This window comes from Alnus glutinosa, chromosome 3 (genome assembly GCF_958979055.1).
Source record: "Alnus glutinosa chromosome 3, dhAlnGlut1.1, whole genome shotgun sequence".
Classification (NCBI taxonomy): domain Eukaryota; kingdom Viridiplantae; phylum Streptophyta; class Magnoliopsida; order Fagales; family Betulaceae; genus Alnus; species Alnus glutinosa.
The window spans coordinates 37497873-37622037 of record NC_084888.1 but is presented as its reverse complement, the minus strand read 5'-3'; the positions used below and the strand labels follow the sequence as shown (position 1 = coordinate 37622037).

At 35.0% G+C, this 124165-nt stretch overlaps 13 protein-coding genes and 1 pseudogene across 14 annotated transcripts; 5 read left to right on the top strand and 9 right to left on the bottom strand.

Moving 5' to 3' along the window:
• Window positions 1-2579: 2579 nt before the first annotated feature.
• LOC133863821 (WEB family protein At2g40480) lies at window positions 2580-6083 on the bottom strand. The gene is made up of 2 exons (XM_062299929.1): window positions 5687-6083; window positions 2580-4258 (listed from the first exon to the last, which is right to left on the bottom strand). The coding sequence occupies exons 1-2, from the start codon at window positions 5939-5941 to the stop codon at window positions 2744-2746; spliced, it is 1770 nt and encodes a 589-aa protein (XP_062155913.1). The 5' UTR covers window positions 5942-6083; the 3' UTR covers window positions 2580-2743.
• A 6510-nt stretch (window positions 6084-12593) lies between these two features.
• LOC133865024 (pectinesterase inhibitor 10) lies at window positions 12594-13431 on the top strand. The gene has a single exon (XM_062301488.1). The coding sequence runs from the start codon at window positions 12808-12810 to the stop codon at window positions 13390-13392; it is 585 nt and encodes a 194-aa protein (XP_062157472.1). The 5' UTR covers window positions 12594-12807; the 3' UTR covers window positions 13393-13431.
• Window positions 13432-19625: 6194 nt separating this feature from the next.
• LOC133865023 (LOB domain-containing protein 15) lies at window positions 19626-21225 on the top strand. Its single transcript, XM_062301487.1, has 3 exons — window positions 19626-20112; window positions 20365-20614; window positions 20743-21225. Exons 1-3 carry the CDS (start codon window positions 20099-20101, stop codon window positions 21133-21135), a joined length of 657 nt encoding a protein of 218 aa, XP_062157471.1. The 5' UTR covers window positions 19626-20098; the 3' UTR covers window positions 21136-21225.
• Window positions 21226-28640: 7415 nt separating this feature from the next.
• On the bottom strand, window positions 28641-30682 carry LOC133864766 (peroxidase P7-like). The gene is made up of 4 exons (XM_062301180.1): window positions 30393-30682; window positions 30070-30261; window positions 29571-29736; window positions 28641-29232 (listed from the first exon to the last, which is right to left on the bottom strand). Exons 1-4 carry the CDS (start codon window positions 30615-30617, stop codon window positions 28841-28843), a joined length of 975 nt encoding a protein of 324 aa, XP_062157164.1. The 5' UTR covers window positions 30618-30682; the 3' UTR covers window positions 28641-28840.
• A 13671-nt stretch (window positions 30683-44353) lies between these two features.
• LOC133863765 (peroxidase P7-like) lies at window positions 44354-46235 on the bottom strand. The gene is made up of 4 exons (XM_062299848.1): window positions 45842-46235; window positions 45520-45711; window positions 45260-45425; window positions 44354-44824 (listed from the first exon to the last, which is right to left on the bottom strand). Exons 1-4 carry the CDS (start codon window positions 46067-46069, stop codon window positions 44433-44435), a joined length of 978 nt encoding a protein of 325 aa, XP_062155832.1. The 5' UTR covers window positions 46070-46235; the 3' UTR covers window positions 44354-44432.
• Window positions 46236-49930: 3695 nt separating this feature from the next.
• On the bottom strand, window positions 49931-52733 carry LOC133863961 (peroxidase P7-like). The gene is made up of 4 exons (XM_062300134.1): window positions 52448-52733; window positions 52128-52319; window positions 50818-50983; window positions 49931-50634 (listed from the first exon to the last, which is right to left on the bottom strand). Exons 1-4 carry the CDS (start codon window positions 52667-52669, stop codon window positions 50243-50245), a joined length of 972 nt encoding a protein of 323 aa, XP_062156118.1. The 5' UTR covers window positions 52670-52733; the 3' UTR covers window positions 49931-50242.
• A 6153-nt stretch (window positions 52734-58886) lies between these two features.
• On the bottom strand, window positions 58887-62732 carry LOC133863439 (putative serine/threonine-protein kinase-like protein CCR3; annotated as a pseudogene).
• A 5474-nt stretch (window positions 62733-68206) lies between these two features.
• On the bottom strand, window positions 68207-71695 carry LOC133864918 (protein NRT1/ PTR FAMILY 5.1). Its single transcript, XM_062301362.1, has 4 exons — window positions 71529-71695; window positions 71103-71320; window positions 70023-70579; window positions 68207-69217 (listed from the first exon to the last, which is right to left on the bottom strand). The coding sequence occupies exons 1-4, from the start codon at window positions 71629-71631 to the stop codon at window positions 68335-68337; spliced, it is 1761 nt and encodes a 586-aa protein (XP_062157346.1). The 5' UTR covers window positions 71632-71695; the 3' UTR covers window positions 68207-68334.
• A 13757-nt stretch (window positions 71696-85452) lies between these two features.
• LOC133864073 (peroxidase 4-like) lies at window positions 85453-87038 on the top strand. Its single transcript, XM_062300271.1, has 4 exons — window positions 85453-85724; window positions 85854-86051; window positions 86142-86307; window positions 86507-87038. Exons 1-4 carry the CDS (start codon window positions 85509-85511, stop codon window positions 86893-86895), a joined length of 969 nt encoding a protein of 322 aa, XP_062156255.1. The 5' UTR covers window positions 85453-85508; the 3' UTR covers window positions 86896-87038.
• Window positions 87039-88175: 1137 nt separating this feature from the next.
• On the bottom strand, window positions 88176-91412 carry LOC133862449 (uncharacterized). The gene is made up of 4 exons (XM_062298268.1): window positions 90943-91412; window positions 90260-90395; window positions 89407-89467; window positions 88176-88475 (listed from the first exon to the last, which is right to left on the bottom strand). Exons 1-4 carry the CDS (start codon window positions 91187-91189, stop codon window positions 88341-88343), a joined length of 579 nt encoding a protein of 192 aa, XP_062154252.1. The 5' UTR covers window positions 91190-91412; the 3' UTR covers window positions 88176-88340.
• Window positions 91413-94017: 2605 nt separating this feature from the next.
• On the top strand, window positions 94018-94788 carry LOC133864842 (uncharacterized). Its single transcript, XM_062301268.1, has 3 exons — window positions 94018-94224; window positions 94317-94407; window positions 94541-94788. Exons 1-3 carry the CDS (start codon window positions 94176-94178, stop codon window positions 94644-94646), a joined length of 246 nt encoding a protein of 81 aa, XP_062157252.1. The 5' UTR covers window positions 94018-94175; the 3' UTR covers window positions 94647-94788.
• A 3637-nt stretch (window positions 94789-98425) lies between these two features.
• LOC133864079 (BTB/POZ domain-containing protein At3g56230) lies at window positions 98426-100933 on the top strand. Its single transcript, XM_062300282.1, has 3 exons — window positions 98426-98974; window positions 100073-100252; window positions 100350-100933. The coding sequence occupies exons 1-3, from the start codon at window positions 98813-98815 to the stop codon at window positions 100806-100808; spliced, it is 801 nt and encodes a 266-aa protein (XP_062156266.1). The 5' UTR covers window positions 98426-98812; the 3' UTR covers window positions 100809-100933.
• Window positions 100934-102168: 1235 nt separating this feature from the next.
• On the bottom strand, window positions 102169-102650 carry LOC133863438 (uncharacterized mitochondrial protein AtMg00810-like). Its single transcript, XM_062299372.1, has 2 exons — window positions 102371-102650; window positions 102169-102329 (listed from the first exon to the last, which is right to left on the bottom strand). Exons 1-2 carry the CDS (start codon window positions 102648-102650, stop codon window positions 102169-102171), a joined length of 441 nt encoding a protein of 146 aa, XP_062155356.1.
• Window positions 102651-109138: 6488 nt separating this feature from the next.
• On the bottom strand, window positions 109139-111186 carry LOC133864595 (transcription factor SCREAM2-like). Of its 2 annotated transcripts, none has more exons than XM_062300976.1 (4): window positions 110984-111186; window positions 110347-110475; window positions 109658-109834; window positions 109139-109540 (listed from the first exon to the last, which is right to left on the bottom strand). In XM_062300976.1, the coding sequence occupies exons 1-4, from the start codon at window positions 111059-111061 to the stop codon at window positions 109445-109447; spliced, it is 480 nt and encodes a 159-aa protein (XP_062156960.1). In that variant the 5' UTR covers window positions 111062-111186; the 3' UTR covers window positions 109139-109444. The 2 variants fall into 2 exon arrangements, with proteins under 2 accessions (XP_062156960.1, XP_062156961.1); XM_062300977.1 differs by having other exon boundaries at window positions 109658-109828.
• Window positions 111187-124165: the final 12979 nt, after the last annotated feature.

The following is a 124165-nucleotide window of genomic DNA, read 5'->3' as shown; positions in this document are numbered from 1 at the left end:
AAAGACAAGCTGGGCCAACAGAGTGTTGACACGTAAAAGTAGATTTACAAAGTGTGGGGCACGTGTCGAAGATGGAGAGCACTAGCAGACATCCTTTCCTTAATCGATGTTTGTACGGTAAAGGTACTGGCTCCAATGACTAAATCACCCTTGTTTGGCAAAGAGGAAAAAAAAAAAAAAAAAAAAAAATCGATCGGAATTGAACTGCCAACTTTTTTGGATTTTGGTTAGGGTTAAATAACATTTTAGTACATGTGATTTGCAATTTTATCAAATAGTAATTTGGGCCTGTTTGGTAAATTTTCAAAACCATTTTTTCATTTTTATACATCGAAAACTAATTTCAAATGATAAATGATATTTAGTTGATTATTATATGACTGTCATACAATTGAGATGACGTCGAAGAGAAAAACAGTCTCTTATTTTTATTTTTTTTTACAAGTTATTTTTTGTGATTTGAAAGTTGATTTTTATTGCTACATCATTAATTGTATAATAATTTACTAAATATCATTACTCTTTTTAAATAATAGTTAATCAAACGGATTTTAAGATGTGACCTACCACTCAAACATTTTTCAAAACAAACTACATAAAATCTTCTAAAAAACTGTTAAACACTTCTCAAAAATTGAAACATAAAAAGTTTCTAAAAAAATAATTAATATTTTATATTTTTCATTGAAGAAGTTGTTCCTGTACAACCTTTTTTTTTCGGGTGTAGAGGTGTTGATTACATATATAATAAATAAAAACAATGAAATCTTTTACCATCTGGTGGCCGGCTGCACAGTGGCCACCAAACGCATTTAATAGTCGAAGGTTCTGTTTGTCTATCGATCGGTGGGGACTGCCAGATCATTGATATAGTGGCAAGAGTTTTTTTACACTTTTTAAATCTTTTTAATATTTTGTAAAACTATTTTTTTTTTTTTTTGTAGAAAGAAAAATTATTTTATAAAAATATATATTTTTTTCAAAAAACACTTCTCAATTTTTTACCAAACAACTTTTCTTTTATGGACCCCACATACAATTTTTTTTTTTCAAAAGTGGCCCTACTAAATCAATTCCCAATTATTACCTTTTTTTTTTTTTTTTTTAAACTTATCAAAAAAAAACTTAAAACTGAAAATACTTATGAAAACTGTATCAAAGCCCTTAGAATTTTCAAAAGTGTCAATTTGACAACTTAGTAATATTCAGTAAATCAATTAAAGGTGTTATTTTGCCACATGTATACGTGGTTATGTCTTCGACTATAAAATTGTATCGCATGTACCCCTAACAAGACCATAGTTGCCATCTTGCCATTTTAATATCGAGTTATTTAGTGTTGAAGCCGTTTGTTTGGTTTTTTGTCCACGTGCCGTGAGTTGTTTCTAACAAAATGTTAATGTGGGGTTGATTTGGCATGACGTAGCAAGATGACAAGTATGATCTGATTAGGTGTATGCGTGGCACAATTTTATAGGCGTTGACATGACCACGTGTTCATGCGGCAAAATAGCCTATAATTTATTTTCACATAACATTAACGAAGGTAGTAAAAGTAGAGGCTCTTTTTGTTATAATTTTTTGTTCTCTCTTTTTTTTTTTCTTTTTTTTTTTCTTTTAAAGTAAAAACATTAACAAATAATTTAACACCAAAAACATTTTCAAAACACACAAAAACAGTTTTTATATTTATGGATATCAGAATACTTTTTTAAATCAAAAGCAAAAAATACCCTGCAAAATATATTAATAAACTTGCAAACATCATGAACGAAAATGATATTTAATTATGACGACCAAAATGGAGGATTGGGGTATTTTCGGGATCAAGCAATTGGATTGACTCGAAATGGCGACGACTTGTGTTTGTGCTGGACCAAGAAATTTTGCAAGGAAAGTGAGGCCACTTTCTTTGGTGGGTTTTCGTTCTTTGGAAACAGGGCATCCTCTGTGGATTGAGATCCATGCCAACTTAACTCTCCAAATTGCAGCAGCTTATTCTTGCAGGTAAAAAATCTTATATATACTCTCATATTATTTGTCTGAATGGCTAGCAATTTGAACAATTAATTGTTGTGAATCTCATTCCATGCTCTCCCTCCCAGATTTTGAGGGTCTCCGAATCGCATCGATTGTTCTGATGCATAATGATCATTAATCATAGTTTTCCTTCTCTTGTTGGTTTGGATTAATCATTATTGGCATGCTAATTGGTTGGGGGGGCACTAAAGTGTCACTAAAGACCCAAGAATCTTTATGTGCAGGAGTCTGCTTCAAGTTCAGATCACATCTGCAACAAAAGCAAAGGTTTCGAACAAATTGGTATGCTGAGATAACATAAGAAATACAGCGGTTGATGGTTCCTCGTGTAGCTGCAAAGAATACAGTATGTCTGAAACCGATATTGGAAAGCATTAAGAACCAAAGCAAGTTTACAGTACATACATGTCTACAGTTTGCTAAAGACTGCTGTTTCACCAACCATCACAACATCGAGCATCAAACAGTGAAAGCTTCACCATCATTTCAATACATCCACCCCACCCCAGCTTTAGTTTGACGCTCATTGCAAACATAGATCATCAAATTACGAAGCACCTTTACGAATAATGGATATATATTCAAAAAAGAAAAAAAAGAAGCACAATTTCTCGTTTTTCTAGGCTAAGAAACCACCACACATGACCAATATCGAGTAACAATGAAGGAGACGTCAATAAAGAAAAAAAGGCTATTTTGTAAGTCACATTGCGTTCAAAGCTTGCATTTTTTTCTTACTTGTCTTTGTCAGAGGGAAGGATATATGGATGAGACCAAACTTCTTTCTCTGTGATAAGAACTGCTTATGATTATTTCCATCTTTCTCAGGTTTTGAAGAAAATGTCAGGTCCTCCCTCAGTGCATGAAGCATTTGACTCAAAGCCACCTTTCGTCCTTCAATGTGGCCTTCCATTTCATCTCCTGGCATTCCTGCTATATAGTCTTCGGGCAGAACTTGCTTCCTGCTTAGTATATCCCGCATTGAAACCGTTGACCTTAAAACAGGTTTTGAATCATCATTTACAATGTCTGGCTCGTTCACATCATTTAGTGGAGAAACCTGATAGTGATCTAATGGGTGGAAATCATTGTGCTTGATAGTGTTATACAGAGCCTGTCCCTTCTGTTCCTCTGGAATCCATCTCCGGAAGGCCTCTTCCACGTCAATTTGCTTTTGATTTGCATTTTCTACTCTGTTCAAAGCCTCCTCCAAGGCTTGTTTACTGTGTTTAACTTCTGTTGTTGCTTCCTTCAACTTCTTCAAAATGGCCAGTTTAGAGATATTACTTTCATCAGTTTGGAGCTTGGCTTCTACTACATTATTCTTGGACAGCCCCTCAACTTTTTGACCTCTGGAGATTAAAGGAGATCGCTCTTCAAAAGAGAAAGTTATTTTCTCCGGCTCTGGCAGTATGTACTCCGGCGGTCTCTCATTGCTTGAAAGAGCCTTGATTTCAGCAAGGGCAACAGCTTCTGCTGCCTTAGCTGCTTCCTCCATCTTTTTGGCTGCAACCCACCTCATTTCAGCAGTCTTCATGCTGGCCTTTGTCTGCTCATTCATGGACGCCGTTTGTGAAACTTCAAATCTTGCAGCTTCAGCCATTCTCTTATGCTGCCCAGCCATGGATTTAATGTCCCTGGAAATATTTGGAGGATTCTCAAATGCACAATAAGCTTCTTTGTCGTCTGCTATTTGTGGCATTACTCTTATTTGTTTAAGCTCCTCCTCTAGAGATGACACCCCTGCAAACTTTGATGTTAGCCTCTTACGAGTCTTCTCAAGTAAAATTTTCTCTTTCATCATTTTCTTATTTAGACATTCAACAGAATTTTGAATCACCCCAAGATCATCTATAGTTTTGCCAAGGTTAACTTTTGCTTGCTTCAACTCCATCAAGATCAAATCAGGAGACGAAGTAGGGCACGGGCTTGAACATCCCACCATTTGCTCGTAGTTGTTGAACATATTTCTATGATTTTCTTTGTTCATTTCCTTAATAGCAGGAGTTGACATCTGCTCACTTGAGTGGAAGTCGTGGCCCGTCAAGCATTTCAATGCTTCTTTCTGTAGCTGCCGCTTTAACTCTTCTACGATCCTTTTTGTTGTTCCAAGTTCTTCAAGAACATCCAGTGTTTCCAGTTCTTTCACAATCAGATCCTTTTCCAACTCTGCTGCCTGTTCCTCCACTTTCTTTATGTCAAACTCCTCAATGCCATTCTGCTTATGACAATCCTATTGTAAATCACAAGCGAACTAACAAGAGGCAGGGTAAATAAATGGTGAAGGGGGGGGGGGGGGGGGGGAGTTGGATTTCAAATGCATTCCGCAAATGATATACCATCAGAATTTAAGCATGGGATAATTGAATCCCCGGTGCGAAAAGCTTTCTCCTGGAAAACCTTTCTGTCTAACCTTTTAGTTTTAGTTAACATTGTAATATAGTTATATAGTCTTATACGCATGTCTTAATATAACCTGAACCCAATATGCGATATTTAGAACTAATAATTTTTTACATGACCTGCAAACTAGATACAGACCCAAACCGAAATTAGCAGGTTAGGGTTGAAAGGTTTGGTCTATTTAATTAAATGTGTCAAATTATAGTTGATCTATATAATTTTAAACCCATGTCTCCACACGACCCGAACTCAAGACGCAAACATGAATTGCATAAAATTTCAAAAACAATACGAAAAAGCAATTGGGACGATACCTATGAATGAGTATAATGTGGCAAATAAAGCATAACAGTCGTGGAAAAGAGAAAAGAGAAAAAAAAACAAAAACAAATTTGAAGTTTTAGTATAATTTGCAGTGAGGAAATTGCTTTTCCATTTAAATAGTTTGAGAAATAATCATGACAAAATAGTAAACTTCATAGACATAAATTTGAACTGGAAAAATGTATATCGGAACAAATTACAAAGCTTCCTCCGACAATCAAAACGAATAGACGAAGTGAAAACTTTAAAATCTTAACGCACTGTCATTTGGATCTAAAAGTTTGTAGTGGAAGACATCCTAGCTAAAGTTTGTCATTCTCTCATGAGAACAAAGTTCTCCTTCACATTGGGTTGAATTAATTTCCTTTAAACCGAATTGTTAAACGGACTTTTGTTCAAAATCAAAGTAATTCTCACATCTATCAAACATCTCAAGGTATATTTTGAACGCATATCAATTTATAGACTCGACTGATGAAATGAATGTAAAGAGTATTATTATTATTATTTTTTTTTTCATTATGATATTCAGAACAAGTGCGTAAAGATCAACAGTTTTCATAGTAACACTAACAAGTTTGTCGCAAATATTTTCTTTTGAGTAACGTTACTCTTTATACTTATTACACTCTTAATGTATTAATGAAATGAACGAAAAGAGTAGCATTATTTATTTTTTTTCATTATAATATTCAGAATAAGTGCGTAAAGATCAACCTAGGCATGAATCAACGACCCAAAAACAAAACAAAGAAAACGTACCAAGGCAAGAGTCAAAGCGGGTCACTATGGGGTCAGATTCATCAATATGTCAACTAAAATGAGACAAAATGTACAAATCGAACAATTTTTTGTAACAGTATAACCACAAAACAAACGTAAAAATTCCTAAACCAACGAAGATGAAAGAACTGCTTACATAGGTTTCTCCGAGCTTGTAAAGCGGCAACCAAGGCCCGCTCCCACCAAACCGGGTCACGGCCTCCTTTACCGACCCGAAAGGCGGAGAGGTATCGATCACTGCTCGCGAACCAAACCTCCTTATGCACGCACCAGGGGCTCCACCCGCTCCATGACCCGAGTACATTTCCGGGCCTGTGTCGGACCTTATTTCCTTTATACCGGGCGTGCCCGGAACCGCCTGATCGGTGACGGAGTCTAAGGCTTCGGCCATTGCGGAAAACAAAGCTGACGAGATGTTCCAAAACGAAGGCTTCTTTAAAGGCTCGAGGGTTGGACTTTTGGGGGGGACCCATCGGTGAAAAAGCGTATTCCGGAGTTTGTGTGAGATGATGGTGTTGGGACCGAGTCACGACTCGGCGGTCGGGGAAAAAGAGAGTGATTGGAGTGGCCGAGTGAGAACCGGGTCCACGCGCTTCTTTTCTGATTTTGAGGTTGGATTGGGTGGTTTCATAATTAAGGAAACGCATGACGTGGATTAGTTTTATTGGTTAAGGCGACGTCAAAGACAAATGAATTTTGGGTTTAGTCCAATGAAAGCTTGACACTGTGCTGAGTCTAGGTGAGCTTGAGGACGGCTTGTGTGTTAATTTGAGCGTGAATTGCGGTACCAGAAAAGCGCGCTGGGTGGTTGCGGTTATGATAGACTTTTTCGCCGGGTAATTTTTTTGGAAAGGCAACCTTCCTATCCACATGCTTTATGAAATCGGAGACGATGGTGGATGGTCCATCAAAATTTAGGGCATTTGGGTGATAATTATTTTTTTAAAATTTAAATTTTATTTAATATTTTTTAATTTTGTCTCAAGTTTTCTAAACTATCCAAACATAATTTCAAAAAACAATTTTTTTTTACATTCACAATTTTAAATATTTTTCAATAAAACCACACACCCAAACGAGTACTTAAATTTTCTAGGGATTTTATTAGAGTAACGTTACTCTTTACGATCATTTTATTTTATATATGTGTTTTCAATAATTTTTAATCAGTTATTTTAAAAAAAAAAATTAACTAAAAACACATAACATTAATTATTGTAAAATATGTTCGAAGAGTAGCATTACTCGTTTTATTATATAGTTTTTTTAAAATTGTGATTGTTATTTTTGAATTATACAATTAAAATTTTGTCAAATCTGTATTTACGATTTTAAAAATTTACATAATATAATAACCTAAGAATCTAAAGAATCTTAACCTTAGGAAATTTTTTGAGGTATTATAGCTTTTATTATAATTTTTTTACAAATTAAAAAGTTACATACTAATTAATTAAATTGACAAATCAAATTTTTTACATAATCATTTTACCAATTATAGATTGTAACATCAGTTTATAAAAAATTTATAGCAAAAATTGTAGTATAATAAAAGACTACATGAACTTATTGTTGTCATTAATGTTGTGTAATTAAAGACTACATGAACTTATTGTGGCGATCACACTTTGCCTACAAAAATTGTTTCAATAATGCAGAAATCTCTTTCATTATAGAAACATCCTTAAAAAGTTATCAAATTTTAAGATCTATTATTCGAGAAGTCATAATTTTGTGCTTGATTATCCATTTGATGTAATTTCATCTATCTTTAAGAGATCTATGAGTTTGAATTATCAAAACACTAATCCATGGATTACTTAAGAGGACAATAAAATATTGAGAATATTAATGTCAAATATCAAGTTAATTTTGGATAAAGATTAATAACAACTATTAAAAAAAATGCAAATGAAGTAGCAAAAAAATTAAAAATAAAAAATAAAAAATGATGTGTAACGAACAATTTAAAACCAAATATTAATTCAAATGGAATTTTCTTCTTGTGGGCTAGAATTGGAATTATCGTGGTTGGCAAAGGAGAAATTAATAATATTTATTACAAATGCTAGTAAGGAAAGCAAAAAGAAAAAAAGACTGACACACTTTAACTACAATTAAACTTTACTGAAAGAGCTACATTAATTAGACCAAAATTAAAGTGACCATGATGACAATGTATGCATCCCTTTATCATATCTAGCCATGATTGCATTAATTCTTGCTTTCCTCTATGGGACCACTAAAAGAAAAAGTTTAATTTATGGACCATGAAAAAAAACTAAAGGTAATACAAATTTTTTTTTTTTTTTTTTTTTTGGGAGAACTTCATTTAAGGGTATGAAATTTTTGTCATTTTTAAAAGAATTTAAAAGAATGTACTTGAATTTTAAAACGTTTTAATTTAAAGTATTCATTTTTCGGGAAGTATCAATTAGAGCTTCTCTGTTAGGATTTTTCGTTAAATTCTATCAAAATTTCTAAATTACCCCGTGTTTATTTTTTTTTTTTTTAAAAAAATATAAATCTTTTCAAAGATTAAAGCATGAGTATTTTGCAAATTTCGTTAAATTTTAACTAACATTTAAATCATAGTCATTTTTTTTCCTCCCCTAAAAGAATGAGAGACATTTTGGAAATTTTGATAGGATTTAATGGAAAATCCTAACGGGTGACCCTTAATTGAGATTTTCTGAAAAATAGATATCCTAAATTGAGACGTTTTGAAGTTTAGGTACCTTTTTTAAAAAATGGTAAAAACTCGGTACAATTAAATGAAGTTCTCCCAAACTTTTATTACGGCCCACATTAGAAAATTTGGGTGAACAAATTAAACAATAATTTTGACAACTAATAAATTTATTTTTTTAGTAGTTGATATAATACTTAATGTGAATTGTCGTGTACGTTTGTAAATAACAACTTGTGATAAAAGTTTTGGCACCCTAATAACACAATCATAAAATATTAATAAGTGAGTTTTTTTTTTTTTTTTTTTTAATTTTTTTTTTAAAGATAATAAGTGAGGTTTTTGTTGTTTAATTGAATTGACTAACATATATGTAATCATGTGAACTGTGAAGTCTAGACTATTGGCCTGTTGGGCGAACCGGGCAGACAACCCCATTGCATAGGATGCTACTCTGACACTTGTACTTTAAAAGGCTAGATATTCTATGTATTTTAGATGCGTTATGCCAGGTGAATATTACTACCTCACTTTTTATATGTTATTTGTACATATTATTTTTTAATTTTTAAAAGAAATAAAATAAAACACAGTTAAAAGATATTGTGTGTTTCAATTTATATATAAAATGTGTGCAAATAACATATCTCTACTACCTCACTTGTATATTGCACGGAGAAGATTATGTTTAGGAGATTAGATGATATTGTTTGACGGAAGATATTAATTAGGTTAATTTTAACATTAGCTTTATGCTCCGTTTGTTTTGACGTAAAATGATTTTTAAAAAAGAATTTTGGCTTTTTTCTGTGTTTGGTAGGGACAAAAATAATATTCAACCGAAAAATAATTTCTATTTGACCAAAATTGTTTAGTAAATTTCAGAAAATGATTTACACTTTTAAAAAACGTAAATCATTTTTCAAAGACAGTAGACGCATTCGACCATCTTTTAAAAACGCAGTCGACCTTCACGTTCAACCAGTCGACCACCACTGAAATCTAGCCAGTGCCAGAATTCGACAATGCCCAGTCACTGTCACCAGAATTCGGTCAGCCCAGATTCATGCAACCAAATTGGTAGTATTTCGACCATTTGTCCGGAATCTGGCTAGAACGGCTAGGGATTTCGGCCGTTCTATGCCAGATTCTGGCAGTTTTGGTAGGATTTAGTCCATTTTCAGAATTTCGCCGCTTTACCCGAAATCCGACCAACCTAGATTTCGACGAATCTGTTCGATTTTCGGCATTTATCTCGGATTCTAGCTATAATAACCGGAATCTTGTCGGTTAATGACGGAATCTCGTCTATTTTATATTAATATTTATAGGACCGGAATAAAAATTGATTTTTATAGGTTAATATGATTGAATGAAAATATAAAAAATATTTGTGATTTTCCGTACGCGTCAAATACCAAAAAAATGATTTCGGGGAAAAATATTTTCCTAAAAATTGACTTCCCTAAAATTATTTTACGACGGAAACTATTTTACATCGAAACAAACGGAGCATTAGTTTATAAAATTTTCATTATTTTGTGAATCAACAATCAAAAACCATAAAATATTATTATGTAAGACCAGCACTATGAGTATGAGGAAGCTGTCGGAAAAATCCTCCCCCTGTTTTTTCCCCAATTTTGCCGCAATTTGGGCAAAATATGGATGCTATCTGGAACCGTCATTTGTCATTTTTCCACTACAACATGCAAAAAAAAAAGATAAATAAAGGGTCCATTTGGTAAATTTTTCGAGTAGTATTTTGGGGTTTAAGTTTTGAAAAAGATAAAAGTTGAAAATTGATTTGGTGATGAGGGCTACTTTTAAGAAAATTTGAAAATTAATTTGGTAAATTTAGGAGGAATGTTTTGTAAACAAAAAAAAAAATATTAAAAAAGAGAAATATTTTAATAAAATAAAAGAAAAAAATTAACAAAAAAGTGTTGCTGCCACGCTGGAGGTGCCGTGGCTCCTGCCACTGTGGTGGTGGCATGACCAATTTTTATTTTTCTTAACAATACTTAGTTGTTTTTTTAAAAAAATTTATGTTTTATTTTTTAAGAAATATTTTAAGTTTTGAAAAGAGTTTTGTAATTTGTTTTGAAAAATGAGTTAGTAGTATGGGCGACATCTGAAAATCTGTTTAGTTAACCGGTCGTAGTTGATAAAAAAATTTCACATTTAAGAAATGAAAAGCCCTTTCAAAAATTTTGCCACACAAACCCCATACATATATATATATATATATATATATATATATATATATATATATATATTAATTTAACAACACTTAAGCCAAATCTTGTATGTGTAGCATTATATATTCTTTATATTATTGAATATATAACTTGAAACGTCTTTACGTACACTTCCCTTGGTAGCACAATATATATACTTGTTTGAGCCAAAAAATGGCGCTCCTTTCTACGACAACATTGGTGAGTCAAACTTCCGGATATTAAACAAGATTTGTCTACTCGACCTCGGCCAACCTTTGTTTCCCACTTGTAGTGGAGGAAGATCGAGAAGCCAAAAATGAGAGAAATTAAGCTCTTGATTCTAGGAGTACGTCGATCGATCGGCACATGCTTTTGTGGTCTCTGCTGCCGCAGAATCCGCAGTGTGACACGGTCACAGGATTTCTCCTCACTCAAACTCAAATGTTCGCATTTGACTTGATAATCAAAACTCTCCCAGTATGTAATTGTTTAATAAATGCCTCAGTTTTATAATCTAATTAATTAAGTAGGGTGCGTGTGAACAGTGAGAATTATTGCATGCCGTCCTGTAAAGATCGAAGAGAAAAGTTCATGCGTTAACTCTACGTTGTTGAACAGTACTGGCAACGTGACTCATGCTCTTATAGTCTTATAGATCGAGCCGTGGCCCGGGGGACATTAATTACCCTGCGATACCTTAGTATTTAGGATAAAGGAACTGGCCGGTAGGGTGGTTGTGCAGTTTTGTCTCAATTTGATTGTGTCGGCCGGGATTCATCAGTCTCATGCCGGACACACTTTAATTCAGCTTATAAGTTGTTTTATGTATGATCGATTAGACAACAAACGTCCGCATTCAACCCATTTGAATACCTGATCATACTTTACGATCGAGCTGCGTATGATTGCATACTCAACATATGTGATAGTGACTCTAATATCAAATGATATAAGCTTTAAATAAAATTTATTATTAAAAATGGCCCGCTTGTAAGGGGATCGTAAGAAGGTGTTCAAGAACTTATATATACATGGTTAAGATTATACTTAAACCACGTGAAACACTTAAAATCATAACAAATTATTGAGGTGCAATAATATTACTTTACTCACGTGAATGGTTCTTAAAACATGTCTTACGATATACAATCTTGAATGTCATGAAAAGACACTAATTGATTTCATTTAAAATGCTGCTATATTGATGATCCACCGGTTATTAGTGGCCCTCAATTAAAGTTGGTGTCAAAGATTGGTTTGTATTTATTGCTAGGGTTTTTATGAGCATGAACGGTTAGCACAAACAATTACGCAGTACTGGATTATCTTAAAAAGCTGCTACAAAACGCAATAATGGCTCCCAATTACGCAATAAAACGCGATTATTCGGCCACCATTGTCTACCTTCCCTAGAACACCACCATTAATACTGCTAACATGCTTTTCAAGGAGTCATGCACCAGGACAGGTCCTCATTTATTATGCAATTGCTCATCCATAACCAAATTCCCTCACTGCTCAACTGTTTTTTGTCGTCGCAGTTATCATTGACGATCCAAAATAGTCCACGTCAATCTTCTCATCAGTCAGTACCCAGATTCCTCCAAAACTTATTAACTACATGCAGCTACCGTATTAAATTTTTTTAGTATATGTAGTTCATTAACTTTTTTCAATTTAAATGCTGGATTAATTAACATGGATCAATATGTTTTCAAATTATTTGTTTGAATTTGAAAAATTTTAGATAGATGATGGTGAGATATCACTTATGAAATTTACTTGACCGAATAAATGGTTAAGCAGCTCAATTTTTATTTGGTAATATGAGTCTCATAAATGGTTTCATCACCTGTCTGAATTTAAAAAAATAATTTGAAATGATTATAATTCATAAACATCAATCTTTAGCAATTTGAACATCAAATATAAGAAATTAAAGTCCTATGAGATTTAGTTTCGGATAGCTGTTGGTCAAGAACAGTATTTCATATAAACTCTCTCATATTAACCGTATAAAATACTATTAATTCGAACAACAAATTGCACACCGGAATCTGGATCCTTCGAAGACACGGCTACCCAATTCTTTTAAATGAGGAAGTCCTACTTCATTAATTGTAAGTCTAATTAGTTGATGCCCCCCGGCCAAATCTTTAATAGTTAATGCGCATGCTTCATTCTTGTATTTTTATGAGCCTTCCACAAAATAGTACTCAGACAACTACTACCGAAGACCTACGGACTCACCGGAAATTAATATTAATTCCCTCTTCTCTAACATGAGCTTCATTTTCGGATCTTGAACCTTTCAGATCTGCAAGAACAGAAACCCCAGAATCCAAAATGCACAGTACTGACAATAGCCATAACTTTGCTAAGCAGTCGTTTCAAATCAAGGAGGATGGGAAGTTCTTCACAAGGCTTCTGTCCAAGGAGACCTCCGTGGCCAACTCTTCTTTCCGGGTGCTTTACTATGGAGGCGCATCCGGCGCCGTTCCGTTCATGTGGGAGTCACAGCCGGGCACACCTAAGCACACCTTTTCTGAAACCTCTCTTCCTCCCCTCACGCCCCCTCCTTCCTATTATTCTAAGTACTCCATGTCCGACTCCATGAAAAAGAGCTCAAAGCGAAACCTCTTGCACACCATTTTCCCCAAGCTGTCTCCGAGGAAGGCTCTTGTGTCGCCATCGTCGTCGCTGTCTTCTGTGTCATCTTCATCGTTATCATCATGGTCGTCGTCGACATATTCATCGCCGCCATCTTTCATGAAACCAAAATATCAAAGATCGTCGCCCACTTCAACGTTGTCGTTTGGTGCAAGGCGTAAAGCTAATTCGAATCGGTTCCGAGGCTGCTACCCAATGGGGAACATGAAGAATGCATTCTTGTCCATTGTAGGTCATGGATCAGGCCAAGGTACTGCTTAGTGACTTTATCTACGATGTTGATTTTTTTTTTTTTTTTGGGGGGGTGGGGTGGGGGTATCTTGTGGGCTACCAAACATGCCACCCACGGTTCGTTGTGTCCAACGTCATTTCTCATGATCGTGTGAAACGATATCTGATATCGATCTCCTTGATATTCATGTTTCCAAGTTTTCTACGAACGTTTGTGTGGCCACCATTGTCGTTAAATAATAAGCGTGATCATCTGATCTTGTAAAACGCAAAAACGAAGTGCGCCTTTGTTTATCAAATATAGCTGATCATAAAAAACAACCAGAGCCAGATCCTCCTCCTAATATATTTCTTTGGTTTTTCATATATATCTCAGTTAATTAGTTAATTCCTTTTTAAAATGAGTTTATATATCTTTGTTTAAAGTTGTGTTAATTTGTTATGAAAGTAAAATTGCACAACATGTTGAAGATGTTGAGATAACTTTTATTAGTTTATTTTAGAATAATCATAGTTTAATTAAATAAAGATATATAGTTATAGTTATAGTTACGTATCTAAGTCAGAGTTTTTTAATTATTTGTAGAACTATATATGGAGCATAAGTTATCTCCAATTAAGTTAAAGTTGGAGTTATCTCACTACAAAAAAATTGTAATTCTCCAAATACTTTATTTATATTAAGAGTTTATTTTACGACATAAGTAACTAGGAGTTCAGCTCCTATTTTATATTTTTGTAATTTTCTTATTTATATGTGTGAATGATTAATAAAAATAAATTCGTGCTTACAAAATTATTCACGTAATATAAATCCGTAAAAATATAGATATATATTCATTGATTGTACGTATTTGCATAAATAGTTTTAAATTAAGTAAGTGGTAGTTGGTTAGGCAATATATGCTTGTTTTGTCAAATCTCTTGAGTGGTGAAAGGAGAGATAGAGAGTTCAACTAGGCTGTTGGGTCTCGAGAATGCATATATGCATATTATCCATAAATTTCATCCAGGAAGAGATCGAGCTTCAAGAAACTATGAATAATTTTATCAAAACAACAAATGTACAATAAATCCTCATAAAATTAAATTGGGCTTAATTATTTTAATTAGAGATCGAGTTGAGACTTTTCTTAACCCCTTCTCGTCAATGCATGGACTCCTGGTGCATTTAGGGTTTGTTTACGTTGAGATTGGAGTAATAAAATTTGGAAGATCGACATTTATTGAACTATATCCACTAGGTACTGGGAATTGAAGAGATCGATAGAAGAGAAGATTCCCTTTTCATTTACTATGAGCCCAGCTATGACCATGTGTTGGCATTAATTGGACTTGTCCACAAACATCAGATGGATCGGCCGGATCCGCGGTCGATCGAACGTGTGCTTGAAATTGATCCAATCATCCATGCCTGATCAATACGGTCTATTTGGAGGCCAGGCCGCCATTAGCGATTTGGGTTCCTACGTACATGCATGCCATTCAGTGCTTTAATTAGCAGTAGTACCCGACGGTATATACCATGATAAAATTCATTGGAGACTACTGCAGATCGACCTCCAAGTCTACCTGTCTTCTTTGATCAACTACTATAAGCTACTTCCATTTAACCCACTCCTAATAATTAAATGAGGATTAGATTATTCTAAATTTAATTAGGGATTTGATGAGGATTTAATTACCTAAATGAAAGGATTTTATTGGATTTGAATTTAATTATCTTATCCTCTTTTATGATAAGGATTTCTATCCTTATCTTACACTCTAACAAAAACAAATCAAATTATAGGTTGAGGTTGATTTGGATTAGTCAATTTATAGGTTAAATAAAACTTAACACGATAAATATTTAATTAAAATAGCTATGCGATGATTGACAGTGATGAGATTCGAATTTAAAACTTTTACTTTGGCATAATGTTAAACTTAAGTTAATAGATTAATATGAATTTAATTATTTAATTAATATTTTATTACTCCTTCTCACATGTGGCTTAAACTTTCTTTTTATAACATGTGAGGTCGGTGAAGCCCAATATGTAGAACATTTAATTTAAATGAAAGGCAAATTACAGAAGTCAACGTTCAAACTTAGAACCACTTCTTTGATACCATGTTAAACCACCACTTTTCATGTAAGCTAATAGGATTAACTAAAATGGAAGGAAAATTGTTTAATTAGGATTCTAACTCGAGATCATTACTCTAATAGCATGTTAAATTACCAATTGCCTCAAAAACTTAAACTGGTAAGAAAATACGAATATTAATTATTTAATTAATATTTTAACATATTTATCACTTTTATCAACACTAAAGAAGTGCTATTTCAAGTAGTATATGTGTGGTTTGTGATTTAACTAAAATCACAAACAAAAATGTAATAATATGAACATTCATTGAATAACATTTTCTTTGTTTTCCTTTTAAATGCCACTTTAGATAGTGCTTGTGGCATGAGAAAGAAACAAGCAACTTTTTTAATTTACCAGTAAAATGGAGATGAATCATTTCATGGTCAAGATTATATAACATTTATTTGATAGTGTATATTATTAACATATGTTAATAATATACACTCATGTCATTTAAAATTTTAAATAATGTAATATTATGTATATCATTAGATGCAATAAAATAAAATTAATATTGACCATAAAATAATTACGATCCATTTATACTTGAAATAGAGATGATCCAATTCCTTCTCACAGTTGTTTGATTTGAGCCCAACATTCATCAATGAACCCCACATATTTTGGGCCTAATCTCAACCCAACATTGATGAATGTCTCTGTGCGTGCTTTATGGGCAAACATATTGGCAGCTGGGACAACAGTTAATGTTGGGGAGGCCCATTTGATCATTAAAACTGACATGCCGTATTTCCTCATAAAACGACAGACCGCCTTTCCTCGCAATAATGGTGGATGGACGAATCTATAAATAAGCCCCCAAATGGCAAACCGTACCGTTTAATGAATTCCAATGTCCAATTTTCTATTGCCAAAACGCCAAATCGTTTATCTAATCGTTAGCGGCTAAAGCAGTAAAAAATTTCGACCTGTCTTGGTTAATTGTTTGTTGATTCATCTTCACGCGCGGCAGTAATATATATGATCTTCTCATTATACACTGATTTCTGGATCATAGCTCAATCACTGTTTCAGTTGAGATTGGATTAGCTAGCTGGGGTTAAAGGTCATAGTAGCACATCGGAAGTGACGGCGAAATCACATCTGATACTTAAGTTAGTGACAATGAATTTGGTAGCTAGGGTATATGAGCAAAGTGAAATTAAGAAAATGTTTAAGAACGACGAACATATATGTGACGCGGTTCACTTTACCTTTTGTGGGGGCTTTTCGTCCTTAGATGGTAAATGGGCTTGATAAGGCAAGTATTGACGGGCACATGGATGGATCCATATTGAATGTGTTGTATTCTTGAGATTTTGTTTCCCTTTAGATGTTGGATCCGTTGGTTTTTCTTTTTTAATTTCTTATAGAGTGGATTTGGAATGACAAGGCATTTAAGGCTCGTACCTTTGTTTCTATAGAGAATCACCCGGGGCTCCTTTTCTTATTGTGTAAATTTTAGATTGGGAAGTCAATAATTAGATGGATTCTATTCTTTATTAGATTTATTATTGTTTGGAGCGTGTGTAATGGAAATGTTTTTAATAAAGTGTAAAATAGTAATTGCTCTAACAACAAACTTGGCCCCTCTCTCCTTTCCCCGGGTGTATAGTTAAAATATTTATAGTCTTGAACATACTTTTATAAGCTTGTAGAACATATACAATTGGGTTGCAACTGCGGCCATGCTATCCCATTGGACCTCATCCTCAATTGATCCCGGCCCCCAGTAGACCTAATCACAAAACCCAACAAAAGAAATGGTGAAAAAAAACAATTACGTACGGGAAGTTAAATATATATTTCTGGGTTTATATATATACATGTAATACATAAACGTATTTTTCAAGCATAAGTTTGATTTCATAGCATAAAGAACATGTCCTCATCTGGTCAAATTAATTAATGGAAATTTGTAAATCTCGATCTCTTCCTTCATTTTTCTTTCTTATAATTCGGACAGCAAATACGAGCTAGAAAGAAAGTTTCTATGGAACCCATATATCCAAGTAGGGGGCGGTCTGCATGCATGCCTAACAAAATTTGTTGGGGATCTCTGTCGATAGAAAATTTATCCCTCACCACTACTCACTAGAAATCTATTAATTGTTTAGAAAATCCAACTAATTAATTCAACCTTTTGAAAAATACTATCAACCCTAGATCCAGGTCAATTAAATAGAATTATTCTACCAATAATAGTCCTAACTTGTTTCAGGGGGATGGTTCATGCATGTACAGGCCCCAAGTTCATGCACAGGTGTGCATTAAAGGTATAATTTTCGACATGGCTCCCATGAATTAATTTTGACCTTTGGAAAATTTGAAACGAATGTTTGTTTGGTATAAAAAAGTTGAAGATATAGACCATGAAATTGGAGGTCCTTTGTTTAGGGTTTTATTTAGAGAAGGTCAAGCGATTGACTGTACGTATGTGCAAACGGTGGAAGTGGGTGGGTGGTGGCCGGTTTTGGATTTGGTGCAATATTGCAAGAGAGGGAGTGAAAGAGTGAGAAAGTTAGGTTGGAGATCAGAGAACAACGGGGCGACGTGTTAGCCTTAAAATACGGGTCAAACAAGAACTGATGGTGCCATTTCCTTACAATCTAAGCAAATTTCACTTGCCCATAAAAATAAATCAATCAAATTTAATTTCCACTTAATTTAATGCCCTCAAAGTATCTTCCTTTTCCCTCCTTTTCATCACCCACTTTGATATAACACTCCTCAAAATCACAGCCAAGCGAAATTTTTTTTTTGTCTTCTCTATAAAATATTAACCCCATTAATTAGCATTAGATTCTTTCGATCTGCCTTATATTATTAGCTCACTACAATTTTTATTTTTTTTAAATGACATTGCAGTGTCACTTTACGAGTTATTCCTGGCTTGTTATGTACATTTTGAATACACAACCTTGCTCATATAAAGTGTGCATCGGTTAAGTGAGAATTCAAACAATTGATCTCATAATATAATAACCAAACGAGTCGACCATTCGAACCAACAATTGCCGGCTGAATAAGCTTATGTGTATTATTAGTGGTTGATAGCTAGATGCTGCTTCAGAAGAACAGTCTAATTAATATTACTTAAAGAATTTGTACGTCTTCTAGCATGCACTTGTATGGTGTAAAATATCAAAGAATGCGTGCACAATGTTAATGTTCATGTTGTTATAAGTCAATTGATTCATTAAGTTACGTTAGAAAAGAAAAAGAAAAAAAGATAAAGAGAATGATCTGTATGTGAAGAGCAAACGTACAGTACGTTGGACGAAGTTGACAGCACTATGCAGATGATCAGGTGCGAAATTTAAGTGGTTGGAATTAAAATTACTATTCAAGATTCTGTAACTACGCTTTAATTTCCTTACATGATAATGTGGGTGAGATGTCTTCAAATCGGCAGCTGTATCTATCAATTTATCCCTAATAAACACAAAAGATGATTAACTTATCCTGAAGGGTGTTCAATCTTTTTCTCTGCACATCATGTGAAAACCTAGTGTAGTTTATAAACTAAGCTCTATCTTTCAAGTCGTGGAAAAGTAAACTTCTAAGATTTTCGTGGGGCACTTCAATTCACTAAGGATCAGTCACTAACAATATTCGACTATAAAACAAAAACATTACTGTCCAGGCTTCGATTTTCTATCTTTTGTTTTTTCTTCTCAAAATAAAAATATTGGCAAATAACTCAATTTAAAGAAAAAAAAAAGAAAAAAGCACTCTTAAAAACACAAAAATATAGATTTTAAGGAAAAATTAAGAAATCCAGGATTAATGGTAAATTAGCAGTTGCAGGATCTTTTAAATGACGGCACTCAGAGTTACTGGGTCTGCATTTAGTCTTAACCTTTCACAGAATGGGATTGCGGTTTCTACACGGCGAGATGATGCTGATATTAAACTTCATTTTCGTGACTAGATCCCAGATATGGTCTTTTTAATCAAGGTGGGTCTTGATTTTGACAAGAAACTAACATCCCAAGTAAAGTACCGCGCGTTCATGATCTTCTCATTTTTTTTCTTAAATATTGATGGTATTGTTTAAAGTGATTAACAGAAAACGTTCAATTTTTCAGATGATTATAAAAGACTAGCTAGTGTATTTAGGTCTCCCCTGAAAAAGAAGCAAGACCCACATGCAGCAATTCAGAGGTTGATTCAAAAAAGTCAAAACACATTTAAGGACTCACACGTGAGCAAGCGATCACAGAGCTGGCATTTGTACAATTCTCTCTCTCTCTCTCTCTCTCTCTCTCTCTCTCTCTCTCTCCATTGATGCTCAATGTCAAAGTGGTCTGTTTGTCTGGAAAACTAGTATAATTTCTGAAATCCTCGTACATCTAGCAAGCAGATCGATCAGCTTCGTAACATCCCCAAAAAAACTAACAAAATTTTAGCTTCTTTCCTATTTCAGCCTCATCGATCAGTTATATCCCTTTTGTCTATTTCTTTAATAAACAACACTGGACCACTTTCCTTCTCCATCCCTTGCCTTTTAAGCACACTCTATCCTGCCCTTACTTTCCTTTCTTCTTCCCTTCAACCCCCCAACCCTCTCAATTTCAGCCAGAGAGCATGCCTGAATGTCCAGAGAAAGGTAAGAAGTACAATTTAATTATCTCTCTCTCTCTCTCTCTCTAAGTACAATTTTTTCTCTTACCATTTTCAAGTAATATCTTCCATCACATCAGCAGCACAGTTCTTTTCTTTTTGTTTGTAGTACTTTGAATGGGCTTTATAACATGCATCAAGAGCTAGCCCAAATTACAACCTGCATGTGTCAATTTTTGAATTATAATTTTGATATGCTTAATTGCTATATGATTTCTTCTTTTTTTTTTTCTACTAGGGAGAGATTTGATGAGATAGGCAAGAGGATCAAGAGAGAGTCCGATGCTTCTTCTCATATGGGAAGAAGACACATGTTAGGTCCTCCTGGAACCCTAAACACCATTACTCCATGCGCTGCTTGTAAGCTCTTGAGACGAAGGTGTGCCCAAGAATGCCCCTTTTCTCCCTACTTCTCTCCCCATGAACCCCAGAAGTTCGCTTCTGTTCATAAAGTCTTTGGTGCTAGCAACGTCTCAAAGATGCTAATGGTGACAACTCACAATCCTAAATCCTTTTTTTTTTTTTTTTTCCTAGCAAAAATGAAAAGAACAAGAAGAAGAAGAAAATTACTAGTCTTGATTAAATTTAACAATTTCCTCATAATGGTATGACTCAGGAGGTACCGGAGATTCAAAGAGCCGACGCAGCAAATAGTCTTGTTTATGAGGCCAACGTGAGGCTAAGAGACCCGGTCTACGGCTGCATGGGTGCCATCTCAGCTTTGCAACAGCAAGTTCAATCTCTACAAGCTGAACTCAATGCAGTGAGGGCTGAGATTCTGAAGCACAAATATCGGGAAGCTAATATCATACCATCTTCTCATCATGTGGCTTTGCTCACTGCTTCTCGGGCGGTTTCAGTTGCTGCACCTCCTCCAACTCCGCCACCCCCGCCGCCACCTCCTCCTCTTCCTCCTGCTTCCTCCTCTTCTTCCATGTACACCCAACAAGCCAGTGCTTCCGACTATAGCACTATTTCCAATGATAATATTGTTTCCTATTTTGGTTAATTAATTCCCTAGATCGACTACAAAGAATCACATTTTTTTTTTCCTTTGTTATGAATCAAGTCGAATAAAATGAGGAAGAGAAATTTATTATCTGATGGTTCTGGGTCGTTTACTTACTTTATTACTGTTCTAATAATTCATCATTTAAACCCAATTATATATATATAGTTGGTTAATGTGTCTATTTCTTCCAATCCCTATCATATTTCATACTGTTGGTTAGCGCACAGCTTACCTTATTGCATTTGCGCCATCGAGAGATATGTCAAAGATCTCGCTTGACAGCTTATTATCGCAGTCTTAATATTGTTCACTTTTTATGGAAAGAAGCATAAGAAAACCCTAGGTAAATGAATTCATTTGAGGGTTAGACATCGACAATCATAGCTCGATCTGGTGAGTTCTCTAGTGTTCTGGGAATGGATTAAAAAGTAGAGAGTGATCACTGCACATGCAGGATCAGTTCACTATATATATATATATGTTGTTTGCACATGTTAGGCCATGCCATTGAAGGATCTGATCAGTTGTTGTTTGAAGTTGGGGGAGACAGAAGGTATAGTTGTGATCCTCCCAATGGTTAGAAACTTCTATGATTCTGGTTTCATATATGAAAATTATATGCAACATATGCCATTTATTCCACTGAATTATTTTTCTATTTTGTTGGGTGTATGAATATATATTAACGTCCTTTTCTTATTGGAGCACGTTATAAGTAATAAATTTGTTGTTGTTAATTCACACCTTTGTTTATTTTTTCTTTCCTTTGAATCTTATTCTCTAGTATAACTAATCAGTTTGAAATGTGGCAATCCGGACGTTAAAATATTTATTAAATAATTAAGTTTAGTATTTTTTTTTATCATTAGTTTAATTAACTTAGGATAAATAGTACCATAATAGAGGTATTGAGTTCAAATATTAACTTTACGGTTTACTTTCATTTTTATCAAAACATTGTAAGTGTTGTTTGATTCCCACGTACTGAAAAATATTAAAATATTAATTAAATGATTAAAATTTACTATTTTATGTCTATATAAATTTGTTTGAATAATATGAAATTAACATAGTATGTATAATACTGTTCATAGAGAAGCTAGCTAGCTCACTACAAAAAAAAAAAATAGCATTTATGGACGGTTTTTACTAAACTATCTAGAAATTTTCATTTCTAGACGGTTTTATAAAAACCATTTATAAATTTATAGACAGTTTTTTTCAAAACCGTCTGTAAATATTATTCCCAAAGATTTTTATGGACGGTTTTTACCAAACCGTCCATAAAATTTAAGTTCTAGACGGTTTCTTTTGAAACCGTCTGGAAATATTTTTTCTCACGTCATGTCATCAATCCGCGTGATGCCTCCAAATTTTTTTCCAGCCAAAATCACAACCGTCCGTTTCTTTTGACAACCAAAAACTTTCCCGGCCCATCGAAAATTAATAAAAAGGAAGATGGCCTGGTCGGAGGTAGCTAGATCGACGACAAGTAATTTTAGTCGCCCATCAATGCCGCCACCGACAACAACATCTCCGAGCTCTACAGCTTGAGCGAGAGTATGTCCACTACAACCACCGGCCAAGAGAGACGAAGATGAGGAGGTCCGATCTGCCAAGAGAGACAAAGATGAGCGTGTCCACTACCACTACTGCTTCCACACCTCCAATCTGAGACTGCGCGCTGCCAGACAGACATCTCCGACAATGACTCCCCGTGGTCCCCCTCTGCTGAGGTTGAAATCGAACTAAGCTGCGAAGCCTCCAGAACTCGCTGCCATTGAAATCGACCGAAACCTGCGGAACTAAGTCGTGAAGCCTCGACACCGTCCTCTCCATCGTCAACCCGGCCAAGCCTGATCTGTTGCAACTACGGCGGCATGGGGGATTTGCTTAGGCCTCTTTCAAAACCTAATTATCTTAACATTTCTAGAAAAGAAATAAATAATTAAAAAAATAAAATTTATTGGTATGAATCATTGAATATGTGTGTGTATATATATAATCTTTGTAATTAAGTACCTTTCCTTTTTCTTTTTTGGGAAATTTATTGAATTTTAAGTAAATAATTTAATTAAGCTCTTATGGCAATACCTGAGAGCAAGATCTTGTTAATTATCTAAATTTAATTGAACATATGTTGTAAATCAATAGTACTCCGTACGTGAAGCAATCCAAAGTTAATTCGTTAAAATAATTCTCCGATATATATAATTCCAGTTTTTTAAGTCATTTTAATGCGTTAATTAAGAAAGGAACATGCAGTACTTGTACGTTTATCTAGGATTAATTACTCCAGATATTTAAGATTAATCTTGAATAACAATTTGGGATTAATTATGAATACCCTTCAAATTAAGAATTGGGATTCATGGTTGAGCTTTCTGTTTCTTAGCTTGACAAAAAAATTTACTTTAAAGTTTGGCACGATTTCAGAATTTTTAATTTTTTACAATGATCATTCAATTATAGAGCTTCCGTTAACGTAATGTCTTATATATATATAAATATAGTGCGTGTATCTTCCTACTTCCTAGCTAGTTAAAACAGTACTTAATAAATGAAGTAGACGTATGTATGGTCCAGCCAGCTAGATTATTTTCTGAATGCTGGCTGCTGGGTTTCCTTGGCGTGGGGATTTCAGCCAGCTGAGTGGGAGGCTGAAGGAAAGAGAAAACCTGAATTATATATATAAGCAAGAAAGCTATATATGCATGTGGAAGTTCATTGCTGGCATGGCCGGCCTTCACTGTTTCCAATCTATCTCGATCTCTCTGTCATTCGATCAATTCTCTCAAGAAACCATAGAGATGTGATGGAATTTGGTATTGGGTCATGGTTGCTTAAGCTAGTGGCATCTTTCCTTGTCTCTTAATTTACATATATCTTCCGATCCCTCAATTTTCCTTATTAAAAATCATCAACACAGAATTTTATCTTCCTTCCCTTTGTTCCCAAAAGAATATATTAATTTGGCCACCTTTAAATATATGTATAGTAGGCTTAGTAGCAGGCTAGGTTGAGTTAATCAAGTAATTAAGCCAATTATATTGCTGATGCTTAGAACATTCACTTTATAATTAGGTTTGTTTTATCACTGCAGCTACCTAGCTAGCACAAGCTTCATTTATTTCGAGTCTCGAACTTGTTGCATGTGAAGGCAGGATTTCCAATGTCTTATCTCTATTCACTGAACATTATGTTTAGATTACTCAACTCCTTGCAAACATCAAAGTTTACAAATTAACAATAACTACAAAAAAGATCCTTAATTGCAAACATCTTTAAGGTATCATAAATCATAATTCTAGCTGGTGAACTTTGTGTTCTTGTGTCAATCCATTTATTATTATTATTATTTTTTTAAAAAAATACTATAGATGCCCAATATATAGCTCAGTTTTTATCGACTAAAAAAGTTTAATTATGCGCAGAATATATCTTGGAATTAATTAGGCACTTTTGTTTAATTGATTGATCAATTGATTTAAGCCACCAATTAGTGAAAAAGTTAGTGACAGGGGATCGAGAAGGGAGCTAGTCAAGGTAAATTTCAAAAGGTCATTGACCTTCACTAGCCATCCCACCCAGAAATATACCTTTCTTTTTTCCTTCTTAAGCTGTCGGCAAAATTGACAATTACTTTCAGGTAAAACAGACGATAAATTTGACAAAGAATTAATAGCTAATTAATGTAGTCTTCAGGAAAGGATTTAATTATTATTATTATTATTTTTTAACGTTTAAATGGATAATAGAGCACTTCCTGTGCAATGAATTAATCTAAATATGACTTCTTCTTTTTATTTTTTTTAAACAAAATAATCGGAGCTACCATGCATTAATTTGAAGAGGCCCAAAAGCAAATACAGTGAATAGAGGTACATCGACACCCTACACATTAAGCCAGAAAAATTTGACTTCGGTGTTACCTACAAATAAACAAATATTACAAAGACAAATGTTTGAGCCACTATTTAACAATAAAGCACCCCTAGCAAAGAAAAGAGAGCTGATCTAACTTACAAGCCATAAAAAGTTCAGTAAAATCTACAAATTTAACAGACTTTAAAAAACTACTCTAAAAAAACAGAGAAAAAAATAACTATAGAAAGCACCTAACACAATTGTGTTGAAAGCCGACGTTGAAAGAGAAACTGCACGTGTCTTGTAGGAACCGGCGAAAAAACATAAATCTAGTTTCAAAAGTAAATGTAGAAGAAAAAAGCTTAGCTAAACTTTAGCCTTCCTGCCTAAAGAAACCAAAAATAAGAAAAAGTACAAAGCTCAATAGCCCTAGAAAGATTAAGAGAACAAAAGCTCCATAGTCATAAAAGGATTAGGAGAACAAAAGCTCCACTGGATTTAACCCGGGGGGAAAACAAAAAACCTCCCCACCTCCCTCCTCTTTAAACACTTTTTTTTTTTTTTAGGGCCGGCTCTTTAAGGTTGTATTCGGCACGAGTATTAATTGTTTGAACTTGACTAAAAATATATATATATAGCTTGACTTGAACTCTTTAGAACAATGTTCGAACACAGCTTGACAAAATCAACAAAGTTTATGCTCAACTCGTTTGATTAAACAAGCTAAGCTCATAATTAGAAAAAAGAAAAAAAATAAAAATAAAAAAGCCGAGCTCATACTCGAGCTAGATTCTATTTTTTTAAAAAAAAAAAAAAATTGGGCCAATTAACATTAATTCTATGCCAGAAAATTGCTAGGCCGAACACTAAAATTGGGGCATTGCTTTAACATTAACAGTTGAGCCGGAATTTTTTGATATTGATGAGAATGAACCAATTTGACAAAAATAACAATTTCAAAATACAGTTAATAAATTAAAATTTGTGATTTTATTTAAAAATGAGTGTTTGACTAGCTTGCAGATTTCGGGCCAAAACACATTCTAACTAAAATTGTCAAATACAATGTAAACGAAATGTAGTTAATTAATTAGGTCGTTATATAATCCTAAAAGGAAGGAAATTAAAGAAAGTTTCAGCTTATAATGCATGGTAATTAATTAAACAAATTTCTCTAAACCTTAAAATTTAGAACTAGCTCCATCATACCCAGTTGACCAATGTCTAAGCATCTCTCTCTCTCTCTCTCTCTCATTTTTTGCACTCGAATCTCGAGGGGAAAGAGAGAAATTGGTTGTAATTGTCCAGGAATATTTCGTACAAATGTTTAAGATTATTCTAATTAAAGGCAAATAAAAAAATTAGGAAATAAGTCGATCCCCAACTTGGGGAAATATTATCGCAACTTAAATTAATATTTTAAAACGTTACACTGAATTTTAAAGAAGCACAAACACATGACCATGCGAAGTTGAAGAAGATATAAAAGTTGTTCCCATCTCGTGGCATTTATGTGGGATTAAAAAACTAATTCTCAACATCTTTTCCTGCAAATAATTAATTTTTGTTTTTGTTATTTTATAAGTTTAAATCCAGCCTGATTAATTCTAGACCCCACGTATTTATGAAAGATTCTCAAATGGTTTTTTTTTTATTAATTATTCAACATATGCTATTCTATATAATCTCAATTCCGAATTTTTAAAAGGGAAAACATTTCAGAATTTTCTTCAGCTTTTTTGGATTTTGTCTTTTCTACTTCAATTTTTAATTTGGTCAATTTAACACCCGACTCTACAATCCACATGGAGTGCAGATTGTGAATGCTCATGGACTACCAATAGCCAAATCAACAGTTAAACATATCGTTATAGATCAAGCGTGGATAGAAAGGATCCTGAATTGTATCTGTGATATTGTATTGGTAGAGCAATAGGCTCTCTTTTGATGATTATAAATGAATATCGAATGTTTTTGTTAAAAAAATAAAATATAAAGAATTCTCACATATATTTTTAACAAAGCATGTGATTATCGTATATATTTTTTAAAATCTTGTAAGAATTATATATATTTTAAATACATGTCAATTTAATAATACTATCCCATCCAAATTAGAGAATAAATACGTTTGCACATGTAAAAGACTTGGCTTTTGTTTTCTAATAATACTATCCCATCCAATTTGGGCTCACTTTTTTTTTCTTTCATATTATGCGAAAGTTTGGGCTTCGTATGCAAAAGAGAATGAGTTTGAGACTCTCCGGTTATAGGGCCTAGGCCCATGGGCTCAGAAGTGGGCGGGGTATAATCTCGCAATTGAAGTTTTAAAAATGGGCTCTATATTATTATCACTTTGCAAATGACAATTATTGACGTACGTGTTAGATATCTTCTTCTTCATTTTTTATTTTTTATTTTTGGTGTAAATGTTAGATGTCTTTTTTAATACACATATCTTTGTAATATTAACATGTGACATTAGGTCTTATAAGTTAGTTTTATGTAACTATGCTTTTTAAATATTAATATCACACATTTTCTGATTTTGCGAAACCAAAGTCAGCCATTAAAACAATAATCAATAGTCCAAAACAAAAATTGAAATTTGAGTTATTCATGAACCAAAATCATATTTTAACAGTAAGTGAATATTATGTTTTATACGGATCCATATTCTATGCAATTAGGCTGTCCCGGCACTTGTCGGAGCAGATAAAGCTCGAACAACCTCTTATGTAAGGCTGTCATTGCACCAAATTTCCATCTATTTTATTTGAGTAATTTTATAAGTCACTCTTATGTCCTTCAAAAAATTAATTATGTAGCTTTTAAAATCACCACTTGATCAAAATTCAATAGTAATAAATCACAAGTTCAATAGTGATTTTAAAAGCCACGCAATTTTTGAAGGGATACAAGAGTAGTAAAAGATCGAGTTACTTCTAGTAATAAAAAATTATCAAAGTTGACATTGGGCTAAGGATGTAGCCCAAGTGCATGTCCCCACGTTCGTCTTATCATAATCTTCTGCAGTGTCCCACTTTCCTCTTATCGTCTCTTATGATTCATATTTTGTCAAATTTGAAACTTCACATTCAAGTGGCTAAATATATATTTATAACCGACAACAATATATTTTTCAGATTATTGGAGGTCACTTTTGGGCATAATTTTTTTAGCTCATAATTGAAAACAGATTATTTTTCATTCTAAACTTTGCCCACAGAGACGAAATTAGGGCCGGGAGGCCATGACTTCCCAAATTTTGAAATTTGTGTATAGTTTTAGGCAGAATAAAGAGGTTCATGGCCTCATAGCTAGAGCCCTTAGTTTCGATCTAAATTTTCAACAATTTGCTGCCTAAATTGTTAGAAATCTAAATAATTAATGTGCATGATTGAGTTCCTATGAAACCTATCAATCCGGAAGTGGACAATCCAAAACCTATTTGGAAAAGTGACACTATAAAAATTATCTATCTCACATTTACTGTTTAAATTTTTAACAATATGAACATCAAAATTGTTAAAAATTTATATCCGCTTAGTTATGTCTCAATTCACCCCCTTTGCATGGTATAGGTTTTAAATGATCATAATGTTCTAATTTGACAATAAAATGAGAAGAGAATGTACGCCTAAAGCTTTTCTCCATATATAAATTATAAGGAAAGTCATAAATTTCGTTTTCAATCCCACTTGATCCCAAAGTACACTCATCAAGTGTTTCTTTCTACTAACATGACCATAGCCATTGTAGGTTCTACACACTTAAAGATCACAATCACATAATTTATGCTTATTCTCGATCTAATTAGGATAATGAAAAACTCTTAGTTTCTCTTCCTACAGTTCTTTCTAATCTCCCCCTTTGATCCAGTAAGTGGCTTGATATCTCCCATCTTGATAATTGCAGCCACAAAATCAGAATTGAAATTGCTCTGGCTATTGCTATAGCTACGCACTATCGAGTCCGTAGAACCACCATTGAACAATTGTTGGTCAGAGTGGAGAAGTCCCCTCTTTTGAAGGAGGTTCTTGTAGTAGTTATTGTCAAATCTTGTGGAGGTTTGAATGTCAAGAGGTGCCAAATTGTTGTCCCCTGAGCCGGTCGTCCTTGGACAATTTGATTTCCTTGTTCGAGCAAAGGAACTGTCGATGTTGGTCTCATTGTATATGCGAGCTCTGAAGCTTGTGCACCTTGCTTGTCCAATTGTGTGAGCGCCTGGTATAACAAAGGCATGATTTGGATTAGCCAAAATATTTCTAAGTGAAGCCCAAATACTTAAGCCGATAAGAAATATTCATGAATTTAATTATTTAATTAATATTTTGAGTACCGACTCGAAAGTTTTTGCAAAAATACAAGATATATTGTTTCTCAATATAATTAACTTGTTGAAATGGTTTTATAATCCCAATGTTTACATGGCCTATATCATTACAATATATGTGCAATTATATTCCATGGTATGAAATGCATTAAAAATATAGCTAGAATTAAAAGAAATCAGTCTAAATTAGAGAATACTCTTAAGATAAAAAGACATGCAGAGATCAAACCAGATAGAGCAACCATCTCCCTAGTGGAAAGCCCCACATTACTAAAGAAAGAGATGAGTTGGTTTAGGTTAGAAGTTGGAGGAGGAATGCTGTTATTGGCAGCAGCTTGGCTTGCAGTTCTAGCGTCTCTTCGTCCAAGTTTTACACACCAATCGGGTCCTCCAAGCTGCAAAATTACAGCAAAGGAAAAAACCAAATGTCAATTTCTCAAGTACAATACATTCCACTTGGGTCCTTGCGTAATTTTTTTTAAATGACGCATAACCTTTTTAAGGTAAGGTCACTTTTGACCCACCTATATCAGGTAAATCTAAAATATACGATCCTGTCCACAAGAATAGCGTGTCGATCGGTTGAGTGCAGACTCGGCCAACTGATCTCATAATGTTAACAAAACGAGTTGATCGTTCGAACTAACTCGCAGGCGTCCTTGCCTATATATATATATATATTGCATGCAATATTAAGGAACGTACACCAGAAGAACTTGAAAACTTACTGTGACAACAGAATCTCGAGCAGCAATAGCCAATATATCAGCACATGAGACCACACCGGGACACACATTCTCCACTGCCGACTTGATATTGTCAATCACATCGAATCCTCTGGCAGAGTTCTGATTTGGAGCTGCATTTTTCTCCCCGATAAAGTTGGACGTGTCATCAAGTAGAATGGAGCCGTCACATCCCTATATAATGATCATCAAGTATATATACATAAGTTATATATAACACTCCTCTAAGGATATTATATATATATAGATATATAAAATAACATGAAGATCAGTTGAGGCCACTTGAATTGGAAAAGAAAAATTACATTGACAAAGCAGTCGTGGAAAAACAAGCGGAGGAGAGAGGCGCCCATACGGGCTTCCTTTGATATTGCAGATTGCACAGTAGATTTGACGGTGGAAAAGATCTTTGGACATGATTTCGAATAATAATTAGTCGAGAGTTGAGCATTGACGACGCTCCCAGAAAAGAAGAAAAAGAAAGCCAAAGTGATCAGTACGGCTACGAAAGAAGGAGAGGAAGCAGCCATTGATATAAGAGTAGGAATTAAGTGTATTCGTGACCAATGGGATTGCTGTGTACTGCGAACAAGATGTATATAATGAAGTGGGATTTATAAAGAACTTCTCAAGGTCATCATCAGGCTCGGCAGGTCACCTAACACCTACTGTGCATCTCTTAATGCACGGGGTCTCAATACGTTTCATGCTACAAAGGGTTTCACTCTGTGCAAAATGATGTGGCATGGAGTCATTGGCGTGGTTGGGATTGGATCGGGCTTGTTTGGTAAAAGTTTTATGAGGTAATTTTTGTTTTTAATAATAATAAAATGTGATTAATACAATATAAAAGTAGAAATAATTTATAAAAAAAAATTAAAAATATTTTGTTTTGTAGTAGTATTTTTGTGAATGATAATAAAAAATAATTAATATAATATAAAAAACGAAAAAGAGTTAAAATTTTATTAAGTTAAAATTTTTTAAAGAAATCTTTACCAAATAAGTCAAAGAAATGAAATCATGACCTTTTGCTAGTTATCAATTATTTACACGTACGTACGTTACCCTCTTAAGTCCAGACCATAGCTAGCCTGCCTAGGCCTGCAGTCTGCAGAAGCATTTATTTTAAGATGATAATTTTAGTTACCAATAATCTTAGTGGCAGGTCCACAGCAATAATAAGGGTTTGGGATGCAAGTTCTTCGTTTGACTACTTTTTTTTTTTTTTTTATTCAAACATAAGAAAAGGAATTTTTATTTTTATTTTTTCAGATAGAAAAGGAAAATTTTACCACTCCTTCACATGATGGAAAAAATAAAAGGTGAAAGTGAAAATGCTTTTAAATACAAAGCGAAAAAAATTACACAAGGTATTAGGTATATAGATCTACAAAAAGTAAATCTAGTTACAATTTTTAAATTTTTCATTGTTTGTTTTGTTGTTATAATTTTGACCATTCATTTAAAATAAACGGTTTAATAATATGTATTGCTTTGGACTTGGATGCAATACTCTCAATCCATGTAGAGAAAGAGAGATTCTATATAGAAGAGCTACTGAAGGAGAATATATGTCTTTAGTATAGAAATGTTAAAAATATTGGTTAAATATGTGGTAATATATGATGGTTGTCTAAAAAAAAGTGAAAATTTATATACGCAAGAAGTGTTAATATAGTAGTTAAATAATTAAATTAATTGTTTTTGCATGATAGTGACTAGTGAGCAAAAGGGATTTTGAGTTCAGAAATTACCAATGGAAAAATACGGATATATATAGAGTAGCATCAAATTATCGTATGTGACGAGTATTTCCATCCTATATATATAGTAGAATAACAAAGATAGTGAGATCCGTTAAAACAATATTGATGCCCCGGGTTCAACACATTTGATTTTGGCCGTGTATTTTAAATAAATGGTTCAAATTTTAACAATATATTAAAAAAGAAAAAAAATGGGTGGCTTGAAGTATATCGGGTGGCTGAACCACTCAATATGACTTTCATCAGAGTGGTTCAACCACCTTCAAATTGCTCTTTTAAGAGACTGAACCACCCAAAGCACATCCTTATTTTTTCTTTCATTCCTTTTTTTTTTTTTTATTTTATTTTATTTTATTTTATTATTATTATTACGATTTGGACTATTGATCATTTCAACCCACATAAAAGTTATTAACAAAGAGATGCAATACCCTAAGTAAGGCAAGCGATTTGAATCCTATTAGACCAATGTTAGCATATGCTAATTTTACAGTTTTGGGAATGATACTTTTTTAATTAATTATACGGGAAACTTCAATACGTACCTCCATGATGATTTATCTATTTTGCAATCACACTCCTAATGTTTACAAATTATCAACGTCAGGTATTCTGTAGCTTTATCAAGTGACTAGTCAAGTGTAGTAGTTGATTCACTAGCTTGCAAATGATTCGTGCCATTATAAATCACTTATAGTCAAGATTTGACCATCTTTTTCTCTTTAAAATGACTGGGGGGGACACTGATGTATATCTGTTACTGTTAGTAGTCAATATTTGCAACCTCCATTATGCTGTCTATAGTTCAAGTCAATTTAGAGACTCAACCTCCATTTTAGAGTAGTTGATCAATAAGAGATCTTCCAGAGTGCTGTCGTTGAATAATCAGCATCTTATTCGTTATGCATATATATATATATATATATATATATATGATATTCATGCCTGGCCTCCACATCACTTCTAAGTAGTCCAAGTGAAAGAGTATCTTGCATAAATCCTCAAATACCACTGCACAAGTCTGGCAAATGAGCTTTGTCAATATGTTCTGGCAGAAATAGTTTCATTGCCCATGTCAATTATCTTTCTAAGATAGATAAAGACAAGAGCAAGAGAGGAATTATCAGCCTTAGAGCACTAGTAGCAGATTCTCAACTATTTTCCCTAATTTAAAAAAAATTTAAGGAATCAAACCACTTTTTCTTTCTCTATACAAATACACTTCACAACAGCTTCTCTTTATTTTTCCCTATATATTAAAATAATATTTTTTTTTTTACCTTTTTTAATTTTTAATTTTTTAACTTTATTCCAAAAGCAAGTTTTATTTTTTCTCAATTAATTCTCTCTCTCATCAACATCCATCTTTGTCCCTTCCAATCCCCATTCTTCATCTTCTTCTTCAACAAAACACTGGCAAATGGCAATTGGCAATTGGCACAAGACAACACAAAGAGGCAAAGAGCAAGGAGAGACAAAGAGACGATTTTGCTTTTCAACCATTTTTCATATTTTTTTTTCTCTCTAAACAGAGAGACAAATTGACGATTTTGCCTTTCAACCATTTTTCATATTTTTTTTTCTCTCCAAACAGAGAGATTAAGAGCTATGAAATCTAAATTGGCACAAGACAACACAAATCCAAGGCCCAAGTTTTCCTCTACTCTGGTTCGGTGAGCTCGTCTGCAGCGGCAGTAGCATCCTCCAAGGCTAGCCCTTGATCTAGTGCTCCAAAGAGTGTATACCAAAATGAAGCAAAAATTGAGAGAGAGAGAGAGAGAGAGGGGTATGGAGATTCAAAATAGAAAGGAAGATGAAGCAAAGTGTAGGGGTAAAAAAAAAACAAAAGATAAAAAGTGATTCAGAATAAAAGGACGCGTGAGAGGAGAGAGAGCGTTATTTTTTATCATTATATTAAGCATTGGGTAGCTACATGTAGCACTGTAGCTACCCAATGATGAATATGTAAAATAGGGCATCTATTGTGATGCGTTTCTTGGTAACTTTTTTCAAATTTTTTCTTATTTTAGGGAATAGAACCACTTATAGGGCATCTGCTACTAGTGTTCTTAGAGAGTTTTGCCAAAAAAAAAAAATCTTCTTAATTACCTTAATTGAATGTTGTTTATATAGATGTTTGTATTTATCGAGGTATTGAATGAGGCACTTGAGAGTAGATTCTCGTACTGCCAAGTTCAAAGATTGATGATGATGCAACGGTGCAACTGATCGCTACGTGTCAATAAACTATCAAACATCGTACTACTGATTGAAAGATAGGTTGTCCGATTTAAGCATGTTTCAGATTGATGAGACGTTCGCATCTCCTAAGTCAGAGAGTTCAGAAAACAGTTTGCAAATGACTTTGACCTTCGAGTGCTGACATATTAATTATTAAGGAATCACTACCAAAAAAAAAAAAGAGGAATTTTGAGCCCTTTTTTCTGAGCCATTTTAAAGCCTAAAAACTGCTTAAACCATTTTGAGCCCTTTTTTTGAGCCTTTTGAAAATGGCTCCGAACACGGGGTATGGAAATTCGGGTTTTGAGCCGTTTTTGACTAAAACAGCTCTAATTAGAGTCGTTTTAATCAAAACGGCTCAAACCATTTTGAGCCGCTTCAAACAAAACGGCTCAAACGGTTTTGAGCAGTTTTAGATCCAAAACGGCTCAAAGCTATTTGAAACGCTTTGGTCCAAAACGACTCCAATTGATTGGAGTCTATTAGTTTTTGTGTTTGCTGCATTCTGTTGGACAAAATCACTTCTATGTAATGTTGCTGCTTTCACAGGGATGCTGCTTTATCCAGAGTCTACTCTTCGGCCATGTTCTTCAAGAAGATTCTGTGAAGTTTTCAAGGAAGTTTATTTCGGTTCCCTGTTAGTCGTCCGGACGACATGGTATTCCGTCCGAACGTTCATTAGTCAGCAACATCCGTCCGGACGACGTGGTATTCTGTCCGGACAACGTGCCATATCGTCCGGACGCCAGACAGACCAAGCATCATATGTCCGGACGACGAGAACTTTCCGTCCAGACGCCCATCAATGTTTAGAAGCTTCGAAAAGTTCAAGATTGCATCCATCCGGCCGTAATGGGAAATCGTCCGGACGCTTTTCAAAGTTTGAGAAGATCCCAGTGTTCCAGCGCATCCGTCCGAACAACGTGGTTATACCGTCCGGACGCCATTCAGTAGTTGACAAGCATTACGATTTCTGACTCAAGACACAGTTATGGGAAGACGACTGCTACCGTCCGGACCATGTGTGATCCTGTCCGGACGATGTCTTCTATAAGGCAAGACGTGCATACCAAGTTCAACCGTCTGGACGTCAGCCTTCATGGTCCTGACGATCAAGCTTCATTTATAGAAATTGCGTGCACCAGTTCAACCATCCGGACGTCAGCCTTCAGGGTCCGAACGCTCCAAGCCTTATTATGGTAATTACGTGCAGCCGAAGCACAACCGTCCGGACGCTAGGGCAACACCGTCCGGACGCGGCCTTTATATGGAAGCTTTCAGTGCTACTTTGGAAAAGCGGTTGCAGTTGACCGTCCAGACGCTCGGTCAAGCTATCTGGACACTATCGGGTATTTTGGTCATAACTTTTTACTCAAATATCGGATTGGGACGAAATTGGGGTCGTTAGAAAGCTAAGAAAAAGTGTTGTAAATTGAGCATCCGAACGGCCATTAATAGCGTCCGGACGGCCCTGCATAAAATTTCATAATTACTTTTCAAACAAGAAAAATTTGGCCCGTCCGGACAGCCCAAGGCTCCCGTCCGGACGCGCGTGCCTCAGACTTCGTTTTTGACTCGATTTTGGGTTTCCAAAGCCTATAAATAAGAGGCTTGAGGCATGCTTTCAACATAGATTTCGGTGGTGAATTCTCTACAGCTTAGAGAGAGTGTTTAGGGAAATATTGAAGATCTGCTAGCTCTCAAGCTTTACCAGTGTGTGATTTGATCAGCTGTGAAGTCTATCTTAGGGGTTGGCCCTAAGGTAAAGGATTCCATTGAAGACCCATTCAGATAGGAGACATAGTTGGGAAGCGTTTGTGTTGGGTTACACGTTAGAGAGTAAGGTACGACCACTGTATCAGGGGTATGTAAGTGTTACTACTTTGTATCTAGTCTTGTCTTATGAATAGTGAATATCCTGGGTTTGACTGCCCTAGAGTGGTTTTTCTCTTAATTGAGTTTCCATTTCGTCAACAAAATATTTGTCTCCTTTAATTCCGCATTTAATATTTTGTTGCACACTTTTCACACACATTTGTTAAAATTAGAAGTCCAATTTAATTTTTCAGAGTCGTTTTAAGGACCCTAAAACGGCTCAAAATATTCTTTTTTTTAAAAAAAAATTGTGCCATTTTAGGTTCCTTAAAACAACTCCAATCAATTGGGGTTATTTTGGACCAAAGCGACTCAATCTAAATTAAAAAAAAATAATAAAATTAAAAAAAATAAAATAAAATAAAATAATATATATATATATATATATATATATATATATATACTCGGTTTGAGCCGTTTTACATGTGGGTCTCATCTTTAGCTTGTGGAAATCCAGGCTTGGCAGAGTTTGGGAAATTGGGTGAAGAAAGCATATATAGAAGTTGTAGATGGAAGTTGCCTTTGACCCCAGTTAAAGTGCAGAGCAGGCAGGCGGATTGGAATGGGGGATTGCTTCGAGGAAGTGTTTCTGGTTGAAGAAAAGAGCTGGGAGAGGTAGAAAACAGACCGGTAGCCTAGAGATTCAAATGTATGCCTCATTCTTAGCACAAAATGCAGGTCTTCAGGTATCTGTCATTACACATTATCTATCAGTTCAATCAAAGAGTTCAAAAATATTACTGCTAGGAAACCAACCAAGTATATAATCATTAAAAAAAAAAAAAAAAAAACTCACAATCTTGCAAGAACCCAACTGTAGAAGGCCATGGCCAGCTTAAATTACAGCTATTGTCTAGTCAAATGAGGAGCAAAAAAGTCTTAAGTAATTGAAGAAACAAACTAGGGAAAAGAAATAACATAAAACTAGCAACAGTGAAATGTTTGGTTATGTGCGTTTTATGGCGTACAACATCAAAAGAACTCTGCCAGTAGTTGGATATGTTTGGTTCACATTTTGTTGGTTCTTTGAAGACCCATTTATGACACTTATCAGATGCAACCTTCCCCATCAACCTGTTCAAACCAATTCACCCAATCAAACCCCATATTCACCTCTTATATCTCATTACTTCCTATGTTATATAACTATATAACTGAATAGACAGAATTGTAACCACAACAAAAAAAATACCTACCCAGTACCCACCCTTCTTCATAATTATATAACTGAATAGACATCTTGCTGAAGGATCTTCTGACAGGATGTTCACCATCAATCTCTTCGAGACAATCCCCAACTCTTCCTCGACAGAATCCATCTTCCCACATCAACATTCTTCACAAAATATGACAGACAAAAATCACACCAATTTGGACAAGTTCTAAAACACATACCAGGAAAATGACAAATTAACTGAATACCCATCAACTATTATCAATTAGAAAATACAAAAAAAAAAAAAAAAAAAAAAAAATTATTTTTTTTAAAAAAAAAATCTTTCAGTAACCAAATTCACTTTGCTTTTGACAAGAAAAACAGTAATGCTCTGCCTCGCTGCTGAGCAAAGGTAAAAAAAAAAGAACATAATGTTTGAGAATTCTTGTTTGTTTGTTAATTCTTGTGTTTTGCTAAGCAACAAGACCTAGGTAAAGTAAAAGTATACTTACAAGATGCCGTTGTCGTCTCCAACCTTGCACCCATTATCACATCTGACCCTTCTGCAATTAAAAGGAGAGAGACCCATTTAAGGAAGCAGCTCAAATAAAGGGAAATTTTATCAAGAACATGCTTCAATCACCACTTATTATGCAACTCGGCCACAGAAAAGAGGAAGAGAGATTCAAAACCCACAAACCAAAATCAAAATACGAGATTCAGAATCAAAACCCATAAACCAAATCAAATCTGTGATTCAAAATAAAAACCCATAAACCAAATCAAATTTGAGATTTATAATCAAAACCCACAAACCAAATCAAACCATTCGGTTAGAGCCAACCCAAACACCACAAAACGATTCAAACAATATTTACAATACTCATTCAGATTCTCTACCGAAAATCTTCACAAAACAACCCAAATCAAAACAAAAATCAAGAAATCAAGCCTAAAAATTATACTTACCCATAAAAAATGGATTTTTTTTACTGTTTGGGTACCAAGAAAATGCCGGAACTCCAAGCTTTATGGCCTCACCGACGTCAGGCAGTGACCCACCGGCCCCGGTGCCGTCGTCCGCCCCATATGGTGGCTAGCCCACCGCACACCTTCTTCAAGTTCTCTCTGATTCTCTCCATCTCTCTCGGTCTCTCTCTAATCTCCCTCTCGGTTGGGATGAAAAGAAAAGAAGAACATGAAAGAAGAAAGAAAGGGCAGGGGAGAAAGGAGGAGAAAAGAGAGAGAGAAAAAAAAAAAAGAGTTTGAAATTTTAATAAAAAGACATTTGGCGTGCGCGGGAGGACACGAAAAAATTTCGTGTCCCGCGCACTCCCCCTCCCCAAATTCAAAACGACTTGGAGTCATTTGGGGGAAACGACTCCAGTTGGATTCGTTTTTCCCTAAAATGACTCCAATTGGAGCCTTTTCTGAAAAAAAAAAAAAAAAAAAAAAAGATTCAAATTAAAGTCGTTTTTGCTTAAAACGGCTCCAACTATTTTTAATTTTTACTCAATTTATTAATATATGTTATATATGTTACTTAATGTTTATATGTGCGTGAATTAATTAACATACATATTAAAGGTCCCTTTGGGTTTGAGATTTCAAAAAGTGCAATTTAAAATCATGATTTTAAAATGTGCGATTTGAAAAAAGTGAATTTTAAAAATGCAATTAAGCGTTTGGCAAAAATGCAGTTTAGCATTTAAAATCGCAAATTAGCCTTTAAAATTCTGCGTTTTCAAAAAAGCACCATCTTACTTACGATTTGAAAAAACAGATTTTCTGCGTTTTCAAATCGTAATTTTTGAAAACATATGTAGTTCCAAAACGATTTACGTTCTGCGATTTGGTTTAAAATCGCACTTACTGTCTACAAAATCGCAATCCTAAACGCACCCTAATTAGTTAGCTCATAAATTAACATATTATCTAGTTAATTAACATATACTAAGTAAACGAGCCGAGCTTGAACACACATTTCATAGATCGGCTTTAATTCGAGATCAACTATTTAATTAAGCTAGTCTTAAAATCTTAAAGCTCGTATACAATATATATATATATATCTTGGTTTATATGTACTAATTATAACTTCTATCGATCCTATGATCCTATCATGATTGATCGGACTAGTAACTAAGATCAATCGCATGTTAGATCAAACATTCATTATGTCGAGTTTGATTGATCGAACTCTATCACGATCGATCGGACTAATGCACTAAGATCGATCGGATGGTCTATCGATCATATTATTCTATCATGATTGATCAGACTACTACACTACACTATATTTGATCGGACGTTCGATCGAACCTTCACTATTGATTGAATATTTGTATCACAATAGATTTGACCGATGCACTATGATGAATTAGATATTCGATCAAACCTTCAATTATGTAAAGTTTGATCGATCATTTGATCGTATCACAATCGATTAGACTAATGCACTAGGATTGATCAAAGTAATACACAAGGATCCATTGGATGATTCTATCGATCCTATGATCCTATCATGATCGATCAGATTAGTACTTATGATCAATCGCACGATCCTATGATCCTATTATGATCAATTGCACGTTCAATCGAACATTCACTGTGTCAAGTTTTATTGATCGAACATTCGTATCAAATCTTCTACTGATCCTATAATCCTGTTATGATCGGCTCTAGTTCGAGATCAACTATTTAATTAAGCTCAAATCATAAATGAGCCAGTTTTGAAATCTCAAAGCTCGCCTTGTCTTGATTACAACCCTAAATACAACTTATGTAGTGCTATATATATTAATTAATGTTATATAGTATATAGGGTTAGAGTTATTATAAATGGAATCGTTTTTTATTTTTTAAAACGACTCTAATTTGTGATTTATTTTTTTTTTTTTTTTTTTTTTTGTTAAAACGGTTCCAATTAGAGTTGTTTTGATCAAAACAACCCCATTTCAAGCCGTTTTTGTTAAAACGACTCAAAATTGTTTGAGTCGTTTTAGTTAAAATGGCTCCAATTAACAAAAATGGTTCAAATTAGAGCCATTTTTATTAAAACGGCTTCAATTAGAGCCACTTTTGTTAAAATGACTATAATTAGAGCTGTTTTACTAAAACGGTTCAAAATTAATTGGAGCTGTTTTAACTAAAACGGCTCAAATTAGAGCCACTTTTCCAAAACGTCTCAAATTAAAGCCATTTTAGTTAAAAAAGGCTCGAATTCGAGCCATTTTGTTAAAACAGCTCCAACAAAAACGGCTCAAAAAGTCATTTTTTTTTGCAGTGAATTAAGACTAATACGATCGAAGTGAAGCATGGCTCCGACTTACTTTCTAATGCAACCTTTGATATAGGGCTTTGATCGGTTGTAGAAATAACTAGACTGTGTCTTAATTGGTGACCAGCCTAATTCCCAATCAGAGTTAAATTATATAGTCTAATAATATTAATTTTGTGTCTTTTATTTTATTTTATTTTTTATTTATTTATTTTTTTTATATAGATACGACTGAAAATACAAACATTACGAAGCAAGGGAAATCAAACAAGAACTAACTATCTAAAACAACAGAATTTCTTCGATCAGGAGCAAGAGCAACACTGACAAACTGCGTAGTAGGGGAATAGATGGTTGGCGAAGGAGTGGGAATGCTGCTTGACAAAAATCGAGCTGCGGCCCAATGTGCCACATAGTGGGCATCGAAGTTTGCACTTCTATTGACTTTTCGAGCTGACCAAGAAGAATCATGAGGGAACATGTCAAGAGTTTGCTGAATGATGTCAGTGATACGCCAATCCTGAACAATAGTTGGCTGTTGTAGAGCAAGGATAACTACCTGAGAGTCACCTTCAATGATAAACCGATCAAGGTGAAGAGATAAAGCTAGGGAAACAGCGAGTTGTCCAGCTAAAGCCTCGCCTTTATTAGGAGAGCAGTTGGACTGGATTTGGGTAGCCATCTTGACTAACTTACCGTCATGGTCTCGACAAATAGCAGCTTGACAGGAAAAGGAATCCTGAATAGCAGTATCAAAGTTGAGCTTGTGCCAATTCAGTGGTGGCCGAATCCATTTTTCTGGTTTGGGGTATAACTTGGCAGACCATGCATCACAATGTTGATGATAAGTAGTAAAGATTAGCTTTGCAAGGATACGAGCATCAAAGGACAGGCTGTCATGAAAAGCTTTATTGCGATGGAACCAAAGGAGGTCACAAGCAACAGCCGCAAATACCTGAAAACGATGCAGCTCCAAATAGGGAATATGAAGAAGAGCCTCAGGGTTTAAAATAACTCGCACCCAGTCACATAAGCTGGGGGAATCCAATGTGGTAGAATCAAGCGGCCAAGGCGAGAGACGCCAAACTACTCTTGCAAAATGACAGTGAAAGAAAAGATGCCTGATGGAATCCGGACCTGACTTACAGAGTGGACAGGAAGCATCAGGATGATATGTAGGGATAACTGACTGTAATCGCAGAGTAGTTGGAAAAATATTTCAAGCTATCTTCCAAATAAAATTTCTGAGACGATCTGTGAGTTGAAGTTTCCAGATATCCTTCCAAAAGGTGGACAAAGGACACAGAAGGGATCCTGTAAAGTCATTGTTCAAGATTGAAAGGTAGGCCGAGGAAGTGGTGAACCTCCCAGAACAAGAGGGAGTCCAGAGATATCCTTTTGGAGATGCATCTGAGATTGGCAGCCTACCAACAGCCTTAGCAGAGGCAGGATCAAATAGGACTGAAATAAGATGCTTATTCCAGCAACGCGTACCTGGCAATCTCATGGTCTTGTCACAAGCCAACCACCCTTCCAAATTTATCCACCGTATACAGCAGTTACACTAGCTCCAGCATCCCTCTCTCTTTCGTCCCCTCCTCCAGCACCTACTGATTCAGCTTCCCCTGCTTCTCCACCACAGGCCTTCCACCATTTCCCTACTCTTTCACGTTTTCACCCACATACTAAACCAACTACCCGAACCATTTCACCAAATCTTCCATTACCCCCAGACTCCATTCGGATTCGTTCTCCTTCTCCAGTTCTTCAGCATTCCAAACGCAAATGGACAGAAGATGATGTTCCCCTGGCTATTCTGAAAAAAAATAAATCTAACCCCTTGTTTCCTGGTCTCTTGTCCAATCTAGAACTTGTAGTTATTTCACTGACTTCGTTGTAGGATGGGGATGCCTTGGTGGGCGGCTCTTTCTTGTCCATTGAACCCAATGACCCAGCTTCTTCGCCTATACTGGAGACTGCATCCCAACCGGTGCTATCAATTACTGCTGCTCCCTCTGGTTCAGTGGCAGAACCTGTTTTGGCCTCTCAGAGGCCCCTGCGCAGGTTTACTCGTGCTACAAGAGGACTCGATGTGTTCTCACAATTCCGAGCTGCTCATTCTGCTGGCTCTCCAGAAGGGACAGCTCCGACGAAGGCAACAGATCACAAGGGGGTGGACCAGGAGGGTCTACCTCACCAGCACTGAAACTCATAGCATGGAATTGTAGAGGCTTGGCCCGAGCCTCTACAATTCGCAGTTTACGGGCCAAGGTTCGGAAACACTCTCCAGATATTTTGTTTTTATCTGAAACTAAAATTCCACCAACTGCTGCTTGTGTTATTTTGAATGGTTTGGGTTTTTTTTTTTTTTTTTTTTTTTTTTTTTTGTTTTTTATGGTCCATGCTCCTCCTTGTGGTTCCAAAGGAGGTCTTGTGCTAGCATGGAAGCTAGGGGTTGATCTAGAGTGTTTCCAAATCAATGTAAATATTATAAATGCTTTTGGTAAACCTTATTTCTGGGATAATATGATGCAATTGGGTACTAATTTTATAGGACCTTGGCTTTGTATTGACGATTTTAATATGATTTTATCTCAGCAAGACAAGATGGGGGGTTTACTGTATGCCTCTTCTTCAATAAATTCTTTTTATGAATTTGTTAATTCTTTTGGATTGATTGACTTAGGCTTTATTAGAAATCCTTTTAATTGGTCTAATTATTGAGATAGTCATCACCTTATCCGTAAACGTTTGAACCGTGTATGGCTTCTTCCCGGTGGTTCCATCAGCAAATTGACGCACCTAGATCAAACCAACAAAGATCTGGTCGTGGTAGTACTGAAGTGACGGGACTTGGCAATCACACCCTCATGCGCATGTAAATGAGAAAAAGTAAAGTAAAGAGTGAAAATTCTTCTTTTCACATTTCCATGTTTGACTGGGCAATGGTTGAAGCTGCCCGCTGTCTCATCCAAAATTCTTCTTTCCACAAAGTCTAATCAGCACCTAACTGTCTTTAATTTGACGTCCACCGCTTCCGCGAAAGCCGTGTCCATTTATTGCCTTGCGTTTGGAAGTGGATATTAAAAATTTATTGTATATATTGAAAACCGATTATTTTTCAATATTTTAAACCCGGGAGGCCGTGACTTTTCAGATTTTGAAATTTGTACATATAGGAGGGTCATGACTCATGGCCCCAGGACCTTTGCTTCTGTCCTATTTACTCTCTAGATTAGATTAGACTAGATATATATACGGCATAGGTGGTAAATGAACAAAATGTTCTAATTAATCATTTATCATATTATATATATATATATATAATATGTGTGCCTGTTTTATATTATAATTTTAAAAATTACGATTTAAAATTATAATTTTTAAATATGTGATTTAAAAAAATAAATTTTAAAAACGTAGTAAAGCGTTTGGTAAAATCGTAATTTAACCTTTAAAATCACAAATTAGTCTTTAAAATTTTACATTTTCAAAAATACATTATTACCTGTAATTTGAAAAAGTAGATTTTATGCGTTTTCAAATCACAATTTTTAAAAACGCAGTTCTCAAACAATTTGTGTTCTGCGATTTGATTTAAAATCGCACTTATTGTCTACAAAATTACAATCTCAAATGCTCTCAATCCTAAACGGCGTCGTTAAGCAATACATCTTATTGAACATCCGCTCATGGAACAATCTAAATCTAATTTCAGTACTCCTTTATTCCCAACAAAATTTGAAATTTTTAGTGTTTTGACAAATGGTTCTGTAAGTTTTAAAAAGTGATTAATTATTCAATGGAATAAGTAAAAAAGAACAAATTAGTCCATATATATATATATATATATATATATATATATATATATATATATATATATACCGTGATAAAAGTGGACAAAATTTGTTAATAAAACCCCGAGGGTGTGTACATAGTTTCGACTTGATCATAATCACATATTTTATGCTTAAAGCAAAATTGCCAAGCAATTTATTTGCAATCCAAGAATAATAAAAAAGACTTAGTTAATCTTCCTGCAGTTCTTTCTAATCTCTCCCTTTGATCCAGTGAGTGGTTTGTTATCTCCCATCTTGATGATTGCAGCCACAAAATCAGAATTGAAGCTACTCTGACTATTGCTATAGCTACGCACTATCGAGTTGGTTGAACCACCATTGAACAACTCTTGGTCAGAGTGGAGAAGTCCCCTCTTTTGGAGGAGGTTCTTGTAGTAGTTATTGTCAAAACCTGTGGAGGTTTGAATATCAAGAGGTGCCAAATTGTTGTCCCCTGAGTTAGTTGTCCTAGGACAATTTGATCGCCTTGTTTGAGCAAATGAATTGTCGATGTTGGTGTCTTTGTATATGCGAGCTCTGAAATTTGTGCACCTTGCCTGTCCAATTGTGTGGGAGCCTAGTATCACAAAGGCATGATCTGGATTAGCTAAAGTATTTCTAAGTGAAGAATAAAAATGGGGACGAGAATGGATTTGAATATTCTACCCGACCGTTAAATCATTGCTTATTTCGAATGTTTAAGTTGATAAGAAATGTTAAATTTAATCATTTAATTAATATTTTAACACTAATCCAATATTTTTTTAAAAAAATCCAACATTGTTTTTTCATTTAACTTGTTGAAATGCTTAAGAGTTGATACATGTACTACAAGTGCACAATTACAAGACACATTAAGGTAAAACTCACACAAGTTATGTACTAGTTGTGCACTAGTTGTACTTTTTAGCATTTCTCGATATGCTTTTATAATCCCAATGTTTTGGAATGTATAAAACTTTTCTCTTTAAGATATAACCATACGTTTAAGATAACAAGAGAGAGATCAAACCAGATAGAGCAACCATATCCCTTGTGGAAAGCCCTGCATTACTAAAGCTAGAGATGAGTTGGTTTAGGTTAGAAGTTGGACGAGGAATGCTGTTATTGGCAGCAGCTTGGCTTGCAGTCCTAGCGTCTCTTCTTCCAAGTTTTGCATTCCAATTGGGTCCTCCAAGCTGCAATCACAACAAACCAAAAAAAATGTCAATATCTCAAGATATTGCATGCAATATTAAGGAAATTAAAACTAGAAGAACATAAGAACTTAACGGTGACAACAGAATCTCGAGCAGCAATAGCCAATATATCAGCACATGAGACCACACCGGGACACACATTCTCCACTGCCGACTTGATATTGTCAATCACGTTGAATCCTCTGGCAGAATTCCGATTTGGAGCTGCATTTTTCTCCCCGATAAAGTTGGACGTGTCATCAAGGAGAATGGAGCCGTCACATCCCTATATATGATCATCAAGTATATATACATAAGTTATATATAACACTCCTCTAAGGATATTATATATATATAGATATATAAAACAACATGAAGATCAGTTGAGGCCACTTGAATTGGAAAAGAAAAATTACATTGACAAAGCAGTCGTGGAAAAACAAGCGGAGGAGAGAGGCACCCATACGGGCTTCCTTTGATATTGCAGATTGCACAGTGGATTTGACAGTGGAAAAGAGCTTTGGACATGATTTCGAATAATAATTAGTCGAGAGTTGAGCATTGACGACGCTCCCAGAAAAGAAGAAAAAGAAAGCCAAGGTACTGATCAGTACGGCTACGAAAGAAGAAGAGGAAGCAGCCATTGATATAAGAGTAGGAATTAAGTGTATTCGTGACCAATGGGATTGCTGTGTACTGCGAACAAATTAAGATGTTATGAAGTGGGATATATAAAGTGCTTCTCAAGGTGATCACCTAATGCATGGGATTTCTACTTGCGTGTGGAAATTAAATTTGGAATCTCATAATTGAAGGAAAAACAAAGGGAAGAAAAATCAAAGATATTGCGAGATCATGCTTTAGAAAAAGAGTCGCAAAGACTTGTGGTCTGCACTACTATTTGTCAAAACAGAGGTCCCATTAGAGAATCCTTACTGTATAATTTTGGTTTGAACAAGCTAGCTGTAGAACATGCATGGAATGGATCTACAAAAAGTAAAATCTGCTTTTTCACTTTACGAAAATATTTGACTTTTAATTGGAAGTACAACTTTAGTACCAAGTAATTTGTTTGGAAAATTCAGTGTACGAGCTAGCTAATTATATCGAACTACGCGGTTTCTATTCTAATTTTTGGCCAAAAGAGAGGGTCTATGATGGCCGAACCACTTCTTTGAGCGGTTCGAACACTACAACAACTATATTTATTTATTTATTTATTTTTGTTATCACAATTTGAGCCATTCATTTAAGCAGCCGGTGCAATATCTCGGGAGAGAGAATCTATATATAAGAGCTGGAGTGGGCCGGATAGTTGTCTTGTTAGTATAGAAATGTTAAAAATATTGATTAAATAAGTAACTTAATCGTTTTTATCGGTTTAAGCTTTAAGCTTACGTGGTAATATATGATGGTTCTGTAAAAACAAGTGAAAATTTATTTATATACGAAAAGTATTTGTATATTAGTTAAATAATAATTGAGCTAACTAATTTTACTGGTTTAATTAGTATGTAAGGCAAACAATAATTTTGTAAACTAATTAAAAAGATGTCATATTCTACGTCTAGCTTGTCCACTTAATTAATTTGTAATGCATGTATCATATATGAATCGCATCCGGCCCATGCTAATGGTTAAGACCTAATTACACATGTATAATATATATGATTTAAATTAATGATTGATCACGATTATTGTGTCTGTTACTTTTATTTTCCATGATAGCTAGTGACCAAAAGGGATTGGAAAGAATCTTGAGTACAAAAATTACCAATGACAAAATGTGGATTTATATATATATAGAGAGTAGCATCATATACATGCAGCAAGGATTTACATCCTAGCAGAATGAGTAAGGTTATATGTACAATTTTTGACATGTGTTAGCATATGGTTGGAGACACGTCAACCACTGCGACAATAATTTTACTATCCTCTAGTCACATGTCGACACGCGTCTAAAGTTGTAAAATAAATGAAAGTATATCGTTTTCCTTCTAAATATACCTTGAGAGAGAGCGAGCGAGCTGGAGATGTGATCGACCACTTAGAAAATTTGATGCTGATGTCTACTTACACAACGAGTAATTAATGCAACTTATCACACTCATTTATCATACCATTTTACACCAACTGATATTACTTAAAATGAGTGTGATAAATAAGTATAAAACGTAACATTACTCTTAAACAGCAAGACATCCTAATGGAGACGTGTTAGTTGTTACTATGTACTTCTCATTTGCAAATGATTAATGCTATTATAAATCACTTATATTCAAGATTTAACCATCTTTTTGTTTTTATAATGACTAGATGAGACACTGATGTAGTCAATATTCATAATTCATGTATATCGTTTAGTAGTCAATATTTGCGACCTCCATTAGTAGTTGATCAGTAAGAGATCTTCCAGTCAGCATGCATCGATCTTTTTCGTTATACATCTGATCATAATTCATGCCTTCACATCACTTTCTAATTGTACGTAGTCGAAATGAAGAGCATCTTGCATAAATCCTGTCAAATGGCACACCACATTCCATAAACTTTACTATAATTTTATAATATTAGGAACAACAATGTCGAATTAGTTGAGACCAATATTTTGTTTTTTTTTGTTTTTTTTTACACATTTCATGAATCCGATATGAATTTAATTAACATAAAATTTAAAAATTTAGCCCATTTAATTAAAGTAATTAAATTAAAATTAGCTTATATAATTTTATATTTATACCCTCATATCTTCTAAACTCAACACGCTAACAAATTGACACGTACACCTAGATTGAACCAACAAAGATCTGGTCCTGGTAGTACTGAAATGACGGAATTTGGCAAAAGAATGTAAATAAATGTACAATTCTTCTTTTGACATTTCCTTCTTTGACTGCATGGGCAACCATCCTTTTGGAGCCCATGTCGACATACTTTTCCACAAAGTCTAGCCATCAGCAAACTGTACGTATTTGTCATTATGACAAGAAATTGTGTACCCTTTGTGAATGTAAATAACGAAGTAGCTGTCGTTAATTTTAAAATTAGTAAAAAGTGATGATGTGATATAAAATAAAAATAATTTATGTAAAAATGAGAAAAAAATTTGTATTGTAGTGAAATTTTTTATTTGAATAGAAATAAAAAATTATTGATGTGATGTAAAAAATAAAAAAAAAGTGAGAATATTTTGATGTTGATTAATATTAAAAAATATGAAAAAGTAAAAAAAAAAAAGTACATAAACAGTAACCCGCATTATTGTATTCTGTTCCGGTGTTTAACAAACAAGGCCCATACTTTTCCATTCTAATTTGACGTCTACCTAGACCACCAGTCTCCACAAGCTAGCCAGGTTTACATGCCTCTTCGATCTTCTCTTTTCATGTGATGCGTCATATATCGTAAATAAAATGTGTTTGATGTTATTTTTTTATACATTTTTAAAAAAAAAATTATTATTGAATTTGTATAATTTATATATAATTTTATAGATTTAATGATAGATTTATATATCTTTTGTACGAAAATAAACAAAAAAAAAAAATGTAAGATAATAAAACTAAACATTACTCATTTTAAATTCGTGGATATGGCCTATTTTCTTGAAGCTTTTCCAATCACAAAAAGAAAAAGAGAAAGCACAGGTTCTATGTTTTGCCTTTTATTTTACTTTTATTCAATTGACATACTTTTCTTTCTTTTATTTTTATTTTCTAATTTGCAGTGTTTTCTCTTTTCAAAATGGAAAATATGTGCTGTGTTTATGGTGTAATAAGGCGTTTTATTTGATTTTTTTGGAAAGAATTTTTGTTTGTTTGAACATGTGATTTTAATAGTGACATGTTCTTTCGATTTTCATTTTCCATATTTTGGAGAAATTCATATGTCTGGTCTCATAGTATTATGGAAATCCTTGAAGCTTCTGATAGGAAATGTTATGTTTTGTTGAATATATTTATAGGCATATATGTTTGTAAATGGTATATATCTATATATACCAAATCTCCCTCTAGCTCTAGCTTTTATGTTGTTTTTCATTTTGTCATCTATGATGTTTCGCTTACCTATTATACATGGGTTAAAGGAGATGGTTTAGATTTGAGTGACATTATATATATTGTTAGATTTTATAAAATCTATTATGAATTATGAAATAATCCCTCTACATTTCACTTGAAAAGAAGAGAATCTCGTTACAATTAAGATATATGGGGCTTATAGAATGTTAGTGTCCCTTAACTTTTTACTTATTAAAAAAAAAATTAAAAGAAGAGGAAAATTAACTTAAATTTACAGAATGTTAGGTGTAATTTCATGTAAGGTTCGTGTCTTGAAATGTCAGGTAAGACCTTTAAACAACAGGACGTTAAGCAGTAGTTAAAAAAAAAAAAAAAAAAAACAGAGATGTTGTCTTGGATTTTAGATGTGATATTTTTTATTTTTGGAATTCAATTATAACGAAAATACATGCATGCATAACACGGGTTATAGGCTAAAAATAAAACGAGAAGATTATGGAGGCCAAAAGGCTTTCTCCACATTTATATTGTAAGGAAAAGTAACACATTACGTTTTCAAACATCCCACTTGATCACAATTAAAGTGCACTCATCAAGTGTTTCTTTCTACTAATAATTAACATGGTCATAGCCATGGGGCGGAATCAAAATCAAGGTGGAGGGGAATTTAAAAATTTGAGGGGGCTATGGACTCTCAATACATAGTTCCGCCCCAAATCAAAATCACATAATATATGCTTAAAGCAAAAATGTCAAATAGTTTATTTGCAATCCAAGGATAATAAAAAGCTATTAGTTAATCTTCCTGCAGTTCTTTCTAATCTCTCCATTTGATCCTGTGAGTAGTTTGTTATCTCCCATCTTGATTATTGCAGCCACAAAATCAGAATTGAAGCTACTTTGACCATTGCTATAGCTACGCACTATCGAGTCCGTGGAACCACCATTGAACAATTGTTGGTCAGAGTGGAGAAGTCCCCTCTTTTGGAGGAGGTTCTTGTAGTAGTTATTGTCAAATCTTGTGGAGGTTTGAATGTCAAGAGGTGCCAAATTGTTGTCCCCTGAGCCAGTTGTTCTTGGACACTTTGATCGCCTTGTTTGAGCAAACGAACTATCAATGTTGGTCTCATTGTATATGCGAGCTCTGAAGGTTGTGCACCTTGCTTGTCCAATTGTGTGGGCGCCTAGTTTCACAAAGGCATGGTTTGGATTAGCCAAAATATTTATAAGTGATACTAAAACTTTAAGCGAATAAAAAATGATTAATTTAATAATTTAATTAATATTTTAATACCGGCTCAGAATTTTTTGCAAAAATCCGAGATATAACCATACTTTTAAGATAACAATTAAGAGAGAGATCAAACCGGATAGAGCAACCATATCCCTGGTGGAAAGCCCCGCATTACTAAAGAAAGAGATGAGTTGGTTTAGGTTAGAAGATGGAGGAGGAATGTTGTTATTGGCAGCAGCTTGGCTTGCAGTCCTAGCGTCTCTTCTTCCAAGTTTTACATTCCAATTGGGTCCTCCAAGCTGCAAAATTACAACAAACAAAAAAATTTAGAAAAGGAAAAAAATTGATTAGTAGTTTGGCATCTCAAAAAATTAGAAGAATTGTTTTTAAATATTTCATATTTAATAGAAAAATTCATTATATTGTTATTAAAAATGCCTCATTTTTACTTTTTGCAGCATTCTTAGTAGCCTCACCAAAATAGCTTTTTAGCTAATTTGGTGAGCAATTTGATGAAACCACTAAAAATTCACTCCCAGCAGCCTCACCACTTTAACTAAAAAGTTTTAGTGAGTGAAAATACTAACTAATTTTGATGAGTAATATTCACTCACCAACACTCTCACCAATTTTGTTTCTCATTTCTCTCTCACATGATCAGTACACTTTTTTCATTTTTTCTCTCATCTCTCATCTCTCTCATACGATGATGTCCTTATTTAATTTCATGGACATAAAAATATTATTTAAATGGAATAGTGATAGTGAATAGTTAAAATGGTGAGGTTACCGGGAGAATTTTAAAAATGTGGCTCACCAGAATATAGAAAAGTGATTTTTAGCTACTTTGGTGAGTAAAATTAGATGAAGCTATTAAGAATGCTTAGGCCTCAATTTATATTAAGTCACCCCTTGGCACTCATACTATCAAACAAACAGATAAACCTTAGATAATTGTTTTGGCTTCCTCAGTACATTGGGGTTGCAAAATATATTATCAACAAATCTATTTGTTATACAAAAGAGAAATACTTTTTGCACATACAGTCCTACGTGGCAATATTTTTTTTAAAATAAATAAATAAATATTTAAACAATATGCCACGTACAACTTTATGTACAAAGTCTGTGCAAGAAGTATTAATTCCCTATACAAAAAATATTATTCACAGATACATTTGAATTGGTCTTAATTGGTATCTTTTATCTTTCTTTTAACAGTTTCCTCCTTATCCGTAGGTCATATATATATATATATATATATATATATATATATGACGTGGAATGATCACTTCAAGGCAAAAGTATATCGGTTGACGGGTTGAGTGAGGATGCAAACAATTGATCCTGTGGTATTAATCAGACTAGTTAGAGGTAACCCTCGTGGGTGTCTTTGCCTAGAAATTGCAGGCAATATAAACTAGAAGAACTTGAAAAACTTACAGTGACAACGGAATCTCGAGCAGCAATAGCCAATATATCAGCACATGAAACTACACCAGGACACACTCTCTCTACTGCCGACTTGATATTGTCAATCACATCGAATCCCCTAGCAGAGTTCCGATTTGGAGCTGCATTCTTCTCTCCTTTGAAGTTGGACGTGTCATCAAGGAGAATGGAGCCGTCACATCCCTATATATATATATATATGATCATCAAGTATATATACCTAAGTTATATATAGCACTCCTAAGGATGTTATATAAATATAATAACATGAAGATCAGTTGAGGCCACTTCAATTGGAAAAGAAAATTTACGTTGACAAAGCAGTCGTGGAAAAACAAGCGGAGGAGAGAGGCACCCATACGGGCTTCCTTTGATATTGCAGATTGCACGGTGGATTTCACAGTGGAAAAGAGCTTTGGACATGATTTCGTATAATAATCAGTTGAAACTTGAGCAGTGACGCTACTCCCAGAAAAGAACAAAAAGAAAGCCAAAGTGAGAGTGGCAACGAAAGAAGAAGAGGAAGCAGCCATTGATGTAACGGTAGGTGTTAAGTGTATAAGTGACCAATGGGATTGTTGTGTACTGCGAAGAATATGAAGTGGGATTTATATAAAGAACTTCTCAAGGTGATCAGGCTCGGCAGGTCACCTAACACGTAGACTCTTAGTTGCATGGGGACTTCTACGTGTGGATCTCTCAAAATTAAAGGAAAAATCAAAGACGGAGATAATTAAATGCTGAGAACGCGTTAATTTTGACTTTTTCTGCTTTTGAAAATGTGTAGCAAAGACTTGCGGTGGCCGCCGATAACAATTTGTTTAAGGGTTAATTAAGACTTGGTGCTTGCAACGCTATATTTGTCAAAACAGCTGATCGAGGTCACGTGTATTCGAGAATCTTTACTGTATATTTTGGTTTGAACAAGTAAAACATGCATGGTATAGATCTAAAATAAAATAAAAAATAAGTAAAATCTGGTTTTTCACTCCACCATAATATTTGACTTTTAATTGGTAGTACAACTTTATAAATACCTTTAATTTGTTTGGTAAATTCATTGTACTGGTATCCAACCACGCCGTTTCTATCCTAACTCTTGTGCATGCTCGGAGCTGTCAAATAGCGTTGAAATACGATGCAATATTAATTAGGGTATTGTATTCGGTGTTTTTTTTAGACCATTTATTTTAAATGTGCGTGCATGTTCAAATCGTGATCTAAAAAAAAAAAATAATAATAATAAAAAAAAAACGAAAGAAAGGGTTTGTTATGGTGTGCCGATTGAGAGGTAGCCGAACTACTTTTTTTGGATGTGCATGCATGGTTTGAACACCACAAGAACCCTCAATTTTATTTCTTCCTCTTTTGACTTTGTTAATGTCACAATTTGGTTATTCATTTAAAATAAACTATCCAAAATATATGTGTATATTGCATAAGGCAATATCTCCTAAATATTGCACTAAATCTCAGTCCAAAGTAGAGAAAGATAGAATTTATACATAAGAGCTGCAGGGGAATATTTGTCTTCTTAGGGATCGAGGCAAGCAAGCCACTGATCGATCGATATCATTAACTCGTACTTGGGTACACTTAACACCAACAATTTGATCGAATCTATTGTAATCCCGCAAAGCTAATTCCCTAAAGTACCATCTAAATAAATTCAATCAAATCTTGAAAAGGGCCAAAAATCTAAAAAGGAATCTAATACTAGTAAACAACCTCCAATCAAATTCATTTAAACTAATTAATGGCAGCACAAACTATATATTGTTAATTATCTGTGTTAATTACTTAAATCTATCAATTTCCTTCTAAGGAAGAATACCTTAATTGAGAGAGAAAGAGGCGGCCGACCACTGAGAAACCTGATGCTGATGTCCAGTTAAGCAACAAGTCGTCCCATGAACTGGCCGGTGACAAATGATTAATTATAAATGACTTTATATTCAAGATTTAACCAAATTTTTATTTTTAAAATAAGTGGCCAGATGAGACACCGATGTATACCTGTTAGTAGTCAATATTTGCAACCTTCATTATGCTGTCCACATTTCAATTAGTCAATTAGAGTAGTTGATCAGCAAGAAATCTAATTCTACAGTGCTGTCGTTTAATAAGCATGCAGCATCTTTTTCGTTATGCATCTAATCATGCCGGCCTCCACATCACTTCTAAGCAGTCCGATCGATCGAGTGCAGAGTATTTTGCATTAATCCCGTCAAATATCATACCACGTACAATTTCCTAAAAGTTGAGTAATTTTATTTACTAGACTCATCCGCCATTGAAAAAGCATTTGTTAAAAAAAAAAAATGTCAATTTAGTTTATCAATTTTTTAATTTTTTTTTTACTTTCACCATTATGTTAAGATTTTTCGTTAAATCTTATCAAAATTTTCAAAATATCCATATTTATTTTTTATTTTTTAAAATCAAATATTTAAGCATGAGTATTTTTGTAAATTCTGTTAAATTTTAACTAACACCTAAATCCTTACAATTTTTTTTTCTTAAAAGAATGAGGGTTTTTCAGAAATTTTGTCATCACTCCGTTAAGATTAATTAACATAAAATTTTAACGAACGGTTGAAATTAAAAAAAATTAAAAGAGAGATACACTAAATTGACAATACTTTTTAATGTTTAAAAATATAATTATAAAAGTGATGAAAAATAAAAGTGGCCGGTGGTGAATGAAGTTTTTTTTAAAAAAAAAAAAAAAAGAAAAAGAAAAAAAGAAATTAAAGACATTTTACGTTCATTGAACCGTACCAACTAAGATCCGGTCTGGTTAGTACCGATGGGATTTGGCAAAACAATGTAAATAAAAAAAAATAGAGTCAACCTTCTTCTTTTCACATTTCCTTGTTTCATTGGGCAACGGCCGGTAGAACCCTGCTCCCAGTCGTCTCATGCATTAATTTTAACCACTTATATACAGCCCACATGCATGAGTTAAGTAGGCTGACCATATAGAGAAATGCTATGGGTACCAAATTTTTTACCAAGAGATGGGTACCAAGATGATGTGGAGCTTATTCATTGGATATGATCAAAACAATTAATAAAAAATAATGCTACAGATACCAATGAATAAGCTCCACATCATCTTAGTACCCATCTCTTAGTAAAAGATTTGGTACCTCTAGCATTTCTCGACCATATATACCACGTACACAGAAGGCGACGTTTCTTTTTTTATGAATCAGAAGGCGACGTTTCCTTTTGAAGCTATTCATACTTTTCCACGTACAAAGTCTAAATACACCTAACTCGATCGACGTCTTTAATTACGATTGTGCCCCGTTTAATAACCCCCTCCCCTCCCCTCCCCTTTTTATGTGAAAACCAGTTTTAATGAGTAAAAGTAAAAAGTGATTGATGTGATATAAAGTAGAAATAATTTATATAAAAAAGTAAAAAAAAATTGTATTGTAGTAGGTTTTTTTTATTTAAATAATAATAAAAAATTGTTAATGTGATATAAAAATTAAAAAAAAAAAAGTTAAGAATATTTTAAAGTAAATGTTTTTTTAAGAGATGTGAAAATAAGAGGAGGGGAGGGGAGGGGGTTATTAAACGGGGCCATATATGACAAGAAAATGTGTTCCCTTTGGACGACGTTCACAACTCCTCCGGCCGGCGCCTGTACTGAAAACTGTCGGCCGTGTCTATTCATTGCCATGTGCTTGGAGGGATGCAATTCTCCGAAATTTTGAATCTTAAGTCTTTGCATTGTGACTGATATGTCTTTCGCTCATGAGATTCTTTGTTCCACTAGTTTCTAGCATGAATCAATTACGTGATAATCCCAAAAGCTTAAAAAGGATAAGAAAAGATGAATTTAATTATCAAACAATATTATAGAACTAAGCTAGACAGTACTGTCTTACTTTTAAACAAATTTTGTTAGATTAATTAATTTTTTACATTCCAATTATTTCCTATACATTTTCATGAAAAAGCTTATTCAGAAAAGAATGTCAAATAAATGGCTGAGATATCTTTTTGGCAGGTAAGCTGCTGCAGAAATTTTTGACATGGATGTTGATATTTCCATTTCTTGCTCTTTAATTCTATGTACGTGTGAACAGAATAATGATTGTTTGACACATAGTAAGATGCTTGGCACCTTCATGAACCACATTTTTCAATTTCAGATCGATTAATATATAACTCTACCAATTACACAAGAAGATCATACTAGTTGACCCAATAATTCTCTATAAAATATAATTGAATGATTCTCAGACTACTTTATATTGGCTGGTAACGCCCAAAGTCCTATACTCTTACCAAACTCCCCTAACTTAATTAATAGCGATGCTCTCGTTGATCATGATTCATGACCCACCGAGGGTTACGTTGTATAAAATAGACATCTTAGTAATTTTGATGTCTCAATTAATTATTAGCAATTTAGAAATAGATATATGTTTAGTAATTCAAAAAAAATGCAGTTGACTAATTAAGCGGGGTTGAATGGATCGATATACATTTAAATTTAAAATAGATTTTATGATTAACAACTAATCATAAAACATTGAGAAACTGTCTACATCCTATATATGGCAGAAGAAGCCTTGTAGTAGCAAGACTCTCTTAATTTAGAATAAGAATGTATAATTTTATATATTAGGAGTTTAAGACTAAAATAACATAAATATAATAAGTTATCTTTATTGATAACATTAGAATTGCGATTAGATTAGGATTTCGATCAATGTTATAAATAATATGTTATCATTATTGATAACATTAGAAGTGGTTATTCTAGTTAGTCTTTTACTTATACTTTGCATTGTAAGTGTCTATTTAAAGACACCATAAGTTCTTTAATAAAATTTAAGCAAATATTAATTAATATTATTCAGCTCTAAAGTTGATTTGGAAGGTCTTAAGTTTTCTTGAACTACCCTTATTCTCTCTGTTATGTGCTTGAAAAATTAAGCCCATAACAAAAACTTTGGCCGGCCTATTTAAACGTGTTATCATCGAACATTGACAAAGTACTCAACTAATGTGTGGTTTTTTGTTTTTGTTTTTGTTTTTGTTTTTCGTTTTGTTTTCTGTCACATTGTATATCTTCATTTGCTCATCTCTCAAATGAGATTCAAATTGGGTATGCTTGTTAAAGTTTGTATTTTTGTTTTTTCTATTGTTAAGACAAATTCAATAGCAAATATCTTAAAACATAAAAAATTCATAAAGATAATATATATATATATATATATATATACATATGATCTTAATGTCACATTGAAACACTTTTTTCAAATCAAAAGCCAAAAAAAAAAAACCATCCAAAACATATTAACAAGAGTCATGCTATTTAGTAAACTTTTATATAAATAGGATAATGTAGTAGTAAAAATTAGCCAATAATTTTTATTTTTTGTATTTTTTTTGTTTACAAGTGCTGATAAAAATGTTGATTTTTACTGCTACATCATAAAGTTATATCACAGTTATAACTTGTATGTATAAAAGTTTAGTAAATAACATTATTCCATTTAACAAACATGTCAAGTCTTTCAAGATTTTTGCATACAAGAAGTGAAGTACGTACATCAGTACCAAATTAGTATTCTAGTCTTTAGCTAGAAACAAAGCTATACATGTGGGTATACGAATTTTATCAACAAACCTGTTTGGAATTTTTTGCTCCATTGGAGAAGGATCCTCTCCAAATAGACACATAAAGTGAGCAAGTGACCAAATATTGGGCTGCAGCCACAAGTCTATATCACTTCTCGGACTGTTTGAAGACCTCAAAAAGCATAGCTACGATGAAGGCCCAACTTTCCCAATTGGTGATCGAGCGCAAGTGATCCTTTATCACCTTTTTCTTTTTTCTTTTTTTTTTTTTTTTTTTTTTTTTTTTTTTGTGTGGAAAAGAAACCTTAAATTACCATTAACTAGAACTTTCGGAAGACTCAAAGTCTTTACTTACAGATACTTCAACTAATACCGGGTAGGTACCAACCCAGGCAACAGATACTTTCTGTTTTACAGCCAAACGTGCCAAAGAATGAGCTACACTATTGCCCTCTCTCCCCACAAATTTCACCTCACACTGATGGAATGAATTGAATTATTCCTGAATATAGGCAATAATGGGCTCAACCGTAACTTGCGAAATACTATCCGAGATGATAGCATTCACAACATCCTTACAATCACCCTCCAACTGAAGACATTGGTAGCCCAGCTCTCGACATAAACCAATCCCTTGCCGAGCTGCAAAAGCTTTCGCCACCATCGGATCGATAACATACTGCAAGCGGATTTTGTTCATTTCTTGGACCAAAGGAAAACCCATATAAATTAAATTGATATAGTGCAAAAGTAAAACCTCATGAGTCTAAGTTTGATTTTTTTGTTGATTTTAATACTATATCCTTCAATTCAATGATTATAGAATATTTTTCACTTAAATTGATGAAAATGAAAGATTCATATGCTTGATTTGTTGATTGGGTTCTGACAAAAATGTAGAATTATTTTTTAAGTGGGTCTTTTGATGTATATAAGGCTTGTTCTTGGGCTTTAATAAATTGGACCCAAAACTAGTTGACATGCTTAGCACAATGGATCTTTGAATATTGCGACATAATATAAAAATTGGATGTAATAAAGTATAAAAACTATTTTTTTCATTTAAAAATAATGAAAAATCATTTACAACTTCTATCTTCCTAGTTGTCAATATTCACAAACGATCCTTCTATCTATAACAACTCATTGTTGAGATGAAACTGCTTTACCAAATATGAATTTGGCCAGATCAAATAGTGCTAATGCCACCTCCAAATTGTTCACAATTTCAGCCATGGTTGGCCTCTCCTCCCCTTGGAAATTCACACAGCGCATAGCAGTATCGGCAATCAGCTCCATTGCCTCTCTTTCATTCTGTGCGGGCGGCCCAACCCTGGAGTTCAGGACCTTTACCAATTCTTCAGCCATAATGTTGGCACCGCGAAGTCCACAACAATCGTGGGTCTCCCTTCATCTTCACTGTAGAATGCTTCTTTCTTTCTTGTCAAAAGTTCCAACAGTATTACCCCAACCCCATAAACATCACTCTTTGCTGTTCCAGCTGCTTCCACCAACCAACCCCAATAATCAGATTCCAAGCCTGATACTCTTGCTGTCCAATTCGCATCGAGTAATATGTTAGAGGACTTGATGTCTGTGAATTATGGGTGGGAGTGCTGCATAATTATGAAAATATTCAATTCCTCGAGCAGCATCTAATGCAATATTGATCCTCATATTCCAAGAATTCAAAACACTATTCATCGAAACAAAAAGAATTCAAAACACTGTCACTCTTTCCGACATTTTTCTTATCATGTAAATAATAAAAAAGAGCATCATTCTTCATGTACTCATAAGCCAAGAGCCTTTAATCTCATTCCTCGCTATACCCAACAAGCCTTACCAAGTGTTTGTGATGAAGGCGCGACAAAACTTTCAATTCTAAATGATAAAATGCGCTTTTTGTCTCTTGAAATCTGTTCTTCTTTAGATTTGTATAACCCCTTTTGATCGCCACCTCCCGACAATTTGTTAATTTGTGGCCTCTGTACACAACTCTGAAGGTTCAACGACCAATCTTGTTTGCTAGGGAGAAATAGTCGGTGGCTACTACAAGCTCAGATAGTGGAAATTTCTCGACCCTGTCTGCGTGCTTGGATGAAGTTCCACTCCTCTGGTGACTCATAATTCTCGTGCCCTCGTGCTTAATGGTGGATGATGTGCCATTGTTAGGACTGGCAACTCTAGCGAATGTGGGTAGCACTGAACTGTCCGATATCTTCTTCCCACGACAAACGCGGCCGCTCCACATGCAGTAGAGGCCGATCATGGAAAAAGCAAACGCACCCCATTTGAAACCCAAGGATACTGAAGATGATGGGGGTGAACCTGTTGACCCTAGTGCCACTAGTGGTGGTAATGGTAGTGATGGTGGTGGATGTAGTGCTTGTTGTGGCGGCATTGAAATTTCAGTGATCAAACAAGGTTTGAATATATTCCCCAAACCGGAGCACTAACGCTGAGATTGTGGATATACACCACACTCACAAGTCACAAGAGGAATTGGATTGATTACAAGGCCCTAGAAGAGTTTTGGGAAAGGGAAGTTCAGCCCCTGAACTATAATTTCCCTCACCAGGCCTAGCAGGCCACCCGAGTCCCCAACATATAATTGAAAAATTATCCATCGTTAATCCACAAATAAAATTTGACCTCGACGCAATTGTTCCAAACGAAACTGCTTGTGTCACATTCAATGAACACTCCCCAACACATCACCAATCCAGTCGTTCCTCTAATCACACAACTATGGCTCTACCCAAGCGCCAACTTTGAGAACTCCCAAGCTGAATTTGAAGAAGGAACATTCAACTGCCCATAATTGTTGTCTCCTTTACAAACCACAATTCCTGTAGAGTTGAGTCCGCAAACATGCGAGCCACCCGCTACAATACTCATCATCGACATGTTCCCAAAGTCTCTCTGCGTCTGATTCGCCAGGAGAGTATTGTTTCCCCAACAACGAACCTGATGACTATTCTTCAAAATACCGCAAGAGAACCCAAACCCATATGAAATTGACGCAAACCTGTTAGACCCAGATGGCAATTGAAACATGTCGTTACCTCTCCAGCAATTAATTGAGCCAGTACCAACCACAATGGCGTAGATTTGGTAGTCATTGACTGAAAGGTTTTGTAATGGAACAGTGTTGTCGTTGTAGTAAAAGCTTTGGTTGTGAAGCTATTGTTGGAAAAGCCGATAGTGTCCCAGCAAAGACCAGAACGACCAGCATCAACAACTTTATTCCTCAAAAGACTCAAAAGCTGCTGACATTGTTAAGTAGTGATTGGAAGTTGCAACAAGAATGAATTAGAGACCCGAAGGGGTGTTCTTTCCTTTTGTAAACTTATATCCTGGGGGATATCCATGTAGCTTGTAACACTTCTCAATGGTGTGACCGAGAAGTCCACAGTGAGTGCAAAGGGGACGCTCCTTACGAGGATAGTGTGATTTGGATCCTTGAGGGCATAGTGAGTATGAAGGAGCAGCGTTCGTTACCATCACAGCAGGATTGTGATCCAAAGGAGCAAAGAAAGTGGATGTAATCTCTCTTTATCGTTCTTCTTGAACAATCATTGAGAAAATCTTGTTGATGAATGGTAGTGGATCCATAAGTAAAATTTGTCCTTGGAGATGCGAGAAAGACTCGTTGAGTCCCATTAGAAACTGAAAAGCATATTCACGATGTTGATATTCGTGAATAGTTTGAGAAGTGCCACAAGCACACAATGGCAATGGACGATAATTGTTCAGCTCCTCCCAAAATCCTTTAAAGACAGTGTAATAAGAACTCACCGAATTTGTTCCCTGAGATAAAGTAGAGATTGCCTTTTGCAATTGGAAAATGTAAGGGCCATTCGATTGTGAAAATCTCTCTTTGATGTCATCCCACATCTCATGAGCAGATTCTATGTAAATGATGCTTGCGGATATCTCTTGAGAAACAGAGTTGAGAATCCACAAAAGCACCATGTTGTTGCACCTATTCTAGGCACCGTATTCAGGAGCATCTATAGCCGGTTTCTTCAGGTACCATCGATGAAACCTAATTTGTTCTTGGCTGAAAGAGCCATAGTCATGGATTGTTGCCATGTATGAAAGTTGTTTCCAACCAAAGGTGTTGAAACAAGCAGAGTTCCCGGACTATCTCCATGATGGAGATAGAAAAGGATGGAAAATTCTGCAACCAAAGGTGCAGAATTTGGAGGTGTAGAAGTGTTAACACCATTGTCAAAAGTATCAACAGGAATTGAAGGCATTTTTGAGAAAAAAAAAATGTTGAATTGAAGGCATTTTTGAAAAAAAAAAATGTTGAATTGAAGTAGAAGGATCAAAGACAAATGAAAAAGAAAGTAAAGAATCGAATGAAGAACAATGAGAATTACGCAAGAACAGGGAAGAACGATACCTGCTCTGATATCATAACTGAAACTAGAATGTAGTTGAGAGAAAGTGAGAGAAAACTTGTGGAAAGGATTTCCAATTGTATTGACGTAATGAATAAGATACAAGAGTTTTAGATATTTATACTGCTCAATTACAAGAGAAAAAATCTCATCTAAAATATCAAATCTGTTAATCAAAACTAACTCCAGAAATAGAATGTGCCAGCTCAATTAATCACGTGGTAAACATGCTTGCTTCTTCAATCAAGCACGTGATAAACATGGTAAGCATGCAGCCTAATCTTCATAGATTGTAATACAAACTGTGGCCACCAGAGCTGAGGCTGCAGAGTAAGTTTTGGCTACCGGATATTGAGGAGAAGCTAACGTTGGGACCGACTGTGATGGTTTGGCCACGTCGGTAGCATTGGATGCTTTGTGTGGGTTGCGAGGCTACGATACAGCAGACGGTGGCGGAGGCGGAATTGACAGCAAGGGTGGGGCCGAATCCAAGGGCATAGGCTGAGGGTGCCATGGCAAGGATGAAGAGAGTGATGAGGATGACGGCGACCGTGAAAGAGGAGTACGGTTTCGCCATCTAAAAGAATGGATTTTTACGAAAGCAGCATTGGGTTGTAGACTTGTAGTCTGGTCTGCTTCGTAATAGATATTGAAGAGTATTTTCATTTCCTTGCTTTGAGTGAGAGGAGAAACATTTTATATGCTCCTAACCACCATTCTCCTTTCCGGTCATAGAGAGGAGTTTCTACTGCTCCTCACCGGTATACTCGTCACCACCTTGCACTCGGATTTTGTGATGATCGTTGTTATGGGCTTCGAGAAATTCTTATGCAACAAATCCCGCCTTGCATTAGGATTATGACTGTAATGCCCCATATTTTATTAGACATTTAAAAAAGAGAGAGAGAGAGAGAGTTGAGAGCAGGTATTGAGAGGCAGACAGAGAGATGAGGCTGAGAGATCGAGAGAGAGGTGGAGAAGAAAGGATCCGGTGGATCCGTGAGCTGGAGACCCCTCGGAGGAGGAGGAAAATCCGACCACTCAAAGGTCCAGTTTACCGGTGGGTGGTGTTGCTCGTTGCCGGCAGAGCCAAAGCCGATGATTCCCAGCGGAACCCAGAAACCCGTGACCCGCAACCCACCGGACCCGAGAAAGAAAACCCAGGCGATTCGTGGACCCGTGAGCCGAACCCGACCCTTCTGGAGGTCCGATCCTCCATGTCCGGCGGCCAGAGTTGAAATTCGGCGATCCTAGTAGCGGTTCCGGCGAACCCGTATGTGTGTGAAACCGAGTAACCCGAACCCGTGGCCCGTTGAACCCGATAGGAGACCCGGTTCTCCATGTGCATTTTCCTGCGACTTTTCCGGCGAAATCAGAGTCTATTTTTGATGGGTTCTTGAGAAAATCCCCCAAGGTACATTAATTCTATAATTTTGTGGATTAATTGCTTATTATGGAATTAGGGTTTGATAATTTTGGGGCTTTTCAACCGATTGTATTTAAATAGATTGTGATGTTTTGGAATTGATTTATTGATGTTGGGTATTGTTGGTTGGCTGATTGAGTGTTTGTGGGTGTGTGTCTCGGTTGAGCCGTGTGTGTGTCTTTGTTGTTGGGTCGGCAATGGGTGTATTTTTTGGCATATGTGTGTGATGTTGGATGGGTGTATATGAGTTTTGGGATCGATTATGCTGTGGAGATTTGATGATGAGTATTAGGGCTGGCAATTTTGACACGACCCCAGTGCCCCATAGTCTTCCGACTCTCCCAAATTTGTTCGTATCTGCTAACTCCCCTCGCCAAGTCGCCGGTCGTGGTCTGTCTAGTGTCCTCGTCGAACTCGTTCAAGCTCAGGCCCTGGGGGCCTGGTCTTCGCCTCTTCGGTCCCCACACGGCCACACCTGAGTTCGATCGCACCATGAAGACTCGAAGAGCTTGGAGGTCAACATCTACTGATTCTACTTCAATATTTACAAGAAGCAGGTAAAGTTTTTGATGGTTTTTGCGATCTGAATATCTGATTGTCGATTTGAATCATTTGATTTTGTTTTGATTGCTGAAAGTGAATCATATAGTTGAAATTTGATGTTCTGATTGTGGATTTTGATTTGGTTTTGAGATAATGGCTTGGAATGTTCAAACGGGTCGTGTCAGGTCGTGCCGACCCGATACGACCCATTATATTAAACGGGTTTCACGGGTCGTGTTGGGTGACCCGTGAAATAATCGTGTCGTGTCGTGTTTGGGTCTAGCTTAAACGGGTCGCGGGTCTTAACGGGTCGTGTCGGGTACCCATTTTGCCAGCCCAAATGAGTATTCTGAATTGGTGGTTTTGTGGACTGGATTGTGAGATGGTTGAGAGGCTACTGTTTTTGGGTCTTACCAGCCAGTTAATTGTTCTCTGTTAACAGTGTTTTGATTAGCTAGTTTGTGATGATTTTGGAAGCTAGAATTATTGTAGAATGATTATGTGTTTATGATATTGATGATAAATTATTAATTGGGGGTTTTGGTTGTTAAAGGATTTCGTGTGTGTTTGAGCTGTATTTTAGGGATAATGATTCACGGACGGTTCAATTTTAGGAGCCTTTAATTTCCATTTAACTGATTGTGTGGGCAGTAGCCGTGTGTAGTGTTTTGGGTTGTGACGTTGATAGTTGAATGTGTACTAATTTTGAATATTACCCAGTTGCTTAGTATTTGGATTGATTATTCCGTCTTGACCAAATGGGAAGATTTTAGAAGTTAATTATAGTTGGTGTATGGTTGTGTGAGCGTGATTCTGCTTGGCTGAGATTATTGAGTTATAGTTACCGTTATGATTGTGAGTGATTTTTAGGATGATTTGCCTTGGGTTTGGGATCTAGTTGAATTGGTAGACTTTGTAATCAAAATTGAATCTTATATATTTTAATTTTGGATAGAGATTTTTGTATATAGAATATATATATAGGATAATTTAGTTTAAGTCTTAGAACTGAAATTTCAAAACGCTCCGTTAAGTTTATCATTGTATTTTATTTAGGTAAAAGCTCGACTCTGACGCTAATGCAAGTCCAGGTAAGGGAATACAACACCAAAAAACCCCCAACAAGATTTTATTACAAATCTTTTGAAAAAGTGTTGGAAAATTTTACGGAGCATTTACTTATGTGATTTTTAATGTCAAGCTTTATTACTCATATGTTATTATTCAAGAATATTGTGCATAAACTACAATTATGATTAAGAACATTTTAAAGTATTGGTTTATGCATAATTACAGTTGTGAATAAGAGTATTTCAAAGTTATTACAGTTATGATTAAGAGCATTATAAAGTTATGATTTATGCATAATTATAGTTATGATCAAGAGCACTTCAAAGTTATGGATATTGTATACTTACAGTTATGAATAAGAGCATTTCAAAGCTATGATTATAGAGCATTCCAAAGTTTATGATTTATACATGAATACGGTTTTGAATGAAAAGAGGATCTAAAATTTAAATTCTGCACATGACTATAGTTATGAAAGCGGCTCATACAGTTTTAAAGTAAAGTGTACAGTTATAGCAGAGCCTACAGAATTACAGAAAAACGTTCATGTGCAGTAATTGTTTAACCCTGAGGCATTATTACAGTTATGATCGGTACCATATAGGGTAGCAAGGCAAGCATACCGAAAGACGGTGTGTGCTGCCGGCCGGGGTTGGCCTTCACCTAGGGAAGATCTCCAACCCGACGACTCTCCCCTGTGACGACAGGCTGAGTCCATAGGTCCTTGGGACAAAAGCCAACATGCTCCGCTCACGGGTAATAGCGGTGTAGAATCTATTAAGGGTTAAACCACAGTTATAGTTTTAAAGAGAAAATAAATAGAAAGAATTTACTGGATCATTATAAATTTCTTATGCCATTACTCATATTCCTCATTCACTTACTCATAAATTCTGTTTAATTGATCATTTTGTTATTTTGCATAAACTGTCATTATGCATGACTAAAGATTATGGCATGAAGATTTTATAGCATGTTTTATTTATCTGGTGTTGTAATTTCCTTATTGAGTTGTCGAACTCACCCATTTTTCCCCCAAATCTTTTCAGATGACCCAGTAAGACGATGTCATTTCTTAGTATTGGCGTAGATCACTAAGAGTAATAGATCATTGTGGACCGACCAAATCTTTACTTTGTATAGTATGCTCTTTTTGAAATTTATGGCATTGTAAGGAATTATTAATAGACAAAAATAAGAAAATAGAAAGTTATAATTTATATGTTGTAAATGCACGCTTCCATTTAAATGTTTTCAACACTGAAGTTCGCGTTTCCCTTATATCCTAAAACGGGAGCGTGACAATGACTTGGGGTCCATAAGTGCCCAGAGGCTTGCCACCACGTGCCCCACTAAAACTCCCAAAAAGAAAAAGAAAAATTACAATCAAATATTACATTTTCCTTTTTGTTTTAAGAATATTACAAATTTATTGAGTTCATGAGGAATATTGTAACTTTTTTTACAAGTTTCTTGTAAATTAATGTGTCAATCCATATAGCACTTGTCACATCGGTTAGTAAAATATAAATTGTTTATTCATATGATATTTAGTACTATGTTTAAAAATTAACGTGACAATTTATGTAGTATTTATTATGTGATCAGTCATTAAAATGTGAGTTTTCATGTAATAGTCTACGTGGTACTTATTTCTTTAACCTGTATGTTACAAAAATTTAAAAAATATTATAATAAAAATTATAATACTCCAAGCATTTTGTAAATTATAATATATAAAATGTAATTTCCACATAAATGTGTATGGGATTTTTGAGATTTATTTGCATTTACAAATATCAAAGCAAAATTTCTATAAATGTGGACAATCACGTCACATATAGCAGTTTACGTGATACCTATTTTTATAAAATATAACTGCGACATGAATTTATAAAAAAGAATATAATAAAATTACAATATTCCAAGCATTTTTCAAATCCATTATTGTCTTCTGGTATATCTTTGACACCTAACTCCTTATCAAGGTTCAATTGATGACGATGTTAATTACGACCATGCCAAACCCTCCTATTTGAGCGGAATATGATCTTCATATCAAATAAAATTGATAGTATTTATTTCTTAGTTAAGATTTAAAATTAGTGCATCTAATATTAATGGTGTATATGAAGTTGATATTGATATATATTTAAAAAAAAATTAAATAATATAAAATTATGTAAACAGTGAAGAACAACCAAGAAACAATAATTCAAAAGCAATCACAGCCGTTATTTCCTAAACAATTTTTATGCCCCCATGTTAAGCATTAATCCGAGCTAAATTTCTCCCAAAATTCTCTCCTTCATTCAAAAGTTTGATCAAGAAGACATCGCCTAATCGTTTGGCAATAATCTTTATTACAAGTATAATTTTAGGAACTGGTTCTTGTGACCAAATATTGGGCCGAGGCCACTAGTTCATCTTCTCGGGCCTCTGAAAAGGCCTTAGAAGCATAGCTAGGTCGTCTTGCTTATATATATATATATATATATATATATGGTAGTAATACTTCACACACACACAAAGGTCTAAACAAAATTAGAGTACTCGAGAAAAATACAACTAAATAATTAGAAATGGGCTAAAAATTTGCCTGATCCAATATATCTTTAAATTAAAAACCAAGAAAAGGGCGATTTTTTTAAGCAGGCCAATATGCAGCCATTTCTACTATATGTAAAGACTATATATATGAAGTCTTAGGTACAATTTTTACCCTGATCTACATTCTACACACGAAAAAATATTAGAGAAAAAAAGAAAGAAAAAAAAAAGAGATTATATGAATTCAGTTTTTACTATTCATACACTGACATAGGCACACAAATACGAATTCGTTTGACATATTCTGTTAAATCATCGCTTATTTTAAAAAATTATAAAGTCAAACTTCTAATTTAATACCACTATTTAGCTACCATATTAAATTACCGATTATTTTAATTAATATTCTAGTACATTCAAACCAATTTCTCTCCCCATAGAAATAAGGACTTGTTCTGATATTTGGACAATTGAAATTTTATTGATTAATTTACAACGTCTACAATGAAAAAAGAAAAAGAAAAAGAAGAAGAAGCTGAAAACCACACAAATCGTTTATTCAATTGTGGTCCTGCTAATTAACGGCCTTTTATACTTGTAAGCTTAGAGGAGACGTGTCTAAGGCTTTGGCCTCCAATATTTGAAGACGACCCTCCTTGGCTTCTATGATCTCCTGCTTGTAAATATATTTACTTGATGCCCACAAAAAGGCTCCAAGGTTAAGGATAGAGATGACCAAAAGGAAGCCATAGTAGTAATCCAAGTGGGAGTCATTCAAATTATCGCCTATCCAGCTCTTCCCTCCATCCCTTCCTGTAATTTTATCCACCATTGTCACCAGAAAGCTGTTCAAGAAGTTGCCCACGCCAATCCCACTTGTGAAGAACGTTGTCCCAAGACTCTGCATGTCTTCTGGAGACTGATCATAGAAGAATTCCAGCAACCCAATTGCATTGAACACGTCGGCGATGCCCAAGAGAATATATTGAGGCAATAGCCAAAATATGCTCATGGGGACGATTTCCTTAGGATCTACTATATGGTTCAATCTTATGACATGCATCCGCCTGGCTTCCACAGCATAAGCAACTCCGATCGCCATGACTTGGATGACAAATCCAACGCCGAGCCTTTGAAGCAGCGTGATTCCTCTAAAGTTTCCAGTTCTGCGACGCATGAAGGGCACGAAGTAGCGGTCATACATAGGGACGGAGAGGAGCATGGAGAGAGTCACGAAGCTCCCTAGTGAGGCTGCTGGAATCCGGAAGGTTGGGCTTAGGCTTCGGTCCAAGGTGGTGCCTTGTTTGACAAAAAGAGTGTTGATTTGTGCCCAAATAGTGCTGGGAATTAGCGTTACAAGCCATATCAGGATCATTCCCAACACCAGCTTGGCTCCTTCTACCTGAGTCACTGTGCATGGTGGCACTGACGCATCCATGCTACCATCTTTTATTGCAGCCCTGTCCAGGAACCTGGGAAATAATTGAAAGTTGCCTTCATATCTAGTCTTATCATTTGTCTCATTTTCTTTTACGAGTCAAATGGAAATGATATTGTAATTCATATATGTTTTTTTCAAATGCTGTTAATAGTTGTAAAGGTTCCCACCATTCACCAATAGTTGTGTTTCATGTGCAATTTGTTTGAATTCGAGGCAATGGTGGGGGCATGCACTCAGGCGCTGCCATCCCACGATGAGGCATCCTCCATGCATCAGAAACAACTTGACTGAAAGATTGTGACCATTCACTAAAGAGGTGCGAAGGGAGAGAATTTTCGAAATAATTATTTGTATTTTCCTTGGAATTGTAGATTTCCTGGTTATGCACTTGAAATGGGAGGCCCCCCCGGCACCTGTCTTGGCACCAACGCTTTAAAGGATTCTGGGGTAGTTCTGTGGTCTAATTGACCATGGCGTTGGTTCCATCTCATAATTATTTATCAGGTTGGCAAAGGTACTCTTTTTTTTTTTTTTGGTTGTTGTGTGTGTGCGCCTGTGCATTAATTGGAGAGAGTAGATGTCAATTTTTTACTTGACTTGCGAATCTAATATGAATTTAATACAAAATTAAATGGTTTGATAAGAGTAAATCTGACACGACAACACGAACCATCACCCCTAAGGGGAGCTAGCTAGGTTGGGTAACTAAGAGTGCCCTTACTTGCACGTTAAAAATTCAGAGCATTCATGATGCCCCATATATCCATGCAATTAAAAGCAAGTTCTACAATCTTAAAAGCAAAACAGAAGCAGCAAAAATTTACAGATCAGCTCACCTGAAAATAGGGGTGTGATGGACCTGTCTCTTGCCGCTACTGCTGTAATACTGGAGGTCAAACTCATAAAGCTGTGAGGTGCTGTTTGGTAGTTGAAGCTTCCTATTTTTGAAGGCAGTGATAGGGACTCGAATCATTTCCCTTGCAGGGCTTTTGCTCTTCCGAACTTTGTGCCTGTAGAATGGGGTTCCTATGTAGAAAACGAATATGGAGAAGAGAAGCCCAGCTGTCGGGATACCGTAGCCTAAACCCCATCCCAAATTCTCTTGAATGTAAACAAGGCCAATGGTGGCAACTAAAGCACCCAAGAAAGAGCTGAACATCCACCAGTTGAAGAATGAAACCTTGAGCTCTTTCTCATGGGGGTTGTAATCATCAAACTGGTCTGCCCCAAAGGTGGATATATTGGGTTTTGTTCCACCCGACCCGATTGCTATTGTGTAGAGGGATAAGTAGAAGAAGGAAATTTGTGAAGCAGAGGCCTTGATGCAGACTCCATTTGTACATGATGGCTTCAGGCTTTTGAGTGAAACTACTGTTGTTAGAAGCACCATTCCCTGTTGAGATACACTACATTATGAGTTTATTTCTATAACAAATTAATAGCATTGGAATATCCAATCAGCAATTCAATCTCAGTCTGTGCTTCTGCTGATGAAGACAAACTTTTTTTTTTTTCCGGATGAATAATGAAGACAAAATTTAGGTTCCTATCAATCAGTTAAAGTTCATTTTCCATCAATTTAAGCATTTAAACAGAATAATTTCTCAATATTTAGTGTAAATTGATGGGATAACTACTCCTCGATCTGTGGGCCTAGCATGCATGAACCATAAGCTTCAATTCTGGAGTACTGCTACAAACTTATATATCATGCAGGTGGCCAATCAACCAAACTAGCATTTTTGTGGTCCCACGAACAAAATTAATGAAAGTTATTGGCCTTCGAGAGATTAGGTAAATTAACCTAAAATACCGTCAGAATATGTGGGCATTTTGGTTGGAAGATGAAGATAGTGAATATAAACTAATATATCTAGATCGAATCTAAGTTCTTAATTGGATAAATCATCATTTACCATGACGTATATGAGGGATGAGACAGTGAAAGTCCAAAACCGACCAATGTAAGAATCTGCTATGTAAGCACCAAGAATTGGTGTAATCCACACTGATCCTGACCAGTTATTCACATTCCTTACTGATGAAACTGTGTCTTGATGAAGTTGGGTTGTCAAGTAATTCACTAAGTTTGACTGTACTCCATAAAAGGCCATCCTCTCAAATGCTTCATAGCCTGTGTAAGATTCAACAAAACGAAGCATAATCCATATCATCATAAAGCATCACATGAATTAGTACTGTAACAAACTTGTGTAAACAATCTGGTAAATTAAGTACATTAATATTGCCGGAAACCTGTTTAATTTCCAGCAGAAGTTTATGTATGCATGCCTAAGGACAAAAAGAAGCAAATTAAAAGAGAAAAGAAACAAAATGATTACCAACAAGGAAAGCACAGGCTTTCCATTTCCCAGTTTTTGATGCACGTATGGGGCGGCCATGAAGATCGACAGTTCCATCTTGGGTGTAACCTTTGGCTTCCATTAGAGATATATTTTGAAGTTTGAAGGAAGTGGGCGAAGTAAGTGAAAGAGAAAGAGTAGTTAGGGTAGTGGAGGCGGTGTCCTTATATATAGTTATAAAAAGGAAAAGCTGTCACAAAATCAATCTGTGCTTATATTAATAAAGGTTTATTAATCTTCCCTTGCTTAATTTAAGATAAGAAACCCAATCAAGTTAATACTAATTAGTAGTTACTGTCCACTGCTCTTAATAAGAGTACTTACTTGAATATGTACAGATCGAATTAAATGCTCTTTGTTGTAAGGGATCAGATTCAAAATTAGTTAGGATTACAGATTCTGACCGATTTAATTAAATAGATAAAATTAAAGTTAATCTATATGATATTATAATACTCATATGCGTCGATACAAGGAAAAATCGACACGCAAACATAAAGTGACCCCCTAATTTAATTACATATCAAACATGCATCAGTAGCTTTTTGACCTTTTTATGAATATATAAACAGTACTATCACTACTCGATGGTTTTACGACTACCTTTAAAACGTTATCTGCACAAAAAGTTTTGTTCTTCTTGGTGGAATAAATTTGATGTTGTTCTTCTAAAAAAAGGTATCCGAGAAACAAATTGCAACTGCATACTTGTGGTCAAATTAGAGGAACAAGAGAGGCTTTCTTTTTCTTCTGTTCTTTTTTGGGCCAATCACCTGCCATATCAACCAGCTTATAATAAACATTTTTTTCACAAGTGTTTTTGTTTCTATATATATATATAATTATCTGTGAAGAGAAAACATTAATCTGACCACAATATTAACCGCTACATTAGTTAAGACTTAAGAGGAAAAACAAATCAAAACAAAAAGAGAGGCACTAGCTCTCTCTATCATCATTGGCAACTTGCAAAAGTTCCCTATTGGTTAGAAAAACCTGTCTTTTCGGACGGTCTTTTCTTGCAAAAATCATATGCAATGGGCTTGTTCGGCAAAGGATTCACTTATCCTAAAAATAACTAACTTTAAAATATTCTAATTTTATATCACATCAATAACTTTTTATTATTATTTAAATAAAAAAATTCACTACAATATAAATTTTTTTTCTTTTTTCTATACAAATTCTTTTTACTTTATATCACATCTATTAATTTTAACTCCCACTACCAATTCCCCTTCCCTTACCAAACAAGCCCTTAACCCCTATAAATATAATATCTTCACAAAAGCTCTAGACGATTCGATCTATAAATCTGGAAAGTAAAGGTCAAGAAAAAGTTTTTCTCTTCTTTTTTTGGGTCGGTAAATATAATAATACATCGGCCCTCTCAACTATCAATTATTTTTATAAAATTTTACGAAGCAACGTGTGTAATACTTAGACCATCAAATTATCAATCATGTTAATATATATATATATATAATTACTAAACGTCCACCAATCATGTTTACCTCACTAATGTGGCCAAATTGGCTCGGCCGAGTCGGCTAGGCTACAGTTGTATTAGGAACCCACTTGCACCGACCGCACTATCGCTTGTTGCCGCCTTTGTACTTTTGCTGGCCCAACATAACCAAGAAAGAATGCCCGGCCGGCCCCGTCCTCAGAGTTGAACATCAGCTAAATTTTAAAATATATATATATATATATAATTACTAAACTTTCTCAAATAATTGCCGGTAGATTAGCAACAATTTGTACAAAAATATTTGAAGCCACCAGTACGTATAGTAGCACTATCTTCAAACGAAGAATGCTAGAGTTTTTTTTAGTGTGTTTTTAGTGTCCGTCTAGAATGACATAAATGTAATAAAAAAAAATTACATGTATGTCTTTCTAGATGATATGGATGTAATTTTATAATTTTTTTAATTACATTTACGTCCTTTCAGATGGATATAAGAAGAACACTAGAAGAAGTTCTAGCATTTCTCATCTTCAAATATCTTGGGGCTTAATTAGTATTCTCTAATTAATGAGCCGCGAATGTGGATGTATAGGTGAGTACTGGTTAGATGTTGCGTTATATTATTAATTAAATAATTATATTTTTTATTAAGTTAAAATTTTGAAATAAATAATGATTTAAGTAAATGTATCAATTAAATATTTTCTGTGTTGTGAGGCGCAGGAGAGTGTTAGGATATCAATTAAATGATAAGAGTTCGTTTGATTCTGCTATTTTACAGACTAAAAGTGTGTTTTTAAACAAAATTTCGAAAAATGTCTTACTGAGAGTGCTTTTTAAAAAATGGGTGTAAAAACGTGAAAAAAAAAAAATTACATTTTCAAATCACAGACAATGTGATGCATTTTAAAAACCACGCGATTTTAAAGGTCAAACTGAAATTTTTCCAAAAGTTTAACTGTTCTTTTAAAATCTCTTTTTCGATCAAATCGCATATTTTGAAAACGATATGTTTTAAATTGCATGTTTTGAGACCACAAAACCTCTAAATTAATTATTTCTTATCAACTTATAAAGAGACGCAGAACAGCCGCACAAGCATAGGAGATGTGGTTCTTTTATTCTCATTTTACCCGCAATGTATTGAGTCCCAATATATACCAAAAACTGTGTAGGCACTATATGTTGAGTTTATCAATTAACCGAGTGTTTGTTTATTTTATTGGCTACATTCTGTCTACAAAAACACTGTCTTATTAGGGACACTGTAATTCAAGAAGACTTTTAAAATATTATTGCACGATTATTCATCAAGAAAGTAAATGGCTGAATAAGGAAAAATCTGCAGTATGCCAGTATTTATCAAGAAAGGCAAGTGCTTGTTGAAGAAAGAATCTCTGAAGATTTTTCAGAATCAGCAAAATCGATTTCCTTGCAGACCGTCAGGATAACCAGAAGCAGCGACCTGACGCAAGTCACAGAAAGTCAGTGTTCGATACTTGTCCGGACCGCCCATTAGACGTGAACCACAGAGAACTCCTGTTCGCAACCTGTCCGGACGGCCTAGCAGACGCAAACCACCGAGAGTACCCGTTTGCAAGGTTGTCTGGACGCAAAAGTGAAAACTGCGGACGAAGAAGATTTTCCCTCCAACTGTTCGGACACTAGGTCAAGCCATCCGGACGCCCTTCAGCAAAACATAGGATTTGCTGTTGCCCGTCCGGATGCTGTTGAGTAGAAATTCAAATTTGAGCAGAATTAAGATTTATGAATCCAGTGTGCTAAGAGAAGGTTTATTAGGCATAAAAGTTATATCTATCTATCTTAGAATTTATTTTGTGTTGTAACCGTTCAACCGTTTGAAGTCTAACTAGAGAGGAGCTCTAGTTAAGGGATCGATTGAAGAAACTATATAGATGGGTCTGGTATAGATGCGTTCAAGCATAGGTACTTGTTAGAGTTCAAGGTATGACAACTTCAAAGGTATTGTGAGTACGAATGTCTTGTAACTAGTTATTTCTTCTGATAGTTGATTTTCTGAATTTGGCTGCTACGGAGTGATTTTTCTCTTATTTGGTGCAAAGAGTACTTTCTACTTCGTAACCAAATATCCATGTCTATCTTTTTATTGCTTTACATATTTGGTTGCATGCTTAGTTGTAATTAATATTAGGAGTCTAATTTTATTTTCATTGAGTTCCGGAAGTTGTAATGTGCCAAAATGAAAAAAAAAAAAAAAAAAAAAAAAAAAAAAAAAAAAAAAAAAAAAAAAAAAAAAACCTTATGGCATTAATGGCAAGTTTAGAATGGTACATCTATGGGCATCAATGTGCTTTAAGTAGTGTTACAAAATTCAGAAGGAAATTTAGGTGGCAGATTATTGCACTACGTAAAGGACTATCATATACAGTCCTTGATCGATCGATCGAGGATACTTTCCGCGCGATGGGGGGAATTTTGTGCATAGGTTGGACTTTAGAGGTATCTCGGAGAGATGGAAACATGTGGTTGTGGAGGCACTTGGTGCTCAAGTTGGTGATAGAAACCCGGCCGACTTTTGCTATTTAATAATTCATGGCATCTGCTAAAAGACACTTTGAATGGTCATATTAATATATGAGGCTGCATATTCTGCCCCATTTGGTACGATGGTCTTTGCTTCATTCAAAGCCTAGCTCATGCCAGAACTTGCTTTCGTTAATTTAATTTAATTCAGATTAATTACAACTAAAAATTCCAAAAGTTATATTTAATTTTCTTGTAGAATTTCGATATCATGGATTGATTTGAAATAATTAATTAAGAGAAGAACAAATTCATACTCGAGAACGAAATTTCGAATGCCATTTTCCCTTATTTTTCTACTATATATACATAAGACATATATTATTTCCCTTTGAATCTTTAGGTTGAATTTTTGACCCTTAATTTAAATAGGAAGGCAAATGGACCACAGTCAGAACCAATTGCCTAAAGCCCTAGCTAGGGCACCCTAGACATGGACGAATCATCCTCGGTTTGAATGTACGTGGGACGATACTGATCCTTTTCGAATCTTCAGTGAAATAGAATCCATGTGCTCGATCAAATGCCAATGTCATCAAGGTGCAGGTCCATCCTTGCTTTAATTTGTACGTGGGCATAAAGTTACAGCTAGCTTTCCTGGCCTATCATGGCCCAAAACAACACCATGACGATGATGAAGGTTTAATTTAATTATATATATGGTCAAATATAATCTTGGACCATAACATAATTTTCTTTTAACTTCCACCTTTACATATATAATAAGATTCTCTTCATTAATTTTATGATCATAATTTAATATTGTTGTCTCTAATAGTGTACATCTACATGATGTCATACGATAAATATGTTCATAATTAAATTTAATAACATTAAATCTTTACCAAGAAAGATTTTTAATCCGACTTTTCATTCTTTTAAGTATTTTGAATTTTTCATTTTACTTCTTTTGTTCAAATTAAAGTATCGTCAACATTTTTGCCACGTTCTGTCATCCCTGTGCCCCGGCAAGGGAGGGGCTGATCATATTTGGACAAAAACAGCCTATTCCAACGTGAAAGGGAGGGGGGGCCTTGCAATATCCCTAGCTTAGCTAATTAGTTTGTTGCATGGCATCGAGGGCAAATGGTATCAACAACAGCAACAGCAACACAGCCCAATCCAACACATGTTGCACTCTAGGGTCAGGGTCCAAAACTTAGGTTTGTTTGGATTCCCTCTTTTTAGTGGCCAAAAAGAAAGAGACCGTAAGCACCTAGGTTTTGATGCCTCCTTTGAATGTGAGACTTTGACATCCACCCTAAAGCCCCACCACCATTTTAGATTCTGATGAGGATCGGATCGGATCGGATCTTCTTGCCTTCAAAACGATGCCCTATTAGGTTGGCTGAATAATTTATTAGGACAGCCTATCACTGCTCTGCGTACACATTATGTGGGGGAAGTCATGACAAGCCTACTCTTTCTCTCTTAAAAATGTACAAAGTTCAGAGAACAAACCCCAAGCATGAATTTACAGAAACCAAACTGATCACTGTTTTAGTGTTTTCTACTGTTTCACTAAATATGCTTACTAATTAAGCCCATCATTCTAGAGAACTGTGACGACTTATATATATAATTAGGATTATAAATTTTTGAGGGACCTCGCGAATCCGACATGACCTCATCACTAAATTAATAGATTAGGGTTGATAGACATGACCGTCTAATTAAATGAGTCGGGTTAGAGTTAATTTATATAGTCTTATACCCATGCTTCGATATGATCAACAAGTTATGATTGAAAGGTTTGATCCATTTAATTAAATGGATTAAATTATAATTGATCAATATAATCCTATATTCATATATCAACATGATCCGAACACATGTAAAACTTAATTACCACCCTAATTACTTTCGATGGCCTTAGCATCATTGGCTGGGAATTAGTTTGCTCTCTCCCTCTCTCTCAGTGGCTGACATAGTCGCTTTCGTTGTTTAATGGTGATTAGGGAGAGACAAAAACACCTCACTCACTCAAGATAGTATAAAAGATAAATCTTGCACTCCACTCGCCGTAGAATTGCTTTCGAACTTTCAACATTTATTGGTGATAACGAGTTGTCAAGTCGAGCTGCACTGCAACTTGCAAGAATGCTGACAAGAGGGGTGACCTATTAGCATTAATGAAATTGAAATTGACTAAAACGAGCCAATCCCAAGCTAATTATAATGAGAATTAATTTCTTCGTTGAAACTACTTTCTCCTAAATGGTACAAGGAGGCAGGAAGATAGCATACGCACCAAGCAACCAAGCAGAACATGTAATGTGACTCATGTCACTTGCGACTAATAAGGCATATGATTCTTATATTTTTCAAATCTTTATCTCACGAGTAATTATGTTCTTCTCATTTATTTTATACTGATTATTATTAATATTTTTTTTTTACTGATATTTTATCCTGATTCACGTAACTTATTTTAATTTAAGTGATTTTTTAAAAACAAAAAAAAAATAAATAAATAACTAAGAGGATAAGCCATTTAAAACGTGAAAGGGGTGTAAATACTATAAATAATAGCATTAATTAGTCTTGTATGATGTTCTAGAATGTATATAGATTCTGGAATTGAATTAGAAATGGTGCGAAAATGTATGTGGTAGGTCAACTGTGAGCATGGTGCTGCAGTATCGATCATAATGGGATACACCTGCAGTGGCTGCAAAACATTCACTTTAACTTTTTCTAATGACGTCCTCCCACGTTGTTGATCATAAGCTTTTAAGGACGCATGTTGAGTCACAAATGCCCAAAACAAAATTAGCTTTAGGGCCGGCCCTAAATAGATTTTGAAATTGAAGACCACAAGTTTAGGGAACCTGAAACTCATTTGAAGAGTAGCCAATTAGTTATATATAGAGATATTTTAATAATTTTATATTGTGTAAAATTATCAAAATACTTTTACTTACAACTAATTGGCCTCTCTCCAGTTGAGTTTCAACTGGAGATGATTCCATTGCAAGTTTAAGTGGGATCCCTTATATATATAAAATTATATTTATTTTTTCATTTCGAGAAGCATATTTTTTAGTAGATATCTATAATTAAAAATAGAGAAAAATACATTTAAACCTCCAAAACTACTAGCCGTTTTGGAAGTAGCTAGCCCTCCAAACTATCAACCCTTGAACTCTGGTCTCTTAAACTACCAAAAATTACCAAAAAGACTACATTTGTCAAAATATTCCCATATTATAAATACCCTTCACTACAAAAAAACAAAAAAAAAAAAAAAAAAAAAATCACCTTTTCTTGACGGTTTAAAACTTTCTAAAATTATAGTTTTACAGACGATTTTAATAAAACCGTCTAGAAATTAATTTCCAGACGGTTTTGTATATTTTAATTTCCAAACGATTTTATTGTAACCATCTGTAAATTTAATAAAACAATCTAAAAATTAATATTCAAATAAATTTAGAGACGGGTTTTTTGAAACCATCAATAACATTTTTTTTTTCTTGTTTCTTTCTTTTTAAAACAAAACCATCGTTCTTCTTCCTCTTTTTGGGAAAAAAAAAAACCATCGTTTTTCTTCCTCTTTCTGAAAAAAAACCATCTCTCTCTCTCTCTCTCTCTCTCTCTCTCTCTCTCCGACCGGCGATTGAAGATGGGCGATGAGATCTGGAAGGTCGGCGGGAACGGGACTCCTTACGGGATCTCACGACTGTAGAGACTTGGTTTTCAGCCAGATCTATCAAATCTACGCAGGTGTACTTGCGTGGCTTTGACAGATCAGGCCGAAACCCACGCTTGGTCGGATCTGTGGCCGGAATACAGAGAGAGATCCGGTCGGGATACGTGGATTTCCGGCTGATTCTCTCTTCCTCTCTCTTTCTCTCCCCCCTTCCGGCCTCCTCGTCACCACTCTCTTTCAAACCACTGGATGGATCTTTGTTTTTTCTTTGGGTTTGGATTGTGTTTGTTTTACATTTTGTGTTTGTTTTGGGTTTGGAATTAATGTTTGATGGGTAGTGCGAGAGCATGGGTGCGGTGGAGAAGGAGATCGCATACGTGCGGGTGATGGTAGAGGAAGGCGGGATCCATGTTGATCAGATACTCTTTCACGATCCTGATGGATTCATGGTGGAGATATGCAACTATGACAACCTTTCGGTGGTCCCTTTAGCCGGCGAGATGGCTATGGAAGAAAAGGCAACAAAGCTTTGATCGATGGACCAAAAAAATAACAATAATAATTATATTAAAAAAATAATTATTATAATTAAAGAAATTATTTAAAAAATAAATAAATTCTGGACTATTTGGGCCAAACTGTCTGGAATTGCGGACTGTTTGGGCCAAACTGTCTGGAATTGCGGACTGTTTGGCCCAAACCATCCATAACCCAGATTAGTAACACATTTTCCTGGACGGTTTCAAACCGTACAAAAAAAACCGTCTGGACCTTTTTCTAGACAGATTTTTGCAATTTCTGGACGGTTTAAAACCGTCCAGAATTCTTGAAATTTTTGTGGTGCTTGCCATGTGTCATTTTTTCAATAAAAAATAATTAATTAATTTAAAAATCAAAGAAAAAAAAAATGCCACCCCCTTTATTTATTTTTTTTTCACATTTTAAAATTTTCTCACATTTTAAAATTGTTTTTAATTTTATTATTTTTTAATTGAAAAAATGACGCATGTCAATGGAATTATGAGAATATTTCGACAAATGTGGTCTTTTTGACACTTTTTGGAATTTGAGGGTCATAGTCTAAGAATTAGTAGTTTGGGAGACTACTTTTAAAATGACTGGTAGTTTAAGAGCTTAAATGTAAGTTTCAGTTAAATATATTTACAAATAAAAGAAACATGATTTATAATATAAAATTATATTATGACTACGACAAAATAAATTTTAAAACATAGAAAAACAATATAACATAACTTATCAAATTAAGGAACTTTTTCAGATTCACTTTATAATAAGATTATCTAGCACTCTTAATATATATGCACAGAGAAAGACAAATTTCTATAATAGTTAGTTATGACTCATCATATATAGAAATCTAATAATTCATGATAATCAGATATAAAGCGAGTGCACTGGAAAAATAAACCAAGTGGCTTACCATAAGTGAGTTTTTGGTAATATGGAGTATTAATGACTTTCTAAGTGTTTAATCTACATGTTATACAATGTAAACAATGAGAATTTATGCACGTTTTAAAGACTTTACATTTTCTTCTGAGTATTTAATTCAAATTGACGTTGGAAAAAAAGTTATGCACATTAAATACTTTCATGAATGTGAAAATTGGACTAAAAAAAAAACATGTAAACAAATGAAACTTTCCAAGAATTTATTGACGTTGAAGAATTTATGGACATAGAGACTTTCCACGAATATGAATAATGATAATTTCGATTAAGTTTTACTTTTTCTTTTTTCATTTTTTAACACAATTGGTGGCCTCAATTAGAGACTATTCATTAACTTTTTATCATATTAATCTTAAATAATTTTTGTTTGGAGAAAAATGCTTTTATTGTACAATTATTAATTTTGAGAGCCTTATTCTATTTGAGCCTTAAGCGACCACCTAAGTCGCCTCGAACGTCAGCCGACCTTGCTCTAATTGCATGTAGTTTACATTGTGGTTATATATTCATTTTCCTTTCCTCCTATGTAAAATCAAGGCCCTTTAAGATGTAAGCTAAAATGTCAAGTTGGTATTTTAAATAATCACTTATTTGGATAGGTAAAATTGATACGAATAGATGCATTTAACTTTTTAATTAATATTTTTACATGGTCCCTAAGTAAATTGAGCTTTGACTTATTCCATTCAGTCATGAATGTTCTAAATATTCCAATGTCAACACCTGATTAACATTTTGTGACTTCTTTATTTTGTTAATGAATTCTAGCTCAAATTACATTTTTTTTCCTAAGAATAAAGGAAAAAGGGAAAAAGTAAGTCTACATGGCATTATTACATGGACCAAATTTAATTATTTAGTAAATTAATTAATACGAGAAATTATCACATTTATTTGTAAAAAAATTTGTAGTAAAAACTCTGATATGCTTAGCAGCACTGCTTGAAACCATCGCCGTCAAGGTACAACTTTTCTTATTGGAATCAGAATTGTTTCAACCAAAAGTCAACGAGTTTATACGGGGCAATGGGAGTCGAAAAAACTACTCGGGCCTGAACAGTGGATCAAAAGCGCAAATCAAACTTGGGTGACATGGCAATATAAAGCCATGGGCTGATTGAAACAGGCTAATCCAGCCCAACTGACGCTTGGGCTTGAAAAGCTGGCTAAACTCGCCAACCCAACTCATAGCTTGGGCGTCGTTGAGCTTTTAAGTGGACTTGAGAACCAAAAATCTTAAGCCACTCTGGATGGAGTTCGTACGGTGCGGTTATTTGTAATATTTGTGATGCAGGAGAAAATCAAACACAAGATTTAAAAATTATTTCTTGAATAAGATCAGTCCGAGAATAGAAGGAATCGTACAAAATATTTGAAGAATACAAATATCTACTGAGTTGTCAACATCCATCAAGGGAATGAAGGAAATAAGAGACTATCGACAAATCCCTTGATTCATCTTTTACAAAATTTTCATATTTATATTTACGTTGTCGTCAAGTAATATTATAGTTATTATATTTTTCCTAATATGGTAATTCTTTGGCACCAAGTATTTTTCATTAATTTGGAGACATTCTTTGGTACCAAGTATTTCCATAATATGCTTATTTGTAGTTATTTCAAGTCTTAGGAGATTTTATTAGGATTTTGCTATTTTTGGTAAAATCTTAGAGGTCAAATTTTCAGCTATATTAGCCCGGTTTGTGGGCGTTTTTCTGACAGCTTTTTTATTATTGATAATTTATTGAATTCAGAGTTTTCTATCTGTTTTTGGGGTGAATTTCCTGCTTTATTCCTTGCAAATTGCCCGTTGATTAGTCTACAGAATAATCACTATTCTGTTCCGGCGTCAATTTGTAATTATTTTTTTAAAATGTAGATATCACGTTTAGATATTTGCATTCGCATCCGTATCATGTTTTACTAAATGCATTTGCATCCGTATCTTCATCTGCACGGTTATTAAATAGTATTATTATCTGCTATCAGCATATTAAATAATGAGCATTTTGAGTCTTTTGTAGGTCTCTATTAAGACATATTTTAAACAATTTTGAAAATAATTTAAGCCAACTTTTAGTGCTTGGGGCTTGTTTTAATTTTTTAATTTTTTTAAGCTTTCCTAAAAGAATAGAAAAATGTAATCTATTGATTTCACATTATTTTTACTTTTTTCTCAAGTGTTATATGAGAAAGCAACACAATTAATCAAACCATTATAAACATAACCAATACCTAATTCAAAACGACGTCATTTTTGTATTAAACACCAAAATGACGTCGTTTTAGTGAATTTATATATATGTGAATGCGGTTAATAGCCGTCTCAGCATACGACATTATTCGCACATGCGAATAATGATTTTTACTAACTACATATCCATCGCTTATGCCCTAAGAGCTAGGCCTTCTAATACTTTGAAAAGCTGATTGCCTTCTAATCCTTTGAAAAGCTGATTGAATAGGGGACCTTAAACAATCTCCCTAATTTCGTTTTTGTTTTCTTTAATAGTTTCAAAACGTGGTGTTTGAAAAAATAATAATTTTAAAATAAACTTAAATATTTATTAAAATTGTAGCTCAATATTTAAATTTATTATTTAACTTTCAAAATCTTGCATTTTTAAGAACACATCTTTTTGCCAACCATTTAAAAACGTAAATTTTACTACGATTTTAACCTGTTATTAATTTATTTATATAGAAAGGCATTTTTTGACGTCACATGAAGGAAATCAACCCAGTGTTCTTCTCCCCCAAAATTAAAATTGAGTATAAAAAAGCATGAAAATTAACTTCTCCAGGTAGAAAATTGAATTAATATCCCTGGCCTTCGTTTCTTACTTCGATGTTTGATGATCAAGACAAACGTAATGAAGAGCTGCCCTTGTTTTCTCAAATACAATGGAGAGAGAAAGCCTTCTACATAGTCTGGTTTGCCGGGGAGGGAGGCCCACCTCCCTCCTCCCGGCAGTGTTTTGTTCATCCCTCCGATTGAACCGGTGGTGGCTATTATTCCCCTACCTTTTTGGGCTATGGCGACTTGTGTTTTGTTTGTCTTGTTTTCTTTCTTTTAGTTATGGCAGGAAGACTCAACTTAAGAAGTCCAGGGTGGGGTGCAATCGGCTTCTGTGTCGTCAATGGTGTGTTATGGCCAGACCTTAATTGTTTTTTTCTCGAATTTTTGAAGCCAGATATTCGCACGCCCGTCGATTACGGCTGGATACGTACTACCCAGCTACGTTCCCCGTCGTCCTCCGCCCCTGATGCGAGCAGCATCGGTTGTGTCAGTCACCGGAGCTGGGCGCGTGGTTTTCACACGCCAGGGAGCCTTTGCTCTCTGACTGGGCGTGTAGGCCATGTTACGCCTTTTCAGGCCGTATTTGGAGGTGCCTGGGATCTACGACGTCAGAAATCCTCCTCGGTGCTCCCGGTGGCGGCGTGTCCTACACGCGCTGTCACTCCGGGGAAGTATGTCTCTCTGCTCCATTGCCGATGACTTTTTTTTTTTTTGGATTTTCTGCCTTTTGTGTTGTGTATTCTCCTTATTTCTATGTACAATCTGCTTATTCATGGTTCAAATTTTATTGAAATTTTATTATAGGGGGCTTAAATATAATTTTAGTGAGATTTATGATTCTGTCTAAGCAGCTGTTTTAAGTCGAATCTTTTTAATTTAGAGTGTGAGGGGTCTGTCCCTAATTTCTCAACTTATATACCTTCGAATTTTTCAGTATTTAGTATATGCTATTCCGTTAAAAAAAAAAAAAAAAAAAAAGGGGCAAACGTACTGGAATTGGTAGACAGCTGCATAAAAGTACTTCTAATCCTTTTGTTAAGAAATCATTGAAATTTGAAAAAGCCAGGCATCACGCCCGAGACGATTACGTGATTGGTCCCATGCAGGGGCGGAGCCAGCCCCCAAGTTGGGGGCCAAATTGAAAAAAAAAAAAAATTTGGAGAGCCAAAATTTGAAAAAATAATAAATTTTGGGGTAAAATTTTAATTTTTTTAAAATTTTTTTAAATTTTTTTTTTTTTTTGGGGGAGAACCTTGAGGCTTGGGGGGGGCCAGGCCCCCCAAGCCTCAACGTGGCTCCGCCCCTGGTCCCATGAGATGAGAGTAATGAAAAATCTACAAAAATAAGTAACTTATATATATTCATTCAACTAAATATATCCGATCAGCATTCAGCAATAAGATTTAATCCGTCAAAATATCTACATTAATGAAACCTATTTTGCATTGCTTTTTAATAGTTCAATTATTTTAGGGCCGAATATAGAGATTGTCGGGCCACCTTTTAATGATGACAATGACAGCATATATAGCCATAAAAGTGACTAAGGTTTATTAAAATAACTCTTTGTTAATATTTTTATTTTGAAAGAAACAAAAAAGAAGAAGATGAAGAAGAAGTGGAAGCGAATAACTTTTCACGGTTCCCAACAAGGGCATTCAATTTCATGATGAAGGGGGCCCTTCCTCGTGCAAGACGACATGTAAGTTAGCTGTATGTGGTCTGTAGATAAAGAAGACTATTGTGGATTCTTCCTCCGATGAATTATCACTGTAGGACAGAAGGAAACTGTTGGAAAGTTTTCGCCTTAATTTATATTTTCAAATAAAAAAAAAATATATTTTTTCAAATTAAAAAAAAAAAAAAAAAAGGGAACAGGCGAACAGCCTTAAAACCACATTAATTATCAGACATATCATTACCATTAATTGTCGGTTGAGCGGCTGTTTTCATACTAGGTGGTTATAAGGCAATGCCCTTCTGCAGGAGTGTTGCATGGCTTCCAACTTAGTTGTGCTTGTTTTTTTGGTCCTGATCATTGCTTTGAGCGCATTTCTCAAAGCTGATGGAAAGCTTTCCCCAAAACACTACTCGTGCGAATGCCCCAAAGCGTCATCTATTGTTGAGGCAGAAGTTAGAGCAGCCATACAACGTGAAAAACGTATTGGGGCTTCTTTACTCCGCTTGCATTTCCACGATTGCTTTGTAAATGTGAGTGTACTACATTAACTATAGCTAGTTTTCCTAGCACTTAGTATATATTTTTGGTCATTGAGACTGATCAGATCTCTTTGGTCGCTTGAATATATACGGTTTTGGATTTGTGAAAATGGTGATCAGGGCTGTGACGCATCAGTACTGTTGGATGATGATATTGCGGGCAGCTTTGTAGGAGAGAAGACAGCAGGACCCAACAATAACTCGCTTAGAGGATTCAATGTAGTTGATGACATTAAAGCCAAGTTAGAGAAGGCATGCCCCGGAGTGGTGTCCTGTGCTGATATTCTTGCTTTGGCTGCTCGAGACTCCGTTGTTTATGTAAGCGAGCTAGCTAGCCCTCCATTCTGTTGTTTAATTATCTTATCTATCTGCAGTAATTGTTTAGGAAGAATGTGTTTTCTTTTGCAGTTAGGTGGTCCTTCTTGGAAAGTTGGGCTGGGAAGAAGAGATTCGCTCACTGCTAACATTACTGCCGCCAACACGTTTATCCCTTCACCCACTTCCAACCTAACCGCTCTGGTATCGAGCTTCGCTGTACAGGGACTCTCATTTAAGGACATGGTAGCTCTTTCAGGTAATTAATAATTTAGTTTCTTCGATCTGTATTATGTACAAGAAGATCAAGAAGTACAGTACTTGTCATGTTCATCAAAGCCATGAAAACTAGGTACAAAATAATAAGAAAACTAGAAAAGCCAAAGAAAATTGTGCAATTAATATATGTGAATGATTATATATATCCCACGTACGTACTGAACTTGGATGGTGCGCAGGTTCACACACCATTGGGCGGGCTAGATGCACATCATTCAGTACACGCATATACAATGAGTCCAGTATTGATTCCTCCTTCGCCAAGGCACTGCAGCGCAAGTGCCCGTTAAGCGGCATTAATGACAACGAGGTTGCGCCCCTTGACATCCGAACCTCGACCCATTTTGATATTCAGTATTACAAGAATTTGTTGAATAAAAAGGGTCTTCTTCATTCAGATCAGGAGCTCTATAATGGCACTTCCGCTGATTCTCGGGTTAAAAAATATGCTGCCGACACTACTCGATTTTTCAAGGACTTCGCCCGTGCTATGGTCAAAATGGGCAAAATCAAGCCTCTCACGGGAAGCAAAGGAGAGATAAGAATCAATTGTAGAAAACCCAATTAGAAACTGTACGTTTGCCTATAAATTATGCATGTAAAATAACCACCCTTTTCGGTCTGTCCAAAATTCATTATGTGCAATACTGCAATCTATCTTCCATCTTGACAGATGGCTATGTTTATCAATAAAACTCCTAGTTTATGCTATGGATCGAGATCATCATCAAATGTAAGTTGTTCCCTTCAAATTGATACTTTTATTGTCTGAGAACCGGCAAAATATTATTTTTGACATTTTTTTTTTAAATCTTTGCTTTAACCGAAATTACGAGTAAATGTCGTCCTACATCATCTGGTCATTCAATTGAGTGGAGGAAATTAAACACGAATAAATGGGAGAGCACTAAAAGCTAATAAATTAAATACAAACTGATTTGTAGCCAAATTCTACAAACTTATCTAATAAAGTAACATATGTGAGGAACATATGTTTTTGAATAGCATATGCTTCTCGATCACATGTTTTTTTTGTATTGACTTGGCACTTTGTTTTTAATTAAAAAAAAAAAAATGCAACTTGTAACTTTTTTTTATTTTTTTTTTATTTTATATCAAGTCAGCACAGAAAGACTTAAAAAAGACCACAGTAGATATTCTAGTATTTTTTTAATAAGAAAATGTATGTTTTCTACCTACTTTTAAGTACACATATCACTTTATTAGACTAATTTATAGCTAATTTTTGCCTACAACAACCTTAGGCCCAAATGCACCCAGGTAGTTGAAGTACTTTGGAATAAATACACCTTGTGGTCCTTGTTTTCCTGATTACTCATAAGAGCCGTACAATAGCATGATATCTAACACGAAACAAGTCAAACGACCCAAGAAACATGTGCCTATTCTAACAAAATATGATCAGCACAACTGGACTATGACTGTATTTCGATGTGACAAAACATACACTCTTTAACGACAAGTAGTCAGAATATTAATGAGCTTGCTTGACGATGCTTCTTAAAAAAAACTTTTTTTTTTTTTTTTGATGATTTTTTAAATAACTTTTTACTCTTTTTTATTTGTAAAAAAACAAAATATTAACAAACTTAAAACATAAAACATTACAAAATACTAAAAACTACTTTCACTTTTACCGTTACATAACAATCGACTATGAACCATACTTTATGAAGTAAAAGTCACTAGTTCGAATCTCTATTAATTTTTCCCTCCTCTTGAACCAATTACTTAAAAACATTATAAAATAAAAAAAAAAAGCAAAAAACACCTCTAAAAAGTTTTGCCAAACCAACCCATTGTACAGCGTGTATATGCTAGACTATCTAAAAGAGATTAAGAACTTTTTTCACTAATATAACTGGGAAGAGGGTGATACTTGCACCAGGACTTGTCAAAATTATCCTATTGTAACTATACAGGTAATATTAGAGGGTTAGATTTCCTTGATTGCTTATCTGAAATGATGTACCATAACTTGATATCCTCCATCTACTCTAACTGTTCACTTGACTCAACCTCTTCCTCTTCCAGTTTGAAGGCATCAATTTCCGCAAAGTACTCTTTCTGCTGCTTAATGAAGTCTTGAGGCAAGCCATGGTCTGAAACGTCTAGAAGACGCTGCTTCTGCAGAAACATCACAAGCCAATTGAAAGTTTAGCTAATTATCTACTAATGTCGGATCTTATTAAAATCTGACCCACGATGCACATGCTAGAACAAGCAAGAGTTTCAGAGACAAAATAGTACACGGCATAGTGACAGAATTGTACATGCATGGCATAGCGACAGAATAGTACATGGTGTAATGCAACAGGTAACAACAATGAAAATAATTTTTTTTTTTTTTTTTTTGTGAGTATTTGAAATACAGTTAAAGTGGTAATGCAATATTACCCCAATTCCAGCACTAACAGAATGTTTATCTACATCATGGCCTCTACTATAGGCACTATATGTGACTAAAATACCCCTCTCTCAGTACCAAAACAGTCTGCTCCCTTTTAAAGTGTCAATACTGTTTGATAAAGTGAGATGCAACAAAATGCCTTCATAGAGTTAGATTTATCTCCTCCATACATAAACAGAGAAAAAAAGTATATCCACCCCAAAAATCAGTTGCAGTATGATATTAGGCAACTACTTGGTCTAACATTGTTTTCAAACTCGGCTGCATATTAATTTGGGAGATAAAAAAAAATGTAGAGAGAGAATATATGTTGTTACACAACAATGATGAATAATATGGAATCAAAAAGAGAGTAATAGAAAATCAAGACGCAGATTTACATGGTTCGACATTGTGCCTACGTCTACAGAAGTGAGGCTATGTTCAATAATAATTTAGGTTTACAACATAACATATTTATAATAAAATCCTATTATACGGAAATATATGGAAAACCCCAAAATACCCTGTTGCGATGCTCCATAAATTGGCCACTATACTGGTACTCTTGTATTACTCTCTATGCCCAAGAGAATATGAGCCACTTGTTCTAACAATATCTTGCCCAAATTAACAAGAATTTTGAAATAACAAAGCCTTTACACAAACCTTTTTAGGAGGCACTGTACATGCCTGGGATTGACCTTCTTCTCCATCTTTGTCCATGTTCCTAATTTAAAGGCAAGGAACACACACAGCAACGTTAATGAACATAGTAGACAATAAAATAAAGGGGTATGGTTAAAGTCACAGCCACATTAGGCCTCAGCCTAATGAAAATAGAATATCGACATATAAATACAAGGTAAAATCAGAATACCATAGTACAGTAGACAACAAAAAGCAGTGAACTGTGTATATAAATTCTTCATCCAAGCATCACATCTATCGGAACTAATGAGATTTCAGTTTGTGTGCATGCATAAGACTTAGATTTTTTCAAGTCTCTAAGTTTTGATTTTCCATAAATGATCAGTTTTCACTTTCTAGAGCATCTTTGCAGAAATACTACTGCTGGTGCTAGTAAAGACAGTACCATCAGAATATTACTTATCAAGGAGACTCATGGTTCGGTCAATAATTGCAGAAATCCGTACATCTAAAGACCAAAGAAGTTCAGGGAATAAAGATTACAAATTTTTGTCAGGCTTTCAACTCCCACCGATTCATGCCAATTTTGTGCCAAAACTTGATCAGTGATTCCACAACTGGGACAAACTATTCAGTAACACTGAAGAACCCATTAGACACTATCTACCAACATACAGTATATAACACTTCCACGGCCTCCTCACCACATAGTACTAATAATGTCAGTTAATGTCTTTCCCATTACTGCTTTTCACAAAGCTATATTCATGATCTATTTTCTTACTCTATCTTCCACAATTTTAAAGATGAACTGTAATTGAATGACTGATAATATAAAAAACGCAAGAAAGAAAAAGAGTAAGCAATGTACCAAATATTCCGGGTCTTTACCGCAGGAGGGCAACTCAAAGGCACGGCAATTGACTTCTCTCTACCCTTTTGTTTATGGGAAGTCTTTCTACGACTGTAAACTGAACACGGCTCGGGTACCTCGCGATCACCAGTACCTAAACCCAGAACATGGAAAATACATTTCAGTACATCGCAAAATACATAGATAACAGAACAATATAAAAAAACAATGACAGTGTTGACGAGCACAAGAGGAAAAAACAAAGAAAAAAAAGAAAAAAGAAACCCATTTCAAGAGTCCATAATAGAAGCGAAATAGTACGCTAAAGCCTTCAAATATGCGTTTCAGACTCAGTAAAGAGCAGCAAAAGTCCCTACAATTAAGCTAAACAAGCAATTACAGGCGACCCCATGAACCTAAATCGCAAATTCCACTAGAATCACTAGATAATTCAACATTTAGACTACTAGTAAATCAATTCCTCCGAAACCAAAATCCCAAACCCATACAATTCCTAACATTTCTACGAACAATAACTGTGTCCGAAAACAATAATTCCCCCGAAAATTCAGAATCACACAAAATTGCTATTAAATTCCAAGAACAAAGAGTCAACCACAAACTAAAACCCTACTTCAGAATCCCCAAGTCAATGCAGAACAAAAACCGAAACAAAAAAGAAACTACGACGATGAAATTACCGTGAGCGGACGAAGCTTTGACCGGCCGCGACGGCGTACAAGCGGAGCTAGGGTTTCGAAAATCATTGACATCATTGAGATTCGCGCTAGAGTTGGTTCTGGGAAGCGATTTTGTGAAGATTGATGAGAGATTGGCAGCGGTGGTGGTGAGGTTGGTAGAGTCGGAGAGTGGTTCTCTATCTCTAAGGAGCCTTCGTTTCTCAGCTTCCATCACTGCTTTGCTTCCTTTCTTCTCTTCCTTTCTCATTTGTTAAGCCTTTGTGTGTGGAGGAAGCTAACTTCTGGAGACCGGAGTGGCGGGAAATTCTGGTTTTGGATAAAATTGGATCTACTCGGTGACAGAGAGGTTCACAATATTTGCGTGGAGAGGTCTGGATGGTTCGTCCCTCACGAGCCACGAGATATGGCTATCGGTTGGGCCTTAGAGACTCCTTGGATCAGAGCCCATGACGGACCAGTGGACCTTTCAACAATCTTTTTTTATTGGAGATTATAGAGTTTAGATTAAGTTCAAGGAAAAATTAGAAAAAATGATAAAATAAAAGTTTAAGGGAAAATTAAAATTGGTCAATAGGGTTTCACTCTTTGACAAATGATTTCTTAGCGTTTAAAAAGTGACAGATCACTCCATATAATATGCCTAACAAGTAATTCACTCTATACAAATTTCTGTAATTTTTTCAGTTTGAATCATTTTGAAATAACATATTTACCATAAAAAATTATAAAGAAATAAAAATAAAATAAAAAGGCTGATGGGATGGGTGGCCACATAGAAGATCCCATCAATTTTGTTATTTGAATAGCAAATGTAAGAGAATCTCAATAGAATCCCCTTGCCCAAATAAGTTTTGAGCAATTCACCTACTTATTGAGACATGTGAGCTCTAAAAATACTTTATTTATACATTTATTGAGGATACAGATTTGTCGGCCACCCATATTTAGGGGTGGGCACGGAGCGGTTTTCCGCCATTTTTGGCCCCGCCCCGCACCCCTGCAGGTTGGGAAAATTGGACCCGTGAACCACTTATTTTTAGGGAACCCTGTGCAGTGCGGGCACGTGCGGGGCACAGCGGGTTTTTTTGAAGAGAGTCAAGAGACCTCTCTAAATCTCTAAATATTCGGTTTTCTTTTCTTACATTTTCTCCACAACCAAACAGGATACCACTCAGGCACTCACAATTCACAAACCAAACAACAAAATAAAAACTTCAAAAGAAAGAAAATGTAGTAATATTTTCTCAACTGAAATATCGAAATATTTTCTAAGGAACAAAACAGAGAATCAAAGAAAATCAGATCGGAGTGCCGAAGAAAAAGACCTTGAAGATCTTTACTGTCAGCTACGAGAGCATGTACAGGAACCTCGTGGACCTGTGGACCTCCAGCAACCTTAACCACCCCGCAATGTTCGCAATGCTCGCCATGGACTCGAAAATCTTGAGAGGTTCGTGAAGAGGAAGGAGTACTACAGGAAGAAAAAATGAAAAATGAAAAGAAAAGGAAGAGTGCGGCGCTGGAAGAAAAGAAAGGAAAAAATAAGAGGGGGTTTAGGTAACGCTAGGGTTAAGGACTTAAGGGTAATTTTCTTTTCTTCTTCTTCTTTTTTTTTTTTTTAATTTACACGGTGCGGGGTGGGGCGGGGCGGGTCCCCGGGATTTTGAAAAATCCCGACCCGCAAACCGCACCGCACCATGCGGTTTGCAAAAAACTAAAACAAAATACAAAAATAATATGCGGGTTAAGTGTTTTTGCAGGGTGGGGCGGGGTCGATTTTCTGCGGGTCCTGCACTCCCCTACCCATATTGCCAAAGGAGGTGGAATAGCTCTTTTTTTTCTTTTTTTCTTTTTTTTTTAATTTTGCCAGGGTAAGTGTGTAATTTTACAATTATTTCAATAAAAAAATAATCAGAATTTGCACGGAAAATTATTTATTACATAGACATAACACAACAAATTATTTGTTACTTTTAAAAACTAAAAGAGCTATTTATCAAAGGGTCAAATCCTAGAGACTAATTTTACAATTTTTATCTCGAGATGCCATTTAGCACCCCCTGTTTCTCACGAAACCATATGCATCTCGATCTGTACTCTGCCCCCCCGGTTAGCAACATCAAAGAGGTGATCTCAATGAGTCAATATCTAAAATGGCTTTTCAGATGGTGTAAACTTCCCATTTACCCATTTAATCCAACGGCTTCAATGGTTTGGTCGGCAGTTCTTTTTCTTTTTGTTCTGTTCCTACGTACGTACCTCACAATATCAATATCTAGCTCCTTAATCTGGCACGTGAACATCTGCAGATTCCATAACTTTTGTTCAAGATAAAAAGGATAGTGGATACCCACTGGTTGTAGTGCCCGAAGTCCAACCACGTACTTTAGAGAAACTTTTATTTCTTATTAATTGCATATAGTATTAAACCGTACCAAAGGTTGGAAAGTCCAATATTTCCAACGGGCAACACTAACCGGTGAAAATGAGTGCTGCTGGGATGTTACAGATTTTATTGTTACCAAGTTTTCTTACAAATTGATATAGTATTTTATAATTTGTGAAATGATTAAGAAAAAAATATGAATTTGTGAATTTAATTAATTAATAACTAACAATTTTTAACATGACTCGTAAATTCAATACGAAATTAACTAGTTAGAGTTGAAAATCGAGTTTGAATTGACCTATTTAGTTGAATACTCATACTTCGATACAACTTAAATCCGAAACATAACATGCATGATTATTTTTGACACGGCCTATTAATATTTTATATATTCATGTGTCGACACGATCTCAACTCGACATGAAAATACTAATGGACACCCCATGGCTATCATTCAATCTTAATCGTTTTACAAATTATAGGCGTGTAAAGAAATTGCAGCGAAAGGTACTGTAGTTTGAGAGTGAATATGTCCAGCTCCTAGAGTTTCATCTAAATCAACGGCTAACAGCATCTGGGCACAGGTTAGCAAAGCAAGAGTCTGAAACATGCAGCAGCACTAACAAAAACCGGATAAGTGAAGCCTCTAGTTTCTAAATTCCATCGGTTTAGCGAAAAAGAGAACCAAGTAAACCAAGGGGCCACGCCAAACACAACCATATTTTTCAACAAAACATTGCTTATAAATACCAACCTTCCCCTGCCTACCACTTCCACCCAACTCATTCTATTCACTGGTATACTCAGAACTTGGTAAAAGAAGAAGAAGAACAAGAAAAAGAACATGGAAGCAATTCAGTCTTGGGTTTCAGAGCACAAGCTGACCAGCATTGGTAAGTAGTAATCCTCTTTCTCAATATTTTAACATGTTCATATTTTTTTTTGCTAGTGGCTAATAATTAGTATCATGAAATGGGTGTTATAGGGGCACTCTGGGCATCAGGAATTGGGGCATCACTAGCTTATACACGTACAAGATCTCCCCTGAAGCCAAGCCTTAGGCTTATTCATGCAAGGTACGTAATTTAATTACTTCCATCTTCTCTTCAAGGCCTGAACTTCTGGAGCTATATATATATGATCATCTAAAAAAACAGAGAAGTGAGTTTGTGTGTGAGATACTAAAATCCGTGTACTTCTTGTGGCCAGGATGCACGCACAAGCCTTGACATTGGCGGTGCTCTCTGGCGCTGCCGCCTACCACTACTACGAGAAGCGTACAGCGGAGCAAGGAGAGAGTCCTCCTTCAAAGTGAGAGAGAGATCAGAGAGAGAGAGAGATCTATTTGCTTTCTTATTTAACTATCATCTGCGATTTATGCAGAGGGAATTAGATGTTTCCTATTGTTGTAGAAAGCTGTCTTAATATCAATAATATTTGGTCTTTTGTCGATAAAATTACAGGTTGAATTCCTTTTGCTCCGATCCTCAAAGTTCGAACACCAAACCTCTTTCATTTATTACGACATTGTGTTTTATGAATTCTTGTCCTGCTTAGACCAAAAAAAATAAAAAAATAAAAATCCTGTTTTTGGGCATTCGATTACAAGTGCAAGTGCGCAACAAGGATTACTAGAACTTGATGTGCAAATAGAGTATTGGATGCTACTCTTTTCACACTAATGTCACGTCACATGTGACATGTTTTAAGTTGTTTTTCATATTGATAAGTTATTTTAAAAAAAAAAATTACTAAAATTAAAGCACGTTATGTTAATATATCATGAGAGTGTGTGTGTGTTATGTCTTTGAGCAGCTTACTGCTCTTAGCTGGTGTGTATGGTTCTTTTGGGAAATTGCTAATGTTCGAGTTATGCATTCAGATCGATGTTCTGTTGCTGGTTTGGTTGGGGCTATTTTTAGGTGTTGTTTAAGTTTGTTATCTGTTTGCTGTGTTTTTGTTTTTGGGCATAGCAGAGATTTGTTTTTCTGTGTTGTTTTGCTGCTAGACAGATTGTGGTTTTGTAGCTATCTTAGTATAGCTCCTTTGGTGTTGCTCCTGCATGTCTGGGGGTTTGTCCCTAAGCAGGTGTCTTGTTTTCGGTCTTTACTGGAGAATTTGTACTGATTTGTTTGAGCTTTATAAAGAGTTTAATTCATCCAAATAAATATATATATAAATGTAATAAATTAGTACAAAGAATAGCATTACGAGGCTTTGTAAGGGCTAACGTGAAACTATATATGACGGACTACGTTTAACATGGATAGCGTTAGCTGCCACTGTAGGAGATACGATATGGAATATATAGAGGCCGGGAATGTAATTATGTTGCACATAAGGACAATACTCCTGCTGCCCGGCCTGCACGTGGATTTATTATTATTATTATTATTATTATTATTTTAAAATTATTTACCCTCCTTGTGGTGTACAACTTGGAATGGAAAATAAAAGATAAGAACCATGCAAAAATTATGAGATCATTACGATCTCTACAATTCTCTGCTCAAATTAAGTACAGGAATTGTGGGAGGCTTACGTACGATGAAGCCTATCTGATCATACGGGTACGGTGGGCGTTTGTTCGGATAAAAGAACTTATGATCAGGTAGAAATTCTCAATTATAGGGGATTTGGATCCAAAATTATGTTGGTTTACATTAATTGTTCGGTTATGGAGATGGAGGAAAATCTATTTTTGGTACGTACCTTCCATTCCTTTCACCAATTTTCTTTCCAAATCGATCATATCTCATCTGCTATGAAGACGAAATTTTAATAGATCCGAAAGAAATAGTTTATCTTCTTTGACATGTTTTTCTGACTTTCTTCTCTTGATCTCATCGATCCTTTACAATCCAACGACCAAAGAAGCAGATCATCAAGAAGCTAGCTAGGCATTGGCTGATCGCGTGCATGAAATATGATTTTCCCAGGCCATGACGGTTTGTTTGAACTAATTAATTAAAACAGGTGATGATGCCTACTCGAATTGTTTCATTCACAATTAATGATGGATGGTGAACCTATAAACCATCATCCTCACACAAAATCTGCAATGAAAAATATATATAATTTTCATGCAAGAATAAATGGGTCCTAAAAATATTTAATATTCATCGAAGGTGTGATTGAGTGCATAATATAATTTACAAAAAACAAAAAATATCTGAGCTTATATTCCAAAGAAACACGTCAAGGTATTTCCTCTGTTATAATATTATTTAAATGATTAAGTCTACATTTTCTTATGAGCTTAAACTTTTATGATAAGTTGTGATTTAATACGGTATATATTTTATGTGAACCAATTAATTCAAACACAAGAAATAGATAAATTGGCTCGTTCGAAAAAACCGTAACTTTCGAGTAAGTCAAAAACTTCCAAAAATACAGTAAACTTCATAAAACTCAACGTAACTTTACATTACTTGCTGGTCCTTAAATACAAATAGGTGACACAACTTGAGTAGAATACAATTCCACAAGTAGCTAGAGACCTATTGCTATTCAAAGATAGAAACCTACAGCTATATTAAAATAACTTTTAAATGAAACAACTAATACTCATCTTCTCTCACTATAAGAGATAAAACTCTTATTCAAACTCTACTTTTACTATCTATATCTCCTACTTAGATAGATATATAATCCTAACAGATTAGGATTACATTAGCATCATGGTAGAGGCAAAAAGTTCGAACGCTAGCTTTACAATTTACCTGTTATTTCAGTTAAATATTTCATACTCATTTGTTGAAGGGGAGTATTTGAATATTATTTAAATGATTAAATCTACAATTTCCTATTATATTAAACTTTTAGAATATGTGATGATTCAACACTTTTCGATCTTGTGGGGTTAATAACCTTGTGAAAATAAACTAGAGATATTAATACAAAAATATCTCTAGTGTTTTTACACATTGTATTAGAGAATTAATACAATATATTACAAAATAATATCAAACTATATAGGAAAATAAATCAATATCTGATTTGGTTTTTGAAAGGCAAGGGATCACGGTAGAATCGAATTCCAATATCAAGCCAACAAGCCTAGTCGTCGCAAATAGTGTAAGAGAACATAAACCGACATGTCGTTGCTAATAATTAGTTATCAGCAACGACACACAACGTCACCGCTTATAACCGTGTGATGGAATATATTCTAACAAAGCTATTGAATATGGTTGATCAAACTTGGTCCCATATTAATTGGATTAGGCTTAGATGCAGTAAAAAAATTATAGCAAAGGTGTTGTAATTTTTTCAATGGTCGAGATCTAACATCATTTTCTCTTTCTTATAAAACACTTAAAACTAATCTTGAACATTGAAAAAACTACAGTACTTAAGCTGTAGTTTTTTTTACAGCACCTAAGCCAAATCCATATTAATTTTCCTAATTCAGGCTCATTAACCATCATTATAATTAAAGGAGGCTAGGGCAACTACCAATCAGTTTATTTATCCTCTCTTTTGGCCTTCGGATTATAGAAACCGTCACTCATTAATTATTCATAACCTTATCATTTCTATTGTCTCTTTCTTTTACTACTTTCTGGATACATCATAGCTAGGCTTGTGCATGTCAAACCCAGTTGCCTCACCATCGAACAAGAAGACATCATTAAGTTGGCCCAATCATATCACCCGCTAGCTGCATGCCCTAACAACCATTTTTTTTTTTTTTTAATTAGCTTATAGGGTTGAGAAATTGGGCATTGGGACGTGCCTGCCTTGCACATATTTGCTGTTGTTAGGTTGGAAAGACGTCCCTTTCTTCTTCCTAACTTCTGATTCCTCCACCTATATATTGTTTATTTGGTTTCTCTAAAATACACTCAAAAGACATGGCCACCAACTTCCCCTTTCTTATTTGATTCACCATCGTGCCCTCCACCTTATCTTAATTAGTGCCCTTTTGTTTCAATAATTGTTTAACCAAAATTCATGCAATTAAATAAATGATCAAAAATGAAAAATTCACAATTTTTTTTTATCGGTTGCTATTGGGACAATTAGTTATTGAACATGGTACCGAAGCTAAGCTATTGAGTTCAAACCTTTGAATCTATCCGTTTATATTGAGTTTTTGAAATAAACGGCAATTTATAGAAGTCACTAAAATAATTTGCTTCTAAAATGCAACATTTCTCATTTTTCACCCTTTAATGCAATATGCATGCCTCTTTAAGCAAAATGGCAATACCATACTTCAAAGTCTAGCTAGTTTGGTAATTTCAAGTTTCAACGTACCCCCTTAAACTATGTGCACCGTCCACAGGGCGATTATAATTATTCCTTTGTCAAATTACTGATCATCATTAGCAAGGGATGGAATAAGAGGTCCAACTAACATCTCTCGTATTAAATTGAGTTGATCATCAGAAGACGAACAGCTTCTGCTTTTCATTCTTCTCCTTCTTCCTAGCTTGCTGAGCTTCATCAAGTTTTGCCAGAAAACCCAGATCGATGGACTGCGTTGTGTGTACATCAGTGCCAGTAATACTGAGGCCTCCCAGGAATACAATATGTGGGGCTTGCTATGAGGGAGCTAGGAGCATAATCAACCTCATAAACAAGCTTGAAAGTGAGAAGAAAGGAAGTGATACCAGTCCACCAAATTCCTGTAAGGCAAGCTCTACTTTCATGTTTCTTCTCGATCGTTGCTTGTTTTTTTTGGCTTGGTGCATTTGATCATGATCTTCATGTTTAGTTCTCTTAGTTGTCACAATTATTACTTAACTATATATATAATTAATCCATTTCCGTTGATTTGATGGAAAAATATTTCAAATTTTGTAGCACGTACACTTTATTGCTAAATGAGCCGCTTTCTGTTATGTATTTGAAAGATTTTTCCGTTGGCTCATTGCCTGTATTTGTCATCCAAATTAGAAGCGGCAAAGACCCGTCTCTAACCTCTTTACCTTTACATTACTATTTTATTTTTTTTTTTTAAAAAAAAAGAGGCCGCTTGAGAATTAAAAGGAGAAAAAAGAGCTTCTAGAGGATTTTGTAAACTTGGGGGTTATGGGCTCAAGAGTATTTCTTGGTGCGGATTTGGCCCATCTAAAGCTTGGAGCAAAATATGACGGGCTTAATTTCCATTCTAGCCCATCTGGTCATCACTTCAAATGGACTCAATACATTTATTGGGGCCTGAAGCCCAGCCTTTTCTTTATAAGATTTTTCCTTCTTTTTTTGTTTTTTTTTTTTAAAAAAAGAAATATTTCTCGATCAATCACTTTAATTGGATATACAAAATTAATTGTATAATCATTTTATGCATATAAAAATGGGGAATTATACATCCCACGACCTTTCGGCTCGTACCGAGGAAAAATAATAATAATAAAAAATAAAAAATAAAAACTTTTTGGCTCTTGCTATATTCTAAAAGTGATTTTGTTGAACTACGTACTAATTAAATAATTAAATTTATTATGTTTTATTAGCTGAAATTTTTAAAATAAATGGTAACTTAACATAATTTTATGGTACATATGAAAAATGCTTCATTGATGTTGCAATAATCACGTAAATATGTGATCCTGAATCCTGTGAACAATATGAAATTAGATGTTAATTAAAGATGACGATGCTTTTTTTTTTTTTTTTTTTTTTGTTTCATTACATAGAAAAAGGAAAAGAATGTGTAAATATAAGTAAAACTTTATTTTTACTATTTTATACTAATATTTGGGATATCTCTTTCATTCCTCTCTTCAGACACTCGTAGATGTTTCGCGTTGGGTTTCGGATAGGAAGGATATAGAAAATGTACTAAAAGAGGAAGCAAGCTTTCTTAGGACTGGTTTCTTTACAGCACTTAAGGATCAAATTCACACAGATATACAGCTCAAGCCAGCCAATAATGGCCTTTCCCTGCCCGCGCATAGAGCCTTACTGGTTAATTAATTACCCTCTCTCATATATTGATTTCATAAAAATGAGAAAATCATATTATATATTAAATATTTTATTTTGTATATTATGTTATATTTAGGCAGCAAGATCACAAATCTTTAAGAATATGCTAGACTCAGATGTATGTAAAGCGGCACCAACGGACACCATAACGCTGTCGGAGTTGAACTACGAAGAGCTCGAGTGTCTTGTGGAGTTTCTCTATACTGGGAGCTTGTCTAAAGAGAAGATGGAGAAGCATGTATACTCTTTGTCAGTAGCAGCAGACAAGTACGAAATCTCGTACTTACAGAAGTTTTGTGAGCGTCAAATGCTTAGGTCTTTGAATTCATCCAATGCTCTTGATGTTTTAGAGATCTCTGATATTTGTTCTTACATATCCCTGAAGGAGACAGCTTTGAACTTCATTGTCAAAAACATGGAGGATATAGCCTTCTCGGCTAGATATGATCAATTTGCACTCAAGAGCCCGCATCTCTGTGTGCAAATAACAAGGGCATCATTGATGGAAGCCAAAAAGAAAATGATTTCATTGTAAGGGAATTACTGGACAGAATTATGAACATGAGCTAGGTGGATTAATCTTTCTATTCTTAGAGCTATTGACTATTGAGTCTTCTTTATAACAACAAAATACATATACGGGTACTTCTTTGTGGATGATATCGATGATCGATATTAGAGTTATATATGTTATTCTTCGATCACATTCATTTAATTTACATCGACTAACGTAATGTATGAATGTACGTGATAAATCTGTGTGAAGAGTAACTTTAATTATTCTATTTATTTATAACATTAGATTTCGTATTATTTTGTTTAATACAACATTTTATAATAAATAATTACTTTTATATGTACCTTTTTTTTTTTTTGAACAGATAACATGAGTCACCATATATTACTGAAGAACACCCGAAGGCAATTACAGAGAATAGAGGTACAAGACCCCATAAACCCTAAGCCAGAAAAATTTGACTTAAAACAGCGATCTAAACAACACACAAACATTACATGAACAACAATTGAGCCGCTCTTTACGTTTAAGCACAATCTAAACAAAGAAAAAAAGGGATAATCTAGCTACTATGCCAACAAAATAGTCCAGTAACAATTAAGCATTACAAAGGCAGACTGTGAACAGAAAAACAAACAAAAAACCCAAACAGAAACCAAACGAAACCGGCATCGGGAAAAATGTGTCACCGGCAACAGCGCTTGTAAACACGCGCCTTCACTGGGGACCTCCCTCTGCAGCAGATGACCGCCGAAACCATTGATCTCCAACGATCTCCACCATAGAGAGGTGTGAAAGAAGGAAGTTGAAAATCTGTTTTGGTAACTTAACCAAAACAGTTTGCATTTCGTTAGTATATATAGAAGGTTACAAAAGGTCTTTAACCAACATACAAATGTCGTCCAGAGATTAAATACAACATTGAGAATGTCAACTAAGTAAGCTTAAATCTACACATTAATCAGTCTGCAATTACAGAGAGCCAGAAGTATGGTTTGAGAGATTAGAGGGATGGCTCGTGAGTTGGTTGCTTGCTGAACCATGTGCTGCAGTACTTGGTTGCATTGTTTTCTGTGAGGGATTGTTCTGCAAGGTTGACATGCTGTAGAAATGTTTTGACAGTAGATGACTTGTGGTAGCAGATGACTTGTGAAAAGGTTGCTGATCTGTTTCATTCTTAACACCCCCTTGCAAACTAATGGGTGGAAGAAATTGAAACGGTCAGCAGTGAGTCCCTTGGTGAAAATGTTTGCTACCTGGTCAAGTGTAGGCAGGTGTTTGAGTGTGATGTCCCTATTGGTGACTTTTTCCCGAATGAAGTGAAAATCGACCTCAAGATGTTTAGTACGGGCGTGAAACATTGGATTGGAAGCTAAGGCTAGAGCGCCTGAATTATCACACCATAAAGTTGGAGGAGAGAGGAGAGGAAAATGGAGTTCTTTGAGAAGCATGCGAATCCATACAGTTTGGCTGTTGTAAGACACATGAAGCGATATTCAGCTTCTGTACTGTAGCGTGAGACTACATTTTGCTTCTTTGCTGACCAAGAGATGAGATTGGAACCAATAAAAATGCCATACCCGGTGGTGGAGCGTCTGTCACCAGGGTTGCCTGCCCAATCAGCATCATAGTAGGCATTGAGAGTGAGAGGACTTTTGCAGTAATGAAGACCATAGTTGATGGAACCTTTAAGATATCTGAGGACTCTCTTTGCTGTTGTGAAGTGAATTGAAGTGGGATTGTGCATATGTTGACAGAATAGGCAATGTCAGGTCGAGTAAGAGTCACATATTGAAGTGCTCCAACAATGTGGCGGAATTTAGTAGGATCAGGTTGAAGATCACCTTCAAACTTTGACATTTTGGTTCCTGCTACACATGGAGCCCTTTAGGGCTTGGATTCAGCCATATGGACTCGATTGAGAAGATCTTGTATATATTTGGGCTGTCTAAGATGAATACCATTGTGGTCTCAAAGAACCTGGATGCCAAGAAAGTAGCTTAAGGTACCAAGATCTTTCATGGCAAAATCACGCTGCAGAGTAGTGATTAGTGTATTGGTGGTAGCATGATTATTCCCTGTGATAATTATGTCATCCACATAGATCAATATGAAGATGTGGATTCTGCCTTGGTGATATGTGAATAGTGAGTAATCCACTTGAGAAACTAGAAATCCAAGGTTCAAAAGAGCATGTGCAAGTCGAGTGAACCAAACTCTAGGAGCTTGTTTGAGTCCATAGATGGACTTATGGAGGCGACAAATAAAGTCAGGACAGGAAGAGTCAATGAACCCTGGGGGTTGTTACATGTATACCTCGTCATCAAGAATTCCATGAAGGAATGCATTTGATACATCAAGTTGTCTGAGCTCCCAATTAAATTGAACAGCCAATGTTAAGAGCAATCGAATGGTGGCTGGTTTTATAATTGGACTAAAAGTCTAATGATAATCAATTCCACATTTTTGTTCGAATCCTTTGGCAACAAGCCGAGCTTTAAACATGTCAACACTTCCATCAGGTTTCTGCTTGATTTTGAAGACCCATTTGTTCCTGACAACATTGTGATGGAGGGGTCTAGGACATAGAGTCCAAGTATGGTTGGATATCAAGGCCTTGTATTCACTGGTCATGGCTTCAATCCATTGTGGATGAGCAGCAGCCTGTTTATAAGTAGAGGGAGTAGGAGGCAGAGAGGTAGAATGAAGGCAAAGAAAAGGATGTCGCGTAGAATGAAGCATTTTAAAATCTAGAAATTGTTTTAGTTTAAGGTTGCCGGTTTGTGATCTAGTGATCATGCGAGAGATGGAAGGAAGGGAGTTGTTAGCAGCAGCAGTAGATTGTGATCTAGTGATTATGCGGGATATAGATGGAAGTGAAGAAGTGGTAGGAACAGTAGGTAGTGTAGGGGATGAGTTGTCTGATGGATATTGTTCTATGTTAGCTATCGGTGGAAGTGGGGAACAAGGTTGAGTGGCAGACAAGGATGCAGTGTTCGGGTAGGATTGGTTGGTGTGAGTGGTAGACATATGAGGAGGTTGAGCCAAGTGCAAGGTTTCGTGGCTTGCTGAGTTGAAATGGTTGGGAGTGGATGTTGACCCATTCGAGATAGTGGGACCCGTGGCAGTGTTGGGTGAAGGCAAGTGAATGACAGATGTTGTAGAATTGAAAGTGGGAGTTTGAGGTGTAGTGGAAATTGGTGAAGACGTGAGTGGGTAACCTGGAGTTGCCGTGACCGTGCAGGATCCATAAGAGTGGTTTGTATCCTTAGCAGGAAATGTAGACTCATCGAACACAACATGTCGTGAGACATTAACTTTGTGGGTTTTAAGCATCGATATCCACAATTATTTGCTGAATATCCTATGAAAATACATGGTTTGTTGTGGAAAGAAAGTTTGTTGTTGACATACGGCCGCAACTAAAGGATAACAAAGATAGCCAAAAGATTGAAGGAAGGTGTAATCTGGTGTCTTAGAAAACAATTTGGAAAATGGTGACTCATTATGAAGTACTAGTGTAGGCAGTCGGTTTATAAAAAATATAGCAGTTAAGAATGATTCCACCCAATATTTTGAAGACAAACCATATTGAGCTAAGAGAGTAAGACCAAGTTCTACAATGTGCCTATGTTTTCTCTCGGCTACACCATTCTGTTGAGATGTGTGAGGACAAGTGAGTCTATGTAATATTCCATGATTAGAGAGAAAATCTTTGAATTGGTTTGAAGTGTATTCTCCTCTATTGTTACTCTGAAATTGTTTGATAACGGTTGAGAATTGTTTTTTTGCCAGATGTTTGAACTTGACAAAGCAATTGAAAACATTACTTTTATTGATAATAGGATACAGCCAGGAGTACCTGCTGTAATCATCTACAAAAACCACATAGAACCGACATCCATTCTTAGAAGAAACAGGAGAAGTCCAAACATCTAAATGGATGAGTTCTAAGGGTGATTTAGTACATCTAGAAGAAACATGAAAGGGTAGTTGCTTGGATTTCCCAAGCTGACACGACTCACAGACACCTAGACTCTTTACTGGATCAGACATTAGAAGTTGATGAAGAGTGATGATCCGATGGAAGACATTGTGAGAGGGGTGGCCAAGCCTCTGGTGCCACACCATATCAGTGTTCTTGACTCCAACGAAAGCAACAAAGCTCTTCAACTTATTAGATTGAAAATGATGCAGAGGGATAAGATACAAACCATTCTCACTGGGCCCCTGGAGCAGCACGGTTCCTGTCAAGTTGTCATTCACAGTGTAATGAGAACCGATTAGTTTAAATGAGCAATTATTGTCAAGACAAAATTTATTAATAGACAACAGATTAGCAGATGCAGAGGGGCAGTATAAGATGTCCTTAAGTAGAAATTTGGAAGGTTTAGTAAGTGAGTTAGATTGAACTAAGGATGAACCAATGCCTTTGATAGCCAAACCTGCTCCATTTACAACCCCTACTGTTTCTGCTCCTTCAAATGGCTGTGGATTATTGATGGTTGTGGGATCGGCTGCAACATGTGTGTTTGCACCTGAGTTAGCTAGCCATTCATGGCTGTCAAAATCAACATGGTTATGAGCAATCATAGCTTGAAGTTGTGGTGGAGGATGTTTGCCTTGATAGGCATAATCCATCCTATGGTAACAATCCAAAGCAGTGTAATTGAACCTCTCACAGATTTGCAAACAACCAAATGTCCCTAGGTGTTAGTGATAGGAGCTCTTGGAGTGATGGTATGGGGAGTGTTGCGTCTAGAAGCATTGTGTGGTGTATGAAGTCTGACTTGAGGAGCTGAAAACCGGGGAGTAGCAGGTGAGTATCTTGGTGAGAAAGTTGAAAAACGAGGTTGATTCTTAGGTGGGAATTTGGGCTTCCTGTTTGAGGGATGAAATGTTGATGAGTTAGTCTTGTTTGAGTAGAAGGCAAAGGTAGCATTGTCTGATGATGGAAGATGTTGTTTCTGATTTTCCAACAGCATTTCATGGCTTAGGAGTTCAGTTTGGAAATCTGCAAAAGTCATTTCAGTGTTGTGGATAGCAAGAGAAAAGGCAGTAACAAAAGAGTTGAAAGTGGGATTCAAACCACTAATGAGGTAAGAGATTAGATCATCTTCTTCAATTGGTTTTCCAGCTGCAACCAGTTGGTCAGCCCATTGTTTGGCTTGACTGATATATTCCGTGCAAGACTTGCTTCCCTGCTGCAAAGTTTGAAGTTGTCTTTTGAGATATGAAATATGTGACCTTGACTAACTTGCAAACTTTTCAGCCAAGGCACCCTATGCTTGAAATGATGTGTTTAATCCATACATGGATGAAATCAGTGCTGGTTCGAGTGAGCACAGAATCCAGCTTAGCAAATGTTGGTCTTTCTTCTGCCATATAACATATGCAGAATTGAGGACTTGCTCATTGGTTTCAGAGTTTGTGAGGAACTTGGGAGGACAAGGCTCAGAGCTGTCTACTAATCCCATGAGTTCATAACTGCGCAATATGGGAAGAAATTGGGAGACCCAAGCAAGATAATTTGGGCCAGCAAGTTTGACAAGAGTGAACTGTATAGTGTTTGGTAGGTTGGATACGATGGAGGTGATATCAGTTGAAGTGTGGGCTTGAGTTGAGGTGGAAGAGGATGAAGGGTTTGTAGCAGCGTTTGATTCAGCCATGAGGAAAGTGTGAGCTTGTTAATGCTCTGTTACCATGAAAGAAGGAAGTTGAAAATCTGTTTTGGTAACTTAACCAAAACAGTTTGCATTTCATTAGTATATACAGAAGGTTACAAAAGGTCTTTAACCAACATACAAATAGACAGTCCAGAGATTAAATACAACATTGAGAATGTCAACTAAGTAAGCTTAAATTTACACACTAATCAGTCTGCAATTACAGAGAGCCAGAAGTATGGTTTGAGAGATTAGAGGGATGGCTCGTGAGTTGGTTGCTTGCTGAACCATGTGCTGCAGTACTTAGTTGCATTGTTTTCTGTGAGGGATTTTTTTGCAAGGTTGACATGCTGTAGAAATGTTTTGACAGTAGATGACTTGTGAAAAGGTTGCTGATCTGTTTCATTCTTAACAAGGCGCGTGTCATGAAGGACCTAGTCGAAGAACACAGATCTGGCTCTAAAGAAGACATAAAAAAAGTACAGCTATAAAAACTCGCCGGAGACACACCAGAAAAGCCGCTCCCCAACACAGACGTCCCGTATAGCTTTCTGCCAGGAAAACCAACAGCAAAAATCACAAAGAAAAACTAAAAAAAACCTCCATAACCCTGGAAAAACTAGGAGAACATCAACCACCACCAGATCTAGTTCGGGGGAACAAAACTCCCTTGAAGGGATATAAGGTAAACCAAAGCAAAGAAAACTGGAAAAAACATAAAGGAAATGAGAGAGGAGAGGAGGGAAGAGAAGATACCCTTCCCTCCTCCCTCACCGACTGCACGAAGAAGAAGGGTACCTAGAGAGAGAAAAAAGGTTTTGAGAGGGGCGGCGGCTAGGGTTAGGTGTAACAAACAATTACTTTTATATGTACCTATGTATGGCTATTGCCAGTATGTACCTAATTCTCTAACTCAAGGGTATTCTATCTTTTAATCCACTGTCGTAAGATTCCTAGTTTCATGGAAATATTGTTTTTCCGCGTGATGTTGTCATTATGGAAGTCCTTGTTCTATAGGACCATATTGAAATAAAAAGGTGACATTATTTACAATATTCCAAGGTCTAAATTAGTTTACTGTAGACCGACTAGCAGTTGAACCTCCTTAAAAATAATTATGCAAACACTTTTTTTTTAAAAAAAATAAAATAAAAATAGAAATGTCAATATGCAAACCTGTTTTTGTTTCATACTAATTGAAAAGTAAAAAATGTGAAGGAAACATTTTTGAAAAAACTTCATTTATAACTCCTCATCTTTCATCACTTTTGCAATTAAGTAGTTAAATTTTAAAAAGTGTCAATTTAGGGTATCCATATTTCAATTTCAACCACCCGTTAAAATTTTCTGTTAAATCCTGTCAAAATTCTCAAAATACTCTTTCTTTCTTTTTTTAGGAAAAAAACTGCAAAGATTTAGTTGTTGGTTAAAATTTAATGAAATTTGCAAAAATACCCATGCCTAAATCTTTGAAAATTTTATAATTTTTTTTTTAAAAAAAAATACACAGAGGTATTTTGAGAATTTCGATAGGATTGAACAAAAAATTTTAACGGATGATTAAAATTGAAACAAATTGAAATATGAATACCTTAAATTGATCATTTTTAATTATTAAGTGCTTAATTGTAAAAACGATGAAAAATCAAGAGTTATGAGTGAAGTTTTCCCAACATTTTTTAAATCTGCAGAACGATATTTATGTGTTTCTTTCATTGGTCTGACTGAGCTTCAATATTTCTCAGCCACTTGTGATTTTCTACTCTGTTCAGACGAAATCCGGCCGTGACTACGATCAAGGTGTTCTGCCGGCCTTAATTCTTTTTTCTTTCCTTAACCCGTTCAAACGAGCTCCAACCACTCCACCGACCGTGGCTTTCTGGAATTCATAAATTATTTCACTAAAGCCACTTGTTCAAGCTTAGGAACTCTTCTTGTTGTGCTCTGAAGTATGCTGTTTGGGTGCCATGGAATTGCCCGTCCAAGTGAGAGTGGTTTTGCCTCAGAGCTAGCTCTTGGTTGCTTGTATATATAAGTTCTTGTTCAAACGCCCAGCGACAGAGACATGCACCAATCGATCGATCGAGCTATTCGTATCATGAGTTTTGACCAAGAGTTTATCTTCCAATTAAATTAAGCTCCAATTTAACTGACAACCTTAGATTTACATCAACTTTAATTTTGACACCGAATTAGCCGACATGCATAACAGTACCTAATAACCTCTTTAGTGATCCATCACATGATTCGCATGTCTCTTACGACGGAGGAAAAATCTACTTGATCATGACTGTCGTCTGTCACATATATATGATACTAGCTAGCTACCTCGTACATTATTTGTTACTCCATTAAGAACCAGCTGGTTTGATTTGTTCCTTTTTGTGGTAATTGCTTGTAGTAGATCTGGTCATAAAGCTATTTATCAAAAAAAAAAAAAATTAAAACTTATCAAAAAGATCTGGTCATAAAGCTGGACACGTTGCACTTTCAAAACCCCACACCCAGACTCAACTAAGCTCCCAAAGTGGAAGATCCAACCACAAAAGAGTGGAAAAGACTACCAATTAATCTAATAAAGATTTAAGTTCCTGGAACGTACTCCGGAGCGTGGGAACATGTTAACATACTCAAGGCAACCATCAAAGAGTTGAATGAAAAAGAATACCCGGCCGAAGCAAATTAAAGTAGAAGGCAGATTAATGAAATATATGGAATTTAAGCAAATATATAAGCCCTGCCTACAAACCAAAACTATAAGCACATGACAACGAGTCATCTCAGCCAAGATTCGCCTGCTCGCTGCTAGAAAATTTTGGTAAACCAAGAGTCATTTCTTTTCTTGGTACTTGTTTGTGATCTTCAAACCAACTTCCAACTCATTTTTTAGAAGCTCGCCATGCACTTACAACAAGGAAGAAAATGGAAGATTGTAAAGGGGAAAGAGATATATATATATATATATATATAACACCGGATGCTTAATTACTAGTCTTGTTCAGTACTTCCACTCCAGTTCTTAATAGCCTGCACCACTGCTTGTTTCACCACCTGAGCATCAATGCTTTCGGCTTGTTCTTCATTCTGGAAAAAAAAAAACACTTTAATTAACATTCTTATTGCTACTTATAGAGAACACTTTGAGAGAGAGAGATGTGTATGTGCATCGTAATTAGTATATGTGTACAAAGAAGATCTTACATCTCCTCCCACTGCTTGTAACCGGAAATTATCTGCACAAGACACCCTAGCTTCCAGAACATTAAGACCCAGTTCTTCAAAGGCTTCCAATATGGAGACAAGCAGGCCTGGGCAACTCTTCTCTGATAACACATTTATTAGGAAGCCCTTCTCTAGGGCTTCTACCATAACCTGTAGCTAGAAATTAAGTACAGCCCAAGATAATCAACTGGCTTGCTAGCTAGTTTAATATGACAGATTGAAATTTCATTGGTAATTAAGAAATTAATTAAGTACAGCCTCTCTGTTGTTGGTTAATTAATCTGTGTAATCCGTGTTTGAAAATGCTACACATATTTTCACTCTCATACTTCTAAGTGTATACTGATCCTTAACGTGGAAGTAAAAATCACTATTAGATTTACTGCCACATCAGAAAGTGTGTACTTTAAAGTGTAAGAGTGAGAATCTGTGTAGCATTAATTATCTTCCGTGTTTTGTTACTAGGCCTATGTGGCTTCCGTTTCCTTTAATATCAGTTTTGATCAATGAAATTCTTAATTATCCAAAAAAAAAAAAAAAAAAGAGTTAGAAGAAGAAAAAGAAAAGAAGAGAAGGAAAATAAGAAAAATAATTTGAATTAGCTAGAATTTCAGGGGGATGGGGGAGAAGAAAGAATGTATGGATGATAGAATTAATATGGTACGTACCCCAGGCATTGGGTTTGGGTGATCACTAGAGGATTGTGCAGTCGCTATATCTTGATTCAATATTTCCACTTTCCGTTTTAGCTCTTCGATATACTTTGATGCATCTACTATGATTGAGGTTTGGTTTAGCTGCCAAACATGAACAAAAGAAACTGTCAGTCAGAATATCCAATCCCGCAACTTTTATATTTATAACACATATATGATATAACATAATATAATCTAACTATATATATATATATATATTGATTAAACACCGTGGAATTAACTAGATTATTGCAAAGTCCCAGAATATTGCTAAAGATCGAAAAAGCCTCTAGGTTACTGACATCAGTGACCATATTTTATCGACTATTTTTCTAAATTGTGACATCAGTGAGAATGAGAAGATAATCATTGAATACATGCAAGGGAATCATGGAAAACTATAGGAGTCCAAGGTGCATATATATATATATATATATATATATATATATATATATATATATATATATATATATATATATATATATATATATATATATATATATAAGCATACATAAACATCGTTATATTAAATAAAATGAGCTATTTATATATCCTTGAGAATAGGTAAGAAGAAATTAAGCCAATGGATGAAAAGGCCTCAGGGAATTACAGCATGAGAGTTGGTAATGGAACGAAGTAGTTGCAGCTTCTCATGCAGTGCTGCTTTCTTGTGCTCCCTAGAAACCATGAGTTACTTTCTCTCTTTATCTTTCCTGCTTTCACCTCTCTCTCTCTCTTCCTATGAACTCTCCAAAGCTCTGAGCCTCTGAGGCTGTTTAAAAGAGGGGGATGAGCTCTCAAATCGATATGATCTCCTCCTTGCTTCCCACATGACTGCCTCAGTTTCTTCACAACAAAATAGAATACAAACTCTAGCTGAACTTACCAAACTGCCCTTTGGTGATTATTCAGAAAGTATTTTCATTTTTTTAAAAAATAAATAAATAAATAACATTCTTCATTTCCTTGAAATAACCACATATGGTACCCTCTTTTGTACTGAGAATTAATTCCTAGCTAGCTAGCCACTTTGTGTATGATTTCAACACAATTAATGATTCATCAGAAAGGAATTTTCGTCGTATCCTAAAAGATAAAAGAAAAGGAAAAAAGAAAAGCAATTTCGTACATAAGTAACAAAAAGTTTTCTATGTTCGGTAGAAATTTTTTTTTTTTTTTTTTTTTTGTTTTGTTTTGTTTTTTTTTTTTATCTCAAAAGAAAAATATTAACAAACAACTACTCAAAATTATTTTTAGATTTACTTCACATGAGAACACTTTTTCAAACTAGAAAAACAAAAAACAAAAAAAAAATACCTGAGCTATTATGTTGTTACCATGCACAAAAATAATGAATAATTCGGAATCAAAGAGAGAGAAAGAAAAAATTGAGACCCAGATTTACGTGGTTTGACAATGTGCCTAAGTTCACAAGAGTACGGCTATATTTCAGAATATTATTTAGGGTTACAACATAACATACTTATAAGAAAACCCTAATTTTATAGAAAAACTCCAAAATACCTTGTATAATACCACGGGGGTGTTGCTCCTAACATAAACTCAATTACCCTCAATGAGTTCTGACAACTGGCCTCTATACTAACATTTCGTACTACTCTCTATGTTTAAGAGGATATAAGTCACTTGTTTCAACATGTTACTTAATTGTGTTGTACATGAAAAATGTTATCTACAGTGGGAAAATATCAAATGAAGCTTTTGCATGGATTTAATAATTCATTACTATCATATCATACTATGACTACATATCTACATGATCAATTAATGAATTATAAGAGCTAATTTCCACCCTGCTAGCCAACTTTTTGGGATATAGAAATAATACTAATCTGCAAGTACGTTGATGTGCATGCATATATAAATCAGAGAAAAAAAAAACTTTATCTCCTAATTAAGCGGGTTTGATTAATTATATAAGCTTGAATTGAAAGTAAAGCCGAGGAGTAATTAATATTTTAATTCCTTTAATTTGTTATTTAAACAGAAATTATTAAATAGTTTCAGAAAAGGATCGGGGCAGAGGGGCATAATGGGAAAGGGGAAATATAATGAGGTTGGCATAACTTAACGCGGGGAGGGAAGGGAGGGAATCAAAAGCTCGTGATGGTGAGGGAGGGAGTGAAATTGGCCATCGAAAGAAGTGAAGATCGAGGAAGCAACAAAAGGATGTGTAGTTGTGATTTTTGAATGCCTCCAAACACTCCTCACGGGGGGCTTTTTAGCCTCTCCCCCCCTCCTCTCTAACCAGCCGTCACCTTTTGTCCTCTCTCTCTCTCTCTCTCTCCACATGCCATTCTATCATTCTCATCATTCTACTCCAACTTCTCATCTAATAAGATATTGAGATTGAAAGCTCTTTTCTTTTTCTTTTTCTTTTTCTTTTTCTTTTCTCGGAAATTGAAATAGGTTGATATCTATTTTAATGGAAATTTCCAGATTTTACAAGTGAAATAAGACCCACATTTGATCAAGATTAAGAAAGCCAGAGAGACATGCACCCCGGCCTGGTCATGATGAGTTCAACGTACATCGATCACATGCACAGTTATGTATTAAAGTAATAATAGAACGATAATGACATATCAGCGACAACGACACTAAAGCCGTCGCCGTTAACTTTCTCAACGAAGCAAGTAACTACATCAACCTCACTAAGTTAAAGCAAAATTTCTTTAGCGAATGGCGCGCTCCCAAGCAAAACCCATTTGCCTTTGTAATGCTTTTATTTTTATTTTTATTCTTTTACTTTGTTATATATATATATATATATATATATATATACACACACACTAAAACACGTACATTTAAAAGTAAAAGAATGGTTGTGGTCCTTACTGTACTTTGCAATTAATGAGAAGAAAAACTAATTATGATTTTGATCATTATAAAGGCATTAATGTAAACATGAAATTATTGGGTTACAGTACTTTATTAATATGATCCATTCAATTAAATGAAGTTATGATTAATTTATATAATTTTATAATCACAACTCGAACACGAATTATCAACCCTAATATTTATATGATCAATCAAAATCTATTTGCTTTGGATTATTAGGAACACTTAAATTCTATCTGCATCCGGCCTCTCTTAGTTTCCTTACCGAATTCCCAATCAATATAGCTATAATCCATGAATGCTAGTCACATCAACCACTATTTTAGCAGGCCAACTCAATTGCCAGAAGCTAGCTAGCTAGGTCTAGCCACCAAAAACAGCTGCCGGCCTGCAGGTTAATTCGTCTGAAAGAAGATAAACTGGCACAAAGTGGCATCTCCGATGAGTGTGATCACGAGATGTTATCAAACATATCAAACGGGCTGATACGCATGTTTAGAGCTAGCTAGCTGCTCCAGCTTATTGCTTGCCACATTGTCTCCATTCCACACAGACAAATTCACGTACCCACCCCTATTCACATGTGTGCCCATTAATCATTACAACAAAACAATATTCTGCATACATATACCCTGCTCCAACGTTTCTCTCTTGCCTTCCGTATTAAAAATAGTTACTCTTCCTAGAGTTTTAGATTCTAGAGTACCAGGTACTACTCCCTGTAATCTTCTATTATTACCTTAATTCCCTTAATCACATGCATTTAGCAGTGCCTTCTTACAGGCCGGCTACACACACTCACGTACATTCATACACAGTAATAATAACAGTAGTAATTAAAAATGACAATAACAGTGATAACAATATATATATTAGATCAAGTACTTTAATGCATAAATTTTGATTTTCCATTTAGTACTAGCTAGTCATTTTCACGAGAATTCTTATGGCCGCCGAGACAATTAATCAACACGAGCTCAACATGAAATTAGTAGATTAGGGTTGAAAGATCGATTTGGCTCATTTAATTAAATGGGTAGGGTTAAGATTGACCTATATAATAATATACCCATAGTTCGACACAATTCAAACCCAACACGTTTACACGAAGTGCCACCCACGCTCACAATGCATGAAGTATTCTTCGTATTTAGAGAAACATTTAGAAAATTTGCTATTTGATGGTTTAAAAGAGTACTGACTAGCTAGCTAAAACTATTTGAGTAGATTTTAAGAGTTAAACTTAGAGAAATTATGAAAAGGTCATTGTGAATGCTCTTACTATAAATTAATAAGAATTAAAAAGAAAAAAAAAAATCCCCAGCCACCTAATTAATTAAGTGAATGTATCAATTATTGAATCAATTTTTTTTTTTCTTTTCAGTCTTGACAGCCTCAGTGTTGCTTTCTCGATCATTTCTTTAATGATGCCATAAAATTGAGTTTGTTTTATCTTCAGAAAAGATCCACAACATGCAAAACGCGAAATGGCGTGATTCAAAATTTGACAATACTGAACTTCAACATTTTGTCGAATGAGAGTGACTGGATGCTTATCGACGATGATATATTGAGGGAAAAATACAAGTTTAACAGATAAGCAATTTGTCTTGGCCCGTCTACTACAGGAAACTATTAATATTTCTTTATCAGATTGAAGAAATGTGACTCAGTTCTATTGTTCCTTCGTTTCAACTAAATATCTTTCACGAACCAATCACTGAGAATTAAAATTACCAAAAAAAAAAGAACCTAACACGGTACATAAAGAAAATTTGAAAAGTGATAGCAAAAGGTAGACAGGAATTATAGGTCAAAAGGAGGAATTTTCTTCAACCATTTATAGAAATATAGGAGATAGCTACCCCATATTTCTTGGGATTGGGATCCCCTGCACTTGGAGAGATTCCTTGTAATTATTACCTTCTCCCTGCAATATCTAGTAAGTAATTGTAAGAGACTTCTCGTGAGAGCCTGTCAGCTCGAATATACTTGTTCAGACAGTTGAATCCATATAGAGTCGACAAAACTAAGAATTTAACTTTAGGTTGGGATTGCATTGTATAAGAATTAATAATAATTTAAAGAGAAATAAAAGAAAGAGAAGAAACATAGATTTTAGGTGGTTCGAGCCTATAGTCTACATCTACATGCAAAGCCTTTTCTTTAACTACACCTTTTATTTTTATAAATTTGATTGTATACAAGACTCTATTTATAGAGAAAGAGTTTAAACATTGCAACTTACAAGTCTCGATCTTCTACTTTTACATGTACATTAACAACAATAAATCTAATTTATCATCTTGTAAGTACTCTTATCTCTTGAGTGCTCGTAAGTATTGTTGTCTCTTGAATCTCTTGCATGTCTCAATACATTGAACCTTTCTTTGAGGGGCCAAAGTAAATAATAATAATAATAATTAAATTGTCCAATCAGAGGGCCTCTCACAATTGCAGATAAGGATTTGTACTCCAAGTAAGTGGATTGATTGTCTCTAAGTCTCGGTCTTCTACTTTTACATGTACATTAACAACAATAAATTTAATTTATCATCTTGTAAGTACTCTTGTTTCTTGAGTGCTCGTAAGTATTGTTGTTAGGGAATAATCTCGATTCTGCCCAATGGGCTAGGATCGTGGCCCATTAAGACCAACGGCTAATTGCCAAGACTGTCATATCCAACAGACTCGGTAATTTGCCGTCTCTACATAAAGATCAAGGACGGTTAGAAGCCGACCTTATGACGACCATGAAGGAAGTCCCACGATCCGCACAATAGGAAGGTGCCCCCACGATCTAAAGCCGGTTGAGGGCTGACTCCGCAATGATCATGGAGTACGAACCACGACTCCACGATCTCAAGTCGGTTAAAGACCGACTTGGCAACGATCGTGGAGAGTATACCTCAATCCCACGATCCGAGTAGTCGACAAGCACTCCGGATCTGACATGTGGTCCAATGGAAAAGCCGAACCGCTTTCAACATTCCATTTATAAATACCTCACAACTAGACATGTATTTTTCAGATTGCTCACTGTGATTAAGAGTAATATACACTTGAGATAATATTGACAAAAGCATCGGAGTGGGATTGTCGGATTCCCCCCGATGAAGTTTTTCTCTTTTACAGGATATTAAAGGTAGCCTCTTCCGTTCATCAACTACCATACCAGAATCTGTTCTAACAATTGTTGTCTCTTGAATCTCTTGAGTCTCAATACATTGAACCTTTCTTTGAGGGGCCAAAGTAATTAAATAATAATAATAATAATTAAATTGTCCAATCAGATGGCCTCTCACAATTGGATAAGGATCTGTACTCCAAGTAAGTGGATTGATTGTATGGTAAGTCTCTTCACTCTCCTTATCAATTAAGCTTTACGCTTTTTAATCCTTGTTTATATGTTAAAATAACAAGTCACAACGAACGCTAGCTTGTTGAGGGGCCGGCGCTTGTTATATATGCTAAACCTTGTAAACTAAGTTCATAGTAATAATTAAAGAAATGCATTAATAACCAAGTGACGTCGTCAGTTATATATGATAATGCATTACTTATATAATTTAATAATAATTAAAAAATAAAACAAAGTATCATGCATGCGTATCAGATTAATTATTCGGTCACCTAATCATGCACTTGATAATTAAGTGATTGCACATGAATTCAAGAACAGAACTAGAAATTTAACTAAAGGGACCAAAGCTTTAATTTCCAATCCCCCTTAATTGATTAGCTCCGTCACCGCCACTACAAAAAAACTAACAATTGGCCGCGTGTCTACAGTACCTGTTATTGTAGACACGCGGCCAACTAGCCACGTGTCTTTCTGACACGTGGCTAGCGGTATAAAAAAATCCAATTGGCCGCGTGTATAAAATAAACGTGTCCAACTGGACACATGTATTTTTACACGTGTCTAATTGGACACGTGTAATAATACATGCGTCCAATTGGACACGTTTATTTTATACACGCGTCTAACTGGACACGTGTATAAAAATACACGTGTCCAATTGGCCGCGTGGATTAATTACACGCGGCCAAATATTGTACACATGTCCAACTGGACACGTGCATTATTGCACGCGGCCATATGTTGCCACGTGTAATAAGTACACGTAGCCAACTGTGAATTTTTTTTCAAATATATATTAAAAAAAAAAAAATTGTATTTAGGATTTTTTTTTTTTTAAAAAAAAAAAAAAAAAAAACTTACTTTCTTAACTATATATCATAATCTTAAATTTGTGCCATATATATATATACACACATAAGGTTAAGTTTTAGGGCTATATGTAAATACTATACTTGGAGTTTACATGTTGAGTTCCTTATATATGAGTACTTATAAGTACGTAAACTCTAACCTAATTTACATATTGTACTATATGCATTTACATAAATGAATGTATTGTAAATAGTATACTTATTTACACATTGTACTAAATGCATAATTAATCCAAATTCGGTACTATATATATATATAACACCAAATTAAGGTTTGGTTTTGTACACCATCTACGTTAAGAAAATAAAAAAAATGCAACATAACAAAGTTAAAAATCCTATCCATAATACTATATACATATATATAATATATGCATGCATGCATGTAAACGGTTTAGAAACTATATACATTTATAACGACTTGTATATACCCTAACATTGGGGTTTATGGCTATATATATATATATAGTATACTTATATAGCTATATATAGTATATACACTTAGGGTTAAGGTTTATAAATATATATAAACCATACACTTAGGGTTAGGGTTTATAGCTATATATAATACATATACTTAGGGTTAGGGTTTTTGGCTATATAAAGTACATACACTTAGAATTAGGGTTTATGGCTAAAATTAACAGTTGGCCGTGTGTAATTATTACATGTGTACAATTGGCCGCGTGTATTATTACACGTGTTCGACTGGCCTCGTATATTTTTACACGCAGCCATATGTGGCCACGTGTAATAAATGCACGTGGCCAACTATTAATTTTTTTTTTCCAAATATACATTAAAAAAAATTGTATTTAGGATTTTGTACACAATGCATAATCTTAAATTTCGCATGTTGAGTACGTAAATTTCATACATAATGCAAATACTTTGGTTTTAGTCCTATATGTAAATACTATACTTGGGTTTATATGATGAGTTCCTTTTATATATATATATATGGTATACTTATAAGTACGTAAACCTTAACTAAATTGACATATTGTACTATATGCATAATTATACGTTTAGGAACAAAAAAAAAATGCAACATAACAAAGTACATACACTTAGGGTTATGGTTTATGGCTATATATAGTATATACACTTAGGTTTATGGTTATATATAGTACATACACTTAGAGTTAGGGTTTATGACTATATATAGTATATAGTATTTACACTTAGGTTTATGGTTTATAGCTATATATAGTACATACACTTAGAGTTAGGGTTTATTGCTATATATAGTATATAATATATACACTTAGAGTTAGGGTTTATAGCTATATATAGTGTATATGGTTAGGGTTTATAGGTATATATAGTATATACATTTAGGGTTAGGGTTTATAGCTATATATAGTATATAGGGTCAGGGTCTATAGATATATATAGTATATATAATTAGGGTTAGGGTTTATAGTTATATATAGTACATACACTTAAGATTAGGGTTAATGTTAGGGTTTATGGCTTACATATAGTATATACACTTAGGGTTAGGGGTTTTATGGTTTAATTTTATGGTTGGGGTTTAGTTTTAATTTAGGGTTTAGTATAGTATATATATATACTTAGTGTTAGGGTTTAAATTTAGGGTTAGGATTTAGTTTTAATTTATAGTTTATAGTTTAGTTTTAGGGCTTAGGGTTTAGAAATATGTACAGCACATACACTTAGGGTTGCATGGGTTTGTATTTGTATTTACGTGAATAAATTATATATATATATATATATATATATATATAAGAATTTATATATAATTGTAATATATATTTTTTATATTAAAAAACTGCTACAATTGGAGACGTGTATTTAAAATACACGTCTCCAATTGTTTGGCCAGGTCCATTGCGCGGGAGTTCTCCTGCGTGCCACTTGGCCAAACAATGTCGAATTTTTTTTAAAAATATTTTAATATATCATTTCTCTGGAAGCTACCCATTTCTTACGATCTCTCTCTCTCTCTCTCTCTCTCTCTCTCTCTCTCTCTCTCTCTCTCTCTCTCTCTCTCTCTCTCCGTCGAGCTCAGACGGCCGGCGAAAGCCCGTTCCTCTGCCTCGCGGCCTTGTCTCCAGCGTGGTGATCGTCCACCACCGATCACCTCTCTCTCTCACCGGCTGTCTCTCTCTCTCTCTCCCTCTCTCTCACGTATATATATACACCGGATCTTAGCTCTCTCTCTCTCTCTCTCTTCTAGGACTACTCTCCGGCAGCCTACTCAAGCCGTGCGTGGATTTGCTCCGGTAATGGTCATTTTACTCTCTCTGTCTACCGGTTTCTACATATATACATGTAGATATTTTCCTAACTTTTTTTCTTCTTTTTTCCAAACTTTTAAATATGCAGGTATATATATAAGCAACCCTAAATCCATAAACCCTGAAATAATCTATTGTGAGTATTTTGTCCCTCATTTTTTTGTATTTAATTTTTTCTTCTATATGTATATCCGTGTGCATTTTGTTAATTTCGTTGTGATATTTCTTTAGGTCTAAATTTGTTTGGAGTACTGGGCAAACAACAGATATTTTTTTAATAATTTTTCTATTTTTTTTATTGCAATGTTACTGATTTATTGTAATTTGTATACATATAATTTCGGTTTTTTTTTGTTTTTATGGACTAGCTATTTCGGTTTTGCTGTATTTGGTTAATTTTTTTTTTTTTTTTAAACAATGCTGCATGTATTTGGTTATTACACATTTGATGAAATTTTTGTGTACACCTTCGTATTTTTGTGTCATTTAGGGTTTTTTTTTTTTTTAAGCCACGTACTTTTTCACTATGTTGTGTTTTTATTGTTTTTAATTTTTTTGTTCTAATTGTTGATTTGAGAGGTTATATATATATATTAATGTGTTATTATGAAACAATATCCGCTATTAGTTTAGCGTTATAAACCAACGATGACACTTTTGAAAATGATAAATGGGAAAAAAAAAAAAATGGTTTGAATAAGAAAGAAAAAAATGGCTTGGAGCAGCGCATGTGACAGTTCAAGGCATTCATGTCCTCTATGAGGATATCGCATGGCACAGTAGGTGCTCAACAGTCTCCACCTACAAACGTAGGTAGTACGTCGTCTGTTAGAAGTGCATCTGCATGTATGATTCATATTGTGTATACGACATAATTATTTTAAATTTCTTTTCATTACTTGTCTAACTTTGCGTATAGTATTATATATTATAATTGTTTTTATTATTTACAGATAATGCGACAACGATTGGTCCGTTGTCGCCCTTTGAATGACGGCTGAGCCAGCACTCTCCTGTCTGGATACCATCGCCTGTTACACCGTCCCTTGCGTAGCAATCGCCGGGTGGCCAGTACACACCTGCGACGGTATCGCGTGATCCGCAGAGACGCCCTTCAAATTCGTAGATATTTTATGTAATTATTTTTGGTTTGTAAAGATTTGTGTAGTTAACAAATACGTTATTAATTATTGATTTGTGTAATTTAATTTTGTGATATTTTGGGGTAAAATAGATTTCGCGATATTTTAGGCCGAAAATAACAAAATTACAGCAAAAAAAGAAATTACAAAAGAAATTTCAAAAATAATTAACCTAAATAAAAATACAATTAGGTATTTATAAAAGAATTAAATTAAATAAAAATTAAATAAAAATTAAATTAAATAAAAATTAAATTAAAAATTAAATTAAATAAAAATACAATTAAAAATTGAAGAAAGAATAATATATAGAAATTAAATTAATTGGAAAATTATATTAAAAATAATATAAATTAAATAAAAAATATAATTTAAAATGTTTTAAAAAATGAAAATTTTGCCACGTGTATCACAGTACACATGGCAGACAGTTTGCCACGAGTACTATGATACACGCGGCAGACTGTTTGCTACGTGTATTACAGTACAAGTGGCACAGTGGACACGTGCATTACTGTACACACGGCTAAATGTGCATTTAGCTACACTCGAATCTAACATGCTTCGAACACGTGGCCACCTGTTAGCCACGTGTACAGTGTCCGTACATGTGGCAAGATGAAAGTGGCAAAATGTTAGTTTTTTTTGTACAAAATCAATATATTTTTTTATGATTCATTTTTTTTTTTTGGTTTAGATTAGATTAATTCAGATATCAAGTCTTTTTAAAATTTTAATTTAGTGGTATACATATTGCACGAGCAAAATCGTGAAGCTAATTATTTAATTAAGCCATATATGTTCATCGATGATCAATGTTTATTATATAGTACGTATAAGTTATCCTTTTGCAGGGAGAAGTATATATCGTAGGATTCTTGTGACTTGTGATAAGGAGCTAGCAAAACTCACGTGCGTCTCACTTCGGGATAGTACGTTCACATGCCCATGTGACCATGAACAAATACATATAATAAAACTACAAAGTTAGAGAGATAGTTTTTGTTGCATTTCTTTTTTCTTTTGGCCATATTCGATCATGTTGGCTATTGATCGAAGAATTAATCTACAAGGATATATATATATATATATATATAACACAATCAAACTTATTAACATTCAGCATCTCAAGTTCATATATAATTGAAATTTGAACTACTCTCTCTCTCTCTCTCTCTCTCTCTCTCTTACACACACACATGCACACGCATATATGCATTATATATGCACACGGACGTACGTTAGAAGAATAAAGAGGTCACTTTCCACTGGTCGTCACTGTTGGTATTCTAGCTATCATCAAATGCTACAAACTGTGCTTTGCTGTGATAACTGATAACCTTGTTGTGTGCAGAGAGGACTATCCATGCAAACAAAGAAGCTCGCACTTTGGACAGCTATATTACTTTGTCTTTTCCTTTGGCTTTAATTATTATTGACTTCACTGTGGAATTCATCATAAATTCAGCCTCAATTGTTTTCTTCTGATCATCTAGGCCGGTTTGATATATATCTCTATACGTACTAGAATTTATTTCTAGCGCGCAACTGTACGTGTAAAGGTTTTTCATACGTACACTAAGATCAACTCCTTATAATTAATCTCTACCAATATATACAATTAATTAATCTCGAGTTTTTTTATTAAAAAAAAATAAAATAAAATCTGTAATTTTTTAGTGAAAGCAAGGCATATATACTCTATCGTTGATAAGCTGGCCTTTAATTAATTTAAAGTTCTTAATATATTAATCCCGCTCAATGATTGTACGTACAAATAATAAAATACTAAATTATTAAAAAAAAAAAAAAAAACAATTTAAATAATGTAACACGTGACTCGTCCAAGAGCTTATTGGTCAGTTGTCCAATAGCATAGGAGCAACAGTGAAAATATCGATCCTCTTGCACCATTCTCGAAGCACCTGCGTCATGTACTTGATTCTTCCCGGATGGTAAACTTAATAATGGTGGTACCTCTATTATCTTCACACTTTTTCTTTTTTCTTTTTTTTAAGTGAGAAGAGTTGAGAGTTATATATTACAAGGAAGAACTCTTACCAGGAGGGTAATTAAGTGACCGGCAGATGTAACTAGTTGATCTCAAACACAAGCTGGGCCCCAGGGTGGGCCGGGGGAAGGGGAATTTGAACGTGAACTGCAGCCGAGTAAGTTATCACTTGTGTCAATGTGACATGATTATTAAAATTATTATTGAATAGGAATTTAATAGTAATTATTGAATTATTATTAATAAATTTGAATCAAATTGGGATGAAAATAAACTGGGATCTTGAAATTTTATAAAAATTAATCATTCCATTTTATACTTTTACTGTCGATGACCACTTGAACTAATACTATCTAGTGGTGAGTTCTATGTCATACTTAATGTGATGGTTAACTTTTATACCAAATGATATAAAATTTGGATAGAACTCACCCTTAAAAACCGGTTTAAAAGAAAGGGTACCCAAAAACTTAATTATATACATGTAATTAAAATTATACCTAATTAAGTCATATAAAACACTTTATTAGATCGTAACAGACACTCAAAGAATTACCTTAATTTGTGACTCTTCTTTTACTTTTATGAGCGAATGAACTCAAGAGCTCGATCACATATCTAAGTATATATATCATAAGTGTCAAGAAATAGCAAGCACTATGCGCGGGGGCGGGGGCGGGGGCGGGGGCATAAATAGTTATAGTCGTTGCTCAGCGCATGCAGTAGTACTGCTCATCCCACCAATTGTGACAAAAAGATTGCACCACGCACGTAGGGTCGGTTGCAGCTTTATATCGACCATGAAATAATAATTTCAAACACAAATGACAGAAAGATAATAGGTAATTAATAATATATGGAGCCAATATCACATCGCACCGAGTGCCCTTTGTCCCATATTTCTTCACATGTAAGCGAACGAGAGAGGGCAAAATCCACCAGTGAAAACAACCAAAAAACCATACAGTACTGCATGGCACAAGAGAGATACCCTGCCAAGGCCATATCGATCAGTTGTGGCGCGCGCGCGTCTCTTTGTTATTTTCTGGATAGTATATGAAAGGCAGAGATTGTTGCATTTCGATCGGCTTCACGTCTTACTTGGTACAATTTCTTTTTAAGCCCCACAAGATATGAGAAGCCTTTGAGTTTCTTTGGAATATGGTGAGGGTGAGGGTGGGGGAGAGTTGTAGACACTTTCTAGCATTTGGACAAGGAACTTTTCTCCAATTTCTACATGATAAGTCTTCGTTTGAATTGTTCATGAGATCGCA

Coding starts and splice junctions, on each gene's coding strand:
- LOC133863821 (XM_062299929.1), bottom strand. CDS start 5,941: ATGGCCGAAGCCTTAGACTCCGTCACCGATCAGGCGGTTCCGGGCACG. Junction 4,259..5,686: donor ACAAGCTCGGAGAAACCTAT/GTAAGCAGTTCT, acceptor TGTCATAAGCAG/AATGGCATTGAGGAGTTTGA.
- LOC133865024 (XM_062301488.1), top strand. CDS start 12,808: ATGCACAGTACTGACAATAGCCATAACTTTGCTAAGCAGTCGTTTCAA.
- LOC133865023 (XM_062301487.1), top strand. Junction 20,615..20,742: donor ACGTCTCAAAGATGCTAATG/GTGACAACTCAC, acceptor GGTATGACTCAG/GAGGTACCGGAGATTCAAAG.
- LOC133864766 (XM_062301180.1), bottom strand. CDS start 30,617: ATGGCTGCTTCCTCTCCTTCTTTCGTAGCCGTACTGATCACTTTGGCT. Junction 29,737..30,069: donor CTCGAGATTCTGTTGTCACA/GTAAGTTTTCAA, acceptor GTAATTTTGCAG/CTTGGAGGACCCGATTGGTG. Junction 29,233..29,570: donor GGAGATGGTTGCTCTATCTG/GTTTGATCTCTG, acceptor TTGTTATACCAG/GCGCTCACACAATTGGACAA.
- LOC133863765 (XM_062299848.1), bottom strand. CDS start 46,069: ATGGCTGCTTCCTCTTCTTCTTTCGTAGCCGTACTGATCAGTACCTTG. Junction 45,712..45,841: donor TCCACGACTGCTTTGTCAAT/GTAATTTTTCTT, acceptor GATCATATATAG/GGATGTGACGGCTCCATTCT. Junction 45,426..45,519: donor CTCGAGATTCTGTTGTCACC/GTTAAGTTCTTA, acceptor TTGTGATTGCAG/CTTGGAGGACCCAATTGGAA.
- LOC133863961 (XM_062300134.1), bottom strand. CDS start 52,669: ATGGCTGCTTCCTCTTCTTCTTTCGTTGCCACTCTCACTTTGGCTTTC. Junction 52,320..52,447: donor TCCACGACTGCTTTGTCAAC/GTAAATTTTCTT, acceptor ATATATATATAG/GGATGTGACGGCTCCATTCT. Junction 50,984..52,127: donor CTCGAGATTCCGTTGTCACT/GTAAGTTTTTCA, acceptor GTAATTTTGCAG/CTTGGAGGACCCAATTGGAA.
- LOC133864918 (XM_062301362.1), bottom strand. CDS start 71,631: ATGGAAGCCAAAGGTTACACCCAAGATGGAACTGTCGATCTTCATGGC. Junction 71,321..71,528: donor AGCCTGTGCTTTCCTTGTTG/GTAATCATTTTG, acceptor AATCTTACACAG/GCTATGAAGCATTTGAGAGG. Junction 70,580..71,102: donor CATCCCTCATATACGTCATG/GTAAATGATGAT, acceptor GTATCTCAACAG/GGAATGGTGCTTCTAACAAC.
- LOC133864073 (XM_062300271.1), top strand. CDS start 85,509: ATGGCTTCCAACTTAGTTGTGCTTGTTTTTTTGGTCCTGATCATTGCT. Junction 85,725..85,853: donor TCCACGATTGCTTTGTAAAT/GTGAGTGTACTA, acceptor AATGGTGATCAG/GGCTGTGACGCATCAGTACT. Junction 86,052..86,141: donor CTCGAGACTCCGTTGTTTAT/GTAAGCGAGCTA, acceptor TTTCTTTTGCAG/TTAGGTGGTCCTTCTTGGAA.
- LOC133862449 (XM_062298268.1), bottom strand. CDS start 91,189: ATGAGAAAGGAAGAGAAGAAAGGAAGCAAAGCAGTGATGGAAGCTGAG. Junction 90,396..90,942: donor CAAAGCTTCGTCCGCTCACG/GTAATTTCATCG, acceptor TTCTGGGTTTAG/GTACTGGTGATCGCGAGGTA. Junction 89,468..90,259: donor GTAAAGACCCGGAATATTTG/GTACATTGCTTA, acceptor CCTTTAAATTAG/GAACATGGACAAAGATGGAG.
- LOC133864842 (XM_062301268.1), top strand. CDS start 94,176: ATGGAAGCAATTCAGTCTTGGGTTTCAGAGCACAAGCTGACCAGCATT. Junction 94,225..94,316: donor GCACAAGCTGACCAGCATTG/GTAAGTAGTAAT, acceptor TGGGTGTTATAG/GGGCACTCTGGGCATCAGGA. Junction 94,408..94,540: donor CTTAGGCTTATTCATGCAAG/GTACGTAATTTA, acceptor TCTTGTGGCCAG/GATGCACGCACAAGCCTTGA.
- LOC133864079 (XM_062300282.1), top strand. CDS start 98,813: ATGGACTGCGTTGTGTGTACATCAGTGCCAGTAATACTGAGGCCTCCC. Junction 98,975..100,072: donor GTCCACCAAATTCCTGTAAG/GCAAGCTCTACT, acceptor TCCTCTCTTCAG/ACACTCGTAGATGTTTCGCG. Junction 100,253..100,349: donor CCGCGCATAGAGCCTTACTG/GTTAATTAATTA, acceptor TGTTATATTTAG/GCAGCAAGATCACAAATCTT.
- LOC133863438 (XM_062299372.1), bottom strand. CDS start 102,650: ATGTCAAAGTTTGAAGGTGATCTTCAACCTGATCCTACTAAATTCCGC. Junction 102,330..102,370: donor GACAGACGCTCCACCACCGG/GTATGGCATTTT, acceptor TCTCTTGGTCAG/CAAAGAAGCAAAATGTAGTC.
- LOC133864595 (XM_062300976.1), bottom strand. CDS start 111,061: ATGGTTTCTAGGGAGCACAAGAAAGCAGCACTGCATGAGAAGCTGCAA. Junction 110,476..110,983: donor CCATTACCAACTCTCATGCT/GTAATTCCCTGA, acceptor CATGTTTGGCAG/CTAAACCAAACCTCAATCAT. Junction 109,835..110,346: donor ACCCAAACCCAATGCCTGGG/GTACGTACCATA, acceptor CTTAATTTCTAG/CTACAGGTTATGGTAGAAGC.